This window comes from Aulostomus chinensis, chromosome 3, assembly GCF_037954235.1.
Source record: "Aulostomus chinensis isolate RoL2024-O1b breed Wild chromosome 3, RoL_Achi_v1.0, whole genome shotgun sequence".
NCBI lineage: Eukaryota > Metazoa > Chordata > Actinopteri > Syngnathiformes > Aulostomidae > Aulostomus > Aulostomus chinensis.
This window is the reverse complement of record NC_141322.1, coordinates 2,535,953-2,663,452: the sequence shown is the minus strand read 5'-3', so window position 1 is coordinate 2,663,452 and position 127,500 is coordinate 2,535,953. Positions and strand designations below refer to the sequence as shown.

Below are 127,500 nucleotides of genomic sequence, written 5' to 3'. Positions count from 1 at the left end.
TTTGAATTCTTCCGTCTGCTGGGGTTCATGCAAGAGTGACAACTGGGGACACCGAGGCTGCTGGAGCCGGACCACATTAATGACGCATAACCGATGCGGTATTCAATACACACATTTTTAAACAGGTCATCACCAGCGCACTGTGATCGACACACCAGAGATCCAACACTTCAACGCAGCATCGAATGCGGGCGTTCAAGGAGATCAGAGTCTTCGCAGAGACCCAGAGGCTCAACACCCAGGCTGTGTGAGTATGCAGGAACCGGTCCATCCCAACATGTCGCCCTCCTGGGCCGTCCCTGAGCACCTATACATCCCCGCTGGTTCCATGTATTTCTCCTACTACGTGTTTATCATCCGTTGACTGCAGTTTTATGAATATTTCAGGCTGCACAACTAACATGCATCCTCTCCCTGGTTAACTGTTAACCACCACCTCTGCACCAAACAAATGACGCAAGGACACCCACTGATCTCACCCCGGCAAGGTCAACCCCACCCATCATTACTGGTCATTCCAGCAGTTTGCAGCCTTCCACTGTACTGAGAGTCTCATAAAGCAAAGTTTATGTTGGCTGTAAAAGTTATAAAAACAAACAGGTAAATGTTTCCTGGCAGGCGTCCCAGATAATGAGGGTCAAGGAGGGATGATAACGTGATCGCCACCGTCAGACGTGATCAGAGAGGTGATGACAGTCTGATCGGAAGCAATAAAGCTGGAGGGAGCAGCGAGTCAGTGGAGAGGTGGAGATTTCTACTGTACGAGAAGAGCAGGCCTCCTGAGACAGACAGGCCTGGACACTGGCAAGGCCTTCATCCAGACACAGGACACCACACACAGGCGGCAAACTGCAATACCATACATACAGTTATAGTTATAGTTATAGTAATAGTTATAGTTATAGTTACAGATACAGTTACAGTTATAGTTATAGTTACAGTTATAGTTACAGTTACAGTTACAGTTATAGTTATAGTTACAGTTATAGTTACAGTTACAGTTATAGCTATAGTTACAGTTACAGTTATAGTTACAGTTATAATTACAGTTATAGTTACAGTTACAGTTATAGTTATAGTTACAGTTACAGTTATAGTTACAGTTATAATTACAGTTATAGTTACAGTTACAGTTATAGTTACAGTAACAGTTACAGGTATAGTTACAGTTATAGTTATAGTTACAGTTATAGTTACAGTTACAGTTATAGTTACAGTTACAGTTATAGTTACAGTAACAGTTACAGTTATAGTTACAGTTACAGTTATAGTTATAGTTACAGTTATAGTTATAGTTACAGTTATAATTACAGTTATAGTTACAGTTACAGTTATAGTTACAGTTATAGTTAAAGTAACAGTTACAGTTATAGTTATAGTTACAGTTATAGTTACAGTAACAGTTACAGTTATAGTTACAGTAACAGTTACAGTTATAGTTACAGTTATAGTTACAGTTACAGTTACAGTAACAGTTACAGTTATAGTTACAGTTATAGTTACAGTAACAGTTACAGTTATAGTTACAGTTACAGTTATAGTTACAGTTATAGTTACAGTTATAGTTACAGTAACAGTTACAGTTATAGTTACAGTTACAGTTATAGTTATAGTTACAGTTATAGTTATAGTTATAGTTACAGATACAGTTACAGTTATAGTTATAGTTACAGTTATAGTTACAGTTATAGTTAAAGTAACAGTTACAGTTATAGTTATAGTTACAGTTACAGTAACAGTTACAGTTATAGTTACAGTTACAGTAACAGTTACAGTTATAGTTACAGTTATAGTTGCAGTTACAGTTATAGTTATAGTTGCAGTTACAGTAACAGTTACAGTTATAGTTACAGTTATAGTTACAGTTACAGTTATAGTTACAGTTATAGTTACAGTAACAGTTACAGTTATAGTTATAGTTACAGTAACAGTTACAGTTATAGTTACAGTTATAGTTATAGTTATAGTTATAGTTACAGTTACAGTAACAGTTATAGTTACAGTTACAGTTATAGTAACAGTTACAGTTATAGTTGCAGTTATAGTTATAGTAACAGTTACAGTTATAGTTACAGTTACAGTCACAACACAAAGAACAAATTGAGTCAAAACCATTCACTCAAAATTTACATTCCTTTTTAGGAGGAATATTTGCAGAGTTGCCCAGTTGAACAGTGTCCCCCAACACTCTAAATGTAGCTGCCACAACATTTATGGATCACAACATGATTTCATCATCATATATTCTACTCATACTTATGGACACAGTATTGCAAAGACATATTAGACAGATATATTGCTCAATCCTCATGGACTACGTGTGTCTGCTACAAACTACAAGTCAAATCAAGATTCACACTCCTGCTGAGTCCTGTTTTACTCTGGAAACTAAACTGCAGAATCTGATCAATTCATCTCGTAACTTTGAGGCCCAGCAGAGCTCACATCTGCTGCAGGACAAGACTGCTGACTATTAAGTTAGTTAAGAGTTAATTCCCTTCATCAGACCTCTGGTAAGGTTCCAATCCTTCTAATTATGGTCGGTTAGGATGCCTCCTCTGCTGCTCGGAGGCCAGATTTGATGCTCGAACTGCGGTGGCCCCAGGGACCCACTTGAGTTGGAATGAGACGAGGAAGGATTATCAGCGATGTAAATCCTTTGAGGGGTGTGTGTGTGCTTTAACTTCCCAGCCGTGAGCTCAATGTTGATACAGCAGCAACATCTTTGTTTGTGGGCTCATTACCAATGATAACTTCCTCACTGGCACGTCTGATCCAGACAAATGGATTTATCCGTCCAAACATGAGCATGAGCTCATGCAGGGATGGCAATGAGGTGCTGCTGGTACTGAATGACGGCAAGTTGTTGTTTGATGTTGTGAACTGGTTAGGAAGGGGCGGCGTGGCTCAGAGGTGGAGTGGCTGTCTTGCAAGAATCCCTGAACTAATGAATAGGATGGTACCTTGCATGGCAGCCTCCACCATCTGTGGTTGTAGGTTTCCTCCTGTGGGGATATGTCGAGAAATGACTTGATGAGGAATGTGAACATCATGGCCGTCACATGCGATATGCAACATAAAGGAGGAATTTTATTTGCTCCACCTGCTCACGCTCACACGGTGGGGCGTGCAGAGCGAACAGATCAGGGAGCAGTCTGCCAGGCATGTCATGAGAGCAGCGTGTCGGAGACAGAGTGTTTAAGAATGTTCTCTTCAGCACAGACTCTGCCACATGTTTGACAAAAAGTGAAAGTTGTGAACTGACACCATCCTCTTGAGCTGCCTTCAGCTGTCCTTTACGCTCCAGGGTTAGACAGAGATGTCTGTGCATCATGGAACTGGATGAAAGGAAGGCAGTATTTCATTAATGGTTGTGTGTGTGTGTGTGTGTGTGTGTGTGTGTGTGTGTGTGTGTACACACACACACACACACACACACACACACACTTCTGTCCTTCATCTGAAGGCAGAGTCTAGCGATGCACGTGTGGAGTGACGAACCACTGCCAAGCACGGGTCCTTCAGTGGCCCAAGTTTAAAATGCTTGTGTGTGGGGAAAATTCACATTGAATTGCCACTCAAGTGTGTTATAATGAATCCTGCATTGATTTGCAGTGTAATTAATTAATCTAATTAAGGGGTCAGCCCTCCTATATACAGTATACTATATATATAAAACAGCAAGAGCATGATGCTATGTGTTGTGTGTGTGTGTGTGCCTGTGCTGTCGTGTGTGTTGTTTTTCAATGAGGCTGTAGTCTTTCTGCTAATGCTGGAAAGGCACCAACAATAATATCTACTATTATTATTGTAATCAGGGGCTCGACAGCAAGACCGCAGCCTTAATCAATCCTTTATCATGCACTTATTGAATTCTAGTGGTGGATTTCAGAGGATTTACTCGTTAGAACTGCACTGTCTAGAATTGTCATCATTTCAGAATGGATGCGCAGCATTTTAGCATCAAGGAGACCATTGTGTCATTATATAACAGGCAACGCTCAGATCCTCCAAAGCAGCTTGAGTCACCTAATCGCAAAAGAGTGCACCATAAGAAGATAAACGTGATGAAACACGTGAACAATGACAAGCTTGGCCCAGCACGCCACTCAGTAGAAAGAGTGGCTCATTTCTCATCAGACGCTTCTGCAGCAAAGCAAATTCCACTCATGAAGACCAGGCATCCGATGTACACGTAAAAATGTCGATTATCCGAATGTAGTCTGAGGAATGCCAGGCCTCGGGTTGGGATGTACACGTGCATACACACATACCACTCATAGCTGAGAATATTGGATGACATCTTCCCAGAACTGGAAACAACAGCTGCTTGCTGAAAGTGTAAGACAATTGTTGATGCAACACCATTGTTGGCGGAGAGCTTTCAGTGGCGGTTTCAGCTTTGGCCCTGTATTTTGGGGATAGGTGTCACCTTTCGTGTTTGGTTCCCACCGAGCTGTCTGAGGGTGGTAACATTACGAGAATGAAGGTGATTGGAAGGAGGAGAGTATCGCCACAGACCCAGGTGGGGAAAAAACTCAGAGGGAAGTCCGGTTACGTGTGAGAAGATTCTGGTTTCATGTGAAAGAGACCCTGAAAATCCTGAATCCGACCCTGAGCTCCTGGACTCGTACAGGCAAGCTCAGGCTTTGAAAGACTCATTAAGTTATTTTGCTGCTTCATTCACTTTAAATACTTGAAACAAAATGTTCTGTCTCATCGCATCGACATTGGTGCTGCATGCCAGCTCCCTTCCTGCCTTCTCTTGTACATTTGTATTTCTATAGTGCAGCACAGTCGGAGCGCTACTGACACTGGGCACTGTATACCAACTCAAGAATGCAGTTTTCCAGTGAAAATAAATCTGTGACTGATAGTCACAACAAACACTGAGTGACACACTGCTGATTTGCATGCAGTGGTGTGGGGGGATTTCCCCTGGACATTCCCAGGAAGTCAAGTGTGTTTCATTTATCTCAGATGAAATCCCAGAGTCGATTGTTTTGTTGCACTTTGAAAGCAGAGCAGGTTAAGAACCACACTTTCCGTTTACACAGACACAACTCTGAGGGTTGGTGCGGCCCTGAAACGGTTCTTTTGTTGATTTAACCACTCCTGCTGTGTTCAGAAGCATCATGTGTCCGTTCGTACCATTCCTCTGACCGTGATCAGTCACAGAATAAACGTCCTTTTGGACCTCATTCATATTAGTCAGAACCGGTGTGTTGATGATGTCCACGAAGATAAAACAATGAAGCCATGCCACTTTGTGATGGGTGAACAAAAACAGTTCATAGTCGCAAATGTTACTTTATTCTATCAGGTAGAAGTAGCCTACAAATACTCATAAGAGTAGCTTTGTATGATTTAGGTATTTTTGAGTTACTTTCAGTTCATTTGAGAGTTAAAATATGTTGAAAAACTGCTCAGTCTTCATTCATTGGATGTTTTTTTTATTTTATGAGTATTTCACTTCCAAACAGATTAAATAAATTTGTTTGTCACTCACTGAATCCTTAAAAAAGACGGTTGAGCATTTGTGTGTGTGTGTGTGTGTGTGTGTGTGTGTGTGTGTGTGTGTGTGAGAGAGAGTGTTTGTGAGAGTGTGTGTGAGAATGTGGCGTGTGTATGTGTTTATTTCCAATGCTTGTTCTTAATTTTCAAGGATTTTCCTGAATCTGAACACAAGTAAAGACTTGACAATGTGTGGAAGTTGTCTTTCGCTGTCAGTCAGGTGAGAATTTTACCTCCTGATCTTTTCAGTGTCGTTGGTGTGCAGCCGTTCTTTGTTTGGCTGTGTTGTTTAATTAACAAAACCAAGACGAGCCCAAAACTTTCGTAGCCTCCCGGTAAAATATGAAAGTGGCTGTTTAGCATCATTCAGACTTGAAATAATGATTTACTATTGAGCAGCTGCCGAAACTGAGCCAGAGCAGTAGCTAGAAATGAAATAGCAGCTGAGCCTGCAAGGAAGTGAAACCAGGCAGTTCATTCCTTGAATTGGTCATCCATTCAATCTATGGTTGAAGTGCATGATGCCCCACCAGCTGTGTCATCCTTCTGACGGGCACAAGGCCTCGGTGTGAGAATCAATCCCAGACAATGGCAATAATGAAGAAACACCTTTATGACTTGTTACACTTCCAACAGGTTCCCACGTGTTAGACCTCATCCAGATTGGAAAAATCCCAACACAGAAGAAGTCAATTTTATTTGTCCAGCACCGAATCAAAATGAAGGTCATCTCACGACACAGGCTGGCTCCAGGAGAAGAAGTCGAGTTAGTAACAAGTATATAGGCTATAAATGAGTACAAGAGGACAGGGAAGCCCAGTGCATCATGGGAGATCCCCAGCAGTCTAAGCCTATAGCAGCAGATCTAAGGGCCAGCCTAAGCAGTCCTGACTATAAGCCTGATCAACAAGGGAGGTCTTAAGTCTGCTCTTAAACATAGAGAGGGGGTCTGGGTCCTGGACCGAAACTGGAGGACAGCTGAAGGCTCTTACTCTCATTCTACTGTTAGAACTCTAGGAACCAGCAGGAACCCTGCATCCTGGGAGTGAAGGGTTCTAGCTGGCTCATAGGGGACTAGGAGCTCTGTCAGGGATGAAGGAGCCTGATTGTTGAGGACTTTGATGGTAGAAGAATAATTTTGAATTTTATTCTAAATTTGACAGGGAGCCATGCAGAGAAGCAGTACAGGAGAGACCTGGTCTCTGCTACCAGTTCTAGTCAACACGCAGGCAGCAGCGCTCTGGACCAGCTGGAGAGTCTTTAGGGACTTCTTAGTCCAGCCTGGTAGGAGGGAGGTGCAGTAATCCAGCCTGGAAGTGACAAAAGTAGGGACTAGTTTTTCTGCATCTTCTTGAGTCAGGATGTGTCTGATCTTAGCGATGTTACGTAGATGGAAGAAGGCGTCCTGGAGGTTTGTTGAATGTGGGAGTTAAAGGATCCTGGTCAAAGAGAACTCCTAGGTTCCTTACGGTCATGCTGGGGGCCAGGGTGCTGCCATCCAGGGTACCTGTCTCATTAGATAGGGTGTCTCTAAGGTGTTTTGGCCCCAGCACAATGACTTTAGTTTTATCTGAGTTTAATAAAGGAAATTATGGGTCCTCCATGTCTTTATGTCCTTTAGACAGGCCTCCAGTTCAGTCAGCTGGTTTGTTCCATGTGGATGCATGGATGAGTACAGTTGCGTATCGTCTGCATAGCAGTGAACATTAATGGAGTGTTTCCTTATCATGTGACCTAGAGGAAGCAGGTACATGGTGAAGAGGACTGGTCCAAGCAAAGACCCTTGTGGAACACCTTAAGTGACTGTAGTGGTTCCAGAGGAACCATCATTAACTAGTACCAACTGAGATGACCTAGTAAATATGACCTGAACCAGTTTAGTGTGGTTCCTTTAATACCAATGACAGGTTCCAGTCCCTGTAGAAGGATATGGTGGTCAATGGTATCAGAGCCACACTGAGATCTAATAAGACCAGCACAGAGACCAGTCCCTCATCTGGTACCAGTAGGAGGTCACTGGTAACTTTTACTAGTGCTGTTTCTGTGCTAGGATGAACCTGAAACCTGACCAATAGGCTGCTGCTGTGGAGAAGTCACAAGAAGAAGATGAACCACTCTTCAGTGAAGGGCCTCCAGCCATGGTCACATGACCATCAGAGCGTAGCATGGCTACAGTCTCATGATCATCTCAGTCCTGAGACAGCAGCACTGACAGCCCGCAGGAAGACAAACACTGGACAAAGTGTATCAGTCACGTCAATCTCACCCACACCATACATGACCTTTCAAAACAAGCTGTCAGGAAATATTTTCAAATGTTAAGGGAGAAAGAAACATAATTGCATAAATTACATCACCTCTCTGTTGTTGGGGCTTCAATGACAGAATCGGTGCGCTGAAAGCCTGTGGCAGCCGCTTGTCAGCAGCTGCATCTGAAGCCTTCCGTTTATCAGCCTTTACATTCACATCCAGCAACATTAACACTTTCAACTTTTGACACTTGTCAAAAGTTGAAACCTCTCACCCTTTGAACTGTTCTGTCTTATCTGTGTTAACTGTTTGTGAGCTTCAGACAAAAAGACCAGACAATACGAGTCTTTCTCTTTGACAAATGACAGCACTGGTTGGGACAGTCGATGACGAGTAGCCCTCCATTTCAACTCAACACACAATGAACAAAGAGCCTACACGTCTGCATTGTAACACCCAGGCGACGGCTCGGTTATCAAGCTATTAAGATATTGCAGTTGACTTTCATGGCATGACATTGTCAGGGTGGGATGCAAGGATCAGTTTTCAGGCAGACAAACCGAGTGCCAGACTTACAGCTAAAATAAGATTGTCCTTCATTCTGACAGGAATGAACCAACACGCATCAGTTCCATCCAGTTTTGACTATTTCACTGATGCTGGTTGTCTGCAGCGCGTCACCCCCCCAGACCGTCCCGTGCAGTCAGGCAAATGGACCAGGGATCAGACGCTGTCGCTGATGACTTGTCGATGACGAGTTATTGTTTTATTTCAGATTAAGCGAGCTTGTTAGTTGTTGTTAAGATAACACACTTCATGGTGGGCTGCTAATGAAGTGAAGCCGGCTGAACAAGGAAGCTGAGGAATTTTAATAGTAGTCTAGTTTCTCAGCTGTGGCTCACAGTGTCAGAGCTCCAGCCAAACTTGAATAGTTAGTGCTGGCACCTTGTGAAGGGCAGGGGACTGGAAGCTGACTGAGGCGAAGCGTGAGAGGGTGGAAGGGGCTTGGATGTCACACAGAATTGAATGTGTTAGAAGTCAAAATGAAGCTGACGGGACATTAAAACATGTTTGATTGACAACTGATGCCTCTGAGGCTCACCAAGTGGTGAGAGGGCAGGTGCTGGAGCCCCACCTGGGGTCAGGCTCTGCACGGGTCTGTTCTTCGACCTGGAATAACTTATCCACCGCCTGGTTTGTCAATCTCTCAGCGGTTTTAACTGAAGACATCACATCACCTCAATCCTGACTTCTTTCTGTTCTCTCTCTGTTCCGGGGGTGGGGGGGACTCCTTGGGCTGTCCCACAATTGCAACTAACATCGAGTCATTTATAGTTAAGTCATCTAAGTTATTGGTTTAACTTGTTTTAACCTACATGAGCTGAGCTTAGTTTGGTCTTGCTTCTGGTCTTATTCTCCTTTGCTAAGCATCCTGCTTTCTGCAGTCTGACTGAGCACAGTGAGTAAACAGTGGTTAGAGGTGCGATATTAATGAACGTATTGTTGTGTTGGCTCAACTCAAGACTTGAAGGCATTAATTATGGTTGAGGTTGGGTGATAAATGCATTCCATTTATCACGAGTCTGACGTGAAACTCCTGTGAGTCATCGGGGTTGATAACACCTGACTGACAGGATGATGAGTTCATGACCAGGGGACCACAATGTGGAGTATCTCCCCCAAATACCCCCCACCCCCCAGGCTAGAATAAACTCTGCTGATTTGGTGTTTGTCATACGTGTTTTCGTCATGTTGCTGCACAAATAGCAAACGCTTGCAGTGATGCATCCGGGGCCCCTTGTATCAAAGTGCTGTAAGTGATGGAAGATGATGTGGGTGGCATTTTGGCGTCATCACGTGGACCATCATGGGTGCACCAGGGCTGAGGCATGGGTGAGGCACGCATCATTTTCTGAAAATGGATCAGCAACATGCATGCAGCATTCTATGAGTCCTAATCCCATCATTGTTCTCAGAAAAGGATGCCGTGATTTTGCTGGTTTTGGTTGGCATCAAAAATACGGTCTGGTGCGCCTGCAGTCACCAGAAACGATGTTTTCTGTCTCATATAAGACAACACTCAAGCCAACTCACCTCATATTTTAAATACCACACGCGTCATCAAATTAACAAAGTTTTTTTCTTTGGCGCACACTTACATTTGGCGGAACACACTGATTGATCATCATCGACTCACCAAGACAAGAACGTGTAAACCCTTCTCTGTTGCCTCAGGGACTTCATAAACACCGTTTAATGGAAGGCAAACTAAAAGCCCTCGTCAGCCACGTGAGAGAGTGATCGTCACCCCATTATTTTGTAAGAAAGCATTGTGAAGGATGCAGCCGTCAGAGGGTTTCTATCACAAATTGTGTGAAAAGTAGATGATGTTTTCTGCCTTTCTGTCTGGTCGGTCAGCTCAGTCCTTAACATGCAAAATTTATTTTGATCAGATGATGTAAAGGGGAATAACACTGCCTTAAAAATGAGATTTCAATCAGGGAACGAGGTGTCCATATGGAGGGTTTTTATTCATGTTGGGGTCATTCATGTCCAGTCATAAGTAGACAATAGGACTCTTTATTATTATTGTTGACTGTTTATTCTGCCAGGAAAGAAAGCTTTGGTCATACTGGTTCAGTAGCTGGGACTGGAAGAGCTAGAATCTGGTTTGGTAGGTCTGCAGGGTTACCAGAACTGATAATGACTGTGTTATGTAAGAGCACCAGGCAGGCATTTGCTTGACCTGCAAGCCTAACTGGTATTTGGTGGCGTATTTTTTTTGTGTTGTGTCATGTTGTGTGTGTGTGTGTGCGTGTGTGTGTGGGTGTGCACACACTTGCGTGCATGCATGCGAGTGTTTGATGTTTCTTGAGAGCGTCATTCTTCTGGCAATGCTCTTATTGTCCGTTGTCCCCAGAGACAACCTTCTTTCTTCTTGCCAGTCAGCATAGCACAATTAGTAGTAGTGCGAGAGAGAAACTTGCCTGGTAAAATCATAATATTCATAAGTTTGCTGAAATGAGTTGAAACTTGTAAATTTTCAATTAGGCCAATTTTCCCTTTAAAATGATGAAACCTACACTTTTGCTCTCCTAGACAGTTAAGAAGATTGTCCTGGAACACAGAGGATCCAAGGATGCTCGTGAGAAAACCACAACTGGACCTGACTGCTGCACACGCCTGAGACGCATAAAACATTACACACACACACCAGTAGGTGGTGTCATCTGGGGGTTTAAGCTGCAACCAGCCATGGGATTGGGCAGCAAGTAAAACACATAAAAACACATAAATATACGTAGATACATGGAACCACAGCAAATGTTAGGCCAAACCCCAAAGACTGTTTTGAGGAAAAGTGTATTTGGTGATTTGATGACTACCATTCATTGTGCTCAGCTAACGCAGCTCAGTGCAAAGATAGATAGATGATAGATAGATAGATGATAGATAGATAGATAGATAGATGATAGATAGATAGATGATAGATAGATAGATAGATAGATAGATAGATAGATAGATAGATAGATAGATAGATAGATAGATAGATAGATAGACACTCTTGTCTGTGTGGGACGGCAGCGTCTCTGAGTGTTTTGTCTATTCGCATGTGTCCTCTTGTGCTGATTGTTACGTAGTTAGTTATAGTTACGATAGTTACGTAGTTAGTTATAGTTACGATAGTTACGTGACTACACTGGGGAGCCAAGGTACCAAAGTGTTGGTGGTGAAGACGTGAAAGTAGCAATGAGGGAAAGACACAACACTCCATGTTTGTTGTAGCTGGAGAACAAGCAGGGATTAAATCCTAACGACCAGAGAACGAGTCATCCTCTTTGTACTTTGGACCATTCATGTTGCTTCACTGGGTTGGAATTCTGGAAACAAAATAATTCATTTCTGACTTCTTGGCTGACTCATGTTGCACCCTAACCTGCAGGTCAGGAGAGATCAGATGTTGTGGATGCTGCCTCTCTGTGGCGCTGCGCTGCAACTACACTTTCTTTTTTTAAACATTCAGGCAAAAGATTAATACTTGCAGCCTGGTTCTACAATTCTACAATTCTACAATTCTACAATTTCATTTAGCAGACGCTTTTGTCCAAAGCGACGTACAACACAAGCAAGAATTTGGACTTAATTAAGGAAAAGTCCATAGGAAGCGCAAAAGTGCTTCAGTTGTGATTTGGTCACAGGTACTGCCATCTAGTGGCAGAAGAAGTGTCGCCCCCCCCCCCCCCACACTTTTTTTTTATATATATAACAGACATACAACATGACACAACACAGTTAGTGCTACATAATCACTACGTGCTGGGTCTTGGACCCTCTGACTGATTCTACCCCAAAGAGGAGCAGAGTCAGGTTCAGTGCCTCGGTGTCCTCTGAACAATTGAGTCTTCAATTGTCTCTTAAAAGTAGAAAGGGACTCAGCAGAACGCACAGAGTTCGGTAGTTCGTTCCACCATTTGGGAACAACAGAAGAGAAGAGTCTGGCTAGAGATTTGGAGCAGCGCTGGGCTGGAAGCACCAGGCGTCTTTGGCATGCAGAGCGTAGTGGGCGAGAAGGAGAGTAGACCTGGATCAGGGATTCCAGGTAGGCTGGAGCCGTTCTTGGGATTGTTTTGTGAATCTGCATTCATGTGAAAATTATCCACCTGAAATAATCATTGTTTCTGCGCTAACCCATGCACACTGTTTAGCCACAGACTGAGCCATTTGAGGTCTGAGATGGTGCTTCCTCACGCATCTACTGGGAGAGCCAAACTAAAAACCTGACTGGATAACGATCATAGTCAAGATCATAATCATGCACTTTACATCTGAACTACATCTCAAAATGCTCCAGGGGACAAGAACAAAGCATTTGGGCCTTGAAATACATTTTTAGACGTCTCTGATGGAGAATATCGAGAGGACGGCTTCGTTTGTCTCCCGCAGTGAGACTGAGTGTTGGAGTCAGCTGTGTCAGGACCCAAGGAAGATGAAGCTTCAGGGTTGTTTGGGGACCTTTCAAAGGTTGTAATTGATATTTGATACTTGGATGGCTTTTCCTTTGTTTAATGCCTGAGCCTGTCTGCTTTTGTCTGTTCCATATTTAACTCCCTGCAATCTGCACATACAGTACCTCACTGCACAGACCAGTAACTTTACCAGAAGCCGGTCATCAAGGCATCAACCGTGTAGCCTGTCAGTCAGGATGAGTGACAGGAGGCGTCTCTCACCTGATAGAGTAAATATAATGATGTATGTGTGTGTGTGTGTGTGTGTGTGTGTGTGTGTGTGTGTGTGTGTGTGTGAGTGTGTTTATCATTTTTTGACGACAGTGCAAGTGAATACCTTTCATACCATCATGTGCTGTATCGTCAGTCATAACTCAAGTCAGGAGGGTAAAACTCCACAAACTTTGTTGCCTTCCACCTGCAACTGTGAAGACACAAATCACTACTGCCTGAATTATTTTGTAGAGCTGAAAATGATTATTTATTATTCATTTATTATTCATTGATCGAGTGAGCTGCCTTTATGCTGGTGCGGTCCTCCGGTCCCGTGGCGATGATTGACAAGAGAGGAAAACTCAAAATTCCAGTTGGATGTGTCGGCAGATTTACCAGAAGTGACAGCAAGAAGGTTGTGGGTGGAGCCCCGGCTGCAGCGCGGGGTCTTTCTGTGTGAGTCTGCATGTTCTCCCTGTTCCTGCTGGGTTCTCTCTGGTACTCCAGCTTCCTCCACAGTCCAAAGACATCAAGAGGGACCAGGTTAATCCAGACTCTAAATTGACCGTAGGCGTGGCTGGGAGAGCCAATGGTTGTCTGTCTCTATGTGTTGGCCCTGCCATGGACTGGTGACCTGTCCAGGGTGAACCCTCTCACCCAGTGTCAGCTGGGATAGGCTCCACCCCTCACCCTGTGACCCTTAACAGATAAGCAGTAAAGAAAATGGATAGATGGATGGTATCATGGGGTTCTTGGGATGCACGTTGTGGATCTGCGTAGCTATGGAAACATACAATGTGCTCATGTACTGATGATGTCACTAAGTGGCGGGATCATGGACCTTGTTTCTGTCACACAGGAAGGTAATTCAGTTCCTCAAGCGTTGCAGACATGACAGGGAATAGTAAATATATACCGCCACTGTGTGGTGGCGCACTGCTACTACACCTCTCTGCCAAACATACAGACAAGAAGTTTGGAGCTGAAGAGCAGCACAGGTACAGAACAGAATATCAGAACAGCGACTGTCAGTCCACTAGAGGCCTGCCTGAGTAACTTCAGCTCAGTGTACTACAACAGGTGGCGATCTGGGACCTCACTAAAGGGGGCGTGGACACTTCACCAGCGTCCAGGCACCTGACATCACACCACTTTGGCGTATTTGTATGACAGGATGATTGATGTATTTCCAATCCTTCTCTCCCTCCACCAGAACACCACTGCTGCCCCTTTTCGTCTGTGTGTGAACCAGGTGACCGCGACCAAGACTGACACCGCAAGGGCCACAACTATCTGATACTCTGTCGCGCTCACTTTTCCAGTTGAAAGGACGCTCGCTGGATACGTCCTGTCTATTGTTGTCAGCTAATATTATACTAGCAAGTTTGTAGAGTCAGTAGCATTCTTGTCAGGTTGACAGATGAGAAATAAGAGCTGACAGGACGGTTAACTGCTCGACTAGCAGCTTGTTGTCCGGCCAGGTCACTGTCCCCACACTGTCACCAAGGAATAACAGGACACGCGTTAAAAACTATTATATACTATTCATCTTACTGGGAATCTTTGGAGCAAACTGGCTTCTCCTGCTTTACGCTGGTTTGCAGTATGACAGCATCATACTGAGAGGCCATGACAGGGTATTGGACACACTTCTGGGCCAGGGCAGCATCATAGGCTTGGTAAAAGTATGTTGTCCTGGAAGGAATTACGTTGGATGTTTTTACCTCATCAGAAGATCCACTTTGTCATTTACACTTTGTCCTGAACAAGTGACGATAAAATTCATACTGCGAATGTACTGGTATGGCGGGTTTGTTTTCACGGTCCAGTTCTGGATCAAGGCCTTACACCCTCTAGAATGGTGGGTGGGATTGGCTCACATGAAGGTTGACAGGCCGCTAATTTAAATCAGTGACACAGGTTAGCTGGTAAGAGTGAATGACGTCACGGGGAGCAGCCCAGATACAGCCAGACCTCGCGGACAGTGGTCATCAGTGACGTGGATCACTATAAACATCTTGGCACCATCAATGACGACAAACTGACCTTTGACCCTCATGTAGATGCCGTTTGTAAGAAACGCCACCACTGCATGTACGTTCATTGTAGGTTCTGTGGTTGTAAGGTTCGACCAAACTTTTAAGAGAGGGGTTGACTCTTGTTTTGTGGAGCCTTTCCTCACATTTCCTGTGCCTGTCAGTTTGTTCGTCGGGAATTGTTCAGTTGAGCGGTAAAATTACGAACTGACCTCTACAAGGTGAGGTCTTTCAGGAAGGCCCGGTCCATTCTGGCTGTAAGAGTTCTGTCTGCTTCCGTCAGATCGTAGAGTCGTGAAGCCAGAACACTGCAACCAGGCTGAAGAGCTCGTTTGTCCCAGGAGTCACCAGGTTTTCAATGAATTTGATTTAACCTTTTTTTTGTATTGTCTTTGCATTGGACTCATTACTGTGCTTAACGTGCGTCTGCTGCCCACACAGACGCTGGCCGGATGTCCAGTTCCAGCTTGTCTGCTGGAACTGAGTCATGAGAAGTTTGTTCGTTGTGTTTTGTTTTTATTTGTGTCTTTCTTTAAAGGGAGAATCGGAAATATGAACCACCTAATTAAACTAAGAATGGATTTATGAATAATTTGTGCAGGATCCCTAATTCTGTATAATCAATGGATTGTGACTCTTCGAGTTCCTTAGAAAGGAGGTGCGTTCCATTCTTGAAGGTTGCTAATCGCATCACCACCTGATGGCTTTGAAGCCGATATTTGTGTGTTTTACACCACCCAGTCACGGATGACGCACGTCTGACGAGAAATGGCCAAAAAATGAACATAAAAGTAAACTTTTTTCAGTCTTGAAAAGGAAGCAATCCCTTCAAAGAGATGTAATTCCCTCAGCTACTACTTTAAACCGTTGCAGGTTTAGCTGAACCTGCTCTAAACCTAATTACGCTCGCTGGTAAGGTTTCTCAGTCCAGTGAGAGAAGCTGTCACGACCTCAGGACTGTAATGAACTCATGGCTGATTAGCTCCTTGAAGTCTGACAGAAGATCTGAGGTGTGAACACAAGAAACTGACGACTGAAGCCGGTTTATTGAGGATAGAAGAAAGAAGACGCTACATGATGTGAGCAGATGATGCACTCTAAACAGAGAGAGACCAGAGCAGAGTCCCCAGGCCATCGAAGGGTCACAGCCCCAAGGGTCTCTTTGGTTCCCGTAGTTTTTAAATTACAAGAGAATATCCTTTGCAATCAGGTGCTGTCACTGGAGGATTAGAGGTCTTTTGTCCCAGAATTACCAACCGGTTCATCTGGCCATGTAAACACATATGAATGGGTTTAAATTTAAGTCTTTGTCAAAACCGGTGCAACCAGAAGCTTCTCAGACTAAACATGCTTGAACCCTCAGGACCAAATGTGCTTTGGCACGGATGTGGGCCACTTTTGGAAGAGGATGACTTGATAGAGACATGTGTTGTGTCACACCTTCATAAATATACCTGTAGGCCGCCACTGACCTCCAGACATGGGATCAATCTTTGCTGTTCGTTTGGCTCACAAACATGCTAAAGAGCGTTAGCAGGCATCACATGCCTATCCATCACTCTACTTACAGCTTGTTGTCTCACTGGATACACACTCGCTCATGCGTGCATACACACACACACACACACACACACACACACACACACACACACACACACAGTGGCAGTTCTACATGAAAGTGAATGAATTTGAAGGAATGCCAACAGATGCATGATGAAGTGACAATGAGGTAAAGTCCTCCTGTGACGACCAGGACAGGGTGGCACCAAAGAAAAGATTTCTTTTTTTTCTTAAATGAAACAATGTAAGTGTCTGTACACAATGTCACGTGTCACACATAGCATGAACTGCTGAGCTCAGACATGTTTAGCATCCTAGCAGTTTATACAGGAGGCTGGACAACCAGGTTTCTCTGCTCCCTTCAACCCAGAACAGGATCAGAACCATGGTTACTCACTCTTCTTTCATTTACATCTTCAAACTAGAAACTTTACATCGTCCCAACCATCGAAACAAAAAGAGAATGCACTTAAGAACTGTAAAAGGCTAATTTCCTGGACCAGATGAGGGGATCCCTGCCACAAGACATGTATCAGTACCTCTGGCTCCTGTCAACAGAGAGAGAGACACACACGTTAACAGGTACTGAACACACGCTATCTTGGTCAGAATGTGACTTAGCATCATGCATCGACACGGTTTCCCCGGTGACGGGAGGACCGGGCTTCTCTCTCCAAACGGAAAGTTAGTTAACCAATATACTTTAACAATATAGGCTAATTGTGTTTTTCATTAGAGAAATAAATTTGTCGTGTCTGGAATCAAGGGATTTCAAAGTCATTCTTAACCCAAACAGCATGTTTTGCCTTTCAAGAACCCACAAGTAGGGTTAGACTCACAAAGATGTTCTTTCTCTCTGAATTATTTCTTCTGACCCGTGAATGCAGAAAGAGTCAGTCACATATATTAGATCGAAGCTAATGGCAACTGATGGCTAGCAGCAGCTAACCCAAACAGCAGAGCTGGCCAAAAAATGTCCAGTGACGAATTCTCAAGCATATCATCCTCGTCCATAAACCACATCTTCTTTATCCAGCATGTGACTCCTGTGGTTCAGTGTATGCTCGCACTGAAATGACAGCCCTCAGTCTCCATTAGCTGCAAGCTAAATATGCACGACTGTCTCTTTCTGCATTCTGGAGTCACACAGACGTGATGTCGGAGGGAGAAAACATCTTTGTGAACTCCAGCGTCTCCTTGTAAGTCCTTGAATGGCAAAATGCATTTTTAGGGGGAAGTTTTGCTTTAAATTTCATTCCAATAATCCATCAATGCCACTGCAGCCTTTGCGTGGTACCTTCTCCCTGCAGATAGAGCTCCTTGGTTTGCTGCAGACTTCATGGACAATCAGACATGGACAATATAATTAATTAGGCTTCCCTTGAGAACCCCCAGCTCCACCCACCCACACTCCTGTGACCCTGAACAGCGACACGACACAAACAGCCAGTGCCTGGGGGCTGTGATACGGATGAGGCTGAAAAATGAGAGGAACTCTCGTTTACATCATCATTCCTCTCTTACCTCACCGACCTGTCTGCTACCATGCTCCCTCCATCCTCCTCCTCTGACGCCACCACCAGACCTGGGCTGATGGAGCCTTTTCCAGAGCTTCCCCCGCCCTCCTCTAACTGGAATTCTCCCCCAGATACACACTCCTTTTCAGCTGCTTCACTTTTTGTTGCTAGCCAGATGAAAACATCAATACTCACATAGAGAAGACAAACTAAGGGCATAATGCCATTGTGCTCATGTCCCACAACTGCAGCGCCCTCAGCTCCAGTTGTGATGTGTGCTACACCTGCTTGTCTCTCTCCACACCTCCTAAGAGGACACTTACTGGAGTCACTGCAAAATGTCGGACAGCTTCTCGTGGTAATACTCGTAGTTTTCTTTGCAGTCTTCCCACAGGTTCAGAGGTTGGTCCTCATTCTCAACAAAAGTGTCCCAGATGTAGGAGAAGTCCAGAGGCTTCATCATCCTTAGCTTACATCCAGCAGAGTTTAGGGCCTTCAGGCCGGCCTGGATCTCCTCCTCCTCCCACTCAAACAGGCGAGATGCAAAGATGCTCATCTTTATGTTTTTCTTGGCTTGAAGTATTTCAGATATCTTCGCTGCACAAGCAGGACATGGACTGGACGAGACGTACCTGAACAAGAAGGAAGACAATCACTTATCCAAAAGCTATTTAAAGAGTCAAATGTCTTCCCGTCGTGATACCAGCCACAGTGTGGAGGAGATGCATTTATTTTACAACCACTGAGCTTTGCCATTGTTGAGAAGCAGCAGTTTTTCAGGAGGCAGACCATTTTTACACCTCAAAGATTTACTCGTCACGCGCTGACGGTAAGGATGACCAAATATGTTCGTCATCAAAGCGTTTTCTCACGACATCGACGAGACAACGACGAGCCAGAAGTCGTTCCTTGGTGATGAATATGTGGCGAGAATAAAATGTATTTTCATCATGGCGGGACAAGACGAAAATGCTACAAGTTGACTAACAGACATAATAAAACACAATATATTTTTTGACTGAATTGATATTCAGTCTGTTGCGCAAAAGCTCCCGTGTGCAGTGGCCACACACGCAGGACCGTGCAGTGTAGCTGCGCACAGCCCTCAAGAGAACACGGTCACACACACGCGTGTCAGTGCCATGGACGATGGCAGCTTCACTGGGTCGCAAGAGAGGAGAGGACTTGTGGAAATACTTTGTACATGATGGAGCTGAGAAGAAAACACAGTGTTAAACAGAGAAGAAAGTTGGGGTTGTTTGTGGTGTTGAAGTAGGTGGCAAGAACACCGCACCCTTGAAGAGGTACCTCAAAGGGTTCCGCAGGGATAGCCCTGCTCAAATCATTTTGCTAACACAAATCCATGTTGCTCGATGACAACTGCCCCATTTCTTCTGTAGTGTTGTGCAGAGAAACAGTTTCAGTTTTGTAAATGAACTGGGGTTAGCATAGTTAGTGAGCTAATGTTGGACTCACGTTAGGCAACGCTAGCTTTAGGCTAACGCTAGCGTTTCATCTTCATTGATGAATCACAAGCATAAATTTGAAACTGGCATGTACATTGATTTGGAGAAGATTAAGACAAACAAAGAGGAAATGTATATATAACTAAAACTAGACTCAAATATCTCTCAATTTGAAAATGTGACTAAACTTAATGTGCGTTTTTGTCAAAAGACAAAGAGTAAAACTAAAATTAAAATGGCTGCCAAAATTAACCCTGGTCACGCGGGATGCATGTACTGTACATGTAGCACTTCATCTAATAGAAACAACACCTCCACCAGTGACCTTTGACCTTGGACCACCAAAGTCTTTTCAAATCAAATTTTCTAAATATGAAAAAATTCACTCAAGGCTTAGAAACATGTTATGTTAACTGAAAACTCCAGCCTGCAGCTTTCACTGGTGCTGAGGCACCAAAAGGAGTTCAAAAGTGGACATTTGCCAGTGAGGAAAAGTCCAAAGAAAGATGCTTCCATGTTGCATTGTGAAAGAAGTGGGAGCCAGAGCTCTAAGAGTTAAACTCATACCAAGGACTAAAGTCTTGTCCTCTGCTGCTGTTCCAGTTGCCCCACTGGATCACACTCTAGCTGCTCCAGGGCTGCAGGCACCTCTGGCCTCGCTCCTCACTGGGACAGTTTCTAAAATGGGTATTTTCACCACCCACTTTGACTGAAAGAGTCAGGAAAATAGGGCCCATGTTGAAAAACATGGAAGTTTCCCTGCTGATTAGTCAGTACAGGAAGATGTTCTGTGTTTCGAATATTATTAAATGTCACTTTTTATAGATGATGTAGACTTTCTCATATGAGCAACAGATTATTCTGACAGAGGTCATGAATGTGTTGAAAGTCGAGGAGAGCTCTGTACCAGGTGACGGTGTATGTCAGCGCGGGGTCGTAGTCTGACAGGCACTGTGTGAAGAAGGCCTCCTCAGCGTGGGTCCCGGCGTGCTCGTCCTCCAGGCAACCCCTCAGCAGGCCGTCCGCTGAGGTCCCTCGATCCACCAGGTAACACAGGAAGGTCTTGTTACGGCCTGACGAGTATTCCACGTTCTTGAACTGGAACTTGAAGGCAAAAGGATCAATCCGATCCCTGTGTGAACCGGAGCAAATGAACACTCAGTTAAGGTTTTATTTGCTTCTAAAATCATGAATCTGAGAGAGGGCAGGAAGTTAGGAGTTCATTTCCTCCTGCTCCTGTTATTACCGCCACCAAAGAGGTCACGGTATCACCAGCCCTTGTCTGTTAGCAGGATAACCTGAAAAGTTGGGGATGGATTTGGATCAAATTTGAGACCGTGAAGGAATGCAGGTGAGAGAACAATGATTCCAATTTTGGAATGGACCTGGTTCTGCTGATGTCATATTACCTTGGCGAAGGTTTGTGATGCAGGTGTTTGTTTTCATTTTTCTTTGTCTTTACACCACTGATCTACATGCTGAACTGCAGGCTGTAAAATATCAGTTAGAGCTGCTGCAGGCAAGCATGATCTACCAGTCACCGCAGTGTTTCTGATGCGTGTTGGGGGAAGAGAGGTAAGAGGGGTCCTAAGAGGGGTCCAGTGTGAACCTGCATGGTGAGGGGGGAGGCGGCAGCGGGCAGAGCTAATATTACCTCGTCTGGGTGGCTGAGGCTCCAGTTACAGTTCAACACTCTTAGACCAGTTTTTGCATGACACAGTTCTAATCTCTCGTTAACTCGTAGAGAGCAGAACCCTGGAGATGTGGTGGGTGGTTTACCTCCTACTGAACATTCCCTTCTCTTCAAGGCATTTCAAAGACTGTTCTTGAGAAACTGGCTGATACAGAGGTTTTTGCAGTGAGAGGTCACGGTATTTAAATGTCACACTGGAGAGATGCAATAAGTGGTTAAAATGGCTAAACCTGATTTCGGCTCATCGCCGCTGCATCCGATAAAGGAAGAAGGCTACTCATGACCCATCGCTGCTTAAGAGTGCATCTTTGACAAAATACACAGACAGATCGTGGCGTCTGCACAGTACAATACACAGGAGTACTACATGTTATCTGAACATGTATCAGCGATGAGACAACCGAGAACACGAGGCAACTTCTTTCGCCTTCCTCTGTCTCAAAGCCGGAATCTCAAGGGGATTCAATGGAGCCTGAAGACCCCCGCAGAGAGGCAGAACCCTACAGTCTCAACTCTGCTCATCTTTATTTTTAATCATGCATGAATCTTCCAAGTGGGGTGGCCTTCCGAAAATAAGATGAGACCATCGACAGCAAAACCGCCCTAAAATGTCCATTCATGAACTCTCCAGGTCATCGTCGGGATAATCCACCTCTTTTTTTATCCTGGCGTGTGATCAGTAAACCACAAACCCTCTGATTTGGAGCTGCGTCACGCTCTGTGCTCTTCAGAATGTCTTTGTGGGTCTCTTGAGTGAACAGAAAATGTGCTTGAGGGGTTATAAACTGACATTTCGGAGCAGTTTTGCGCTCATTATTTTGTTGCTGTCTCCAGGAGCACGAGGCTAAACGTACATGGCTGGCTTTTTCTGCTTTTCAGGGTCACAAAGGCGTGATGCAGGAAGGACGACCTCTTTGTGAGCTCAGGACTCGTATTTCTGAGTACTGGAAAGGCAAAAGCAGGTAAAATAAGAGTTTTTTAGAACCTGTTTTTCTTAAAAAAAAATCTCTAACAGGCACCACCTATCCTTCTGGAGGGGGGGCAGGTTTCCCACTGACTGGGGGGGGGGGGGGGTGTCCACAGTGGGACAGCTGGCAACAAAGAGCTCAAAACCCTTTGGAGAGGAATAAACCATTAACACTCAACTCCATCCTCTCAGTCTCAGGGATTATTTTGAGAGTCCCAGAATGTTTTACCTGATGTTCCATGACATCTGTGACACGGATATTTCGGGACAACAGAGCGTAAACAACCATGTGTGAATCTGGCGTGGCCTGGAGCCTTCTTTCAAGTGCAGCACCTGCACGGTCACATGCCCGGCTTGTCCTCTCATACTCAACTCTGCCTGCTCACACGGAACCACATTTTAGCAAACATCGGTGCACAGACAGTCGTCGTAGACCAAACACTCCCACTCCTGCACCAGTTTTGGCACCTTAAGACCGGGAATGTGTCAGGTTCTCTCGACAAGGTCTCAGACTTTAACAAGCTTGTTTGGGTCGACAGTTGTCTTAAGGAAATGTCTGCCAGTGAATTTAAAAAACGAGGGGAGCCTCCATGGAGTCCGTCAATCAGAGTTATTGATGTGAAGGTGGAGGTCACGATGAGTCATGGAGGAGAAGAGGTCACACACTGATCAGAAGATTTAAGAGTTTCAGGAGAGGCGGTGCTTTGCTCCCACGTGGAAGAAGCTCAAGTCAGGTAACCGGTCCCAACCAAGAAACTGAAAACTGGCAGAGCACTGAAGAAGTGGACATTTGTGGGGAATTTCAAGAAGCTGCCTCGTTGCAAAGGAAGACGTGTGAGGCACGGATATTCACTGCAGCCTCTCCTGTGAGCGCAAACGGTGACACAAACCCTTTTCCAAGCGAAAGGGCGAGTGGTGCCAGGCCAAAACCTTCAGCGTATTCTGGGATTGTTGCGCTCCCCCCCCCCCCAAACTTTACGTCTGAATATTTCATAACTTCCTCACCGTGCTTGTCAACGCAGATGTTGGGCTGCTGAGCCACTGTTAATCTTCACCACCTGAATGAATTTCTGCTCTCATTCGTTAGCAACAACACAATTAGCATCACCATGGCAACCTTCCAGCTGATGCAGATCAGCTGACCGGACGGCCTCTGTGACTCTATGTTGCTTCTCCAGTACCCGACTGATACTCCTGTCAATCAAAGTTCAAATTCTAATTCAAGCTTGCGTACATTTTTGAACCCAGTGGCTTCCTCCAGCACCGCTGTGTCCTCATGAGCTGGAGCTGGGATCCGTCTGCAGCATCGGTTATGTTTGCTGTGTTTTATGGTTTATATAAAGCACTTGGCTGACATTTTGGCCTTCTTATGTTCAGTTGGCCACTTTGGGATGAAACGGTTCATGTCAGCTCTTCTAAATGTCAGCGCTTCACTCATGTCAGCTCCGTGCGCTTCATGTATCAGCGGCCCTGTTCAGACCCACGCTGACGAGTGACGCCGTCACAAGTGGGTCTCCACGCGTCTCCTGTGACCGCTTGTCATCAGACTCACTCTCCATCTGCAAATGAGCACTTGTGTTATTTCACTTTGCAATGTTTTTACTCTCAACATTTCCTAACACGCATGGCTTTGCCACACAGTAGCGGTGTCCTGTTTATTTTTTTGCTGTTGACTTTGACAACAAAGTTCATCCCTTCGTGGTCTACAGACGGAATACGAAGGGATGAACTGGCCAAAAAATTCATTTAATTGTTAATAAACAGGAGGGAAAGACCGTTTTCTATCAGCAGTGATGATGAAGAACTCAAGGGCTCTTTTGTTCATGCTCCATTCATCCGCTCAGGATGAAACACCACACTTCCTGTTCCACGCTGATTTCTTCTCTATATTTACACCACACATCCAATCTTTTGATACATGAATGGAGTTTTGCAGTTTCTCTCCTGTTACTTGAGCATTCTCTTATCTTTCCAGCATTTGAAGCAAGTTCTGGATACTGTGGGGTAATTATTGCTGATACATGATGATTAGAATAGATTTGAAACGTCTTCAGTTTGATACTTATTTCTCTTTTATTTCTCTTTTTTGAAATTTCCTATGTGTATACTGTGTGCATGTATATGCTTCTGTCCGCCCCCTACAGGCCTGGTGCTCTGCTCATGTCCCACGGGTTCCACTGTGGTATTTATCCTGGAAGTGGAACAGCAGCCAGTCGAGGGGGGGGGGGGGGGTGTGGCTCCTGCTGAGATGAACTGGGCTGCGTCCGAATTGCCAAGTGGCAACCTACGTCCTCCTGCTACGTCCTTCTGCTACGTCCTACTCCTACGTCCTACTCCTACAACCTAAACACGGCGGCACCATTCAGACACCCTAGAAGATTGGTGGTGAAGCACGACCTCTGCTGGCAGAGCACAGATACCGCAATTAGGTAGACAGCATCAACGAAAGCCCCACCTGCTGGCCTGACTGTGGTACTGCACTCCACTCTGAGCACCTTTCTTTCATTCTCTATTATTAAGCACATGAACGCACCTTTAGTCATCAACAACGACGATAAATGTTGGTGTTCATCAGAATGGGAGACTGTTGGTGGCGCAAACTTGGCTTGCAGGTCCACAAGTTTTTAGGGGACGAAGAAGAAGTCCGCGGTGCATTGTGGGCCATAGGTTGCTCCGTAGGATGCACCTGAACCGACCTACAATGTGGGCGTGTTAGACTGGAATTTAGGTTGAGAAGTAGGTCGCTACTCGCGCCAGTTGTGGTTTCGGACAGCCTACGACCTGCTCTGAGACCTAGGATCAGACCTACTTGGCAATGCGGACGCAACACTGTTGTCTCGGCTGAAGGATTTCTCTTCTCTTTTCACATTTGCTTCTGGTAAATTTGTTTAGGTTTGTGACCAGAAAGGTCAAACAGTTTGGCTGCAGCCAGTGGTAAAGGCCATGCTGCCACCTACTGTTCCGGAGGTCAACGTACTCTGGTGAATAAATTGATTCTTCCTTGTTCGTGCATGCTGGGACACTGCTGGGATCTTAATGGGTCCTGAGTGCGTTCATATAAGCGTAAGAGGCTCCCTTCTACTGTGATCGGCCAATCAGATTCAAAATGACAGGAAATAAATGTGTAAATAAATGTGCTCTGGTGACACCTCAAGGAAAGGTTCCACTCATCAGCTACCTGTGACACTCGTGGAGGGAGGAACCTACCCCGCGATGATTTCAAAGGGAGGAAGTTCCATTGGTTCCAGCTGCAGATCTCCATTCTCAGCAGTAGCCGCTGCATCGTTGGAGGCCCCTGCCTCAGCGGGGGGGGGCACGCCGTTATCCACCGGCTTCTCACCTTCATGCTTCACGTCCTTTACTTCCTTGGGCACTTCAGCAGCTTCTTTTTCTTTTCTTTCTTTCCTTCTCGCGAGCATGCGGCTTCTGTCAGCCATATTGACAGGGGGACTGTCTACAGAGTCTGTGGGTCTGGAAAGTCTCTGTAGAAATAAATGAGGAAAGGCCAGACAAGCAGAGAGGGAGGGGGGCAGAGTGAGAGGAGAGGGAGGAGCGCCATAGTAGACGAGCTGGGGGGGGCAAATAAAGAGAAGACCCACAGAGTATGGAAGGGGGGGGCTGTTACTTATATATAAATACCACTGGGGAAACAACTTTAGTGTCTTAGCAAGCTTTGCTCTGCAGCAAGTAACAGAGAGAATGAAATGTTCTGCAAGCAACACGTGTACAAAATCGAAATACTGTCTCACTTCGAATGAAGTACTCGTGTGTAAGGAGCAGGGATATTAATTTCTGGATATGCATTATTGAATTTCAGCAGAGTAATTGTGTCTCTGCAGCTTCAGGCCCAAAATATCATTACTGTTGGTGACCTTTAAAGGCCCATAATCCTGGTGGACACACTGAAGCAGCTGCAGCTCCCACACTGAACAGGTCTATTTAAAGACCTCTAGGATGGGGGGGGGGGGGGGGGGGTCAGTGTGTGTGTGTGTGTGTGTGTGTGTGTGTGTGTGTGTGTGTGTGGCATAAATCATTATATTTAAGGGTGAAGACTTGTTTCAAGGGCAACACAAGGTTAGGTTCAGGGTAGCGCCTCTCGTTAAGGTACTTCGTTCAGTTTGGAAAGTCATTACTCTGCCTTCCAACAGACCAACGATCCTGCCAATGTTGCCCACTGATACACAGGAACACGTAAGAAAGGGTGTTTCCATGATGGCAGACGAGCTCTCCATCTGCGTTCGTGTCCCATGTAGAGGCGCCGGTTGGCACAATAAGGGGGTCAGAATGGATGCTGGGAGGCTCCCAGTGGGTGGCAGCGCGGCCCCATACATGGTGAGACCTGCGGAGGAGAACCTGCATGGAGAGGGTTTAAGAAAGAAGAAACATCTATTAAACTGAAGCTCTTTCCCACATGAATCATAATACTTACACACACACACACACACACACACACACACAGAAACACATGCGTGAGGAGATGCAGCTGTCCCGTACCGGTGTGGCAATGGTCTGGATGTACAGATCCATTTGCATGGTAATGGAGTGAACAAAAAACATTCTGCAGTTGACACATGAATGACTGACAGGGGTGTTCATCTCCAAATCTGCCCTAACCTCAAATCATCGTCTAAAGTTTCACGTAACGTTACCTCACCGTGCATAGAAGCCCATTAACAGGTTATGACATTGGGAATAAACAAGTTTGTGACTCGTTTGTGTAAATAGCTGCAGCGACCCTCTTCAACCACGCGCCTCTCCCGTAAATACATGTTTTCTGGTTCTGGATTCATTTCTGTTCCAAACGCTGATTTACATACAGGAACAGAATGTGAGTTCACATTTGTTTCACCAGAAAACTGTGACACATGAACGTGGATCCGTGGATGCAGATTTAATAAAGAAGCTGAGCAAATCTTTAGGTGGAGAGTCAACACTCAGCGTTCGAGGTGTTCCTGTCGTTATCTGAGTGGTGCATCTTGTTCATTGTGGGCTGCAGCAGTGTGCCTGTGCTAAAGCAGCTAACAGGAAGCACTGGCACTATTAAGAGTACAGGAAGAAACCACTGAGAGGTGCTGGGGGAGTTCCATGGACCCGAGTACTACATACGACACAAGCAGCGGTAAATACATCTTCAAGGTGTGTAAGTATTTGAGTATTACTCAAGAACAAATTGAAGAAGTGTTTATTCATTAATGTGTTTCTATTGCTTTTCAAGAGGAAAGAACTGGAGGAGTAAAAACCACACAGTGACCTCCTCCTCTTAACTCCTGAAACAAGAAACCTTCAGATAGTTTCAACAAAACAAAAACATCACAAACTAAAGCTTGTGGGTCTCTCCTGGCCTCTTCCTAGGGCAGCACGTCCCCCTGCAAAATAGTAATAGTGATAACAAATGTGCACCCAAAAGGTGCACCTTGGAACAATCCTAGGACTCAAAGTTGGACGGACATGAGAGTCCAGGTCAGTTTGAACTGAAGGACTTGACCTTCTGATAAACATTCTCACGTTTTGCTCTTTTGTTTTAATACTGAGCTCATGGGAACGCTTCCATCTCATTACCAACCTTCTCTTAGCAGCTGTTACATGAAACGGATGAATCAAGCGATGGCTCACAAGTGAGAGAGGGCGAGACATGAAAATGAGAGCGGCGTTGAGCGCCCCTCCCCAGCTGCAGCCCTGCTAGATATCTCCAAGGCACCGGCTCAGCCAGGGTCCATCCAGCTCTAAGCCCTCCTCATCCCGGGGAAGGTCGGGTTACTGCATGGAATGTGTAGCACACCAAGGTTCAGAGTACTTGAACCAGAAACTCAACATTAGGGATGAGAGAGCACCTCATTATCTGAGTCCGTGCTCACGGTGGGCGTGGTTTCGCCTGAAAGTGGGAGGTGCTGGTTCTGGAATGTTCTCTTGGTTGGTTGTTTTTCGCCTGGTTGATCGTAGATTGCCACATTTATTTTTATCAGCACTATTACATTTAACATAAACGTACACAAAAAAAGATCTGTGAATCAATGAACAAAAATAACCATAATTAGTATGGAGTAAAATACATGAGCTCCTCTCCTCTCTCCACTTCTCTCAGCTCTTGATTTCTTGAACCCTTTAAAAATCATTTTAAAAATAGTGTGTGTGTGTGTGTGTGTGTGTGTGTGTGTGTGTGGTATTTTTATATAATCACACAAAGTTGAACAACAATAACACAATGTTAGCCTGCCTAGGCTAAGACAGGAGCGTGAGGTACGTCTCCCCTCGTTCATTGGACGATGGACAATAATACATTTACTCATGTGACACGTGTACTTTTTCAAACCATATCTCTGCAGTGTCAGTACTCATAAATACACACTGGCAGCGGACAGAGACATGGTAAAGTAGATATAAACGAGTCAGATGAGTCGTTGTGAGGCTCCACCAACAAGTCAACTCATCGAGAGGTGGACGGAGACACCTTCCTGAGCGTCGCCCTCAATTGGAACCTTACAAAGCCGAGCGGTTTGAACCATAACCGTGAACTGGCTCGATGTAATGACGGTAACTCACCAGCAGATGGTGTCATTCTACAGCTACTGTAACGAGAGCGGCCCTCGGTTGAGCTGTGTGGCGTTTCTGTCTTCACTGGATAATCATTTCAGTTTACTGTGGCATGTGGCACCTCAATCATGATCCCCGGTGTCGGTGTGAGTGTTCATATCAGATGCATGACTCAAATTTACGCGATGGCCAAACCACAAGTGACAAACACGCCACCAGAAGTCACGTGGCTGCAGAAGGAATTCTTGTTCATCTGCTGCAGAGAGCATCATGAAAGTACGACTGGAGGACAAACAGGACCGTCAGTTAGAGGGAGGTGGATGTATATTGAATATTATGCCTGTAGAATAAGAGTTATGCTCAGGCATCATGTGTTTTTTTATCAATAAAAAAGGTTTTTTTGACATCAAATAATGAGTGAAGCTCATCTTGTGTTCAGTGCCAGAGCCACAGGAGGGTCTGGAAACCAGACCTCAGTGTCCAGCTGGGACCAAACTGCACTTCATGTATCAAAATGTAGTCAGTTTGTAAAAGAGCACAACGTTTTACACCAAGGTGGCGTGGCTCAGAGGTAGAGCGGCCGTCTCGCAACCGAAGGGTCGCTGGTTTGATCCCCACTTCCCCCGGGGACCGTGTCCTTGAACCAGATACTGAACCCCTAACTGCTCCTGATGGCCCTGCGACGGACTGGTGACCCGTCCAGGGTGAACCGTGCGTCAGCTGTGATAGGCTCCACCCCCCCACCCCCATTCTTAAGGGATCAGCGGTAAAGAAAATGCTGGTGGATGTTATACATCTAATTGTGATGTTTTTTCTGAATCAATGTTCTTTTTTATGTGCATGTTGAACCAAGAGGTATTGAACTGATTATTAATTTCCTTGAATTCTGTATCTGTGTTTCTGTAGCTTGGCTCCAGCCCCTGAGCTTTTCAATAATTTCGAAGCAATTCAGGATCCAGAAAGTTCCAGTCAGTGTTTTACCTGAATGGAATTCTAGTCAGCCAATCAGCATTCATGAAGACGACGACACAGTTAATTCAGAACTGAGCGTTGCTGCTCTGGCAGCGTAGCAAAGTGTGTCTGCAGGGGGGAGAAGTCCTCAGTGGGGATAGTCTGTCCTGGATTTGGGCAAAGTTGCTTGTGAAACTTAAAAACAAAAACTTGTGTTCTTTGGTTCTCTGTCTGTCTGTCTGTCTGTCTCTCTGTCTGTCTGTCTCTATATCTCTGTCTGTCTCTCTCTCTGTCTTTCTGTCCCTCTCTGTCTATCTGTCTGTCTGTCTGTCTCTGCCTGTCTGTCTGTCTCTGTCCGTCTGTCTGTCTGTCTCTCTATCTCTCTGTCTGTCTCTCTCTGTCTTTCTCTGTCTGTCTGTCTGTCTGTCTCTCTATCTCTGTGTCTTTCTGTCTCTGTCAGTCTGTCTCTGTCCGTCTGTCTGTCTGTCTGCCTGTCTCTCTCTTTGAACGAGAACATTAAATTAATTCAGTCCGACGGTTCTCTGGTTTCAACTCTGCACTTTGGAACTGCAGTTTTCAATTTAAATATTTCACATTTATTGAACTGAAAGTAGAGCGCAAAATAAACTGATAGCATCGGTGCTCACTGGTAGCGAGGCATGCTAGTCAAAGTCACTTTATTGTCAAATATACTACAGGTTAAGTTTCTGTCCCCTTGGCCAAAACAGGCAGGAATAGTAAAAAAACACCAAGAATAAACAACTAGACAACATTTGAAGTAAACATTCGACATTTGACATACAAGGGACTGATGGTATTTGCTGAAGTAGCGCGGTAGAGTGCAAATAGTGCAATGGGAAAGTGTGATGTGCAGAGCTAATGCTAATGCTAATACAAGCAGTACTAGCAGGCAGTACTAGCAGGCAGTACTAGCTAAATGAAGTTTTGGTCTTGGCTTCTCCTGAAATAAATCACCTCACATCTCACGTTCAACCGCTGCAGGAGATGAGAGGATTGACTGACGTGCTGCAGTCTTCTTCACTTTCTGCTACAGACGTCGCCTATACTGCCATCTTCTGATGGAATTACACACTGCAGCACTTGATGGAAGCCGCTGTCGTTCACCTTTCCTCTTTCATACCATTTCTGAAGTCTGCTGACAATTTGCTTGACAATGGAAACAAGGCCATTATGTCAGAAGAAGGACATTAACAATGATTCTGCAGATTTAACCCTTAGAAGGCTAACGTTAACATCAGCAACACCATCACCAACATCGGGTACATTTTAACCAATATAGTATTACTGATAAAACATAGTTTTCATCAATATATATTGAAGTACCACACTGTATGCCCAACTGACGTTCTCTTCTTTAATCTCTAAATGTGATGTCACATAAAATGAAAAAAAGGGAGCCGAGGAACTGACGTGAGAAGAATCAGCGTTGGGGCTCCAGGGTTAAAGAGCATTTTGAACTGGTTTAGAAGAAATTTGAAACTAAATACAAATCAAATTGAAACTTATTTCACAATTTCATTGGTTCCAACTCTCCAACCTCTCAGTGTGTATGCAATGGTTGTGGTGAATCTCTGCAGACAGCACAGGTTAGGAAATACAACTGTGGTCAATGTGGGACTCAAAGTCTCCTCCACAAACTTGCTATAACTTGTATTTCTTGTCGAAATATCACTGTTTTGACAGTATTTTAGGAAGTTAATGTATTGAGACGGACACATGGTCAAGTTGGCCAATGAGCTGCTATGTTTTGAAGTCGTATTCTGGACTTTAGTGGATTCTTCTGTTTTTGTCTCTGTTTCATTTCTACCCTTTTCAGCTTCACTTCTTAGCAACATCCTGCAGCCGGGCTACGTCTGCATAACTGCCCTCGCCTGTCACCCATGTGATGACAGCCGCGCTCATTGTCTATATTTATTCTCTCGACCAAACAGCTGTTCAGTCAAGCAATCCCCTCCAAGTCGAGCGGGCAGCTGCCATTCCACAGAGACAGAGGAGAGGAGGCTGCTCTGTCACAACCTATGGAACACCACTTCCAGATCTGAAGTAAAAACTCTCCTGAAGCCATAATGGCGGACAGCAGCGGCCCCCCGTTGTCCTCCTTCATCATGGATGAAGAAACTCTGAAGAGAAAGCAGAAGGAGAAGCTGAAAAAGCTGATGGCAACAGGCGGCAATCCGAGGCCGGCGCGCTCCCTCCTCTTCTTGACTCTGAGGAATCCCTTCCGCAAGGCCTGCATCAGTATCGTGGAGTGGAAGTATCCTCCTCTGGCCCAGTCTCACAGATGAGAATACCTCAGTGGGACTGACGCAGCGGATCAGCATGCATATTTGACCGACGTCACTTGCTTCAGGTGGATGCATGTGTTTTACTACAAGTGTCTGTGAGGGCGTCTTGAGTACTTTGATGTGATCTGGATCCAACAGGGGGTCCTAAGGAGGTTCTAGGTCACGGACAGATATAAGTGTTAATGTTGGTTCCTTCAGGTACTAAGTGGTACTTGGGCCTTTCAAGTACTCACAAACAGGTACCTTGAACTCTCCAAGTTTTTTCCTCCCTTGTTTCACTTCTTTGTGACTTCAGAGTGCAGAAAAAGCCAGCCACATATATTTAGCTTGGAGCTAACAGAGCTAGCAGGACTGTTCATCCAGCGGCATGCTCGGAATCCACAAACCCTTTGAGCTGAGCTTCTCGGTAAACTGATCCACAACCCTTCCAGTTCAACGCGCATTCACTACTGCCTAGAGCAGGGTTTTGTTTGTTTGTTTGTTTGTTTGTTTGTTTGTTTGTTTGTGTTTGTTTGTTTGTGTGTTTGTTTGTTTGTTTGTTCTAAGCTGAAATCAACATGTTTGTGATTGCTGAGCACACAGCCGGTTAACAAAGACATGGATCGTACTGGTCGACACGCTTCAGAGTTTGTTGGTTTCATTTTTCCTGCATCACTGGCTCAGTGGTTGGCAGTGTTGTGTCACAGCAAGGTCTGGGGTTCAAATCCCAGGTGATGCCGGTCCTTGTGTGGAGTTTGTATGTTCTCCAGGTGCTCCAGCCCCGTCCCACCGTCAAAGACATGTAGGTAAAGTTAAGAACCTGCGTATTCTTCCACATGGGCGGAACAATCTGGAGTTGTTCCCTGAGTGATGCACGTGAGCGCTCACGTCTGCGAGGAGGTCAAATATTCCTGTATTTATGTGGAACAGCCGTTCCCAGACTTTTTGGCCGCGCACCCACTTCCATATCCCAGCCAGGATGACACACCCCCAATTCCCCACACCTTCGGGGGGGGGGGGGGGGGGCGCAACAATGTCGCATAGAGTGCATGGAAGTTAACTTCTTTACACTTCATCTGAAGATGAGGTGCATTTTGAATAGCCTGCATTTATTTAACAATTAATGTCTCAGCTTTTGATTTTAAATTTTACAAAGAAAATCGCACGTAAAAAACACTCCAAACCGCCATCACATCCTTTTATGTCGCCCCCTAGTGGCAGCTAGGCATCGCACCCCTGGGGAATGCCTGATGTAGAATGACAATTAAGTCTACTTTTCTTGTTAGCATCAGACTCCATTAGCTTCAAGCTAGATTATATGTGGCTGACTCTTTCTGCATTCAGGGGTGATAAAGAAGTCATGCAGGAGGTGTGGAAGCTGTGTATTGTTTTTTTTCCTATGAATCTCTCTCAGACCTTTTGAAATCATAATCCTTCTGGCCATCTTTGCCAACTGTGTGGCCCTGGCGGTGTACCTGCCCATGCCTGAGGAAGACAGCAACAACACCAACAGCAACCTGGTGCGTCAGCATGCTCCCGTTGCTCCATGACTACGTTTGTTCCCGTGTGGATACTTCTGATATCGGTTCAAACCATAGGCAGACATTTGTGTCTGCTTTCGAGAGGACAAATCTTTTAACCAATGAGTGGGGTCATTCAGTGTCTCTCCCCCGAGTTGATGGCTGATGTAACCGCAGGTTAGCATGGTGCACTAACAAAGCTACACCCACAAAACGCACATCTTCATGTTCAAGTACGTTGACAGACTTTCCCAATAAACACAAAGTGTAGAGCTGGCCTGGAATCAGTTTTAGAGCGAGTAGAGACTCACTGGTGGAATTTATTGATCCCGACCTGCAGGAAAGGTTCCCTCTCTTGATTTTTATTTTATTGTTTTGACAGTTAGAGATGGACTTAGTGAAATTCCATTACAGTGCAAGGCTGAAATACAAAACGGTGAACAGCATAAATTATTCATAATAAATGATTATTAAATAATGATAAATAAAGGCCATTATAGCTGTAAGACTGGTTTTCTTTCACACAAATAATGAGGTGCTGCTCTCTCATGATCTCACCAGCTTTCAAAGTTTTTGCTGCAACTTGCTGTAGAAGTCGCAGGTGGCTGCCACCGACTCGGATCCTCTCACTGCGAGCGAAGCGTGCAGGTTCAGTGATTCGTTCACTGGACATTCTGCACGGCTAACGTGAGTCCTGAGAGGCAGTCGGCAGCTTTAACTGCCAGAATCAGGCTCAAGTCAAAGAACCAGAGTTGAAAAGGCCTCAGAGTTATCAAAAATGAGCTTTCATCTGCAACACGCAGTGATGAAACTTTTAAAACATCAATAGTTCAAAAGGTACCACACTTCCTGAAGCAAGAGATCATCATGGGCTTCGTCACAAAGGGCGTTTGATGTGAGTCCGACTACAAAGTCGGAGCTCCAGTCGAGCACTGACTGATTCGATGATCAAACCTTTTGAACAAAAATCCTTTTAATGAACTGATTCAAGTGATTCAGGAAGCTGAACAGAACTGCTTTGCCCTCTGGTGATTCGCCAGTGCTTGGAATAACTTGAGTTTATGTAACATTATACACCCTAAAAAATGGGGTGTTTTGGCATAAAATAAAAACCTGTGAAAATATCAGTTTGTTCATTGCTGTCATTTCTGAAAATAATATTGGCTACTTTGTCACAATAGAATAAGCAACTAGCACAAGCTGCCCCCCCCCCCCCCCCCCCCCCCCCAGACTGCACCGGGAATCATTCGAGAGAGAGGCTTTCACTCTTGGTCTTTGCTCTTTCTGTAGAAATTGTGAGCTGGAGCAGTTGAACAGCATCGATTGATGAGTGAGTTGCTTGTGGTGTCTGGTAAGAGACGATTGCTCCCGATGACGCGAGGGTGTCTGCAGCTGAGCTGGCGTGTGCTGAGACCGCCAGCAGCAGAGTCACCCGACCTGTGAAACGCCGCTCGGTGTGAGCTTAGAGGTCAGAGAGATTTTGCTGACGGCTGTGTCGAAGACGACAGACAGTTTTTGACTCTAAATTACCTCTGAGATTTTAGCTAAAAAAAAAAACCCACTGTTTGGCGCCATGAGAAGAGCGCCGTCAGACCCTGGCCCAGCTCAACGAGATAGTTGCTAACTTTAGGAAAATGTTTATTCGATGCCAAACCACTCGTGTTTTCCCTGATGATTTCGCTCTTTGGCGACAAGCACATCTTGTCCTGGTCTAAGTACTGCCTCATCTCTCATCCTGGACGTGCTTGATTTTAGCAGGTACATAAAAACAGATTTTATGTTGAGTTAACAAGTGCCTCCTCCCACTGAAGGAGCGATGACATCAGCCAGGCTCTGTCAGCGCAATCAAACGTGCCTGTGTGTGTGCCTCTGTGCCGGAGGCACCACATCACCCACAGGACAGTTCTTCAAAACTGGCTGATGACGGAAAGATTTTGGTGGTCAAAGGTCACTGTGACAGGCAACATGGTGAGGGCAAACACCCACAATGCACCACTGTAAATACCAGTGTGGTGTAACCAGCACATTGTACTGCAGCGTGAACAAGATCGAACGCAAGTTATTCCCACTTATAAAGAAAATAAATAATCACAAATAAACAGCAAGACAGGGTGGAAAGTGGATATCCACAATGTTTCGTGCTCATAATATTGAGATAGTAATCAATACATTTATAGTTTAATTTCATTGCTCCATCAGTAGACGTGTGAACATGTAAAGTAGCTGATCACCACTTTCACTGCGTGTGTATTTATACATCTACACTGTATTTATACACACACTCATATACGTCACACAAGCAGTGTTGTTACAAGGACAACTTGTGTCTCAGATGTCAGTTGTGTCTCAGTGAAGGACCCCCCCCCCCCGTCTCTCTCACTGTGGTGTCTGTTTAAAATAGACTTGCTTCATAGCAGCTGCATAAAGACATTCACTTCATTCCCCTGCTGAAATGGGAGAGGACTTGACAAACACCTTCTAGCGGTCTAGCAGTGTGTGAGAAGAAGACGAGTGTGATGCGTGAGCTGTCTCCATCTTTGAAAAGTACAACAAGTGCAGGAGAGGACACACAACAGGACACACAACCCACAACACAACCTTCATTCCCTGTTTACGTTTGTTGAGTTTGTTGAGTGGAGTGCTGTGACCAACAGAATTTCCCTGGGGGATGAATAAAGTATTCTGATCCTGATTCTGATTCTGATCCTGAACATTACGGCAAAAATACAACCGTCATGCAAAAATTCAGGGGAATCATGGCCTTCATGTTACAATGTGAGTGACAGGGACTGTTGTGTTACAGGAAAGCCTGGAATACATCTTCCTCATCATCTTCTCCATCGAGTGTTTCCTGAAGATCGTTGCCTATGGGTTTCTCTTTCATGCGGACGCCTACTTAAGGAACTGCTGGAACATCCTGGACTTTGTCTGTGTGTCTGTTGGGTACGTTTTTCCTCTTCGTTTCTCACTCGGTGTTCAAAACGACTTTATTACTCAAAAGATGTCGCTCCAGCGCAACGCCCTGAGCGGCTGCTCTTCACCCGTCCACCTGACTAGTTTTCACAGTGGATGCTGTGCTGTTGTTGTGGCTCTGGTGCCGTCTCCCCAGGCTCTTCACTGTGGCCGTGGACGCCATCAACCACATCAGTGGGGTGGAGGCTCCCGTGGGAGAGAAAGGCGGCGGCTTTGACATGAAAGCTCTGCGGGCGTTCAGAGTCCTGCGTCCTCTCAGGCTGGTGTCTGGAGTCCCCAGTAAGGAATCCCATACTTCCAGTAACTCTGCTGTCATTGCTGGTATTTGGCAAATGGAATTTCTCTGCTCAGGGAGAAAAACCATGAATGGATTTTGATGATCATCACAATAAACTGTGCTGTTTTAATTGATTTTTTCCCTCAACACACATCCAGGACTAGTCACATGACTGCGCACAGTTTCATCTCCTTCTGCCTCCGTGTCCACATCACGTCTTTCGTCTTGCTGTAGTAATCATGCAACATGCAACGATCGTTCGGACTGATTTCCTGCTCAGGCCTACAGGTGGTGATGAACTCCATCCTGAAGTCCATGCTGCCGCTGTTCCACATCACCCTCCTGGTGCTCTTCATGGTCACCATCTACTCCATCATGGGACTCGAGCTCTTCAAGTGCAAAATGCATAAAACCTGCTACTACAGTGGCACAAGTACGTGGCACAACAGACACTTCTGAGTACTGAGGGGAGGGAGCTGCATCTTTTTCATGTTTGAATATGAACAACGATTATGACGATGAAAAACTGGGGCCCTGTTCTCTTCCACAGGATTTACTCGAGTGAAATTTCTGATTTTCATTTTCTAAGATGAGTTGTTAAAACTTTTCTAACTGTTGGCACTTAGCAGCCTCGTTCTTCCGTTTCTGAGTGCGGTGATGAAGCGGGGGGGGGGGGGGGGGGGCTTGGTGGGCCGAGCGCTTTTATGTTGATCCTGAGTGACAGAGGGAAACTTTGCATGATCCCCCTCAACCAAAAATAACCATATTTACGCAGTGGATAAAAAAAAGCAAAGCTCGCCACAGAGTTCATAACTGTGGAGGTTGGGTTTTAGTTGTGGACTCTTCTTCTCACACTTGGTCTTCTTGTGAACCTCTGGTCCTCCTGGTGTGTCTTGTTTGTAGTTCTTGTGTTTTCGTCAGTTCCTGTTTTGTTTGTAATTGTGTCCTTCCTGTATGTCTGCTTTACACTTCCTGTCTTTGTTCCCTACCTGTGTCCTGGGCCAGTGTCCCCAGTGTTCCTAGTGTTCTCATCCCATCAGCTGTGCTCTGCCCTCATGTTCTCCCCGTTTCTTGATGTGTCATTGGTTTGTCATTGGATCCTCGTGCATCCTGTCCTCGGTGCTGCCAGAGTTGGAACGTTCCTCTGCAGTTCATTTTGTGGAGAACTCTTCAGCTTCTTCACATCCTGACTCCTTACTGTCTCTGCGTTTGGGTCCTGCTCCTCCACAAACAGTCATTTTTACGTTGTGTGACGCAAAGTGAGGAATAAATGTGGAATTAGGAGTGTGTGTCTTCACACACCGTTCTCAGCAAAACTAGACAGTGGAAAATTCCTGTGGCTCATCATCCTGGCATCAAACCAGAAGACCTTCCACTCCTCTCTCCCTCCCTCCCTCTCTCCCTCTCTCTCGTTCTCTGCTTTGCTCTTGCTATTTATCTTACCTGTTGCCACTGTGCAGCATTTCCACGACGATGCACAGCTTCAGTCCCGCATCAATGTGTTGCGAGTACCTCTCATGTCACTTGAGCTGCTGAATTCCTGTATTTATATTTCTTAGGTTTTACTTCGTGTACTTGTTCTGTCTTGTTGTACTGAATCCTGCTGCAGAGCTAATTTGTTTCAGTATAGTAATCAAGTAAAGCTACTCACTTTCATGGCACTGTAAAGTTCTAACTCATCACAGTTAATAAAAGGAAGAAATATCAAAAATACGACAGTCACAACACGACAGGATCAGGTGAAAATTGACGGCACACAAAATGCCTATAAAAGAGACACAAGAGAACACCGATATAAAGACCATGTAACAGTGCCTTCGTAGTTCTTCCGTGTGTACAGTTCTGTTGTGGCTGCTTGTATTTAAATCCAACCAACCTGTAACTCTGTGCTGCCCTCAGACATCATTGCTACAGTGGAGAACGAGAAGCCTGCTCCATGCGCACAAGCAGGAAATGGACGTCGCTGCTCCATCAACGGTACCGAGTGTCAGACTGGCTGGCCCGGCCCGAACAATGGAATAACGCACTTTGACAACCTGGGCTTTTCCATGCTGACTGTCTACCAGTGCATCACCACGCAAGGGTGGACGGACGTCCTGTACTGGGTGAGGTTTCAACCCGGAGGCAGCAAAAACCTCAGTGCTTCTACAAAGGTCCTGACAAACAAAGGTGTTTTGAGAAAAGTTCCAGTTCCCCAAACTGTATTTAATGGGGTTCCAAGCGATCCGCGACTTCAGCTCACCTCCAACATTATCGTTAACCGCACTCCTGCTGTCGTCCCCAAATAAGACGTCCAGTCTGATTGGTCGAGTCTTGTATATCGTGGCTTGACTAGCGAATCATGGATCTGTGAGAAAAGCATCTCCTGACCAAGCAGGGACAAGAGCCAGGGTCACAGCTGAGTGAACCCTTCTCTGGTTGGAGCCTGTAAGCCACGACTTAACATAGCAGGCGATGCTCGAGAGTCCAGTCACAGGAAATAAATCGTACGGTGAAACACCAACCTCCCTCCCTCCTCAAGCAGACCTCTTCACAATATATATTTACTTTGAAAAGCACATCCGGGTACGCTGAAGTTAGATGAAAGGCGTCTCTGTCTGTACAGGCACCAGAGTCTACCTCCTGGGTTGGTACAAGATGCAAGACGTAACTATTTGATGAGCAGGCAGCACAGAAAACGGCCGTTGTGAGATGTGATGTCATCTTGTCAATCAGCTGAGATATTTTTGGGAGTGTTCAGATGTTTTTGGACCCACAAGGACCTTTAGCACAGCCTGCTAACTGCTGCTACTGTTTTTATGATGGGGAGGAAATGATGAGGGCAGTTTGTCCATCTAGTAACATCAGCACGTGACTGAAGACCAGGGGGACGTGCTCTCCAGCAGGCAGCCGTTACAAGTGAAGTGTGAGCTACCAGGGGGACGTCGCGAGCCCAGCTGAGTTCAGATTGGGTTCATTAATGCCCTACTTATGCTTTGTCTGACAGGTTAATGATGCTATTGGGATGGAATGGCCCTGGATTTTTTTCACCACACTCATCCTGGTTGGTTCCTACTTCGTGCTCAACCTGGTTCTGGGTGTACTTAGTGGGTAGGAATACCCCTCGCCCAACTACTTAATGTACTTCTATTATGATGTTATCTTGCTTTGCCTTTTCCAACACCTTTTGTGTCTGACGTTTTTGTCTTTATTTGTCTTCTTTACTTACAGTGAGTTCACTAAAGAGCGAGAGAAAGCAAAGTCCCGGGGAGAGTTTCAGAAGCTGAGGGAGACCCAGCAGCTGGATGAGGACCTGAAGGGCTACATGGAGTGGATCACTCAGGCTGAGGTGATGGACAATGACCAGGAGAGACAAGGTAAGAAAGTGACACACACTTCAGACAACACGGAGGCCATCAGTGTTGTGGAATGAGACAGAACAGAAGAGGTTCAAAACCCCTCCACTCTTACGCGGCTGCACCATCTGGGCAGAGCTTTCATTTTAGGATTTATGTTCTCAGGTTTAGCTGGCAGTACTTTTATATTTCCCTCTGATTAAAGATATGCTGCACCTTAAATGTATTTTGCTGAACAAGTGCTAATACTTGAGCTGCTGCTAACTCCAAATTATATTTTATCCCTCCTGTGTTACTCCTGTGCCCTCAGAATACAGGAGCAGGCAGCCGCGTAGGTCTGGAGCCTGACGCTAACGGCGACTGAGGGTGAACAACTGGGAAACCATCAAAAATTCAAACTCTCAAATGCATCGTTCAAGCTAAAGCACATCCATTTAATCCAGCTGTCATTTGAGTTGAACTCGCTGGAGGCTCCGCCCTGCTCGCTCATGGCAGCATCAGACTGGACGTGTTACAGTTCAGGTCAAATAAAAGTTGTTGTAGGTTACTGAGCATAATGGATGAAGAACTTGGATTGTGCTGGACAGTGCACTTGCTGTTGTTAACCATCAGTCTCCATTAGCATCCAGCTAAATAGATGTGGCTAACTGTTTCTGCACTCAGTCACAAAGAGGTGATGCAGGAGGGAAAAAAGAATTTTAATTTCAAGCCACCTATTTGCGATTCTTTGGAAGGCAAAATGATTTTGAGGGTGAATTTTTTTCTGATAAGTGATGGCTTTTATCCACATCGCTGATCTCATCGGCGCACGGCAAAGGTGTTGTTGCTCGGCCAGATCCCATGTGGTTTAAGAGTGAGCGGCTGCAGCCGCGCTCATCTTCAACAGGGTTGTGTTCAGCCATTTTGTGAGCACGTTCCTCCTTTGACCATGGCACATCTCAGCCGCCAGTCAACCAAAAACTGAAGACCATTCCAGTAACTTTGCATGTGTAAGCACCAACAACAGCTTTTGCCTCTGCCTTCTTGAAGCTTTTTGTAATATTTTGCACGATTCTCTAAATTTTCCAGACACAACGTTGTTGTTTGATCTTTTGCCCCTTGGCTTCTCCCATCTGGAGAAGCTCTGACAGGTTCTGATCAACATCAGTGCCTTAATTTTTGTGTGGGTGTACTTTCTTCTGTCCTCAGGTTTGCTCCCTGCAGAAAACGGAGGATCAGAGGCAGGAAGTGTTGGCAAAATGGACACAATGCAGCTGATAATCTATTACTAGTAAGTAGTGTTAATCAAAACTTGTATTCAGGTTTAGGTCATCAGAAAATGCTGGAAACAGCAAAGTCTTTTAATCGGAGTTGAACTGATCAGGTTAAAATCACAATATTGTTGCCCATGTAAACATAGCCTCTGTTTCTGAAAATCAAACTACAGAGAAAAAACAAAAGTGCAGAAAAAATCCACCTGAACTGCACGAACAACAAGAGACAAATGAAGCACAGATGAGACGAGTGATTTCAAAATAAAAGCGGATGGAGGTGTAACGAGAACAATAAAATTAAAAAGGACAAAACAAAAGTCTGAGCCAGAAAATGCAGGAGTCCATTCTGTTAATGAGAAGTAAGTTTTTTAAATGTCTTTTTTATTGTGAAATTTTAATTAACATGTAATATTAACCCCGCCTCTCACCTGAAGGCTGCTGGGATAGGCTCCACCCCCTGCCACTCTTAACAGGATAAGCGGAAGAAAATGGATGGATGGAACATCTTAATTCAGTGTTCATAAAACGTAACTTTAAACCAATGCTGTATCCTTTTGACTGACGTGTTGTGGGTCATCCAGGGCACTGCTGAGTCCAGCTATGTAACTTTTCACTACCTTACTCTTTCTCCCGGTCTCGTACAGTAAGCTGGCTCGTAAGTGGAATCGCTGGTTGCGCCGGAAATGCCGGGTGTACGTTAAGTCCAATCTCTTCTACTGGTGGGTGATTGTGCTCGTCTTCTTCAACACGCTGGCGATTTCAACGGAACACCACAAACAGTCTGAGAGACTCACAAACTGGCAAGGTCAGCGCATCAGCGATACACAAACACACACTCCAATGTGTGTTCCTTTAGTGTGAGGAAACCATCAACCGAATAATTCTCCTTTTGTCTTTTGATGACATCACACATCCACCATCTCCAGACAATGCCAACAAGCTGCTGCTGTCCATGTTCTCCCTGGAGATGTTCATGAAGATGTACGCTCTGGGCCTGTCCTCCTACTTCATGTCCCTGTTCAATCGCTTCGACTGCTTCGTGGTGTCCACTGGTATTATGGAGCTCATCCTGGTTCGAATGAACATCATGTCAGTCATGGGCATCTCCGTGCTGCGCTGCATACGCCTGCTCCGCCTGCTCAAGGTCACCAGGTACGGATAGCTTATACAGTAGTTGTGCAATTAGGGAGGACAAAATACTGCATTCCTCTCCATTAAATACTCTGTAACTTTCATTGGTATTGTTTTTCATTCGGCTGTCTCAAGGTCTTGTGCTTTCCTCCGCGCTAACTCTGAGTTTGGAGTGATTAATCAGTTTTGTTCCCTGTGGTGTTCTCAGACATGGGAATTACCGTCACAGTTCGGTTCCTCGTGGTTCTGTGGATGTTGGCTCACCAACTATTCACCTGTATGAGAAACTTTGTGGTGTCCGATTCATTCGATACAGACAGAAAAATTGAGAAGACATTGAGAAACAAGAGTATTTCAGAGGGAATGTGCTAGCAATGCAGCGTACAGGCAGCAGCTAACAGGCTAGCATGTGCAACTGGTCTCTGTGGCCTTCCATGCTGATACTCCCCATGACTGGAGGGTGAAAGACCAAATTAGCCCCCGCTCATGCCCAACAGGGTATGTCATTAGCTCCTGGCCAGCAGGGAGTGTTTCCATCTGTTTGTTAAGTAATGAAGTTCCTTCAGGTAAACAACAGGGGGCATCATCCTTATATTGTATGGGCTCATGGACTACAGACAAAACTCCATGTAAATAAGGCTTATATTTCACCTCACATTTGCTTGGGCTCATACTGCACCCTCGTACACATGTCTACTTCTCATATATCTACAAAAATCTGGCCTGATGTCTATCGCTGATCCATTCAGGTACTGGACATCGCTCAGTAATCTGGTGGCGTCCCTCCTGAACTCGGTGCGTTCCATCGCCTGCCTGCTGCTGCTCCTCTTCCTCTTCATCGTCATCTTCTCCCTGCTGGGGATGCAGGTGTTCGGAGGGAAGTTCAACTTTCCCAACCAAGTCAAACCCCGCAGCACCTTTGACAGCTTCCCTCAGGCCCTCATCACAGTTTTCCAGGTACAGGAAGAGTCATTTGTGGTATTCACCGTGGAAAACGGCAATGAGCCACGCTGGTTGAGCTCTCTGAAAGAAAACGTGGTTCACTTAGTAGCTTTAATCTCAAGCTTTGCCTCTGTGGGCCCCTGGAGTTGCCTTTTTTTGTGGGCATTATTTTGCAGACAAGAGAAATCATTAATATTGGTTTTCATTTGACTGTCAGAGGGAAGGTGCTGGGAAAACAGCACACAGCTCACCAGCAATGCTTCAGTTTCCCCCTAAATTAAGGCATTTTTGAGGCCACAATATCAAACGTGTTCATTCACTTTAATGAACCTGATCAACAAAATGGAAAGAATTGTTACATTGAAGGCACAAGTTCTTTGTTATAGCCAAAAAAACTGAACACACACACACACACACACACACACACACACACACACACACACACACACACACACACACATATACAGTATATATTTATATGCCAACAATGTGTTTTTGCTCTCTCTCTCTCTCTCTCTCTCTCTCTCTCTCTCTCTCTCTCTCTCTCTCTCTCTCTCTCCCCCTATGGGCTCTTTCTACTTTTATGCTAACTGGTTTGCAAGTCTTCATGTCAGGAGATCAGACTCATCAAAAATTTTGGAATATTTGAAGTATCTTGAGATATTTTTCAGTGACGTAGCTGCTAAGTCATCCTGTTGTGTTCTGGAATATTGAGATAATGACATCAGAGGGTTTTAGGTTGTTTAATCGTTGAGTTGTAAACAAATCCTTCCTTGTGTGCTCTTTGCTTCAGATCCTGACAGGCGAGGACTGGAACGCCGTCATGTACGATGGCATCATGGCTCACGGAGGACCCAGCATGCCCGGCATCCTCGTCAGCATCTACTTCATCATCCTCTTCGTCTGCGGGAACTGTATCCTCTCAGACTACGTGTGCCTGTGGAGCTGGTCGTGCAGTGACACCCGTTGAAGTCCTTAACTCACTCAGTCATCCTCCTAAACGTCTTCCTGGCCATCGCCGTCGATAATTTGGCAGAAGCTGAGTCTCTAACTTTGGCGCAGAAGGAGAAGGCAGAGGAGAAGAAACGCAAGAAAGCTCTGCGGTAAGAATTTCTAAATGGTAAACGTGCACCAGTTCATCAGAGCTCTTATCTACATGTACTGGACGGTTTGTACTTGCAGTTTTATCTACAGCAGTGAGGAACAGTTCATTTCCCTTTTTGAGTCACATCTATTGGAGGAGTGCAAATACTATAATACACGCCAAGCATCCAATATGTCACCGCAGCCGTGACACTGGAGCACGTTCGTCCCAAACTACCAGTGGTGTGGCCCCCAATGTGAGCGCACACTTGTCTTTTCTTTAGTGTGATTGAATTTGTGTTTCCAGGCTGGAGTTGGAACGATTTGAAAGAGAAACCATCCCCTTATTTACGCCTCCTTTCCTACGAGTAAGCATTTCTATGAAGAAGACAGTGTGGGGATGAAAGCTTTGCTGTTGACCCTACACGCATCTGCCGCTCTATTTCATGAACAAAAAAACAAACTTTTTTTTTAACCAACAATCACATGTGGGTTGTTGAAACTATCATTTTAAGACAAAAAAAGCAAGCCTCAGTGGTCGGCCTGGAGCAGCAGCACAGACCCCGGGTCAGCCACTCTCAAAAGCTTGGTGTTTTCTCGTTTTTGTACCTTGATGTTTCTCATTGTTTCCCAAAGCCTGCAACAGCGCCCTCTATTGCATGACAGGGGTAACACATAACACGGCTGGAAAACTCACCAATGGCGGAGAAAGAGTTTTTGTAAGGTCATTTATTGGACTGCTTCTTGGATGTTTTGTCCATGTCAGCCCAGTCCCACCGACTCTGGCGAGCGCAGGTCAACCCACACTGACCCGGCTGTGCTGTGTGTGCAGCTGATACGGGATGCTGGTCATTTTTTACGGCAATAGGAGTCATTTTGGACCCTGAAGCGCACTCACATGTACTCTCCCTACACATTACGCTGCATGAATGTAGACATTGCGTTAAGGCACATCTGTTTTAAGGATTCCTGCTCGACCAGCACTCTGTTTCCTCACAGGACCATGCCCAACAAGACATCTGAGGAAAAAGCTCACCTGGCGAAGAAGTTGGCTGAGCAGAGGGCCAAGGGTGTAGAGGGCATCCCGACGACCGCCAGGGTACAGCCTTTTTATTGACCACGTAGCTGATATGTGCTTTCTCCTCAGTTCTACCTTTCAATGTCTTTTTCAATTTTTTTCAGCTCAAAATAGATGAGTTTGAGTCAAATGTGAATGAAATCAAAGACCCTTTCCCTCCAGCCGACTTTCCTGGTAAACCCCTGTGCCTCAGTACCGCATTATTAATCATATAGTGTACATGTACTTGAAGAGAGGGAGAGAGAGAGAGATCTCTGCTCGCCTCTACCTGTCGGTTAGGTGACGATGAGGAGGAGGATCCTGAGATCCCTGAGAGCCCAAGACCTCGGCCGATGGCAGACCTTCAGCTGAAGGAGGAAGCGGTTCCAATGCCAGAAGCCAGCTCCTTTTTCATCTTCGGACCGCAGAACAAGTAAGATGGATGCTGTCTAGCGTCACGGGACGCTTAAAGCAATACCTCACCCAAAAAGTGTAGTTTGCCTTTCGAGTACTCCCACTGCTAGATTGAGCTGACCATGTGGAGTTAGCTTGAAGCTAAAAGCGACTAAGACATTTCAGGGATTGAACGCCTCTTTTCTTTGGTCTTTCAATCATTTTTTTTTTAGGTTCCGGAAGCTTTGCCATCGCATAATCAATGCAACAACTTTCACCAACATCATCCTCCTTTTCATCCTGCTGTCATCGGTCTCTTTAGCTGCTGAGGATCCCATAGACCCCATGTCCTTCAGGAACCAGGTAGCACATGCATTTGAATGTAAAGCTTTGGGTTACATGATGAGAAACAAATTATTCATATTCTTAATATTCAAATATATATACATACATATACATATATATATATATATATATATATATATATATATATACATATATAAAACCTTTTGCAATGCATTTTTAGGTGTTGGCCTATGCAGATATCGTCTTCACTTCAGTGTTCACAGCGGAGATTGTCCTCAAGGTAAGAACAGACAGCAGGAAGAAGGTTCTAGATAGAAATGTGGGATTAAACAAATTCACCGTAGCCCCGGTGGAGATATCTGAGTGAATCTGTGCATAAATGAACTATCCTGACTTTTTTTACTGCCGTTCTCCATAACCTGATATGATCTTGAGCGGATGAGCCAGTCTCATCAGCGATGTGTTTGATGACTCATAACTTCAGCGTATGTGAAACATATACACATTGAATCGGACGATTTGGGCAGTTATAGTGGCTGTTTAGTATCCCCCCCCCCCCGTGTGTGTGTGTGTGTGTGTGTGAGAATGGATGAGAGAGGCAACACTGTAAAGCACTTTGAGCACCATTAAGTTAGAAAAGCACGATACGAAATTGAGTCCATTTCCACAGGAGGTCTCTTGCGACCAGGCTGCAGAGTTATGGATGAGTGAAGGTTGAAACTCCATGAGCGCCTTCATGTGGCTCAATGGTGTACAGCACATATAAATCTTTCAGCAATCTAATGTAGTTCTGCTGGGCAGAACGAGGCGTTGCTGCCAAAAGCGCTAAAATACAGACAGTCGTGTAAATCACAGTGCAGTGTTCTTCTAATTCTAGAGTGAAAGTGATTTTTCATCCAAAAGCGTATTCTGCCTGTCAGACGTGCTGTTGGGCAGCCTCTTATCAGAGGAAAGAGCCTCCGTCTGCTGTGACTTCAGGCCAGTGTCCAAGCAACCCTTTCTGTCCAAGGCTTCATTCTTCAGTGACCTCGTGTTCAGAAGATGTGTATTGAAAGACTGAGAACAAGGATGCGCCCTCCAAGCTCCCAGCCGTGTATTGTCGTCTTCACTGCTTTGTGTCTCCATCCACGCCGGGACAACGCTTTTCTTTGAATGATTGGGCCTCCGGGTCTCCGTTCAATCATTTGTTCAATTTTTACCAAAGTTTTCGCCCTGCTGAACAGTAGAAGGGTGCCAGACATGTGTTCAATAAAAATGTATGATCTGACACAGGATACGATGTGTGCTGTATTGACATTACATGTTCATTAAATCATATACCCCCCTCAGATGACCACTTATGGCGCCATTCTTCACAAAGGGTCTTTCTGTCGGAACTCTTTCAACATCCTGGATCTCCTGGTGGTCAGTGTGTCTCTGCTCTCCATGGGCATGGAGTAAGTGGAGTCATCCCTTCACACTGACTGACTTCTGTTCTTGTTACCTCCTGGGTTTGAGAAACCACCTCACTGCATCATCAGATGAAACTATTCTGTGCCTCAGGATAGAATAATAGAAAGGTGCGTGCTGTGCTTGGCTTGTGTAGATCCAGTGCCATCTCAGTGGTCAAGATTCTCAGGGTGCTGAGGGTGCTCAGGCCCCTGAGGGCCATCAACAGAGCAAAGGGACTCAAGGTATGAGATGCATGTTCTCAAAGCTCCTCTTCAAAAGCATAAAACGTGGCTTCCACATGTCCTGACAGATCCCGCATTTGTGGTCTGTATTTGCAGCACGTGGTCCAGTGTGTGTTCGTTGCTGTCAAGACCATCGGCAACATTGTACTGGTCACCATGCTGCTTGACTTCATGTTTGCCTGCATTGGAGTCCAACTTTTCAAGGTGAGACCAGAAGGAAGTCAAATCAACGGAGGGTGCCAGGTAATATGTTTATCTGCCCTCTGTTATTTTGCCAGGGCAAGTTCTACTCCTGCACAGATTCCGACCAAATGACCGAGGAAACATGCAGGTAAGAATTTCAGAGCTGCAACGTGGTGGTTTCTCTAGGGGCGGGTCCCAGGGGGTTCAAGTGCTTCAACCATTTTGTTGGCCTCTGCTCCTCATACAGTTCTATACCTCCATGCGATTGACAGCTGGAGGCATCGTGAGTTAGTTGATCCTGTTCTTGGTAACACGAAAGGCGAAGTGCCGCATGCTCATGTTGACGATTGAACTGATTTAGTATTAAGTCTCAGTCAGCAGGTCTTTATGAGGACTGTAATATTTCTTTTCATTGACATGTCTGCCGTCCGTGCCACTGTGTGGCTCAGAGGTTGGTACATAAAGTACCAGGAAGGAGCACTCCATGAGATGGAGGTCCGTCAGAGGGACTGGACCAACTCGGAGCTGAACTTTGACAACATCCTCAACGGCATGCTGGCTCTCTTCACCATCTCTACGTTTGAAGGGTGGCCAAAGTGAGTCGCCGCATCTTCTGGAGGAATCAGGGCTGTGGAAGGTTCTGCCCACTGAGGCTGTGGGATGAGCCCACGTGTATTCATGAAGGGTGTGTGTGTGTGTGTGTGTGTGTGTGTGTTTAGGATACTTTATAAAGCCATTGATTCAAACGTAGAGGATAAAGGCCCAGTGTACAACAACCGAGTCGCCATCTCGATTTTCTTCATCATCTACCTCATCCTCATCGCCTTTTTCATGATGAATATCTTTGTGGGCTTTGTCATCGTGACCTTCCAGGAGCAAGGAGAGCAGGAGTATAAAAACTGTGAGCTGGACAAAAATCAGGTGTGTACCTCCATACACACACGCATACACACACTCACACACACAGGTAAAAAATGCTACTCGTCTGAAGGATTAATAAAATATCTTACCTTACATAAACACTGCATCCCCTCCTCCTTTCATTTAACCCCTCCAGCGCCAGTGTGTGCAGTACGCACTCAAAGCCCGACCACTGCGATGTTATATTCCCAAAAACCCCTACCAGTACCAGGTGTGGTACATCGTCACCTCCTGCTACTTTGAGTACCTCATGTTCCTCCTCATCATGCTCAACACTATGTGTCTGGGGATGCAGGTATGGATCCTACACACACTACTGCTGTACATCAGGTGTCTGTCTTATTGTTTGACCTTTAATATGACACATAAAGACTCAAACACTAGAGAAGGGGTCTCAAACTCAGGTCCCAGGGACCAGATACGTCCCGCCCATCAACGTCATGTTGTGAAAAGGTATTTGGAGTTTGAGACCCCTGCACTGGATGACCTGTGCAAGATGGAAGTAGATTAAACAGTCCATGGTAACAAATTTAGGATGAAACAAGACAAACCCTCTTTCTTAGTTAACGAGTTACCGTTGTTGATGTGAACCCTCAGCACTGTAACCAGTCAGACCACGTGACTCACCTGTCCGACATGCTGAACGTGATCTTCACAGTGCTCTTCACAGTGGAGATGATCCTGAAGCTCATGGCCTTCAAAGCCAAGGTGAGTAACCCACAATCCATCATAGCAGCGGTCTGACCCCCACACAGGTCAAGAGGAGCCTCGTGACATCAGGCAGAACATGGCGGTGAACGTCGGAGGGCTGGTGAGATCTGCAGCATGGGCTAGACAAGCAGAAGAGAACCTTCAATTTAATTTGTCTATGTAACTTTTTCTCGCACGTGTGGGTGGAGCAGTCAATCATCCCGATGGTTCTCATGCAATATTGGATCATTTATCATAAAATGACACAAATAAAATTCATCTTAAATTCAGTGACTTTGGGTTCTGGGCACTTGTTTTTTTTATCCTTTTGTTTTGGTTGCATCCACAAATACTTTGAGTGAAAAGAGATAAACCGACTGTCAGCATGCAGGTTTGCATCATATCATACAAACATATGAATACATAGAAGACAAAGCGCAGCGCTCCACACACGTCTCCTGTTCTGCAGGGTTACTTCGGAGACCCCTGGAACGTGTTTGACTTTGTCATCGTCATTGGAAGTGTTGTGGACGTGATCCTGAGCGAAATCGATGTGAGTTTTCTTCTTCACTCTCTCGCCTCTTTCCTCCTCTTACAGACACACAGGAAGAACATTCTCTGTATGCTAAATAAAATGCTGGGTAGCGAACGTCTGCATTTAATAACAGCAGCAAGGTGTTTTGAGTATAGCGGCAAGACTTGGTGAAGTATTGCAATCATCAAATGGTACCATGAGTCTGCTGCTTTCAAGAGAAATGCTAACAAATCACCGATCATTTTGAAGCGTGCACTCCTCAACTCAAACATACAAACTTAATCCAGCATGAAAATACAAAAAACAAACGTTAGTTCAGTCTTATTTTCTAAATAGTAAAGTCTGGTCAAGAGTGATAAAAGCAAATATCTACCAAAATGATGTGACTAAAACAGGTCTGTTCAAAGTAACGGTGGTGTTTTTGTTCACGGTTGGAGATTGGAATTAATTTTGCGACACAAGTTTCAGCTGCTTTAAAAAATGAGCCGACATTTGTCCTCACCTGTACCTCTGTTATCAGGCCCTCTGTTATCAGGCTCCTCACCTGTACCTCTGTTATCAGACCCTCTGTTGTCAGGCTCCTCACCTGTACCTCTGTTATCAGACCCTCTGTTATCAGGCTCCTCACCTGTACCTCTGTTGTCAGGCTCCTCAACTGTACCTCTGTTATCAGGCCCTCTGTTGTCAGGCTCCTCACCTGTACCTCTGTTGTCAGGCTCCTCACCTGTACCTCTGTTATCAGGCCCTCTGTTATCAGGCTCCTCACCTGTACCTCTGTTGTCAGGCTCCTCACCTGTACCTCTGTTATCAGGCCCTCTGTTGTCAGGCTCCTCACCTGTACCTCTGTTATCAGGCCCTCTGTTGTCAGGCTCCTCACCTGTATCTCTGTTGTCAGGCTCCTCACCTGTACCTCTGTTATCAGGCCCTCTGTTGTCAGGCTCCTCACCTGTACCTCAGTTGTCAGGCTCCTCACCTGTACCTCTGTTATCAGGCCCTCTGTTGTCAGGCTCCTCACCTGTACCTCTGTTGTCAGGCTCCTTACCTGTACCTCTGTTATCAGGCCCTCTGTTGTCAGGCTCCTCACCTGTACCTCAGTTGTCAGGCTCCTCACCTGTACCTCTGGTATCAGGCCCTCTGTTGTCAGGCTCCTCACCTGTACCTCAGTTGTCAGGCTCCTCACCCGTACCTCTGTTATCCTGCCCTCTGTTGTCAGGCTCCTCACCTGTACCTCTGTTGTCAGGCTCCTCACCTGTACCTCTGTTATCAGGCCCTCTGTTGTCAGGCTCCTCACCTGTACCTCTGTTATCAGACCCTCTGTTGTCAGGCTCCTCACCTGTACCTCTGTTATCAGGCCCTCTGTTGTCAGGCTCCTCACCTGTACCTCTGTTATCAAGCCCTCAGTTGTCAGGCTCCTCACCTGTACCTCTGTTATCAGACTCTGTTGTTAGGCTCCTCACCTGTACCTCTGTTATCAGGCCCTCAGTTGTCAGGCTCCTCACCTGTACCTCAGTTGTCAGGCTCCTCACCTGTACCTCTGTTGTCAGGCTCCTTACCTGTACCTCTGTTATCAGGCCCTCTGTTGTCAGGCTCCTCACCTGTACCTCAGTTGTCAGGCTCCTCACCTGTACCTCTGTTATCAGGCCCTCTGTTGTCAGGCTCCTCACCTGTACCTCTGTTATCAGACCCTCTGTTATCAGGCTCCTCACCTGCACCTCTGTTATCAGGCCCTCTGTTGTCAGGCTCCTCACCTGTACCTCTGTTATCAGGCCCTCTGTTGTCAGGCTCCTCACCTGTACCTCTGTTATCAGGCCCTCAGTTGTCAGGCTCCTCACCTGTACCTCAGTTGTCAGGCTCCTCACCTGTACCTCTGTTATCAGGCCCTCTGTTGTCAGGCTCCTCACCTGTACCTCTTTTGTCAGGCCCTCTGTTGTCAGGCTCCTCACCTGTACCTCTATTGTCAGGCTCCTCACCTGTACCTCAGTTGTCAGGCTCCTCACCTGTACCTCTGTTATCAGGCCCTCTGTTGTCAGGCTCCTCACCTGTACGTCAGTTGTCAGGCTCCTCACCTGTACCTCTGTTATCCGGCCCTCTGTTGTCAGGCTCCTCACCTGTACCTCTGTTATCAGGCCCTCAGTTGTCAGGCTCCTCACCTGTACCTCAGTTGTCAGGCTCCTCACCTGTACCTCTGTTATCAGGCCCTCTGTTGTCAGGCTCCTCACCTGTACCTCTTTTGTCAGGCCCTCTGTTGTCAGGCTCCTCACCTGTACCTCTGTTGTCAGGCTCCTCACCTGTACCTCAGTTGTCAGGCTCCTCACCTGTACCTCTGTTATCAGGCCCTCTGTTGTCAGGCTCCTCACCTGTACGTCAGTTGTCAGGCTCCTCACCTGTACCTCTGTTATCCGGCCCTCTGTTGTCAGGCTCCTCACCTGTACCTCTGTTGTCAGGCTCCTCACCTGTACCTCTGTTATCAGGCCCTCTGTTGTCAGGCTCCTCACCTGTACCTCTGTTATCAGACCCTCTGTTGTCAGGCTCCTCACCTGTACCTCTGTTATCAGGCCCTCTGTTGTCAGGCTCCTCACCTGTACCTCTGTTATCAAGCCCTCAGTTGTCAGGCTCCTCACCTGTACCTCTGTTATCAGACTCTGTTGTTAGGCTCCTCACCTGTACCTCTGTTATCAGGCCCTCAGTTGTCAGGCTCCTCACCTGTACCTCAGTTGTCAGGCTCCTCACCTGTACCTCTGTTATCAGGCCCTCTGTTGTCAGGCTCCTCACCTGTACCTCTGTTATCAGGCCCTCTGTTGTCAGGCTCCTCACCTGTACCTCTGCTGTCAGGCTCCTCACCTGTACCTCTGTTATCAGGCCCTCTGTTGTCAGGCTCCTCACCTGTACCTCTGTTATCAGGCCCTCTGTTGTCAGGCTCCTCCCTTACCTCTGTTATCAGGCCCTCTGTTGTCAGGCTCCTCACCTGTACCTCTGTTATCAGGCCCTCAGTTGTCAGGCTCCTCACCTGTACCTCAGTAGTCAGGCTCCTCACCTGTACCTCTGTTATCAGGCCCTCTTTTGTCAGGCTCCTCACCTGTACCTCTGTTATCAGGCCCTCTGTTGTCAGGCTCCTCACCTGTACCTCTGTTATCAGGCCCTCTGTTATCAGGCTCCTCACCTGTACCTCTGTTATCAGGCCCTCTTTTGTCAGGCTCCTCACCTGTACCTCTGTTGTCAGGCTCCTCACCTGTACCTCTGTTATCAGGCCCTCTGTTGTCAGGCTCCTCACCTGTACCTCTGTTATCAGGCCCTCTGTTGTCAGGCTCCTCCCTTACCTCTGTTATCAGGCCCTCTGTTGTCAGGCTCCTCCCTTACCTCTGTTATCAGGCCCTCTGTGGTCAGGCTCCTCACCTGTACCTCTGTTATCAGGCCCTCAGTTGTCAGGCTCCTCACCTGTACCTCAGTTGTCAGGCTCCTCACCTGTACCTCTGTTATCAGGCCCTCTGTTGTCAGGCTCCTCACCTGTACCTCCGTTATCAGGCTCCTCACCTGTACCTATGTTGTCAGGCTCCCTCCTGCTTGTGCGTCACAGTTGTTTACGGTGTTTGTATCTCCTTCTCAGGCGGCCCTGGTGTCCTCCGGAGGACTCTACTGTCTCCACGGCTGCGATGTAACTATGACCTTGTTTCTCATAGTGTCTGATGTGCTTCTAAATCTTTGATCCATCCACCTTGGAGCTGTTAATGTTTGTGTTTGGCTGGCCTTTTGCTTACCTGACCTGCTCTGTGACGGCAGGTACCATTTAGCAACAGGTTCACGGGGATAAATCAGTAAATTGGTTTATTCTGTTTAGCGGCTCCCACACTGATGGTGTTTTTCTCCTCTGCGGCTCCTCTGGCATCCTCAGTAGCCATCAGCTGTGTGGTCTGAGGAGACCGTAAGCAGGATACTGCGGATTCTACTTCCTACTGCCACAAGTTCACTAGTTTCAGCCTCCTTTCAGAGCAGATGTCCCCTCATCTAACCTGCTCCTGCAGCACACTACATTCCTTCATGTTGTAGTTTGTATTATAGAAACAAAAATAAAAAAAAAAACATTTATTGAGACTAAATTCTCCAACAGGTGTTTGTTGAAATTTTTTTTTTGGGAGATTCTAAATGACAAACACGTTTCGTTCTGCAGGAGGTGGACCCCATGCAGGCGATTGCAGTGAGTCATATGTTCATTCTTTCATTCTGAGTTTTGTTGAATTTGGTTTTGTGTGTGACGTCACAGTTGCATGTTCTTCTGTGTAAAGTCGTCAGAGAACATGAGCGTGTCCATCACATTCTTCCGACTGTTCCGTGTCATGCGTCTGGTGAAACTTTTGAATCGCTCTGAAGGGATACGAAATCTCCTGTGGACCTTCATCAAGTCTCTTCAGGTCAGTATCATCATCACATACCGGAAACAAAACACACACACACACACACACACACACACACACACACACACACACACACACACACACACACACACACACACACACACACACAGGGCTTCTCCTCTGACCTGCCAGACAGTTTTGTTTCTCCATTAATTCATTTGCTACTTCAACAGTACACGAACTTGGAATACCTCAAGGCTCAGCTCTCGGCCCACGTCTGTTCCTCCTGTGTAGGCTTCCTTCAGGTCCATTAGCATAACTTCTCTGGTGTAAGACAACACTATCCCCACATTTTGGAGACTTGATGTCAGATAACATCCCTGCAGTTGAACTGAAGCGCTTGTCCTCGGCCCTGAGCACCTTCGTGACCACATCCTGCTCCTGCTCAGTCCCTTTATCCCTAATATTAAGGAGCAGAGGTGGAGGAAGTGCCTTTACTCATATAAAAAAGATAAAATAGTTAAAGTCTTCATTTAAAGTTAAAAAATGCAGAATTAAAGAGGAATTTCATGAGGTTTTTGCCATGTTTTGTATGCAAAATCTTTTTGTTTGAAGCTGGTGTCTTTCCTTTGGAGTGTAGTGGAGAGATGGAGCAAAGTTCTCTCCTTTGGTGAGAGTGACGTCTAGTATCATGCCTGATGTTGGTTGCTGTGTTGCAGGCTCTTCCCTATGTGGCGCTACTCATTCTCATGCTGTTCTTTATATACGCAGTGGTTGGAATGCAGGTACTTTACTCTCACACACACACACACACACACACAAACTGCTTTCCATGTGCTTTGCTTTTTATTGCCTCCTAAACGTGATCTCACCCTCACACTCACACCACCCGTGTTTGAAATAACCTTTGTTTTCTGGTTTTCAGATATTTGGTAAAATCGCTTTGGTCGATGGTACATACATTAACAGGAACAACAACTTCCAGACCTTTCCACAGGCTGTGCTGCTGTTGTTCAGGTTCGTGGTAGCAGTTCCCGGTTCTTTATTTCACACACGCACATTTGTTCTCTTCAGCTCTGGAGGTTTTCTTTGACCTCTCAGTAACTGTCTCGTGGACCTCAGCGAGGGTCCGCTAGTCTTCACCTCTCGAGCCCTCTGGGTTTTGGAGGTCAGGTTCAACTAAAAGACAAACTCAACACAAGTGTGGATCAGCTCTGCAACTATCAGACCTGCATTCGTGATCTGGGACTCTGGAGAGGTGAAACCTCAGAATGTCCCCCCAGTGTCACTGATACTCTGACTGCTCCATGTCTGAGTCACTGCTCATGAGGCAAAAGTCACATGTTTGGTGTCACTTTGCGTAGGTTTTCCTTGACAGTAGATTACAGCATGATAGCAGCGATCCTATAAACAGAAACACCCCTGAATCCATTCACCAAGACCTGGACTAGACCTGGACCACGTTTGATGGATTCTTCAAAGCTTTACATCAGGAGAGGACCAGGCGTGTGTCCAAAATGTTTTAGCTTTTTAATTGTATCCCATTTTAATGGGGGGTGTGGGGTCTGAAGTGCTGTAATGAAAAAGCAGATTTTGAAATACTGCCTGATGATAGCATGTGAACAAATATCATAACAAACGGGGAAATTATCTAGAGCTTGAATGTCATGACGTGTAAATTCGAAGTGTTACTACATAAGAAGTCAGTGGGCTTGCAGTGGGCTGCCATGGTAGAAATTAGACTGATAGTCTGTTCCGACTGGAGTCACATCAAAGTAGCGGATTTTTTTGTTGCTGACTTGAGAACTGAAAATTTAAATCCGTTATTTAAAGTCAACGGTAATCAAGACGGCTCAGTCATAGCAACGGAGTGATTTGGGGGCTGGAGGTGTGATGTCAGACGTCTCCCTCTTGCTGCTGAGCAGATGTGCTACAGGGGAGGCGTGGCATGAAGTGATGCTGGCATCTATGTACGGAAAGAAGTGTGACCCTAAGTCCGACTACCTGCCTGGAGAAGAGTACACCTGTGGGTCCAACTTCGCCATCATCTACTTCATGAGCTTCTACATGCTCTGCGCTTTTCTGGTAGGACAACACACACTCACCAGCATGTCTGAAAGCAGCTCCCTCACTTGATGATGACACTTGATAATAACAATAATGATAATAATAATAATAATAATAATAGTGCATTGTATTTATAAGGCACCTTTCAAGGCTCTCAAGGTTGCCGTACAACAATTAAAATTCGAGTTATAAAATTAAAACATAGTAGAATAAAAAACAAGTTTGATAAAAGAAAATAATGTTTTAATGTTTTATTGTCACACTATGTTCAAATAGAAGTTCATTCAAGGTCACACTGTTATCATCATGAGAACACACCTGCCTTGATATGAGCACCCATCCACACTCCCATGTATCTGTATTATCAGTATAATAAAGAAGCAAGGAACTGTCTCGACGGACTCTCTCGGGAAGCCACTGAGACAGGGTGCCCTTTGTACAAAGCTGAATTAGTTCGTGTTGTGTCTTTCCTAATAGCGGGAATTTAGGTTTCGACCTGTTTTCCCTTAACAAAGTTCAAGCACAGAGTTGGCAGCAGAACACCAAACAATGGAACGTTTAAAGATTGGATGTGAGCCTAAACAGACGGGTTTTGAGTTGGGACTTGAAGAGGGTAATGGAGTCCACATTCCTGATGTCGGGGGGGAGGGAGTTCCAGAGGTGAGGGAACAGTGTGCATGTACGCTCGAACAGTGACCAAGTTTTGATGCTTAAGAATAGTCACAGTCAGAGATTAAAGTGTGAAAAGAATTTAAAATACCCTAAATGAATTAAATTTACCACAAAAAGAAGTTGTTGGCATCCTATGTACTGTAAACAAACACGCGTGCAAGATGTCGATGTCAGCAAAACCCTTTAATTCTTTTCTTATTTACTGCACGATAAATCCATGTAGTAATTATCATAACGCACCTAATCGGACCACGCCACTGGTGGAGACACGACAGGTCAAAGGGCTCAGTCCACAACAACCTGCTATCAAAATAGCAAAACGACATCACTTGTAAGTGGTGTTGACCTATGACCTACCTGGACTTGGACTCGCTCACATGAGTCCATACGCCCAACGGGAGGGGGGCTGGAGGGAGTGCTCAGAGGTCAAGGTCACTGGGATGGGCTCATGTTAGCACCCCAGCTATGATGCAGTGCATATTTGACGTTCTTTAACTTTTTTTACTGGCAGTTAAACAGGATAATGAATGAGTGACTATTAAACCATTTGTGTTCAGTTGTATCAGGGGAGTTATTGACGCCAACACCGCTGATGTCAGCGTGTGTTCTGGTCCTTCAGCAGGATCTAGACCACATTTGTCATAACCCCACCTGCTCTGTTGAAAACAGTTCTACAGTGTCCAAAGAAGAGGGTATTTTAATAGACGAGTTCGGAAAAAACACTCAAACAGCAATACTTTGTGTGAAATATTTATGGGAAGCAGGACCTGGTGGAAACTAAATAAATAAGGTGTCAGAGGAGAGTGTTGGGCGAGAGGGTCACTCATGCCGTAAATGTTCCGTCTGTCCTGCACAGATCATCAACCTTTTTGTGGCGGTCATTATGGATAACTTTGACTACCTGACACGTGATTGGTCTATCCTTGGCCCCCAGCACCTGGATGAGTTCAAGAAGATCTGGGCAGAATATGATCCTGAGGCCACGTGAGTATTTATACTGGGAAGAGGGGAGCTCAGAGGTGGGAGAACACACATTTCAAGGAAAGTGGAAGATGTCTGAGAGCGCAGAGGCACTGGTGGGGAATGATGAGAAATGGCCTTGCTCCAAACATCTCTAACAGCTGGGCTCGTTGTTACCTGAGGTCATAGTGGGGGTCACTGGGGAGTCAAATGATACTTCAGTTCAGTTTTATCAATGAGTCTTAATCATGTAGCTAGATCTTGAGGAGCCATGTAGCACTTGCCTCTGCGAACATAGCGATGTCCTGAGAGGCTTTTCATTAAATGAGGTTGGTGCAGCAGACTCAGAGCAGGTTCACTGGGGGCGGCCATGCTGCTTTGTCGTGGTATCACCCAAAGGAAGAAGGAGGGCATGAAAAGTGCCATACAAATAAAAATTGCCTTGCACAAACTAAACTGAAGACAAAACGAGCAACAGGAGACGGAGCAGAGAGACGTCTGATGAGGACGGATGCAGGTTGAGAAGAGGAAGGTCCAAACTCTGGAATGAGCCCCCCCAGATTAGACCGGCCCCCACCCTGCTTGCATTTCTGTCTGGTTTAAAAAGCCATTTGTTCTCCTCGGCTTTCTTTGATCCTGTATGAGTTGTCAGTCTGTGCTTTGTATTTTGTGGTTTTATTGCTTTTTGTAACCGTGTTTTTATGTCCTGCCTGTGTTTTATGTCATTTATGCTGTATTTGACTTGTTTATTGATGTACAGCACTTTGTTCAGCCCTGTTGTTTTTAAATGTGCTCTTTAAATAAACCACACCAGGCCACCAATATTGAGAAATATTTTGTCCTTATTTGTGAATATCAAATCCTGAATTTTGCACAGGGGGCGTATCAAGCACCTTGATGTGGTGACTCTGCTCCGGCGAATACCTCCTCCTCTGGGCTTTGGCAAATTTTGTCCTCATCGTATCGCCTGCAAGGTAAGAACTGTCAGTTCCACTGTGGTTGCCCCTCCCCCCCCGATCCTGAAGTACTAACCAAATGTACTTTCTTGGGCACTATTACTATGAATTTAGCTTAATTATTTTACTGCACTGTCTTCGTAGAGACAGCATGGCTCCACAAGTAATGGTTGGCATGCTTTCTATTTGTGTGTGTGTGTGTGTGTGTGTGTGTGTGTGTGTGTGTGTGTGTGTGTGTGTGTGTGTTCGTTCAACAGAGGCTGGTCTCCATGAACATGCCTCTCAACAGCGATGGAACAGTCACCTTCAACGCTACACTGTTTGCACTGGTTAGAACTGCTCTGAAAATAAAGACAGAAGGTGTGTATGATTCATCTGGAAATGTGCATTTTCCTGCTTCTCCACTGCAGCAGCTTGTAGTGTCACCGTTGATTTCACAACATAGGGTTTGGGTCTGTGAAAACATATCGAAAACGAATGTTTATTCATCCTGTTTTATCGTGTTCACTGTCAACAGCAGAGCTCACCTTGACCTTTAAACACCAAAATGTCTTCAGTTTTTCTTTGAATCCAAGTGGATGTTTGCAAAAAATGTGGAGAAATTCCCTCAAGGCATTCCAGAGATATACGGTTTATGTGAGGGGACACTGACTTTGATTAAGGTCATCCTTAAGTCCTAGCAGAGGTTTGTGGATGTATGTATTTACGTATGTACACATCCCAACAGCATCAATTAAAGCAAAACCTTAAAACAGCTACTTTATGGCGTCTTTATATGTCAGCAGCTAAAAGCTGAGTTGTGTTTCCTCCAGAGGGTTTTCTGTCTGTGCTGTTGATTGAGGAGTTCTAGCAGTTATGGCCTCGACTTCCTCAGCTGTCCTTTGTGTGAACATTACACCTTCTCTGTCGCTCAGGTAATTTTGAACAAGCCAATGAGGAGCTAAGAGGGATTATTAAGAAGATCTGGAAGCGCACCAGTATGAAACTGCTAGACCAAGTCATCCCACCTATAGGAGGTAAAATAAAAACCCAGAGAGAGGAAACTATGCTGCGTCTTACTGTCCCCCAGGTTTTGTGTTTTTCAGCAATGCAACATCCACTCAGTGTTCAGGAGTCTTTCCTTGTGTTTCTGTGTTCCACCAGACGACGAGGTGACAGTGGGCAAGTTCTATGCCACCTTCCTGATCCAGGATTATTTCAGGAAACTGAAGAAGAGACAGGAAGAGTACTACGGCTTCAGGCCCACCAAGAAAAGTGCAACCAATGAGATCCAGGTACTTTGTGTTTATTGCTGTCATTAGCTGTCAGTCATTATTCGCTTTAAGCTACATGTGCACAGCTGCATATTGGAATTACCAAGAAGTAATGCAGGAGGGATGAGAACATCATTGCAAGCTCAAAGCACCCATTTGGAGTACTTAGAAGGCCAAAAAAACACTTTTTGTGTGAAGTATAACTTTAATGGCAGAGACAGAGTTAATAATGTGATCTGCATTGTTTGATTCTTTGGATTTGATGATTTGAGAACTGCAACTGGCTTTTCCAATCATAGTCATCAAGAGCCTGTCGTGGTTGCTGACTATCAAGCTTGTCTATGTCCTTCAGGCTGGACTGAGGAACATCGAGGAGGAGGCAGCTCCCGAGCTCCATCGGACCATCTCTGGAGACCTGATGAACGAGGAAGAGATGGACAGAGCTGTGGATGAAGCTGTGGAGCACATCTTCGGGGTAACAGTAACTTTAGTTGATGCAGCATAAAGTTTGTCTCCAAGTTTGTCCAGAAATGTGTAATTTTGTCCGCCATGATGTTATTTCTTTGACCGTTCAAGTAAATAAGACAACAGGATCTACGGGGCGTAGTCAGGTGGCCTATGAGTGGCCATTGAAGCATACGTATCAATTCTGCAGTAATTTGACTCCCAATGGCGTCACCGATAGAGAATGAGATGGAGGTGCATCACCCTCCGTACACTTGCATTTTACATTCCTTGCTGCGTTTCAGGATTTAGGATGCTAACGTACCTGAAAACATGTCAGTTTCAAGCTGGAGATAAACAGTTACTGAGTCACAAAAGTCACTTTGATTCATTATCTAGGAACCATGAATGCCTGAAATATCCTTAGGTCTTAGTGAGTGCTAAGTATTCGCCAGTGCGAGAGCCCTCTTCTTTTTCAAGGGACTATAATTCTTTTTTTTTTTTGTCCATCAGCAAAAGTACCTTTTGGGAGACTTTTCCATACTCAAAAAATCATCAAAGTTTCCAAACGCATCAAGTCTGGACCCCTTCAAAAGGAAAAAAAAAAATTAGCCCCCGATGTGTTTAACCTACATGCACAAAATTTGGTGGGCACCACCAGCATGACAAGACACAAAAAAAACTCCATTACAGATCAACTAAGCTGTGCCAGCACAGCTCATGTGTTGGATCAGGTATTGCTTTTGCTTGGTTGAAATGAAAACCTGCAGCCACACGGCTTTACTGGATCAGTTTGACACCCCTGCCTCTAAGGTTTCTGGGGTTATAGGTGCTGTGGTGTCAGCTGATGGCAGGGGGAGATTTTCTCTCGAATAAGTAGAATTTTGTCATGAAGTAAGTCTTTGCTAACCAGGGAAACAGGACTACTTGGTTCAATAGAGCTGTGGCTCTCTGTCAGTCTGGCTCCAGTACTGAAGAGGAACCTGGGGTTGTTTTTCTGCTCCTCGATTAGTGCTGAGGAGTAGGCTGCTCTCGCTATACGAAGGGCTTTTTACTAAGTTTAAGGCCATCTTGCCAAATTGCATGAGACTCCTACAGTTTGGAGCAGCACCATATTCTCTCCAATTTTTGAGTTTTTGTTTCAGTTGTTTGGTTTCAGAATTGTACCAAGGTGCTTGTTTCCTTGGATTCATAGTTTTCTTTTTTAGTGGGGCAGTAGAGTCCAGAGTTGTTGCTAAGGTGCCTGCTGCACTATCGATAAAATGATCAATTTGGGAGGGACTAAGGTTGACAACAGCGTCCTCTGACATACTGGGACATGACACTGAATTTAACACCAATGGAATGGCTTCCTTAAATCCAGCTGTGGTCTGATCAGACAAACATCTGGAAACTACAGTTTTCCTAATGGAGTGTTCACACCAAACATAACGCAAATTTTTCGCGCGACAAGTTTACATGTAAAGTCTATGTAGTGAGGCAATTGGATGCAAAAAAACCAAAGATGCAAATTCGCGTGTGTACTCGCTGGGCGACACGAATTTCGCGGAGAACTGCCACGCTCATACTGTACAACTAATGACTATTCTGACTTTTGGTGTATTTGATGCCTACTCCTTTGTGCAAAATCAAAACTTTCCCAGTTTTACCAGTTCAAGTCAGCAGCATTCTGGACCAGCTGGAGAGTCTTTAGGGACTTATTGAGAGGAGGGAGTTGCAGTAATCCAGCCTGGAAGTGACAAAAGCATGGACTAGTTTTTCTGCATCTTCTTGAGCCAGGATGTGTCTGATCTTAGCGATGTTACATAGATGGAAGGAAGCAGTCCTAGAGATTTGCTTGATGTGGGAGTTAAAGGACAGATCCTGGTCAAAGAGAACTCCTAGGTTCCTTACGGTAGTGCTGGGGGCCAAGGTGATGCCATCCAGGGTACCTATCTCATAAGATTAGGTGTTTCTAAGCACAATAACTTCAGTTTTGTGCAAGTTTAATGAAAGGAAATTGTGGGTCATCCATGTTTTTATGTCCTTTAGAAAGGCCTCCAGTTTAGTCAGCTGATTTGTTTCATGTGGATCATTGATGAGTTCAGCTGTGTGTCGTCTGCATAGCAGTGAACATTAATGGAGTGTTTCCTAATAATGTGACCTAGAGAAAGCAGGTATAGAGTAAAGAGGACTGGTCCAAGCACAGAGCCTTGTGGAACACCATAACTGACTGTAGTGGTCTCAGAGGAACCATCATAAGTAAGAACAAACTGAGATGGACCTAGTAATTATGACCTAAACCAGTTTAAAGAGGTTCCTTTAAGGGGGTTTCCAGAAGACATGAGTTGTTACAGACAGCATAAAGCATCTTAACGCTGCCTTTTTCACATAAAAAAGGCCAAAACAGTAATTATATGCCAAATTACATATACAAAGGAATATGGAATTTAAAAGGTTAAAATCATGAAAATGAAGTTAAATGTTTATTATGCCCAAGTATAGAGTTGTGGGGGGGGGGGGAACATTTCATATATTTTGAATTCATTTTATGCTTTTGAACAAAACTTTTATATCATCTTTATGAAATATGAAAATGATAAGTACATTGTATGCTAAAAAAAAAACAAAAACAAAAAACATTGGGAACAAGTATAGAAGCAGGTTTTTAATATGCAGATGGAGATTAATGTTTTTGGCATGGTGATACTGGGAAAAGGGTCCAAACCCCTCCCCCCATCCCCCTCCCCTCAATCCTAAACCTTAATTTTTGGGCTTTAGAAGTCAAATTCAGCTCCTCCTGTAGCTCGTGGGGACCAAGCATGCCAGGCACAGACATATGGAGGTTGCGTTTATTTTCCTGGGCCTGGAGCAGAGCCATCTCCCTCTCTTCCAGGAACAGGTGTGAAGTGTCCTCACTGGTAAATTCCTTGATTTGTACAAGGAAATCCCTTAGGTGCTCCCTGAAAGCAGGGATATTCTTATTAAGGCTGAACAGCCCCACCACAAACACCTTCAACTGGTAATCTTGCAAATGCGGGAAGACTGTCTTCAGCAATGTATTCCAGGACATGCACCTGGTTATTGACTGGGATGGCCTTTTCCACCTCCTCTAACATGTGAGCCAGGATGGTGGCATGCATGGTCAGACGTGCAGTGTGAGACAAATCAGTTACCACTGACAAAATGTGCTGCAGAATGTCAATGAAGTAGGTCTGGTAGAATCTGTTGCTCACTGCTTCCGATGCTGACACGTTCTGCAGGATAGTGTAAAGGGTCTGTAGACCTGTGTTTGCTACATTCCTCATTGTGTGCTTGAAAGCCCAGATTACTGAGTACAGGACAATACTGAACTGGGTGGGGGCAAAGCACAAGAAGGCCTGGAAGCACTTGGAAATGGAAGCTTTGAGGAGGCTGAAGAAATTAATCCTGTGCTCCGGGAACTCCTCAAAGTCCTTGTTTATCATGTTCCAAGTGCAATCAAAGACAGCATCAAAGATTTGGGGAATTTGCCCACTGATGTGGTCTCCAAGCCTGTTCACAATAGTTGCTATGGTGCAGAGGACCTCAGGATCTCTGGCAGCTGGAACATTCTTCTGGTAGTCTAAAAGTACTGCATCCAACAGGGGGGGCACAAACTTGTTTGCCACCACTTGAGGGTTGTCTGAGCAACTGACGCAGCCAGAGATCAGCTTCAGAGTCTCTCTCTTAACCATCATCATGCTCCGGATCAGGGGGCACTTGGTCACCATCTCCCCATTGTTCTGGATGACCATGGAGATGGTTTCACTGAGATACTTGTAAACGTTGAGCATGCTGAGGTAGATTTGTCCCAGTTGGACTATAAACAGATGCCCAACAGCTTTGCAGGCTCTGACATTTATCTTGAGGATGCCCCCCAGCTGATGCAGTGTCATTTCTTCTTTGAGGATGTCTACATTCTTGGTGGCCTGCAAAATGATTCTGTCCCACTCCTGATTAGGCAGCCTCATGTACTTCTGTATCAGCTGCACCTGAACTGCGTGGTCCTCTTGAGCAGCGACCATGTAGCTGACTGCCTCATAAAACGTGTGGATCTGCTGTGGCTGCAGGTCACAGATGATGGCGTTGATGCCGTGGAGGATCTCATCGATGAGGGGCACCAGCTCACCCTCCTGAAGTTGAACAAAACTGTGTCGACACTTCTGTGCAACCTTGAAAAAGGTGTCGCAAGCCATGTCTTGCACACCATCATGAGTCTCGTGCATGAACTCAAAAAGTTTTTTGACAACAACCTTCAGTAACACCCAGTGGGCTCTCAGGAAGCGAGGGTACTGGCCAACCACATACATCATATTGGAAGCTACGATGACCTTGTCCTGGCCTCTCTTCTGCTCACAGAGTTTCAGAAGGCCCTTGAAAACAATGACAAGGAACTTCATCTCATCGTCTTCTGGCATTGCCCCACTGATTGAGCCAATTGCCCAGCAGAGCGTGTTCAGGTTTCTCCAGCCCCAGTCAGACATATTAACCTGGTTTTGGAGCTTCTCTGTCATGATCCGTTGAGTGTCTGCATAGTCTAGGTGGGTGAGATACACAAGAGTCTCTCGCATGGTCTTATATAGGTTGATGGCATCTGTGTCTTTCATGAACTCTCTGACCAACTTGCCGTGGTCATTCTCTACCACAAGCACCTCCTTTGGTTTAGCCATGCGGCTCACCATCAGTGAACGCACATGTGAGAGGACACCTAGGTAAACTTGTCTGCGTGGCAGGACACCGTACAGCAGAGGGATTGCGGCGGAGGAGACGGAACACTCTCTGTAGAGCTCTCCTGCGAGATGGTTCCAATATTCAAGGCAAATTTTAAAGATCTCTGTCTCCTCCACCTTTGACAAAAGTAACATATAGTGGAGGGCTTCCATGAGCATCCCTCGCAGGTTGGGCCTCCTCTCTATAAGCTGACTGTGCACTTTTTGGAAGGTGCACATAAATAAGCTGAGATTTTGAATGAAGTTCTGCTCTTCATTCTTTGCTTGGTCATAGGCCAATCTTATATTTGTGTTCAGGGGCAGTATTTGTTTGAGCAGGCACATTGTTTGGGTAAACAAGGAGACAAACTTCTCCTCATATTTAGTGACACAGACTCCAGCAATTTCCGTCAAGCACCTCAGCACCATGTTGCGAAACATGGGCACATTCAGGAAGTTCACCAAATAGCTGATGAGGTTGGACTCAAAGATGTAATCGGGTATCCCATACTCAGCCCCAAGAATACTGTGAAGCAAGTGAAGGAGCGTCTCCAGTGTGGTGTACACCAACTGAGCATTCTGGGACTTATCCATCACAAACAAGCACAGCCTGAAAATTTGGGGAAACTCATTCCGCAGGTGCTCTTTCAAGTGCTTGGCCTTCAGTTGGGTCATCTGGCCACTGGAGAAGTCAAAGACCTCCTCGCTGAACAGTTTGAGGATGACCATGTTCTCACAGAGGCTTTCACTGGTCATACTGGCACACACAATGTCACCTATGAAGTTGGGCCAGTTGTTGGGCCATTCCTGCTTCAGAATCTCAACTAATACCATGTTGAGTTTGAAAAGGCACACTCCCTCTTTCTCGTTTGTGGGATGACGGGAAGTCTCAATAACTGATTGTACGACAAACTTCTTGATTCCGTCACTCTGATTTCTTGGCAGAATCTTCCAACGAGTTTGGACGAATCGCTCTAGAATCTGCAGGGCGTAATACTTTGTCTGTATGTCCTTAGAGCGCTGCAGGATTTTGTCAACCTTGGTCCAGGCATCTGGATGGTCCTTAAGGTTGTTCAGCAACTCATGGGCTACTTGTTGCTGAGATCCAGTGCCATCGTGCATGGTGTTGATGACGTTCTCCAGCAAGTTGATGTCCAGTGGCTGACTGAAATCCAGCAGCTTACTGGCTGGATGGATTTGGAACATTGTCATTTTCTGTATAGAATTCTAGGAATCAAACACTATGGATGGAATTGAATTAAAATGTTTCATGTATATATCTTTAGATGGCAGTGTGAGGTGATTGTCTGAGATCATCACTGTCTTGTTGTTGGAACGGTTGTGTAATGTCACAAAGCCTCTCAGATCACAGATCATTGGGGTCTCAGAATTCTACCTTGGTATGATTGGTGTGTGTGTGCGTGCGTGTGTGTATGTGTGTGTTCGTGTGTGTGTGTGTGTGTGTGTGTGTGTGTTCGTGTGTGTGTGAACATGTTTTTGTGCGAGGCTTCTGAATAGCTTGTTACATGATGCCACTGACAGACTTACAGACTGTGTAGAGTTTATCCTGCATTTTTTTGTGACATAAACGCATCAGCACCTAAGCGAGTCTCAGGCAATTTGCAAGTGATGCTAAGTTGCTAATTAACAAGAATTTCTGCCTTACCTCTGGGTGAGCTGACCTGTAAGGTGGCATGAATGAACAATTCTCTCCCTGAAAATACATCCACACTGCCGTTATAAATTTAAAAGCTGACTACGGACATGCTGCAAAGCTTGTAATGATGTCTCTGAGGCTGCAAAGTTTCCCTTCCCACACCACACACACACACACACACACACACACACACACACACACACACACACTTCACTGTGTTCAACAACATAGCACAATTACAGCCACCCTCAAACTCACCAACGATGTAATAGACTGGCTGGATCATAAGAAATTTTGTACAACTCTCTGTGTTGACCTTTCTAAGGCTTTCAACAGTCGATCATTCTATTCTGAAGCGACGACTGCTTGATATAGGTTTATCTGAGCAGGCCGTTGGTTGGTTTGATAATTATTTGTGTAAGAGAAAACAATGTGTTTACTTTGAATGCAGCTCATCCACACTGCGAAATGTTTCTACCGGTGTGCCTCAGGGCTCAGTTCTGGGACCGATTTTGTTTGTTATTTATGTAAATACATTGGGCAGAAAAATCTCAAATGCCAAATTTCATTTTTATGCTGATGACACAGTTACATACTGTTGTGGCTCCACTCTTGCCGAGGCCCTTGGCAACTTACAGATGGGATCCCTCCTCTGTTGCTCACCCTGAGGTTTCTCAGATTTTTCCCTGTTAAAAGGGTTTTCTATGGAGTATTTCCTCAGTCGATGTGAGGGTCTAAGGGCAGAGGATGTTGATATGATGCCATGTGAAGTCCTTTGAGACAAACTGTTTGTGACAACAGGCTCTACAAATAAAATTGCCTTGCCTTGCCTTTTTAACCTTGTGGAAAGTCAGCTTATTGAATTAAGACTTGTCTTCCAGGGGTCTCAAACTGGTCCAGTAAAGGGCCGCTGTGGCTGCAGGTTTTCATTCCAACCCAGCAAAAGCAACACCTGATCCAACAAATGAGCTGTGTGGACACAGCTTAATTGATTTAAGTAGAATCAGGTGTTGCTTTTGCTGGGTTGGAATGAAAACCTGCAGCCACAGCGGCCCTTTACTGGACCAGTTTGAGACCCCTGAACGCTGCCAAAACTAAATTGATTATATTCTCCGATGGCGAGGAAGTTCCTGTGTCTCCTCCCAGCATTTTGTCATTACAAGGGTGTGAGATTGAACTTCTGCCCTGTGACAAGTATCTCGGCACTTTGATCAATGATCGGCTTTCTTTTAAACCACGTGTAGAAAACCTGGCAAAAAAAAAAAAAGTTAAGACTGAAACTGGGATTCTTTTTCCCTCACAGATCTTCTATTTCTTTTTCTACCAAGAAAAAGTTGGTTGCTGCCACTTTCCTCCCTGTACTTCATTATGGTGACCTCTTATATACAGTATGTATGCCCCTGCAAATTGTCTGCCCTCTCTGGACACTGTGTATCATGGTGTCTTAAGGTTTGTCACTGGATGTAAAGCCCTCACTCACCACAGCACTTTATATGCTCAAGTTGAGTGGCCATCTCTGGCAGCACGCCACCTTATACAATGGCATATTTTTATTGATAAAACTATCTTGGGTCTGCTCCCCCACTGTTTATGTGATTATTTCTCCAAATCCCAAAGCATTACCGCTTACATTCTAACCAGTTTTATGTATTAAAGGTGCCCAAAGTTAATTGTGAACTCTCTAGTTAAAGGAGCTCATCAACCTTGGATCTTTGAAAATTCGTGTGAGAGAAATTGGAGCAGCCTCATTGTTCTTGTTTGAATGTGAATCCGGAGCCTCAGTCCTGTTGCTTCTAGTTTGTAAAGTATTTTATCTCTGTTGCTGTGTGATTTCTGTGTGTTTTTTAATTGTTGCAACTTTTTCTATGCTGCTGTCTTGGCCAGGCTTGCCTTGAAAAAGAGGTCATTGTGTCTCAACGGGACCGACCTGGTTAAATAAAGGCAATAAAATAAAAGTAACACAATACACAACACCGATCTCACAAGCATTAATACCAGGTTAAGCACGACTACTACGGCAACTGCAAAACTAGAAACCCCCAAGTGAGTGCAGCTAACCCCGCCTGTTGGGGTGCGTCGTAACTCAGAGGACGGCACAGGCTGTGGCACCAGGCAAGGTTTGGATTTCTCATAAAGAAGGAAGTTAACACAGCCAGTGTGTGCTGCAATACTCACCGTTTTCTTTCACCAGCTGGCAGGACAGGACACACTGACAGACCTGCACCTTGAGGTCATGTTTCCAGCGTGAAATACACCAAAACCACAAATTGGCGCTGGCATGCCAACGCTGAGCAAATGCTAATTAGCATGCTGACATTAATGCAAAGGGTTTGAGGTAATTCCTCTGGGCCTCAAAAACCAAAACACAAAATTAGCATTAGTATGCTAGAACTACAACTCTTATAAATCCTCCACATGATCAAATCTGTTGGAACCTCCATGTATGAACAGCATCCTGGTCTGAACACATCCACAGGTCAGTGTTGACCTTTGCTCATCGCGCCGCCAACTTAAACAGGAAGTGACACATTTCACCTGCTCATCATATCCTATTCTAACTTGATCAGACAGACACTTATACTTTGGTGACCCTTATAGATGGTGTCCTCATGTCAAAGGGTGACATCACAGCATGACAGCGAGTGTTGATGATTCACCATGACAGTTTAAACTCTCACAAAACCTTCCTGCGTCAAACTTCACTTGTTTGATAAATGTCCCGGCCTGAACACATGTAGGGGTTGAAGTTGACTGTCAGTCAGAGCGCCACCTATTGAGGACAGGATATGACATATTTTGCACTGAGGTCATGTTCTTAGTCTGTTGATCAGATCCCACTCAAATCTGGTCTGCCCCCTCGAACCCCTGTGAACACACTTAGTTAAACGCTCAGGCCCTGAGGTGGCGACCAAGGTTGATGCTTCGCCATAACAAATGAGACAATTATTACTCCTCCACACATCGTAGGAGCTGGTTCAAACTTCTTATGTTTGATCAACATTCCACCCTGAACAAGTCTAAGGGTTAATATCGTCTGTAAGTCATGGCGCCCCAAGTAGTGACAGGAAATGACGTATTTTACACCCACATGTCATGTATGTAGCCTGTCGACAGAATCCAGCTCAAAACTGGTGAGCTCTCCCAAACACTTTGTGGGTGGATCCCCCTGACAACTGTTACACAGTGAGACTGCGAAGGGGCAGCGAAGATTGATGACAGATTGATGCTTCGCCATGACACAGGAAACTGTTAAAACTTCACTCCACATGGTCAAATCGTTAAGAAACTTTGTGCAGACATCATGTTTGGAGAAATATGACGTATTACATAGGTTTGGTACACAGTTATGTAACAATGACCTGACAGTGCCCTTCAAATACTTAACTGATATGTGGCAGGCCAATGCTAATTTTGACTTTTTCTGTATTTGAGCCAATAAATAAGTATGTGTATATATATATATATATATATATATATATATATATATATATATATATATGTATATATATGTATATGCATATGTGTGTGTGTGTGTGTGTGTGTGTGTGTGTGTGTGTGTGGCATGTGGCAGGCCAATGCTAATTTTGACTTTTTCTGTATTTGGTGCCTGAAGTGTTATCTGAAACCTTTTCCACTAGCAACAGCATGTTTTAGCATTAGCAATTGTTAGCATACACATACATAAATTCTAATTTTGTGTTTTTTCTGTCTTTTACGGTCAGACAAAACACCTGAGACCCTGAGAACGGCCACGCCCATGCAACTAATAAGCTTAGCATTAGCGTGATTATTCTGACTTTGGGTGTATTCGATGCCTACTCCTTTGTGCAAAATCAAAACTTTCCCGGTATTTCAGCCTGCTGGGTTGTGACACAGCCTGCGTTGTAGTTTTTATTTCCAATGGAAAAATAAACTTTGACCGAGCAGGGGAATGACAGGTGTGGACATAGAGAGAGTGAGCAGAATTTATCCTTTGGGGACCCCGAATGTCCGCAGACACAAGAAAATAGATTCATAAGAAATGATACAGGAAGGACAATAAAAATATACAATGTGTGTTCTCTCCGTGGAAGAGGAATAGAGTTGTGTTAGCTTCTGTATGTGCGACATGCCTGCAGCTTCATTCAGTGTACCGCCTTCTTTAAAACAGAGACGAGGAAGTCTCTTTGGGAACCATGCAGACCCTTTCTCCATGGAGGGGGATCTAGGCAACGGCAGCCAGGCCACCAGCCAGCGCCCACTGCAGATGGCAGAAGGAGTCGTCAACAGCAGCTCAAAAGGTGTGTGTCACGCCACAGAATGATCTCACCTCACCAGGAAATGGCAGACAACTTTTCACTGGCTTCTCATCTCTCAGTGGCGGCCACCGAGTTTCTCATCCCACTCTGTAACTGGTGTCCGTAAATGGAGAAAAAAAACTCTGACACAAACTCTGGCACAATCAGACCACACTCTTGATTTTCAACAGGGCCACAACTCTTTGGACCTTGATGGTCAACATTCTAAAGACCAGAGTCCTGAGAACCAGTCCAGCGTCAGGTATCCATTCACGAGTACAGGAGTGAATCTGTTTTGGTCCTCGATGTCTGTGTAGGTTCTCATTCATCCAGGTCATCGTAGATCGAAGCGAAGTAAAATCTGGTCAACTGGACGTAAGTTTATCTTGAAGACGTTTCACCTCTCATCCGAGAGGCTTCTTCAGTTCTAGTGAAGAGTGTGGAAACTCCAGCTTATAAACCTGTGTGGGAGTGGTCAGTGCTAATGTGGTGGAAACGACCCTCCCCAGACTCACCTGGCCTCCCCAAACGACAGTCGTTGTGAGGTGTCAGGGAGTTTCAGGGGTGGTCGTTAGGGAGTTTCACCGACCACTCAGATGCTAATGGGCTGTGCTGGCATCAGCCGTTCCACATGGGTCTTTCAGCTGAGCTCTTTGGGGAAGCTTTGAAAGGACTTGGTTGTAAATAGGTGAAAGGAAATGTCGCAGTCCACCTCCTCTGTTCAAAGATGGTTTCTCTATCCTGACGTGGATGGCTTCTTTAATTCCTCTTTCAAACCATCTGTCCTCTCTGTCGAGTATTTGGACATGGTCGTCCTGGAAGGAGTGGCTTTCCTCCTTGAGGTGGAGGAAAACCGCTGAGTCCTGTCCTCCAGAGTTGGCTCTTCTATGTTGGGCCATGCGCTTGTTGAGGGGCTGTTTGGTTTCCCCTATGTAGAGATCCGTGCAGGCCTCACCTCACTTTCACCTATTTACAACCAAGTCCTTTCAAAACTTCCCCAAAGAGCTCAGCTGAAAGACCCATGTGGAACGGCTGCTGCCAGCACAGCCCATTAGCATCTGAGTGGTCGGTGAAACTCCCTAACAACCACCCCTGAAACTCCCTGACACCGCACAACGACTGTCGTTTGGGGAGGCCAGGTGAGTCTCGGGAGGGTCGTTTCCACCACAATAGCACTGACCACTCCCACATAGGTTTATAAGCTGGAGTTTCCACACTCTTCACTAGAACTGAAGAAGCCTCTCGGATGAGAGGTGAAACGTCTTCAAGATAAACTTACGTCCAGTTGACCAGATTTTACTTCGCTTCGATGTTTTGGTCCTCATTCTCTCAGCAGTGTAAATGTGTCCTGGACTATGTGTCCTGGATTGAGTGTCTTGGATCACGTGTCATGGATTGCGTGTCTTGGATCACGTCTTCTGTGTCAGCGGACATATGTAGAGGTGAACCAGGTCCAGGGAGTCAGAGCAGGTCTGAGAGGAGGAGGAGCAGGTCTGGGAGGAGGTGGAGCAGGTCTGAGAGGAGGAGGAGGAGGTCTGGAAGGAGGAAGAGCAGGTCTGGGAGGAGGAGGGGCATGTCTGGAGGGAGGAGGAGCAGGTCTGAGAGGAGGAGGTCTGAGAGGAGGAGGAGGAGGAGCAGGTCTGGGTGGAGGAGAAGCAGGTCTGGGTGGCGGAAGAGCAGGTCTGAGAGGAGGAGGAGCATGTCTGGAGGGAGGAGGAGCAGGTCTTAGAGGAGGAGGAGCAGGTCTGGGTGGCGGAAGAGCAGGTCTGAGAGGAGGAGGAGCAGGTCTGGGTGGAGGAGGAGCAGGTCTGGGAGGAGGAGGAGCAGGTCTGGGAGGAGGAGGAGCAGGTCTGGGAGGAGGAGGAGCAGGTCTGGGAGAAGGAGGAGCAGGTCTGGGAGGAGGAGGAGCATGTCTGGGAGGAGGAGGAGCAGGTCTGGGTGGAGGAGGAGCAGGTCTGGGAGGAGGAGGAGCAGGTCTGGGAGGAGGAGGAGCAGGTCTGGGAGAAGGAGGAGCAGGTCTGGGAGGAGGAGGAGCAGGTCTGAGAGGAGGAGGAGCAGGTATGGGAGCAGGTGACAGCCAATGTCTCTATGTTATCAGGAATCAGTAGAAATTCCTAAGTATCAGTGTGCCAGTGATGGGACTCTCACCTGAAATCCAAGGAGCAGAAATCAGCTGCCAAGATGAGAAGCTTCCTCCCACTCAACCTTCTCTGCCGCCCGTTTCTCTCCACAGGGACGGCCAACGACCTGCAGAGCCCCGGGAAGTAAAACCTGTGAGCTGTGTGAAGATACTTGAGGGATGCAGGAGTGGTGCTGCCGTGGGGGAAAGCTTGATGTGACGGGCCTTGTTTAAAGAGATGTGAAAGATTGTCAAGTCACTGTGAAAAACACATCATCTGTGGTAGTACTACTACAGAGCAGTACAAAGTACTCAATGAGATGGAAATGTGTCGTTTTCCCACAGAGAGAAAGGATTGTTCTCGTCAAAACTTCAAATTAATTGTGTATGAATGTGACAGGCTGCTAATAAAGGTTTTTATTAGTTGTCGAATGTTTCCACGCTTCTGTACAGCATCCTGCAGCCGCCACATACGCCAGTGTTTCCTCTCACTTACTAACGGCAGCTCTGCCATAGGAGCTGAGCTGAACCAGGGTGTTGCAATACACACTTCCACCACTAGATGCCACTATAGATAACAATCAGTCCTCACTACATCCTGAGTCACTCTCAAGAACCATGATGTCACAAATTCCTGCTGTGTTTCTCTGAGTATTCTCAGTATTACGCCTAGTGCTCCGTGTTCTCCTTGTAGAACCCAAGGACCACCCTTCAGGCCTCAGTGGCGATGGGGGACCGTCTCCACATCAGCTGGGTCTCCAAGTCTGGAGTGGCACCTCAGACACAAGCTGATGGATTTATTTGATTTATCCCTTTTGACAAAAGCAGACGGATACACACAGTAGAAATGTTGCACTACTACAATATAAAGAGGTAGAGGCTACAAAGAAGACAATCGTTACATGGAATCATGTAATTCGCAATTAACGTGTCTTTTAAAATGGAACTTAAAATAACATCCACGAAGTACTTGAGACTTTAAATTCATAAAATGCTCAAAGTCACAGTTCAGAACTTGAAATACACAGAAATCCTCTGATGTAAATCATGAGTAACGTCATGGAAATGGTGCAGGTTTTTACTGTGAGACCCAAACACAACTGTCCACTCACTCTTTGAGGAGGGAACCTCCAAATGTGGCGACAGATCCTGGTGTTCAAGTACAACATATAACACACATGACTGTGCCGTCTCGAACATGTGAACATGCACCGCAACATTTCTGCGTATCATTCTCTGTTTTCAGTCTTTGTTCATGCAGCGAAAATATGAACGCACTCGTACTTTGGGATTATTTTTGCTATCATTTTTTTCACAAGTTGACAGGAAAGATGCAATATTTCTTAAGTGCACACAACAGGTTTGCGTCCTGCAGACGTGGATCACGATGCGTTTGAGATACCTGATAACCAACTTGGTCTTTGCTAAAGTTCCGGAATCCTCCAAGAGTCCAAACTGGCAGGAAGCAGCTCTGCACACTTCGGTCCATGAAATATTTCACTTTATTCAAATCGAGTACAAACCACACAAAAGTGAAGAGAAGCTAGAATTTGGATGATGGATGATATTTTGAAGAGATGATGGATGAGTCAGATGAGTGCTGGAAGTCATTTGTGAAGTGTTACAGTGTTTAGTGATGGCAGGACTTCCAGGAGCCCTGGGGCAGCATCTGCTGAGTCATGGGTCAGATGTCTGAGTCATGAGCTGGTGACATCCAACCTTTCATGCCTGAGGAGGTAAACTGTTGCTGACATGTTGAGTTATCACTGCCTGCAGGATGGATGCATGTTACTGGTAAAACGTCTCAAGCAGTCTCAAAGATGGAGGAAATACTGCAGTATCTCCACTGGGTGGCAGCCTCGATACACCTGCTCAATCCAGCTGCAGAATTTCCTGTACTGGAGTGATGCGCCTTGCTGTCTTCTATAAGAGCTGCACTTCTTTCTAGGATGCAGGTCAGGTTCACACGAAAGGACCTCATCCAGACAAGCTCAGCCCCATCAGGTCTACGTTCGTGGTCTGGGACTCTGGACAGGTGACCTCAGAGAACATTGCACCAGTGGCTACCATGTCTGAGTCACTGGAGGTGAAGCAAATGGTCATTTGTCCCCTCGTCTCCTTGTCCTCCTATATCAGACGGTGATATGTTTTCCTCTTTTAACATTCAGCTGCATTTCAGACGGTTAAAACCATGTGATGGTGTTTACTGTCACACACGCTGTGAATGGTGGTGACTGTCACACAGAGTAAGACAGAAAATAGCCAGGAGGGACAAATTTCAGCATGTGCGTGTGTGTGTGTGTGTGTGTGTGTGTGTGTGTGTGTGTGTGTGTGTGTGTGTGTGTGTGTGTGAAATCAGTCGCAACGTCACCGCTGTGACAGTCTGTGTGTACAGCAGCCTCCAACATGTCTCGGTATGGTGGTGACAATGTCAGAGTAAATGCAAAGCACACTAGCGTTGGCTGAAGCTGTCGTTAATGTTCATTCATCATCTTCCGCTTATTCCTTTTTATTAAGGGTCGCGGGGGGTGGAGCCTATTCAACGGGCGAGAGGCGGGTTCACCCTGGACAGGTCGCCAGTCCATCGCAGGGCCAACATACAGAGATGAACAACCATTCACACTCACAGTCATACCTACGGTCAATTTAGAGAATCAATCAGCCTCGTCCCCAAATTGATGTCTTTGGACTGTGGAGGAAGCTGGAGTACCAGAGAGAACCCACGCAGGAACAGGGAGAACATGGAGACTCACACAGAAAGACCCTGCGCCCGAGCCGGGACTCAAACCCAGAACCTTCTTGCTGGGGGCCACAGTGCTGACCACTGCACCACCGTGCAGCCCGTCGTTAATGTTGTGGTCTGAAATAAACTATTATTTTATCAGACAAATGTGAAACCTCCATATTTAACACAGGTAGGCGAGGAGTTGATGGAACATTTGTCCCTGAATTCAGGCCGAAACTCCAAACCCCGCAAGTGTATGGCAGGGCTGTGTTGCTGACTCACCCCGTGTTAGTGACACACCATGACACTACTTATTGTGTTCCTTAACTGTAGTCGTCTACATTTAGTGGCATTAAAGATTGAAACTTGCTACTGGAGCCGAAACTTGGAGCATTTATTTGCGGCATAAATTTGAAGTCCAGTAGCTACTCTGTAATCTACAGTCAGGACCTCTCTCTCTCTCTCTCTCTCTCTCTCACACACACACACACACACACACACACACACACACACACACACACACACACACACACACACACACATCCAGCTCTAATGTCTAGGTAGGTCTGGAATGAGCTGCACCTTGAAAAATTTTCCTTTATTTGTCTTCTTTTATGGTGCCTGGTCGGGGACGGCCATGAAAACATCAGAGGTCTGGCACACAGAAGAAGACGGAGGCAGCCTGAGGTCTTGACATCAAATACCGGCAGCTCAGACGTGGAAAAATGTTGACAAATGTTTGGGTCCATGTTGGACTTGCTTCAGCGCTGAACGAGGTGTGTGTGTGTGTGTGTGTGTGTGTGTGTGTGTGTGTGTGTGTGTGTGTGTGTGTGTGTGTGCGTGTGTGTGTGTGCGTGTGTGTGTGTGTACTGGTTAACATGCACACATACATGAAAACCTGCATACATAGATACACACAGGGGTTAATTTGAGTCAAATCCTGCCAGAAGAAGATCCGGCACCTCTGAATTTTGGCCTCCCTGTCTATTTTTAAAATGTTGACAATAAAATAATAATGTGCATATATCAATTTACAGAACAAATCCTACGAATTTCACGTTGTTCATTAAGATTTAATGTCATTTGAAAGAGTCGGAGATCTGTTGATGCACTGATGAACAAACGTTTGAAATTTGCTGCATCTGAGGAGCAAACAGAGGAACCAACAGTTACTATTCAACACCATCATGTCAAATGTTAAATTTGCTGTCTTTTTTCAAAAAGAAGAAAGAGTTACATGACACTTCAAAGCAAGTCAGAAAAGCCTCCACAAGCGGCGACGAGGGCAGCTGCAGCAGGAGGCTGGCACCGCCACAGCTAGCCAGGTTCACCTGCAGCTAGCCAGGTTCACCTGCTGCTAGCCAGGTTCACCTGCAGCTAGCCAGGTTCACCTGCAGCTAGCCAGGTTCACCTGCTGCTAGCCAGGTTCACCTGCAGCTAGCCAGGTTCACCTGCTGCTAGCCAGGTTCACCTGCAGCTAGCCAAGCCAGTGCAGGAGGCTGGCACCATTTTGGACAACTAAATGGTGATCATACTGTCTAATGATAGGCCGCCGTGCCCATCTTTAAATACCGTGATAATCATGGAGGATTTGTGTGATTTATTGTGAGCACTTGTTAAGTTTGTTTTACAGGTTGGACCTGTTGAGAAATGAGTTGCTGACTGTAAACTGAAAGTCCCACCTGTGGTGATGTGGACATTCGTCTGTGCTGCGCAGAGGAGGCTAAAATAATTGTAAATTATCATCATAACATTTACACCATGGATATTATTTGAAACTGAGGCTTGTGAGTCCCCCAGCATGGCAACTGGGCGTTTGTATGTTGTTCTCAGCATGTATCTGTCTATGTTCCAGGACCTGTGGCCCTCTCCCATCCCTGAGCTGTCATATGTTCTTGGCGTTCCATCACCTTATGATTTACAAATTAAACACTGCATACACACATAAATGCACACAAACATACATACATACACGTACATATACATGCATACACACATACATACACACATACATACATACATGCACAGATACACACGTACATACAGTACACATACATACATACATGCATACACACATACACATACATGTATACATACACATACATACACACATACATACATACACACACAGACATACACACACAGACATATACATACACACATACATACATACACACATAAACATATACATACACACGTACATGCACACATACATACAGACATACACGTACATATACATGCATACACATATACATACACATACACGCATGTATACATACACATTCACACATACATACACACATACATACACACATACATACATACATGCACAGATACACACATACATACAGTACACATACATGCATACACACATACACATACATGTATACATACACATACATACACAAATACATACATACACACACATACACATATACATACACACATACATACACACATAAACTTATACATACACACGTACATACACACATACATACATACACACATAAACATATACATACACACATACATGCACACATACATACACACATACATACAGACATAAACATACATATACATACACACATACATGCATACACATACATATACATACACATACATACACACATACATGCACACATACATACATACACATACATATACATACACACATACATACACACATACATGCACACATACATGCACACATACATATACATACACACATACATACATACATGCACCGATACACACGTACATGCAGTACACATACATATATGCATACACACATACACATACATGCACACATACATACATACACACATATACACACATACATGCACACATACATGATAGAAGCGCTGCAACTCATGACTCCGTTCCTGCGTACTTGAACAGTTGGTGGTTTAAGTACAAGCCCACGACAGCAGGGTCAAGATGGTTGTCTGTGTTCAAATAAACACTTTTATTGAGGTGTGTGTCGCTCAGCTCCCATCCACGGGTGAATCAGGGCAGTTTTTGCAAGTTATTAGAGGCAGTTTTAATAAAAGATGGATCATCTCTCCGTGACAAGTGGATTTCTCTACATTTGCAGTTTTTTTCCCATTTTGTTTTCACAATAACTGAGATTTAGGCCCCCCCCCCCCCCCCACACACACACACACAAATACATGCACATCACCATGGAGATCAATGCACCGCATGTCTCACCTTCTGACCCTTGTACACGGGGCTATGCAGCCTGGTATGAGGCTCTATTAAAGTATGAATCTGCTCAGTTACTGAGAGGTTTTTTTTTTCTTACATTTTATTCACAAGCTGCATTTTTGCTGAACACTTTTTCTATTTGAAGAATTCATGCAGACTTTTTCTTCTTTTTAGAACAACCTTATTATGTTTATTTTCATTTTATGTCACTGATTTTGTTCTCATGCTCAGCGTTAAAATCTGAAGGGAAATGTTGGCAGCAGAATCAAATGGAGACACGCTGGCAGCCCTGTGACATCGGCTAATATTTGACCAACGGATCAGAAATTAGCTGGAGATTTACGATATAAAGGTATGTCAGATTAAGTCTGTTAGTTTTATAGATTCCAACAGAAAACGTAACAGCTTTGTTTTTATAGATTCAATCACTAATGTGGGAAATAAATCATTGATATTGAGAAGGAACAACAGAGTTGTTGTCATGAACACTGGGCAGATTTTACTGCAACTTCCACTTCTCTCTGCGGCTCTGGGGGCTTGGAAGATTAAGATTTTATAACCCGCCCCCTGACTTCTCTCTCTCTCTCTCTCTCTCTCTCTCTCTCTCTCTCTCACACACACACACACACATGCAGAGAGAATTGAGGGAAACAACAGGATGCTAGAAACCACTGCGTTTGCAACTGGAGCAGATCCATTTCACCCGACAGGATTTGTTCCAAATCCTACAATTGAATTTCTCCATCCCGCCAGGGGAAGATGCTGCTGCCGCTCTGGTCCAATATCCCCCAGCAAACACTTGCGTCAGCTGTTTGTTTGTCAATACAATATGACTATGAATATTTTAAAGGAAAGCTGGAGTTTGCTTCCTGTAACACTTGTCTCTTTGAGGAGGGACCGCTGTTCTGAATTAATTTCATACGGCTGCTGCTTCCTCCTCCCTGTCCATCACAGCGACTTGGAGACGTGTAAGAACTCGTGTCTGGATGTTTCACTGTGAGAAGTTGAAATGTGCTTTGAAGCACAAGATCAGTAATTACACTCAAGACTCTAATTCTCCAGCTCCATCACCCCAGCTGCCCCCTCCTAAGGCCCAGGCAGGCTCCCTCCACTGCCTGTGGGGGACCGGTTCCTCCCTCTTCAGCCTAACAAGCCAGTTACCTCTCAAGGTTCCTCGCTGTCCTGGAGAATCTCAAACTCACGACACAGCAGTTTGTCACAAAAAAAGAGAAAAATCCAAGAACCGAGTCAACTGTTGCACAGTGCATGATTACAAATCCCATCATTCTGCTTTTGCATAAATCTAACATATTTCCTATCCTGCAACCTGCTGCGGTTTGTGTGGTCAGCTGTGAGAGGGGACATGGACACTCTGCACACTGCTCATACTTGCTGAGTTCACCTGTAGAGTCGGATTTAAGCTGAATTACCATCAAATCCCAAATGAATGGAGACCAACTCCTCAGACGGGTCCAGTTTATTCAGCCAGCACTTGACGTAAGGCTTTTAATCTGAAGGAGACAGTGCCCATCAACCAGCATTTCAACTTGTGCATCCATGTAGAAGTGCCAGTGTTTGCTAGAAGGCAAATTTTCATCTGTATTCCCTTGCAGGGAGTTGACCCACCGCTGACAGTGACAGTGCACAGCAACACACATCGCGCAACATAAAACAATACAATATATTCATATGTATATATATTACATATGTGTCTGCATGATCGGCTCATGTAGTTGGAGTAAAGTGCTTTTCTGAAGTGAATCAACCTCAAGTGTTCCTGTCATGAGGCCCCACAACAGGAACCAAAGATCTTGTGTCCCCTCCGTCTCCTCAGCTGTGTAAACTGTCACCTCACCAGTGTGCTGGTTCTTTACCAGCCTCCAAGGTCACCAGGCTTCGCTGAGGGCTTGAGCTCTGGCATTGCTGGGCAAGCTGATCTGGAAATGTGACCCATCCATCCATCCATCCATCCATCCATCCATCCATCCATTTTCTTCTGCTTATTCCTGTTAAGGGTCGCAGGGTGGTGGAGCCCCGCCTCTTGCCCTATTGCCAGCGGCTACGGGCGAGAGGCGGGGTTCACCCTGGACGGGTCACCAGTCCATGGCAGGGCCAACACATAGAGACAGACAACCATTGGCTCTCTCACCCAGAAAGACCCCGTGCTGCAGCCGGGGCTCCACCCACAACCTTCTTGCTGGGGGGCCACCGTGAGGACCACTGCTCCACCGTGCCACCTGGAAATGTAATCAAATTACCAAATATTCAGTGATCAAATTACTTTACTGATATCTTGATTTTAAAGCATCCAGTGAGATTAGAAGTGTTTCTAGTCACTTACTGGTTAACTAGTTGAGGGTGAGTCAACAGAGGGAGCATCTCCTCCGCATTATAACCAGCAAACTCAAAATGATGAGCATGTTCTATCTCCTCCCTCTGTGCTCATTTTTTGCACTTATAGCCATCACAGATGCTCACACACGTGACATCATCAACCTGAGACTTACAGGATGAAAAAGTCTAGATGACAATAAACCCTGCAGCGATGTAACGTAGGGATGTAACACAGATATGTAACGCAGTGATGTAACGCAGCGAATTTACGCAGCGATGTAACGTAGGGATGTATCTGTGGATATTCTCAGTCATCCAGGTCATGGTAAGTCTAAAAAAAGCATAAAAAATGGCAACTGGACTAACCTTGTGTGAGCAGACCACCTGTCTTCTCTGGCTAGAACGCGTACCTTGTGGTCATCAAAGGAGTGCCCCTTCTCCTTGAGATGGAGGTGGACCGCTGAGTCCTGGCCTGTGGTGGTGGCCCTTCTGTGTTGTGCCATGTGTTTGTGTCGTGGCTGCTTAGTTTCCCCAATGTACAAGTCAGAGCATTCCTCATTGCACTGCACTGCGTACACTACGTTGCTTAGGGACGACGGGACAAACGTAGGGATGTAACGGAGCAATGTAAGGCGTCATTACTTGGATAGCTGTTTGGAAATGATGATGCATTAAATTATGTCATTGCTTAAAAACAAATCAGTTCACAGCACCGCGACACTGATCTCTGACCATCTAGTCCCTGTGCTCAGGATTCCTCACCAGCGGCCGCCTTGGTTCCCCCTTCAACAGAACCCTCTCCTTCCCACACAGCTGAGCAGAGCGACTGCAGGCCCTCTGTTCTGCCGTCACCTCCAGCAGCGAGTGCATGATGGGTGATGAGCTTGGTTTATCTTCTGTCCTTCTGATGTTCTTGACATCAGTCGATGTTTCCATCCTCCCGCGTCCTCCAACCTCGTTGACTGCAGCTGATATCAACGGACTCATTTTTGTGCATCTGCCCTTTAATGTGGAGGAAGACAGCAGCACCTTGGTGCAGCAAAGAGGACGTGAAGTGTGTGTGTGTGTGTGTGTGTAGGATGTAGACAGACAGATGGTGTTTCTACACAGGAGCCTGCCCTAATGTACTTTAATCAGCCCTTATCACCACTGGCAGCATTTTGGCTCCTTTTAGCAGATACGAGGGAATAGTAAACACAGTTCAGCTTTAAAGATTTATAGCTCATCTCACAACACATTATGCACCTAAATTTGACCAAAGAAATAGTGCAGCACTTGTGTCAGATGCTATCTTCTATAGTGTTTCTATTAACTTCTTTTCCAGTCAGTTTTATGAATGTGAATATCAGTCATGATTGTGTCAAATTTATTGTTATATTTAAACTACAAGGTATTTACGAGGCCGTAATCTGCTTCTGGAACATCGTCAGATGAAGTTTCAAACATGTTGAACTGAAACATCATGCTGCAAACGTCAAAGACACCGGTTGTGCCGTGATGTGGCAGGATCCTGTCTCTCCTGGACCAGGTTCTTCCAGCCTTAACGTGACTCGTCACCTGCCCAGCCTCCAGCCACTGTGCAGGAGCCGCATCTGCAGCCTGCAGGGCCTTGGTAGTCCCGGTCCACAGGATTAACACTCCCTCTCTGTCCAGCTTCAGGGACGCTGGAATAGAACTGGCAAAGCTACCCCAGTTTACTCTAGGACACCCAGGTCCTGGTGTTTCCCCCTGTGTGTGGGCTCCCTGCGGGTGCTCCACACCCTCCCAGCGTTCTGGTGGACCTGTGTTAATGCTCCCATTAGTGCTCCGTGAGGATGGGTTCATGCAGAGGACACATCATGCTCTATCTGAGTAAAACCCCCTGAATTCATCAGCAGAGCCAGAAGTGTCTGTGAGGCGAGGGAAGCCAGCACGTGTTCAGTTTCTACCAGCCTTAGTTTTCACGACTACAACATCCTGGACTGGTGCACAGACAGAACTGGGCACCGTCACCGTCGTTGCTCCGCCTACATAACTAACGCAGTATAGGAGCTGCTATAAACACGAGATTCACATTCAGTTTTTATTGAGTTCTTGAGTTATTAAAATGGTTATTTTGGAGGCTGAAAGCTTTGATTATTTGATTGAGGTGGTGATGTCCAATCCCTCACAGAATTACATGAAGGTACTGTATCTTACGCAGACGACAGTAAAACTACAGCCAGTGAACATCCACTTAAATTATGACGAGTAATACCCAAGACAGACAATCCCCTCCTTCATTTAAGAAGTCAACAAATGAAAAGTTTTCAAAAACAGCTGTAAGTGCTGCTCAACCGACCTAATATGTTCCCACCCTGCTGTAAAACACAGGACATAATATTCTTACACCTCAGTATAAGCCAGTAAACTTTAACAGCACCTCATATTGTACAACAGCTTCCAAAATGGCCGTTAAAATCAATCAAGAGCTTTCAAACCGAGTCAGTAAAAACTCCTTAGAAACCTCGTGAAGGGAGGCTTCAGAGCAGGGCTGCTGGATGCAGGCGCACCTGTGTGGCTCGTGTATTTACCTGGAATATTTCACAAGAGCCACTTTGCGTTGAGCTACTTCTGCCTGACGACTCTTCAGACAGCCCTTTCTTTTGACGGATCAGCTGTTTGAATCAGAAAGTGCAGCTGCAGATGCAGAAACGGTCCAATTTGCTGCAGTTGAAAGCTGTGGAGTGGAGAGAAGCGCCCGTCTGACAGCAGAAGTAAAACGGCAGAATTAACACACATATAAGTGGATTTTGATTTTTTCGGTCAGCTTTCATTCGGTGGATCATTTTGTAGAATAGTAAGGATTAACGGTGCGCTGCAGAGCTAGCAGGGCTGCCAGCCCTCTGCACTCAAGATGGGCTGATCCACATTTACTGAGCTAGGACCCAAACTATGGATGAGCACCTCAGGCTGTCTCCAGTATCCCCTCAGTTCCTTTGTCTACTGCTGCAAAGAACATTAAGTTGCATGTATGATCAAAGCAACAGAACTCAAGGAGACAGATCTGAAACTTGATGTGGGAGGAAGTGGGCTTCTGTGAGTTGGGCAGTGGTGGGAAGGAGCAATGGGACTGTTTTATTTGTTTTGGAGGATTTGGAAGAGCTACAGGAAGTGTTCATTTTGCCCATAAAGAGCAGCATCCCTTACTTCCTCCTCCTCAGCCTGATCTTTAAGGCACGCCAACATACTCCCACTGTGACCGAAGCTTGTTGGCACGGAGTCTGAGGCTAAGAGGATGGGAGGCTGAATGGATGGCCTTTCCCTGACTGCCTCATGTCTGGCATCACACCATGCATGGCCAAGTAGCTGCTGTTGACTCACCACCCTGTCAGCCAGTGGGGGGATTCTCCTGCTCCTGTCACACCACGGATGACAACGTGCTCAGGAGGGCCCGAATAATAAACCAGTCTATTTCCAGTCAGTGGGAGGCTTCGTCTGATGTTTACATGGTAATCAAATACTCACCTCTAATGAACAAGTGCCGTATATGTAGACACACACACACACACACACACATTCTGAGGTCAGTTGTGGGGTATTTACATAGACTTGCATTGATCACCCCAGTGACCCCTGGTCCAAACACTCACACCCCACCTGACCTGTTTTTCCTGCTGCACCACATTTTCTTTTGGACTTTTCCTGTCATGTCCTGAAATAAGAAGCGGGGGTGTGGGGGGGGGGGGGGGGGGACTTGATGGTGAAGCGCAGGGACTCATTGAAGGTGTTGAGGGTTGGTCTGGTGAGGAACCTCTGATATGACGCTGAAGCCTGGAGTGGTGAATGACCCCTCCAACCCTGAGGTTCTGGTCAAATAGCAGCTGACTATGACTGAATGACTTGGCACCTTGTTGTTTGTCATGGGATAAGAATATCTGGGTCGTCCTCGAGGCCTCCTCCCAGTCGGACACGTCTGGAAAACCTCCCTAGGGAGGTGTCAAGGAGGCGTCCTCACCAGATGCCCGAACCACCTCAACTGACTCCTCCACATGGAGGAGCAGCGGCTCTACTCTGAGTCCCTCCTGAAGGACTGAGCTTCTCACCCTATCGCTAAGGGAGAGCCCAGCCTCCCTGCGGAGGAAACTCATTTTGGCTGCTTGTATTCAGGATCTTGTTCTTCAGGTCATTACCCAGAGCTCATGACCACAGGTGAGGGTTGGAAGGTAGATTGACAGGTAAATTGAGAGCCTCGCCTTTTGGCTAAGCTCCCTCTTCACCACAGCAGACTGGTTTAGCACCCGCATCACTGCGGATACCGCCCCAATCTGCCTGTCAATCTCCTTGGAGGGATTATATCTCTCGGCTGGCCTGGGAACGCCTTGGGATCCTCCCGGAAGAGCTGGTTGAAGTGGCTGGGGACCAGATGAAGCGGAGGACGACGACGATGATGACGAGAATACCAGTAAGACCAGTCCCAGTACAGGGAAGAGACCACTGGGAGGGGCCGCCCCCCACTAATCATCACCCAGAAACGAGTCTCAGCTTTTCATCTAATTAATGCAACAGTTTGTGTAGCTGGTGATTTGCCAGCACCAACGCAGCGCAACAATCACGTCGTGGGATTTGAGGTTTTCCTTTGCGTTGATTTTGATACTACTGAGGCGTGGAGGCGTCAGTAGAGCCGCTGCTGCGCCGTCGCTGTAGGCCCCGCACATCCCGACCTGTCATGGAGACATGGTATCAGCGTATGTGTTCCAAAATGCACTGACATAAAAAGACTCCCCGTTGAATTTACTACTCCTCATCTTTATTAAATGAATAGGCCGAGTCTCTACCCTTCCACACTGCACTCATATCAGTACAAAATAGTGCACAATGAGCATAGAAAGTGTCTGTTTTCAGTCCAGCGCAACTTTCACCGTATCAGCTGCACATATTGGTCATCTGTGGTTTTGTTCTGCTCTAAAATGGGTCGGGCCCTACCAGGGGGGTCTCCAGCAGGATCAGAATTACTCCACTGAATGATTCTGGTACCAGAGTTTCCACCTCAGCCAACTATTCCACTCCCACGTGTGTCCAGACTCATAATTCACTGGACTGGTGCAGAATTCAACGAAGCAAACCTCCAGGTGTGACTGTGGTACACTGAAATGAACCTTTAGGAGTTACAGCTTTCATCGCTTCGTGCTTTTAGAAATTGGTGGACAATTTTGCCATAATTGTGAGGTCGTAAATTCTGGCATTATGACCAGAAATGTTTTCTTGTGCAAGCACAAACCAAGTGGCCCTCAAGGAAATCTGATGCACACTTTGCAAATTTCCTTTGTTTATGGAAACAGCAGAGTGGCAAACACTACTTCCAGAAACAAAGATTAAGTTTTTGGAAGACCTGTCAAAACAGGAGACGAAGACCCTTAACTTGAATAAGATCTGACGTGAATCTTTAACTCTTGTGACTGACCAGCTGTTTCCAGCACCGTGGTCTTCCTGATCATTCCCAAACTTTGTCGTCTTCTCCAGAGAAGCAGAGACATGTCCAGTGCAAGCTGGCACGCAGGAACTGTTAAATCCTTCAGCCGCAGTGACAACCTGAGCCAAGCTCCTTCACTGAAGATACGGCCCATCATGCCTGCGGCCTGGAGCCGTCACTGTCACAGACACATAAAAAACTTAATGAATATGTATGAATAACACAACAGGCAATTAAGATGTAGATGATTTACACAAATAGGTGTCATTCAGGCCTCGCTGCTCACAATGGATCAAGTTTTCATTTCTGATTGGTGTGTCTGATGGTGGATGCATTTGCTTCGGGAGGTAAACACACATCTCCTCCCACCTGAGGCCCAACGTGCCCTCTTCATCAGGCGCTGCTCTCTGACAAGGGCACGGTTTGAGCTCACGGACAACGTGGAGCCTGTCTGATTATGATTGGGAAAGTAATCAGAGATAATTGCACTTCTGTCAAGCTCATCATGCTGCACATCTCCACTGGTCATGACTTTCACATGGAAAACAAACACCTGAACCATTTGTCACTGTTAGCTTGTCAAGACACACAACAGAGTATTTTATATCAAGATCATAACAGCTGTAAAATAACCAGATTCATGCTCGAAAGGCCAGTAGAAGAGAACATTTATTAGCCTGAAAAAAGATCAGACTGAGACATTTTTGGGTTGAGACGTTTGCATCTACAAAAGTACATTTCCATGAGAAACCAAACGAGTTGGACAATTCCAAGCCTTATGAGCTCCTTCTGCGTGTAGAAGCTCGCTGTCTTTGTACGGTGCACGACGGTCGGTCGTTATTTGCTGTTGCCTCCCTCCTCTTGATTCTACGTGGCCAAATATTCTATTTCTGAATTTTCCCTCCACTTGACCCCCAACACATGCAAAGTCTCTAGCATCTTCTTGTTACCTGACAGTGCAGTGCCTCTCCGTTGGAGCGGAGCGCCTTGGACATCCATGTCATTGCCCCCTGGCTGCTGGTACCTCGACCACCCAGAGGAGGCGCTAGTGCCTCGACCAGGACATCCACCCAAAGACGTAGTCACTTGCATGTCTTACTTTATTTCCTGTAATAACGGTGTTGGAGGTCCATATGTTCTGGCAGATGGACAGTTTGAGTCATTCAGCCTCTTTTGGAGCCGATGGATGTACCAGCAGCAGCAGCAGCAGCTATTCTGAGGTGTTTCTACTGGAGACAGAAGGCATATTCAGCCCATGATAGAGAAGCGACATGTGGCTGCTGCAAGAATGACGTGGCTCTCGTCTCCACTCACAAAACAAAACTGGTTTGTTTGCTATTTTCACTTAATTAATTAATCCATGTCCCAGTGTCAGGAGCAAATGAGACAGATTATTTATAGAATGAAGAATATTCCTGTGGATAAACAGTGTTACAGCCCCTTACTGCGCCGAGAGAATCCGGCCGATGGGTTTTGTGATGTTGCTGTATTATCAACTGTAGTCATGTTGGAAGACACAAACATGTGGATGGGTACATACACACAGCCCTCCGGTGCTGCTGGCACGTCTGTGTGGGTCCAAACTCAGGCCATGGGTCATGATTGATGTGGATTATAACCTGAAGCTTGTCTTAATGCAGTCGTAAAGGATTAACAGTAAGTGCCTATAAATATTCCAGCATAGCAAGACTTCTGTTGGACAGATTGTGGAGTCCATTGTTCCCCTCTGTAAATGCGCTCATGTCATCGCTCAAAGAAGTCGACGCGTCCCCCGTAAGATGTTCACCTTCACTTTCATGCAGTCCAGTTTACTCGAGCTTTGACAAAATGCAGGAGTCCAACAGGAATCTTTACATGCACGCTGCCATCGAGCTGGAAGTCACTGGACCGCTGTCGTTGTCCAGCCTGTTGCATCACGTATCAAACACCTGAGCAAGTGGCAACCCCATCAACAGCTGACTTCAATTTCAAAACGATTAAAAAAAAAAAACATGACTAGAACCTGAGCTGAGACAGCAGGAATTCTGTCCCCTCACCCGTCCAGAAATGCATTGTTTTTGCTGTAGCTTCACCTGGCGTGATGACAGCTGTGTTGACAGCTCGCTGGTCGCTGGCGTCACTGGATACCCAACTGCGTCTCCGACGTGTGTTCGTCCAGTTTCACTCAAAGAAGTGGGTTTATGTGTTTCTGAGTCTGACTGACGACAGTTTGACTCTTTCTAACAGTGTATAAGTAAGTTACATAAGTAAGTATGTTAACGGGTAGGCAGGAAGTTAGTTAGTTAGTTATTCGATGAGCCAAAGCTTGTCACCTCCTGACTGACAGGTTTTGTTATTCAGCCATGATAACCGCACTCCTGCAGGTCTGCATGAGCCTCTGCAGATCTTGGCTGACAAGTGACCTTGGATGTTAATAAATTCCACTTTGGAATCAGATTAACTTTTTTCTTGCTCCACAGATTTGTATCCGTATTTTGATTTCATTTCACTTGATTATGCAGTCTGACCAGATTCCCATTGCAGCCCTGTGGTCCGCTAACATGAACTAAGTGAGGAGAAAGTTGCACGCCTGTGACATAAACAATAAATGCATTATAACCTGTTAGCATGACATCATAACTCAGGTTCCACCACTCCAGACGTCTGAGCTTCCACGTGATTCACCCAACTCCAGCTATTCTCAGCCCAGAGTGCTAGCGTCTGCAGCCCAGATGCAGAGCTAATAGCTGCCATGCTAGCTGCAGTCTGCACCGCCACTGAAAACGACACCATGTCTGCAAGTCGGCCACACCACCAGCAGCTCAGATGCCGCTTGAGGTGGTTAAACAAGAGAAACGCTGAAATTCATTTTAGGAGACTCAATTTAGCTGGCACTCCTGCTAGCTGGCACTGCTAGCATTAGCATTACTCTTTGCCATCAAACTACCAATGTTGTTGTTTTTTTCTGTTTGCTTTGACTCTTTTAATTTCATTTCATTCAAAACTGCAGTTCCAGAGTGGAGAGTCGTAACTAGAGAGCAGTGCTGGGGTTTGTGTCCAACGTTCTCTTTCTGAGAGAGAGCAGGAAAGCACAGGGAGAACACAATCATCTCTCCACTTGACCCCTGTAACGCACCTGTATCACTTACCATTGTTGAAATAGTTCCAATCATCACATAAATCGGCGTGTGAACAATACTAGCTCAAAGCCACAGATGCCTTTAGCTGTTACTGAACTGATAATTCAGAGGATTTCCTGAATGAGAGGAAGTTCCAACATCATGATATCAACAGTCAGATCAAACCTACGCGGAGTTATTTTCAGAGGCCGAGCAAGTGTGAGACATCGAGACGGAGACTGATCTGAAAATATCAAACACTCACTCTCTGCACATTTGTGTTCATGCGGTCTTAAAGAATATAAATTACAGCTGAAACTCAACAAAGCAAGATTCTTGAGGACTTTCTAGCATCAGTTGCTTCTGCTGAAACTGAGTGAAAACATTTGAGATGTTCCCTCAGTTGGAAGGAAACAAACGTAACAGATGAATCGAGGCCCAACAGAGCATCAATTGGCTCCACAAATCAACAGCTTCCTCCTCAGCAGATTCCTTCTAATATGCTCCGATCAGTTTTAGTGGTGCTGGTCTGGAGGAAACCCGGTTGTCCTCTTTTCTCTCTTGGTGCTAGAAGTGTTTGTGCAAAAACAGCAGGGTCTCGGATTGAAACAAAGCAGACACACGAGATGAGAACAACGGCGAGAGGAGCGAAAAGATTTTGAATTGCTAATTTTCATACAATTACTTTAGAAGTCAGGGTTCGCTGGGGAATAGAGCAGTGTAGAATCAGGGAGGCCTACATGCTGCAGAAGGATATGAAGATGGTGTAAAAGGGAGGAGGCGCATTTGTTTGTGTGTGGGTGCTCTTGTTTAAAGGCTCCCAGTCGGGCAGTGACATACAAGCTGGGTGGAGGCAGCCTCCTGGCAGCAGCCTGCCAACCAGCCTCAGAGGTGCAAAACAGCCGCAGTGTTGGAACAACAAGCCCCACAGTGGATGATAAACTGGTTGGCTGGTAAACACACTGCAGCTCAGCAGTCAAATCTGAGGAAAATTCAATGTTAACTGAATATTTTAACACAAAAATATGTTTGGCCTGGTGAGCTGAGGTAGATATTCTTGATTGATGATACTGCGTTTTTGTGGGATTGTTGCAGGCAACGATAACTAAAGTCAAAGAGGTTTTTCTCTTGTAAAATGTTTTTCTACTTATTTAAAGTGGTACATCACCCAAAAAATGTATTTTACTGTTCTAGTACTTAGAAAAGAGCATTTTTTCCTCCCTGCATCACATCTAAGTGACTCCAGAATGCAGCAAGAGCCAGACATGCATATTTAGCTTGGAGCTAATTGCAATCCCAGCCTTCAACGACTGTCTCTCATAGTGCAGGTCATCTTGATCCAACCATGTCCTCACTCATCCAATTTGCTCCAATGCTGTTTTTGTATTTTCAACTGTCAAAATAAATCCATGTATTCAATATAATCTCCCTGCTCAAGTTTCATAATAGAGGCGGCCCGGTGGTGCAGTGGTCCTCACCGTGGCCCCCCAGCAAGAAGGTTGTGGGTGGAGCCCCGGCTGCAGCACGGGGTCTTTCTGGGTGAGTCTCCATGTTCTCCCTGTTCCTGCTGGGTTCTCTCTGGTACTCCAGCTTCCTCCACAGTCCAAAGACATCAAGAGGGACCAGGTTAATCCAGACTCTAAATTGACCGTAGGCGTGGCTGGGAGAGCCAATGGTTGTCTGTCTACATGTGTTGGCCCTGCCATGGACTGGTGACCTGTCCAGGGGGAAGGCTGCTGGGATAGGCTCCACCCCCACCACCCTCAACAGGAGAAGAGGGGGAACATGGAGGGATGGAAGTTCCCAAATAGGTCTGCCACAAGGCAACAGCCAGGTTCCTCCTCCAGCACTGACAGGAACGATGGATCCATTCAGATAGTGTGTTTACTCCAAACACAAGTTCTTTTTTATTAATTCATGAACGTCCCAGGTATGCAGAAAATGTGGAGATGCAGTCAGACTGATTCATCCCCATGGCAGAAGAGCAGTTAGAAGATGGCTCTGATTGGTCTGATTACCCTCTAATTTTAAGATGGGAGACAGCGATGATCTCACCAGGGTCCGTGTCTCCCAGGACGACAAGATTCCCAGTGTTGCTGACTTCAAAAAAGAAAGGCGAGGTGAATTTGCTTTGGTCTGATCCGGACTGCTGCAGCTCACGTGTTGAACAGTGTTTTCATGTCAGCACGCATGTGTGTGTGGGATGATGAGTGATGATTAGCATGATGCTTAAAGTAGTAATCACCCTGCCAGGAGACTGACGGCACCGCGCTTGACGTCGTTCTTTTTTTTTTTTTTTGATGAACGCTACATTCTTGTGTCATCAAATATGTGACATTTGTGTGCATCTCTAAAAAGCATCCCCTCACACATCTGCCTGTCCTTCAGACATTATAGTGTGTGTGTGTGTGTGTGTGTGTGTGTGTGTGTGTGTGTGTGTGTGTGTGGCCTTTGGACCGCTATGTGTTACCTGCTACTATAACTCAGTGTGTGTGTGTGTGTGTGTGTGTGTGTGTGTGTGTGTGTGTGTGAAGGGCTTACGTACATGAGCTAGCAACTATGTGTGACATCTTAAATTAGACAACGTTCCTGGCTGCGAATCCACTCAGCCCTGCCAAACACAACGCAGACAGCACCATTCATGTGTGGCAGACGGTGATGACAAGACACAATCACACACACACACACACGGTGAGTCATACATCTTAATTAGAAGCCAACCGGCAGCGTGGTCACATTAGTGAGGAGAGGCAAGCCTGTCATGCAGGCAAATGAGAAGGGGCGCTGATACAAGCCCGGACACGCAGCCTAAAGTCCAATTACTTCCATACTTGAAGAAGGTTCAGGTGTGTGTGGGCACTGGCCAGCACACATTCCCCTAACCCTCTGGTGAAGATACCAGAGTAAACAAGTGGAGAGTGTGAGAACAGAGGAACCTCAGATGTGTGTGTCTCCGTGTGTTAACATGATGTGAAACTCACGACCGCGGGTTGGTTTGATGGTGTCGCCGGTCAGTGGCATTTGTTCAAGTTTGCAAAGAGAAAGCACCCACACACTCTGGCGGTGGCATTTGGTCTGGAGTTTTAGGGAGGGGTGGGGTATTCATTGACGTTCCTGTTGCTACGGGGACATAGTGACCTTAAACAGTGGAGAGGGAGGTACCGGGGAATTTCCGGTGACTGATCAGCTCACCTTAATGTCAAGCACAAACACAGACACACACACACATCACCAAGTATGGGATGGCTTATTTTACCCCCTACATCTCCCCCCGTTCTCGTCAGAACCTCCATCCGCAGGTCCCTCCTTCCATTCTACATTCTTTCCTCCATCATATTCATACATCTCCACTCTCCTCTCCATCCTCCCTCCATCGTGTCTTCCTCCGTGCTCTTTCATCGCTCCTACGCTCGTGTCCTCTTCTCTTCTTGGTCCTCAGCTCCTGTCCCTTCATCCACCTCTCCTCTCTCTTTGTGGTGCACTACATTTCAGTAATGATACAGCATTCATTTCTATGCAGATGACAACTATCAACTGATGCTCCCTGGCCAGTACCTTGGTGTGTGTGTGTGTGTGTGTGTGTGTGTGTGTGTGTGTGTCACTGCAATGTGGAACTGCTTGCAGATGTTCTAGCTGATACTGATGAGGAAACTCAAAAACCAAGTTGAGATGTGTTCCTCGTAGCTAGAACGTTTTACATCGATGCCTGGGAACCAACACCGAACGTCTAATAGCTTGAGGTGCAAATATTGTTTTAATATACAGAAGATCTGAATGCATTCATGTCCAAACTGGAGGTGCAGTATGATTTTGATTGAGATTTACTAAGGAGAACCATGAGTCGCTACAGACTTACAGACTGAGGGGGAAACGCATGAGGAGTCATTCTGATATGAGCGCCCATGAATCCGGCTGCACTCGGCCACACCACGTTGCTTCGCGTGTCCTCTGCCGTGTTCCTGCTGCCATGATGTTCTGCGTGTGCTTTCTAGACAATAAACAACATCGAATGGGCTGTTCAGGCGAACTCGAGGAAAAAAGGATGAATCACATCTCAGTTCTGACGTTCTGCTGCTGTTATGGCTTCTCCTGCTGTGAGCTGTTCTACTCAGCAGGATGGATGCCTGGATGCGTTCACGTCTGCCCACCACGAACACGTATGCTCATTTATCTACGGGGTTTTAACGAGACCAGACGTTTCTCTGACGCATCTCCTAAAACTCTTGTTGTGTGTGTTTGTTTGTGTCTGAGCAGCGTGGGCGTGTCCTTCCCTCTCCTGGCTTCACGCCTCGGACTGTCAATCACTCTTCTCCAGATTGTCAGCAAACATTTAGTCCTGGCTCCTGCACGCTCTCAGTGCTTCTCTGTGTGTTTCTTTTAATTAACCCTGTTTTCTCAGTGTCCAGGATCTCCAGTCGCCATTCCAACTCGTGTCTCGCCGCCTGCCCACGCCGCCTCAGCCTGCCAACTGCTCGCTACCCTCACACCTCGATGCTGCCATAAAGCATCGCTGCCCTGTTGATCTGGGCCTGCTGCTGGGTCCTGTAGAACAACACCGAGCAGAGTCTGGTGGAACCTGTTGTCTTCCTTTGTGCAATGTTTATCTTTCCTACTTTGTTTTCAGGATCTTTTGTTTGTTTTTCATTGTTTCACTTTTTATGTTCATGTGTTTTCTCTCATGTTGGCCTGAAATCTGTCCATCTCCACTCTCTGCCTCCAAGGACTCCGTCTACTCCATCCTTCTCTCATCCCTCTCTTGTCTTCTTCACTCCTTCCTCCATCCTTCCTTCCTCTCCCCTCATTTTCTCCCTCTACATTGCCCTCCTCTTCCCGCCACTTCTGATTCTTCTCCAACCCCTCACCCCTCCTTAATTCTTTCTCCATCCCACCATCTCCCCGTCCCCGTTTTTCTCCGCTGATGAGCTGAGATGCAGCTCCACTCGTCAGATTGCCTGTCTCTCCTCCCTGCTTTCTTTAACACTTGTAGAAATGACCTGACACATCCAATCCCAGGTTATTACACAGATGGGCCAACTTTCTCTCTCTCTCTCTCTTAAACACACACCCACACGCGCACACACACACACCAACCAACATTTAGAAAGAAAAAAACACAGTTCCAGAGGCTGCACCTCGCGCCCTATTACAGGAACCCAAATGAAAATGAATTCTGCATTCTGTCCTGCCACTTGTAACAAGTATATGATGCATCCCTTCTCTCCCAGGCCCACAGAAACACACGTATGGGCTGGGATGGGAAAAGTAATTGAGACACACACACACACACACACACACACACACACACACACACACACACACATTTGTGAAAACAAAGCCATGAATTTATCATTGATGCTAATCTCAAACAAGCAAAAGCTCATCATTCACAAACATTCTTCATCATTTGAACTCTGGTGTTTACTACAATTTTGGGAGAGTGTTGAACACAACCCCCCCGTCCCCCCGTCCCCCTCACCCCTCTTCCATGAGTCCACACCAAGGTCGTCGGCCTCCCTCCAGACTTTAACATTCCCCTCGTATCCCCGTAATCCTCGCTGTTCAAGCCTGAGGTACAAATGCATTCTATTCAACCCACTCGCAGGGGTCTGCTAATACCCAGCAGAGTGTGTTTGTGTACCAGTGCATGCTCTTGTGCTGCTTAATAATGTGTTCTTATACACACCTTCCTCCGTGTGTGTGTGTGTGTGTGCGTTTTTGCGCCGGCGCAGGGCTTTGTCTTTAACACCCATCGGTGCTTAGTATTCTCTCCGCCACGCGTCCTTGCATCCCCGTGCTTATTTTCTCCCTCTCTGTTCTCCTCTTTCAGACGAGAATATCAACACTGATGGAGAGAGGACACTGAAGGTAGAAAGGGTTTGAAAAAAAGCGAATTCAGGTGAATAACGTGTAGGTAGCATCACTGAGGTAACCTTGGTGAATTCTTTAATAGATCATTAACTCTCGTGCGCCATTTTCTTCAGCAAGAGTGTGTGTTTTTATCATCATTTTTGCACCAAGTTCCTAAAATAGCCACCTCGGCTTCCACCTAGCTTGAGCTGCCTCTCATCCACACCTCTCAGGGGTTGGCAACCACGGTAATTTCAAAAACTCATGTGATGCCCTTCTGTGTGAATGCTAAACTTAAGACCTCTGAACACGTCAGCACGTCATGTGACCCTTTTGTAAAGAAAAGAAAACAACAACAACAAAAACAGCATTCAGTATCACGGGACAGTTTAGCATGGACAGACAACTACAGTTGTTTGCTTCAGATAGTTGTACAAGTTGATCCAGATCAGCTCGGTCCAAGCTCAACGCGACTTCCATGTTCGAGTAACTTACCTGGGTGATGAGGGAGACTGGAGAAGCTGACGGTCATCATCCCACGAGGCGGTGACGCTGTCCTCAACTCCTCCTGCTCCTAGATTGCATCCAAACTGAAGTGGACCATCTTGTCATCTTGTTTCGTGTGGTTACTCCTCTCCCATCGCCACGGCGTCCTCTGGAGAGAAATAATGCTCATGACATGCAAAAGGAAACTAATCAAATATACCGTAGGAAGTGAAGGAAAGTGGGTAGCAGGGCGGTGCAGTGGTCCTCACTGTGGCCCCCCCCCCAGCAAGAAGGTTGCTGCAGCACGGGGTCTTTCTGGGTGAGTCTCCATGTTCTCCCTGTTCCTGCTGGGTTCTCTCTGGTACTCCAGCTTCCTCCACAGTCCAAAGACATCAAGAGGGACCAGGTTAATCCAGACTCTAAATTGACCGTAGGCGTGGCTGGGAGAGCCAATGGTTGTCTGTCTATATGTGTTGGCCCTGCCATGGACTGGTGACCTGTCCAGGGGGACGGCTGCTGGTATAGGCTCCACCCCCACCACCCTCAACAGGAGAAGCAGAAGAAAATGGATGGATGGATGATGGATGGAAGTGAAGGAAAATGCACTGAACAACAGTGAAATGTGCACGGAGGACAAAATTACGCCGCATCAAAGGTGTGACTGTGGAATCCCAGCAGCCTCGCTGTTCTGATCATGTGATGTTTTCTTACAAAGTATAGTAAGTATGGTCACCTGTAATCCAGCGAAGTACACACCTCCCACATCAACACATCAGTTTCTTATTCATCAGAAAAAGCAATCGTGATCATGATAACAGTTTTACCTGCTAGCTGCCCACGTTGAGTTTTTCTTTACCCAGGAATCTCCATGCAGTGAATATTGTAGTGGAGCTGCCCTGTTTGTCCCAGTCTGTCATTCTGGACCAGTGGTGTCAACATTATTCTATTTTCCACCAGATTGAGTCACTTTCTCCTGTTTCGCCTTCAGGATGATAACCTGAATTTTCTTTTCTGCCTTTTTCTCTTTAGTTTTCTGTACTAAGAAGCACTGCAGGCCATTTCAATTTATGTATATATATGTGTGTGTGTGTGTGTGTGTGTGTGTGTGTGTGGCTCCAGAAATAGAAATTATTTTTCTGCAGGTCACAATTCACACCTTGCTGTCTCCGTGCCCCTCCCTCACACACACACACACACACACACACTTATACTCAATAGAGTAACTGATGCTGCTTTTGCAGTACTCTGAATGTCAGACACATTGATCTTACTTACTTTGCTTATTGAGGTGGTACCATCAGAATGCGCCAGCTGGTCCTGCCAGGCGCTACCGTTAACCCTCGCCAAACCTGAAGTGTTCTAGTTTCTTTGTTTTTATCGCATTTTTCAATTTTTCTTTTGATTTCTGAGCACCAGATTGGATAAAGAAGACATGGACAGAACTGGACGATGACTTGAAGGGTTCGCAAATGGATGTTTTTGGGCAATTTTACTTTCGTGTGCTGCCTGTCTCCGTTAGCTTAAGGCAGGCAGGAAGGGGAAGGAAAAAAAACATCTCTGTGTCTTTGTGAGCTGAAGATTTTTGTGAGGACCAGAGAGGCAAAATACCCTTTTGGGGTGAAGAACTGCTTCCAAGTACTGACTGGTGCTGTGAGGAGGACGTGTGTTCTGTGGGGTCCATCTTCTTGGACACTGGGGTTTTATTGTGGTAAGACTTGTATTGTCTGCATGTATCACTCAACGCTCCCCCGACTGAGATAAAAGAACTCTTAACCGGTCCACCAAGTTGAAGGAGTCCGAACAAAACCGAGGATAAGCAAGATTTCTTTAGAATTAAATTGGCTCAATGGGCTCCAGCATACGTGGTGGGTGCGATTATTTCTTCAGAAAGCTTCTGATAGATCAGATGCCCCATGGACAGTTTGACCTTGTAGATTCTTCCATTTATCTGAGCAGCACATCAGCGAGGCCGCTTCATGTCTTTTTGGAGACAGTGTGAATTCCTAATGGAGCATCAGCTCATTGTCAACATAACGCAGGCAAAAGCTTTCATGTCCCATTAATGATAATTGCAGGGAGAGGTTGTGTCGGCTCGTCCACCAACAACACTGTTGCTCGCAGACGTTTTCGAGCCTCTCCAACCATTTGTCTGACAAAACGTCTTCCTCTGCATTTGTTTTTTAAGAGCAGATTTAAATGTCTGTTGCAGCACTTGTCGCCCTATCGAGGCTGCCGAGCTAAATATTTGATAGAACTGACAATTTTTCCAAGACCGTTCCTGTTGTGTGCCGGTTCTCCAAAGCCCAGGACAACTGTGACACTTGGGTTCGCTCACACAGCAGGACGGCCCACATCACGTGCTTTAAATGTTTCTACTGCTCAGCCTCCGATCTTTAAATCCTGCCGTGTTAAATGCCGAATCTGCTTTTACAGCCAAAGCCGTGTGTGTATTGATACATGCTCACCTGTTACGGACGGAGAGTTGTGACGTCCCTGCGCGGTCCTCTCTTCTCCCTCACCTGCTCCTGCCGGCCCCCGGAGCCAGCCCTGATTGGCCTCCTCCGCGGCCAATCCCATCAGTCAGTGGAGCGCGGGGCCAGACGCCGGCGGCGACTCTGCACGGTGGCGGACGTCGTCCCTCGCGTGGCTCCCTTAGACTCTCCTGCACGTAACTGAACGTGATCTGTGTGATCCTTGATAGGTACCAGTAGTTGTTTTGGTTTTGCTTGCCCCGCGTGGCGCGGTCGCTCTGGTGGAGTCGTTTTACTTTATTGTGGTTCTCTGTTTTCGTTTGGCCCTGCGCGCCCGCACTCCCTGTACCCTGTGGCGTATAAAAATAAAAAACTGCCCGCTGAGTGCACCAGGATCTCTTTGTGTTACGTCTCCTTATCCCTAGCCGAGCCGGGTCGTAACATCACCGAATAAATGTTCGGGTCACAGTCATACAGCCCAGAAAAGACCTGGTACCTTGTTCAACGTGGTTAGACAGCATTTTTATGTTTGACGTTTGGCTGGTGTGGTTCAGTCTGCAGGCTCATAACCAAAACCAAAGTCTCTTGTCTTTTTAAAAGCTGTGAGACCCAGAAAAAGTATTTGCGGAGCATGTGTGACGTTACCCTTAGTTTGAAGATAAGTGTCCTTTTAAGTGTCTTTTCATTCAGTTTCCCTGCTCAGTTTGTCTGCTCCTCCCTGGCGTCTCGCCGGTCTGTTCGAGTCTCCACGTCTGTGACAGGCAGGGACTCGTCCAAAACCCACGGGCTCAATAGCATCACGACTGAGAGAGAAGCAAGGCCGTAGTGGTAGAGACGGCGCCCAATGGACGGCAGACCTCCACCTTGATTTGATGACACTCTCCAGAAGACAGCATGTCACAGAAAGTACTCTGATGAATGATGAAAAGTGTCGGGGTTAGACCACCTCCATGTCCACCTCACAATCATGAAGTAGAGAGCTGGACCCTGAAGAAGAACTGCTCTCCTAGTTTTATGTGCGTGTTTGGAGGACAGGGAGGAGAGTCTTTGCTCAGATCATCACTAAACTCTGCATTGGTCAGGAACGGTGATGAATCTATGAAAATATCCAAAATGTAACAAGAACAAAAGACGCTGAGAAGAAGGTTGATGTGACCAATTAACAACATAGCAGCTTTTTTACCATCATGCAGCCACGTCCATGACCCAGAGGCATCGTGGGACCGCGGGATGACCCGGTCCAAGGTCACTGTCGCCTCACATAAATGCGATATCTCATCATGCTCCTGGTCGCTCCAGCACCTCCGATGTTGGGGGCAGGATGAAGTCTACCACCTGTTTCCCCCATCATTCTGTGTTCCTCCCACTTCCCCTCCCTGACTGAGGAGAACACACACCCTCATCTCACACCTGCAGACACCTGCCTGCTGTGTCATACCTGACGGCAGGCTTTGATTTGGTTAACGCGAGTTGTCCGCTTCACCTGTGCCGCGAGCCAGCCCTGAACAAGAACTCCAGCTTTCCAATGCAAACACAGAACTTACATCACGTTGCATCACCACAGTCTGGGCTGTAAAACGAGAACAATTCCAATCAACGCTCCTGTGTGAGGCGACCAATGTCCCAAGTGTTAACATGTATCTGTGAGGCATTACATGAACAACTTGTGTCTGAATCCTGGGGTTGCGTGTGTGTGTGTGTGTGTGTGTGTGCGCGTGCGAAGGGGTGGTTACAACCTCCGTGAAGCTTGTTATGAGCCACCTAAGAGCTTGAACAGATGGCTCTGAGGCTGTCTGGCTGCTAGCATATAGAATGTGACATTGGTTCGGCCGGGAGAATATTGATCTTGAATGGTTCTTGCCGAGTGTAGATATGGAGGGCTGTATTGATGTTCACCGGGGCCTCATTTCAAGCTCATCTTACCCCGCCTGTGTGTGTGTGTGTGTGTGTGTGTGGGGAGGGGGGGCAGCAGCGCCGGAGGCTACTCAAGTGTGAAATCGTGTGATGGTTTCTCCATTGCGCTTCATTTAGCCACACATCGCCCATCTCTCATTCCTGACAAGTTTCTTAACTGCTCCCAAACATGCCTCGGGGCGGGGTGGCAATGTAGCCCTGTCAGTACACAATGAAGTGTGTGTGTGTGTGTGTGTGCGTGCGCGTGTGTGTATTATGCAAGTGTGTTTGTGCAGGCTAAAGTGAGAGTAATAAAGCCAGCAGCTGCCATGGAAACCAGGGCAGAGGCTACCTCATCCTCAGTGTCTAAGGACCCATCAGGGCCTCGGCCATGGTACAAACACATGCTGTAACACATATTTACACACGCACACACACTTACACACACAGACACAACAGTGCTCCAAAGGCATGGTAAATGACTCTTAGTGGGAGGCCGCTCATACACACTTGCATGCAAGCAGCAGATGAAGGTCCGTGAAATGAGCTGTGGCACCATAAGAAATAGGGGAGCATGCTGCTTTTTCAATGGCCACTATGAGGGTATTCAACACACACACACACACACACACACACACACACACACACACACACACACACACACACACACAATATTGTTGTCCAACATTACTGACATGGGAGGCAGGTGGCTCAATATCCAGTTGTAATCCTCTCCCCTTCCTTATCGCGCGCGCGTGTGTGTGTGTGTGTGCGCACGAGCGTGCACGCATTTGCAATGTGTGTAAAATAGGTAGATAAGAGTGACAGCGCGCTCAGGACGCCATGACAGCTGCATTCTCCATGTGACAGGTTTATTGCATTTCTAATCTCTGTTTACATAAACCCTCAACATCCAGAGTGTGCACCGACAAACACACACACACAGCAGATGTTACCATCTTCCTGGGGACCCGTCACGACGTCTTCTCATCCATACGTGTTCCAAACCGTCACAATGCAGTGCCTGACTACGACTGTAAAAACCACATCAGAGCTGTCAAACCCACGTTTAGACTCACAGGGTCCGGCATGCCACACGACACCACAAGTATAGTGAAAAAAGATAACACACATCATCATCATCATCCTTGTCACACAGACAATGAAAAGGGCAAAGGCAGCCAATCAAAATGATCTCTAATAAGAATTAAGAATATTTCCCATCAGTGAGTGTGTGTGTGTGTGGGGGGGGGGGGGGGCTTGCCAAGTTTCATCTGACATTTATAACTTAATTGCAGCGCATGCTCTGAGGGAATAGCGCATGTCTGCATTAAACGATGCAGGTTCCCCCTCCCCGTCTTGCACTTGACACATCTCATATCCTCGCCCTCCATCCGCTGACACGCCAGGCAAGAATTAAGAGGATCGCTGCTGGAAGTGTGATTGAAAGGAGATGTTGGCGAAGATGATGGCGAGCGCCACCCCAGGTGTCACCGAGGTGCCGCCGGATGAGGAGGGATGACACCAGTTAGCAGCGAGGGAATTGACTGTTGCCTTGACGGGGCTGCAGATTCAGTTTGGCCGGATGAGATGAGACTCAGATGACCCCAGTGGGGATATTGGCTCAACGCCGCAACGCAGGATTCAGATAAGATGAACCTGAAGATGAATCCCGTCTGCAGAAAACAACGCTTCCTGCTCACTCATTTTCATCTCTCTCTCCCTTGAAGTCCCGAGCATTTTTTTTTGTGTCCTTCACTTTCATCACCATCTTCTGCAGCCAGACACTGAAGGCTTTATTTTACATTTTTCCACTGGAGGAAGTGAAGTATTAATATATATAAAATGCAGTATATTCCTACCTTTATGTAGCTCCTAACTGTAATCATCTCTGGGGGCTTTGTAATTCCTACATGATGAAAGAGAAAATGAAAGCTTACAGCGGACCGTGGAACCACCCACCAAAGCCTCATTAATAGAAGATAAAGGCAGAACTTCATGGCGGGATGTCACTGAGGGAGGAACGGATCTCAGCGCCCGCGACAGTGCAGGGAGAGGGCAAACCCAGATTAGAAACAAAATGGAGAAAATGGAGAGATCGGGCCCGGTTCTACCTCTCAGCTGGTCAGCACGGACTTGTTTCAGAGTTCTGAGGAATTTCAGCCAGATGTGGACGAGCAGCTTGAAGGGTCTGGGCGTGCCATTAAATCAGAGGACCAGCTGGTTTACTGGCTATGACTTTGTATTATTTTGTTATCATTTCAAACCACTTTCATAGCCAAAACACACAAATGTTAAGAGGGTCTCAACTCTGTTTCCTAGGTAACCAGGGGCGGGGCTCTTACGTACTGCGACAACCATTTCTACCAGTTGCTGCTGTTGCTCCGCCCATCAGTGCCTCCACTCGCGTGTTGATTCATTAGTGCGGCTTTGCTGGAGTTACCAACGTTCACAAGAGCAGCATACCGCCAATACGCTGGCCGACACCACAGCTGTGATGAATAAACACGGGCGTGGAGGAAGAAGGTGCACCAGCACACACACCCGAGGAGACAGACTCTCTAAGGTTCTCGCTCACATCCAGCACAGCTGGCGTTGACCACGCGAGCTTGTAGAGTGGCAGAATTACTGCATAAACACATTGAATTTCAAATTAGATTTAGACAAATTCAAATTATAGACTCATAAAAGTCAAAGGAGAGTGCTCCCGGCTGTGTGATTATTGTCACAGTAATTACAGCCAAACATTAGAGAACTGGCTATTATGGTGTCATGTGACATCACCAAGTACCAGTGTACTTTTTCCTGTAGTTTTTGTGAAATCACTCCAGTGTAAACCAGCTGCCAGACATCCAGAGGCAACACTGGTGTCGTTCACCATCTGGGCGGGCTGAAGGTGAGGTTCCAGGGTGCTTACACACACACACACACACACACGCACGCACACTCCATCTTGGTGGATTCCTGCCAGTCCTTTTGATGGTCGAAATGCTTTCAGGTCTGCAGCGACCCCCTTTGCACTGGAGACCTGCAGGCGCTGGCTTTATGAATACTGCTCCTGCCTCGTTACTCCGTGTTATTGAAAACTGTTGCTATGTTGTTCAGGCGCAGCCACCATGTTGCCGCCAAACAGGCAACCGGCTGACACGCCAGGACTCAAGAAGGGGGAGGAAGTTCTCCTCAGATGGAAATGTATATATGAGCGATCAATCACTAATGAGCAGAAGACAAGAGATGTTGATTTCTTCCCACAGGAAGATGGACAAGTGATTTTCATCAAAACTCTCTGTCCTAGTTTTTAGGGCGCTGGGCTGAAACGTCGGTGCTCTAAAATCCTCTTGTCGATGACACTTTTACCAACGCAGTGATAGGAAGCTGCAGCTCTCAGGATGGAGGAGCATATTTGAAGGGGACGCCACATCAGTCTTGAGACTTTGCTGTTGGAGTTCAGTTTACTAGCTTCCTCAGTAGCCGTTAGCCTAGTTAATGGCTGCTCTTCCTAGTCCACACAAAACACACGAAGTACAGAAGAGATGTTATCACAAATATCATAGCAATAACAACAATCGGGCCATTTGTAACAAGAGTAATGAGACAGTAGACATCAGACTCAGGAGAGAGACATCCCTGACAAGATACAAACGTGAGCTCACATTAGCCACCGCAGCCGGAACTCACACTGGCCATTCGGTCTCCTGCACTGTACACAATACAAATATTACATGTACTGTACTTATAATACAAGAGTACATACGATCATGGACAACATACATATGGTGGCATGTGACCCTACCATGATATAATTTAATCATGTCCCATACATAATCTTGACACCAATGTATATAATACCAGTCTATGCAATACACAATCCTAAAACCATGTAGGCAATGTGTTCACGCATCCCACGGCGATGAGAATACACAGAACACACGATGACTTGTTTTGACTCTTCGTCAGCTATTGGTAAAAATAACAGCATCACTTCAGCTATGTTCGGCCATTGGTTTGTATCATGACATCACTCTGTACTTCACTCTTCCCTTCAGTTCAACACCTCGTAGTCGCCATGTCTGACATGTATCACAATTTTTGATCATGTTCATAATGATTCAAATAAGAATAGCAATCAATATTTGATCAGCCATCAGCCAATATACGCATTTGTGCATCTGTAAAGTCTCAGACCGACACCGAGGGAAAAGGGCACAACTCTTTGTTTCGGCCAATTGGTGGTTTCTGGTTGTGATGCTAAACTGGGTGCCAGCATGGAGGCCAGAGACGGACCGGAGCGTATCTGCATCCTCCCAGTCACCTGCGGCGCTTTTCTCTTCCATCTCCTCTCGCTTTCTATTAATAGAGCCACATGCAGTAATGCTGCCTTCGTGTTTTAGCAGTGTTTATGAGGACGTGGCCTGAATATGCTTCGTTAGAACTGAAAATGAGCCATAGTGATGGCAGCCTCCATGTTTTCATTGATCAACCATCTAAATGATCCGTCCATCGTGACCACAGAGGTTATAGGTTCTGAACCTACATGCAAAAAATAAAATAAAAAAATCCTGATTTAGAGGTACGTTGGGAGTTTACTGGGACATGGAAGAATAACGGAACCATAACTGGCTCCATAGAACAATTACAACCAATGAAATTGCTCCAGACCTCGTTCCGTCAGCCGTAGATGCTCTCTCCTTCTTCTTCTATTGTTTGTTGCAGACATGCGCAAACCTGTGATGAAAATGCACATCCTGTACCCCAATGTCTTCACTCCATACCAGTCGATGGAAATGCCCCTAATTTTTTGCCTACCTCCAAAGTTTGAAGTTTGCTCGAGAATCCAAGGGTCACATGGCTGGTGTTGTGAGGGTTGAAACACTTCACCGAGATCCGTGGCCCCTTACGTCCGCTGGACAAACACGGGGCTCCCAGGAACATAAATTGTGTCCTCTTTCAGAAGCCGAAGTACTTTTTCTTCTAGGAAACGAAATTGTGAACAGTCACAATGTGAACTGCCGCTGTGGAAATAAGCAGCAGCCGTTTGGTCTTTTTTAGTCACCAGACAAGTCAGTTGATCTGCTCGTCAGTGGAGTTCTGATTGGTTTTGGATTTGTTCGGCTTGAAGAAGCGTCTCAACACAATCATGAATGCAAAGCACCCGAACGCCAGCCTCTGACAGATTCATGCAGACAATAAACTTCATAATTAGTTCCCACAGTTCTAATACACAAAGGTCTCTGAGGTTTTAGAGGCACATGTTGTCTTTCTTTCACTAGCAGAAAATCAAGTATCTCTTTAGGGGTAAAATAGCTGGGGCAGTACTCCATTGAGAAGCCGCATGTACTTGTTTGGCCTTCAAAAAGTACATGCGGGTACTTTTATAGGGAGCGCACTGGTGTGGATTGTACCTCGGGGTACAGAAAGGGATTCCTGCTGCACCTCTGTTCCTGTGAGCCTCACTGATCGTACGACTGGAATTCTGACAGATGCGACATCCGTTCACGCTCCTCATTTTGAACGTGTTTGATCAGAATCAACGAGGATGTCAGTGACGGTGCGGATCAGCTTCTGCTTCATCACCCTTGTTGATGAGTTGAGCCCCGTCTTAATTATGATTGGATGATGTCAGTGGCAATGGTCACATGGATGACATCATTCCAACACCATTCTGAGCACACTGCAACGGAGATGTAAAATAGAATTCTAAAAATACTGAACTTTTCATAATATAGAACTAGAAATACATCTTTAGGGTTGTTGGTCTCTGGGATTTGTGCCTGTCAAAGAGACGTTTGTGCCAAATTTGAGGAGACATTGCAGTAATGAGACTGGGACAGATGGACAAGCCTCAGGCTCAGGGCCAGTGAGGACGTAGTAAAATGACGAGTGAAACAAATAAAAATGAATCATGTGGGTCTTTGTCCTTCTGCAGCCTCCAACGACCTGGTCAGGCGGCTATTGCAACGTTTCTAAGGAGAATACATCCAGGGATGAGAGTCTTTAGGACTGCATCAATACTTATTGATTCTATTATGCATACTATTCTCAACAGTTCCGTGCAGAAAATACAGACGTGGTATGAAAACCTGTAAAAAAATAATTTCACGTAGTTTTATTTTTGCCAGAAACTCTGTGTCTTGCAGGGCTGCTCATGTGACACTGGCTCTTCATATTCCCTTGGATAGCCTATTCATCAGCTTAGCTCTTCATTTATTGACCGCTCTACTGGTCATTGAATGTTGGCACATTGAAGAATTACGTGACTTTGAGTGACTTGTCTTGACGTCTTCAGTAGTTTTGCTGGTGCAACAGTGCAGGACCTGTAGAGGTTTGTGGTTAGTGTAGTAACAGAAGTAGTAACAGACAAGAGCGCAGCGTTCAGGATGTACAAGTGATGGTGATATAAACACAGAAGAAGTCAGATGTTTCCTCTCCCCTCCTGCCAGCTGCTCTGCTCGCTCGTGTTACCGTAGAAGAATTCACATGAAAGCCATTCTCAGGTGCAGACTTGCCCGTTTCTCGTGTAAGACATCAGAACATACAACTTGAATAATTCTCCGCTTGGTTCACCAACGCTGCTCGTGAACTCATCCGCTCAAAGACCCACTCCGATGAGAATCATGTTTTTCGTGTTGTTCACATGTTCACGTGGCATTACTCTGATACTCGAGATGATGCTGATCCTCGAGAAAGCTGAGCTCAAAGTTGCATTTCTGAGTATTTCTGCATTCAGATCGCTGTGAACCAATGGCAGACCCGAGAAGACAGGCTCAGGCAGACTGGCTTTCACACATCACAAAGCCACTGGGCTCCCGCCTCGCTGCGCCACCTCAGACTCTGAGGAGTAGAGACGAACTTGACTTTATTATGGATCCCCATTAGCACTTGCTTCAAAGCGTGGCTGTTCTTCCTGGGGTCCAGTACACAAAACACAGGACATCATTCATACAACACAAGACAATACAGACATACAATGGCTCACGTACAAAGGGTAATAGATACAATCGCAATTACATTTTCATCATCATCATCATATCGACATCAAAAAATGAGGAAAGGGTTTACATAGCTCCTTTATGATTATTGTTGTTTATTTTTCCCTAAACAGAGTATTGAAAATAATAATTAAAAACAAAAAAAAACCAATTCAAGAACAATACAGAAGAACAAAATACAAGAATATTGAAATAACTGAAACCAAAATAAATAAAATGGTTTGACACAAATCAATTCTATTCATGAAATATTGAAAGATGATGTTTTACCTTGATCTTAAAACCTTCCTTGGTGTTTACCTGCATTATAAAACCTGGTCATGAATTCCACCGTGCAGCTGCTCTGTCCATAACAGTTTTCTGTATAACCGATGTTCTCACTTCAGGTAAATTGAACCTACCTTCTATTGCATGTCTTGTTTGATATTCATGACAGAATTTTTTTTTTTAATAAACTTGTATATGGTATCTTTGGAGATTGTGTAACTTTGAGGTTTCTAATGAAATTTACTAAAAGACTGGTAGCCCTTTGACTCACACTCAACCATCTTAGTCTATCATGCATATCTTTTACATTCGTCCTATTGGAACAGTTTAATGCACAACGTGCTGCTTTGTTTTGAACAATTTGTTGTTTCTTTATATCAGCCACTGAAGCACGAGGCCAAATGACAAAGCAATAATCAAGCTGTGACAAAACTGAGGCATTTAGGACCTGTTTAGTGACATCCAGTGGCAGACCTTTAGAGACTCTTCTGGTGACTGATACAGCCCTGCCCATTTTGCTAACAATGTTATCAACATGATGTGACCATGATAAAGTGTTATTAAAGTTAATACCGAATAGTTTAGTCTCTTTTACTTGGTCGATGGGAATATTATTTATATTTAGATTTAATTTTGGTTCAGATCTCATCTGGTACCTTGTTCCCATTAGTATAGACTTTGTTTTACCAGCATGAAGTACAAGTTTATTACTATTCACCCTCTCTACTATTGACTTTAGTTCATATTCTAAAATGGAATTTATCTCATCTGTAGTAGTTCCTGAAATATATATAGTTGAGTCATCAGCATACATTGAAATTTGAGCTTTATGTAGTACTAAAGGTAAATCATTAATAAAAATTGAAAACAATAAAGGCCCAAGGCAACTTCCCTGAGGGACCCCAGAGTTAACAGGACTAACATTCGATAAGCTGCCGTGAAAGAAAACGGTTTGCTTTCTGTTCCTTAAATAACTCTCCATCCATTTTAATGCAGTGACAGTGAAACCATATTGTTTAAGCTTTTCTAAGAGTAAAGGATGGTCAATCAAATCAAACGCCGCACTTGCATCAAGTAAAACAGCACCCACCAATCTTCCCTTCTCAGTATCACATTGCCAGTCATCAGTCGTCCGTGTTAATGCAGTACATGTAGAACGTCCAGGCCTGTAGGCATGTTGATAATCTGTGTTTAAACCATTGGCATCAAAATAAAATTGAATTTGTTGAAACTTAATTCTCTTCATCACCTTTCCTAGAGCTGGTAACAAACTAAGAGTGTGACTATTTGCAAAACGGTGCGGCTGTGTTTTTAGCAAGAGGAATAATTTTTTTGCTATTTTCCAAGCATCGGGCATTTACACCTCTCAATACTCAAGTTGATGATATGACAAACAGGGGCAGAAAAAAAACAAACTAAGAAATTCTATATCTAAATTGTCAACACCTGGTGGTCTATTTTTGCATTTTTTAAGCAAAGACTCAACTTCATTGACATTTGTCATTTTAAATCTACAGCCCTTGTTTTGCATGATATTATTAATTAATATAGTTGATGGGTTTATACTTGTATCCTGCATATTGCTCCTTAAACGGTTGATCATAGACTGAAAAAAGCATTAAACTAATGAGCAATATCAACTGGTTTCGTTAAATATCCTCCATCTACTTCAATATAAGATGGGCAGGATTTACAGTTTCTACCCATCATATCATTTACTACATTCCTGACCTGCGTGTGGGTTACCCCCCGCCGTGTCATGTGTAAGGGCAGGCCCTGAGCAACGCTGTCTCCGCCCACAACTCAGAGGCTAATTGCTAATGAGCTACAGGCGCTCTGAAAAAGCAGAGTCCAGGAAAATAGCACAGGTTTTGCAATTTAGTCTAAAAACTTGCTACTGCTACAACTCTTGATTTATTAGTGGCGATGTCACCTTATAAAACAAGCAAATACACAACTGTTTCAGCTGCGCACACAAGTAGAACAATCGCTCGGACTCAGACGGCGGCGGCTTGGACACCATTACAGGATGGCTGCCGGCTATGTGAGACTGAATTATTGCTACATGTCACAAATACTGATAGCGACGGCGTTTGTCAAGGAGCTTATCGCGACTCCAACACCGACCCAACTGTGTAACGGCACCAATTAATAGCGTCCCTAAATACATCAAACCTGAATGTCGGGTTTGACCTTGGTAACTCATCACCGTGATTACTGGGAGACTGGAAAATGCTTTTTACTTTATTCCCTTATTTATGAGGGTGAAGATTTCATCAGGAGTCGGTTGTGGTGCAGCAGCAGAAAACGGAATGTAATGCAACCTTGAATAAATCAAATCAAAACAGTTCTGTCAAAATATCTCAACAGAATAAACGGACGTCTCTGCTTTGAACTAATCACATATTTACAGACAACTTATTTACACATATATATTCATATATAGATATATGTACACAGTTGTACAATTATGCAATTTCTGAAGAAATTCTGGGATTCTGAGCTTCTGGCAAAGCTGATCCATTTCTGGCTTCCAGGAAAAAAGAAATGCTGGAGACAAATCTGCATGGTCGGCATAAATCAGTCTGAGGGTGTAGATGAAGTTGTCTGAAGTGAAAAACAGCTGAAGGATGCAAAACATACCATGAAGGGAGTTTAATTGGAAAAAAGTCATAATCTGCCGGCCAGGATTAATTCTAATAGAATTATATGATAATATGATGGTAATACATAAGACCCATATAATACTTATTCAGGACTACAAGCCATTTGATGGTTGAATCTCGTAGAAAATAAATTAACGATTAAAGCAAGAAAAGAGTATTTGTATGATGTCAGAGTATTTACCTCCTGGAACATCAGGGCTAATTACACACTGTTCATTCTGAGAAGTCTTTCCCTGTTGTCCATTTTTATTTCTCCATTTTAAGAATCCATCCCTCCATTTTCTACTTCTTATCCTGTTAAGGGTGGTGGGGGGTGGAGCCTATCCCAGCAGCCTTCAGGTGAGAGGTGGGGTTCACCCTGGACGGGTCACCAGTCCATGGCAGGGCCAACACATCGAGACAGACAACCATTGGCTCTCACAGCCACGCCTTGGAGCCCCGGCTGCAGCACGGGGTCTTTCTGTGTGAGTCTCCATGTTCTCCCTGTTCCTGCTGGGTTCTCTCTGGTACTCCAGCTTCCTCCACAGTCCAAAGACATCAAGAGGGACCAGGTTAATCCAGACTCTAAATTGACCGTAGGCGTGGCTGGGAGAGCCAATGGTTGTCTGTCTCTATGTGTTGGCCCTGCCATGGACTGGTGACCTGTCCAGGGGGAAGGCTGCTGGGATAGGCTCCACCCCCACCACCCTCAACAGGAGAAGAGGGAGAACATGGATGGATGGAGATCTCTATACCGAACCTGAGTAGAACTTGGTGATGTCAAACGGAGGGAGATGAACTGAACTGATCTGTGAGGAGAACAACAGGTACCATTGGTACGGGGGGCAGCATGTTACTCCAGAGGGCCACACGTGGGACAGTCATGATAAAAGTATGTGACTCTATCAGCTGTGTCGTCACAGTAGAATGAAGGGCCCTCACTGTGTATGGGGCCTCTAAGCGCTGCATTTTATTATTTTTTAGCCTTTGAGCAGGTGGCGGCTGGCCCGGGCTGGCCCCCGGTCCGGCAGCAGCCCGCATGTCGTGTCTGTCTTCACGTTAGCAAGTTTGCTAAGCCCTGCGCAGGTGGACAATCAGCCCTTCAGAGATTTGACTCTGAAAATGTCTGTAAACGCTGTGATGAGAGTCTGACAAGACACTGGCGTTGTGACTGGCAGCTCAACTATGAGCTGAAACTCTGTGGAGCTGCTGAGCCTCAACGTGTCATGATAATTACTGCTGCGCGTGAACAAGTGCTGCACCGCGAGCCGGAACATGCGGTCTGACAAGCAAGCAGCGTGCACAAGCTGCTGAGAGGTACTGATAGTCGGAAACCAATCCGGTGAGGGCTGAAGGTCACAGTCTGATGATGTCATCAGGAACACATGGTCCACCACAAGACCAGCATCTCAAGCAGAATGTTTATTCACATATTACTAAATTCTACAGTCACGAAGTACAAAATTAGAGTTCATCAGATGCGACCCTCACACGAGGACTCGACCCGAGCAAAAGCAAACGTCTCGTGGTTTCATGTTCCAGGTTTACAGGCGGAAACTTCCCTCTCAAATGAAAGCTCACTCATTCACGTGCACCGAAGGGTTAAAAAGTAGCGAAACCCTGGGAAAATGTGAAAAATCACATTCACAAAAAAAAGAAAGCCTCATGAGACGTCATGATTTATTTCTCTAAATCTCATGTTCACGTTCGGAAACAGAGGTTATTGGAATTATTTAATTTACATCTGAAAAAAAAAATCGGAATGTGTGAAAAAGTGAAACGCGTGTGAAGAAGCTGAATTCAATCCCAGTGTGCTCACGCACGCATAAACACTTAACGTAACGGATAAAAGCAATATCTTTCAGAAATTTTCTTTCAAATACGCTAAAAGGTCATTTACATTGTAAAATGTGGTATCAATTGAAAAATCGTGTCATGAGCCGTGACTCAGGCAGCTTTTCAAACGCGGAACTTTTGATTCCATATTTGCTAAAACAGAAAACCCCCCGCCAACGGGAGGCGTTTTCAAGTCCATTTGCACATTTTGCTTCCATAGGCGGGACTTCTGACTGTAATCTGAGTCACAAGAAACAGATTAGAGAAGTGTGGAACGTGTCCCACACATCTTCTGTTCCGGACCCTTTTGTCGGGTTCTTTTTTGGGGGGGGCCATGATGATGACTCAAAGTTGTGGCTGAGGGAACTTTGATTCCTCAAACAGACGAGCATGCAGACACAGATGGACAAGTGCCTATTTTTCTCTGCAACATTAACACAAGACACGGTATAACGTGTGTCCGCACACACACAGACTGATCCCAAACACACACACACACACACACACACACACACACACACACACACACACACACACACACACACACACACACACACACACAGAGCATGAGAGGGGACACCTGCTTGCTTGATACACCCCCCTCCTCTTCCTCCTCCCTCCCCCTTGTCCATTAAGATTCAGTTCAGGACTCGTCACCGTCTCTGGGTTCGCCACGGATGTTGTGGCAAAGTCCAGTGAATGATAAAGAACTAAGTGCGCGTGTGTGTGTGCGCGCGCGCGTGTGTGAGAGTGAGGAGGAGAAGAGGTGGCATGCTGAATCCATCTATCCGTACACTTATCTACCTATCCATCTATTCATCCTCCTCTTCCACCTCTTCCTTGTTGGCGGTGTGTCGGTTGGAAGGACAGCCCCCATGCTCTGACACACACACACACACGCAGACGCACACCTCCACAATGTGTCACTCTCTATTCCACCTGCCTCCTCCCGTCATTCCCTGCTTGCCGTTCCATCTACCTACACTTGTTCTCCTCCTCCCTCAATTTCTCATTTTTTGTTGCTGTTCTCACTCTCAACCTCTCCACCCTTCCTCCCCGTCCTCCCCCTCTGCACGTGTGTCACCGCTTACGAAGAAGAAGAACGAGAAATGCCCCAGCTGACAGGAGTGAGAGGAGAAAGGGGACGGGGAAAGGCAGTCGGAGCAGATAGTAGACGGCGGAGTGTGCTCAGAGCTCGATGCCTCCATCCGCCATGAGCCGGACTCCTCTTTGATGGAATACCCCAGAAGGTGGAGGGCAGGAGAAGAGGACTGATAGAAGAAGAACAGGATTCACAAGGCGGGACGGCCAGCGCTCTTGCCTCCGGAGGGTATGGCAACACACACACACACCAACACACACACACACACACACACACACACACACACACAACAGAGGAAGAACAAAACACGTTTTTCTAACAACTTCAGCTTTTCTGTCTCTTTCGGCGTTTTTCATTTTGATCTCCCCCTCCATCTCTCTAGCTCTCTCCATCTCTCTCTCGCTCTCTCCATCTCTCTCTAGCTCTTTCCATCTCTCTCTAGCTCTCTCCATCTCTCTCTAGCTCTCTCCATCTCTCTCTCGCTCTCTCCATCTCTCTCTAGCTCTTTCCATCTCTCTCTAGCTCTCTCCATCTCTCTCTAGCTCTTCCCATCTCTCTCTAGCTCTCTCCATCTCTCTCTAGCTCTTTCCATCTCTCTCTAGCTCTCTCCATCTCTCTCTAGCTCTCTCTCTCTCCATTTCTCTCTAGCTCTTTCCATCTCTCTCTAGCTCTCTCATCTCTCTCTCCATCTCTCTCTCCATTTCTCTCTAGCTCTTTCCATCTCTCTCTAGCTCTCTCATCTCTCTCTCCATCTCTCTCCATCTCTCTCTCCATTTCTCTCTAGCTCTTTCCATCTCTCTCTAGCTCTCTCCATCTCTCTCTAGCTCTTTCCATCTCTCTAGCTCTCTCCATCTCTCTCTAGCTCTCTCGAGCTCTCTCTCTAGCTCTCTCCATTTCTCTCTAGCTCTCTCTCGCGCTCTCCATCTCTCTCTAGCTTTCTCCATCTCTCTAGCTCTCTCCATCTCTCTCTAGCTCCCTCCATCTCTCTCTCACTCTCTCCATCTCTCTCTCTCACTCTCCATCTCTCTCTAGCTCTCTCCATCTCTCTCTAGCTCTCTCCATCTCTCTCTAGCTCTCTCTCTAGCTCTCTCCATCTCTCTCTAGCTCTCTCCATCTCTCTCTAGCTCTCTCTCGTGCTCTCCATCTCTCTCTAGCTCTCTCCATCTCTCTCTAGCTCTCTCCATCTCTCTCTCGTGCTCTCCATCTCTCTCTAGCTCTCTCCATCTCTCTCTAGCTCTCTCCATCTCTCTCTCGCGCTCTCCATCTCTCTCTAGCTCTCTCTATCTCTCTCCCTCTCTGCTGAGTTGTGTCCACAGGCTCTGTTTGGGACTTTGACTAATTGTGAAAGTATTCTCTGGACTCAAGCGGAGCAGAGACTTTCTCTTCTCACCATTTCTTTTTCATTCTAATTAATTCCCCCCTGTGCAGACCCTCAAAGAGCCCCTCTCTCTCACTCTCTCTCTCTGACTCTGTATATCTGTACCCCCCCGACACACACACACACACACACACACACACACACACACACACACACACACACACACACACACACCCCTCCATCTGTCTGCCTTTGAGAAGCAAATAATTGGATGTGGAGATTGGCTTCTCTGTGGCTGAGCTGGAGGATTGAAGCTGCACAGCCCTTCTCACACACACACACGACTACGCACACACACGACTACGCACACACACACACCTGGATGTGTGTGTTAGTGCAAGAAACTACACAAGATAATGCTGATGTGAACCAGACACACTGCTAAGGAAAAGTTATTTTTGAGTGTTCCAGTTACATCTTTAAATTTCAGTTTCAGAAGGACCTGTGACTCGACCCACTGGGGGTTGTAGTTTTTATCAGGCATGACTACGCAAGCTAATGTGACCCAGCAATATTTTTTTATTGGCTGAAATCAGAGGCAGAAAAGCAGTTTTTGTATAAAAAAAAACCCTTGACTTTTAGTTCACTCTTAAACAAAAACGCTTTTATAATGTGTTTTTTTTTTTTACAGTGCAGAAACGAATGAGAAGCAGAAGGAAAAAAAATTGGCTGCTTGAGAAAGAGTGAGTGGCTGAGAGACCTTTGAAGAGATTAGTGGCAGAGGTATTTCCCTGGAGAGAGAGAGGGAGGGGGTAGAGAGGGAGGGAGAGAGAGGGAGGGAGAGAGAGAAAGGGGGAAGGAGAGAGAGGCAGAACGATAAAGAGGAGGCTGGAGGAGTTTCAGAAGAAGACATGAGATGTGTTGTAATGCTAGAGAGCGACAGGCAGGACCGCTGAATGGACGACACACACACACTCACACTCACACACTCAGGCATGTAAAGCCGCTCTCGCTAGCAGAGCGCTAAGTCTCAAGTGATGGACGGGAAAGCCTTCACACACACATTCAACTTCACACTCCAGACACACACAAAAGGGATGCCGCTGCACTGGGACTCTTTTCTCCTTCCTAACTGTTTTTTTCAGCCACTTCTTTTTCTTCCTCGGTGTTTCACTCTGTCTCACTCTCATTTTCACCTTCCCGCCCAACCACCTCCCCTCCACCTCCTCCTCCCTCTCTCCTCCTCCTCTGACTCCAGCTGCTTTACCTCCTTCCAGTTCGGTCTCATTGTCCTCACACACTCATCGCCTACGTGTGCGTGCGTGAGGACGCGGGGTGCAGCCGCTCACCGCCGCCCAGTAGAGCGCCGGTCGCTTTCAGAGGTGAGTTGATCGCCCATTTATCCCTCAAAAAATGTTTTACTTTGTCATTTAGTTTTTCGCGCTCTTTTGAGTCATGTTATTTCAGATGGTGAGAAAGGTGTGTGTGTGTGTGCGCGCACGCGTGTGTACGCTTGCTCGCATTGACGGGGTCAAAGGTGGTGACGGTGACATTTGGAAGGTTGTCGGAGTTGATATGGAGCTAAAATTGTGGTTTAGGTTTGTCCAGACGAGTGTGTGTGTGTGTGTGTGTGTGTGTGTGTGTGTGCGTGCGTGCGTGTGTGTGTGTGTGTGTGTGTGTGTGTGTGTGTGTGGCCAGAGGGTGAGCTTGGCTTGGTCGGTACGTGCCCTGCTTATGAATTACAGCTCCAGTCTTACACCCCGCTAGTTCACGCTGAGCCTGTGAACACTCCATCCTTTGCTTCTTCTCCTCTTTTCTGTCCTCTGTTGCTTCCCTCTCTTCCTTTTCTCTCATTTTGTCTGACTCCTCTTCAGTCACTTGCTTGGCACACGTCCTCGTAGTAAACCCCTCTGTTGAAGCGGTGAACGGAATGTAAATTCTTAAATAACCAGCCAACAGTTTATATGTTCGAATGATCTCTCCCTCGATTTCCTGTGCTTTCTCTCTCTCTCTATCTCTCTCTCTCTCACACTCACACACACATTCCACGGCAGATTTAAATATTTCCCGGCGGGGTTGGAGGGTGAACAGAAATAGATCTAATTCTAAATCAGGACGCAGAGCCCAGCCTCACCACCCCTCCCTCCCTCTACAGCCAGAAGCTCCAACACTTCCAGTCCATAAAATAATCCAAAAGTTTAATGATGACATGAATTATGAGGACTAAAAATGCATCAGTGAGCAAGTGCCGAACCCCACGCGCGCATCGGCCTCCGTGCTGGACACGGGAGGCGTGAGGACAAAAGGGCGTCTCAGTTTTCAAACAATGCAGCTTTTGAGAACAAGGCGTTTTGGCGGATTTGCACTGCCCACAAAATCATAAAAATAAAAACAGGCGATGTCAAAGTGCCTGATTTGCTTCACAGAGACTTGACTTCTGCTGAGTTTAAGCCGTATGGATTTGTGTTCCGGCTCTTGGCTGCTCCGGATTAAGCCTCCAAGACTGGAGTTCAGATATAGATCTGGAGTTGATGAGTTCCTGCAGCCTGTCTACCTGCTGTCCTGTCTACCTGCTGTCCTGTCTGCCTGCTGTCAGGCTGCAGAGCAGCGATAGGACGGGTCACGGCCCGCCAGCTGCCTCCAGCCGCTCCGGGGGGGGGGGGGGGGGGGGGGGTTGTGTGCGTTGGAGATGAAGCTTTGTACCAGCGCTCAGCGTGGACATCACATCGAGAACCTGCTCTTCCTCTCCTCGCTAACCGCCCTCTTCCTCCCATGGTTCCTGCCTTTTTTTGGTCATTTTGTACAACGAGTCGACACTGAATAACAAAAGACGGCAATCTGTGGAAACTTTCCTGTGGCGCCGTCAGGAGGAGGAGCTCGGTGAGCAGAGCACATGACGCGGCGTCGGGCAGCCGGCTCCTCTGGTTGAGTGCTCTCACCAGGGGAACTCAGGTGTGTTGGACGAGCCTCGTCTTCTACTCACGTAAACCATAGCCGACCCGCAGGTGTGTGTGTGTGTGTGGGGGGGGGGGGGGGGGGGCTCCAGCTCAGAAGTCATCTCACAAAATCTCCTCCCGTACTTACATGAGACTCGTTCCTCAAACGTGTCATGTCGGCGAGCTGATCATCGCCATCCTCACCGCCGTGTTGTGCTGCTTCTGTCTGATGGTGATTCAGAGATCCACGGTTGGCTGCCATTGCAAAGTGATGGCTCTGAATCCAAAACGGGAACCGAATGAGCCCTGCGTTGTGTGTCATGGATTCATCACCGGTATTCACTCCGTTTGACATCCATGCAGATCAGAAGATTGATTATTGACGATGACTGAGTCATAGAAACGCAGCAGCTGGCGTTGCGTCACTCAGCTGACAGACGTCATGCTGAGAAGCAGCTCCGCCGTCGTCACGTCCTGGCCGGGTCGGGTATGGGTTGGTACGCATCAGTTCTGTTCCCTGATATCCAACCCGTCTCCACAGTGAGCGCCAGTTCTGGATGTGAGCCATGAATATTTGATTCAGAGAGCCAAGTGTTAAAAAGCAAGGAAAATGTAGACGACCGTAGACTCGAGCCCACAGCTGACCTGATGTTCAGGGAGGCAGTACACGTCTCCATGGCAACGGCGCGCTACGCTAACTGCAGACGTTGCTGTTGGGATTTTGGGTCGCGTGTGAGATCGCTGGCTTCCGGAACCACGCTGTTGATACCACAACCAAGACCAGAGAACAAGCCAGAGGGCGGTCAGTGTTGGGAGGACACAAAGGCCAGGAATCAAAGCGTTTGCTGGGTTTTTGTTGTTGCTTCTGCAGCATCGTGGTTTTGAATCAATACATAAACTAACAGCAGTCAACTTGGGTGAGACCATTGGAGGCTGCAGCAGCGAATCCACTCCTGCCCATCGGAAACTATAAATCTACATTGAAAACATACTTGAAAGGACTGAAAGCGCCTCAGTGCCCTTTGACCCGGACAGGGTGTCCTGACCAAGTACAGCCGCCAAAGTCACATGACCTAAGGCAAGTGGTTTTGTGCTTTAACTTCACCAGAACTCAGTTGAATTGAGACATCCTCACTCTTACGCCCTTCAGTGAGAATCATTGAACAGCTGCCACCAGAGTCTCTCTTTTATTGAGATAAACCTCCTTAGATTTGTGAAACACTTTTCATGCCTGCTTGAGGTGTTTTCTTTGCTTTGTCAACAAAAGAGTAAAGAGAAAAAATCATTCACGGAGAACTCTTGCGTAGAAAACCCCCAGATCACGTGGCCGACCAGCTGTTTCCCAAACTTGGTCTTCATCTCCAGAGGAGGAGCAACATGTTCGATAGCAGCTGGACCCAAGGAAGCGTCAGTCCAACCGAACTTGGTTCCTCAAGAACAGTCTCTGTAGACCCAAAGACCGGACCAGCTGCAGCGCTGACTTGTCTTCTTCTACGCTGCTTTTCACAGCCACTGTAACATTGCCTACAGCGCCATCTTCTGGTTGAAATATGCATCACACAACCTGGCTTTTTAGCGCCACACCCCTCGATGAACACAGCTGTAATTCACATTTCTTCCTTCAGCCTAAAACTCTCCTCTTTTTAGGAAACAAGGCTGGTGAATCACAACAAAATAAAGTTTTTGCAGTTAGATAACAAGATGGAGCACAGCCCAGATGGATGCTGTTGGGTCCTCATGCTGTTTCTGCGCCGTTGGTTTGTAGTTTGGACAGCGATGTGGGGTCAGGAGGTCCAGGTCATTTCCAGAGTTTGGTAGACGAACGATTGGGATTCACATGACGTCACTCACACTACACTCGTGGTGAACTGGCCCCCAGCTGCAAGGATCAACAGCCCCCCAACTCTGACTGACCCAGAGGTGCTGTCCTCCTGAAGCCAAACAGGATCAACAACAACTGCCATCTTGAGTGTAGCAGGTCACTGGTGGAGGGCTGAGGACTGACAAAAGGACCTGGATGTCCAGTGTGCTGAGTCTGGAACCAGTGATGAGCCTGTTGATGCTGGGTGTTATGTTAGGAGACGGCGGAGAAGAAGCACATACTGGGGCTTGATGATATCATTACTGGATGTAACACACACACACACACACACACACACACACACACACAGTCATTTCAACTGCAGTGAAAAGAGAAGCGAGTGAATTAAACATGCATCAGTCGCTCTTTCCTGTCCTTCTCCCCTCTCCTACACCTGCTCCCCTCTCTCCCGACTACTTTTACTCCTCTAATCAGTCGTCCCTCTTTCCCTCTCTCCTCCTTCATCAGTCTCTACTCTTCTTTATCCTCCTCCTCCTCTCTATCCCCTCCTCTTCTTTCTCTGTCTTCTCCATCGTTCCCCAGAGGTGAACCAAGCTGTTGCAAGCAAGGGCAACGCTGGTGTGTACAACTGAGCTAGTTTAGCAGTGTGTGTGTGTGTGTGCATGTGTGAGTCCGCAATACACACACACACACACACACACACACACACACGCGCGCCTTGTAGACACTGCAGGTGTTGCATCAAGATAAATGACCCGTCATTAGCCAATCAGGTCAGCCAGTGGGAGGGCGATGGAATACCAAGGAGCGAGATCAGCTAGTGGAGGTCAAGCCTCTGACAGGGGTGTGTGTCTGTGTGTGTGTGTGTGTCTGTGTGTGTGTACTGCAGGAGATTGAGAAAGAGAGTTTCCTGATTAGATGCGAGATCTCACAAAGTTTTTCTCCTCCTCCACAACGCCGCGTGAGCTTCCCCTTCCCTTCCCCTTCCCTTCCTTCCCCCCTCAGTTTTCTTTTCTCCCTGCCAGCGCTCCTCTGGGAAGCGGAGGAGTGCTGAAGATAGTTCTGCCGCCGTTTGACGGCCTAATTGGTATCATCCGTCCTGTTGTTTATCTCTTCATCGGTGACTCGTCTCAGGGAAGGAGACAGAGGTTGAGGAGGAATTAAGAGGAACTCACGAGTCTTGTTTCCAGCCTGGAATCTTTTTGCAGGAGGGAAAGGTAGTTGTCACATTATGTTTTTTTATTTCAGCTCCCCACGGCACTTCCCCGGAGAAAAGGCTATGAAACCAATTAGAGAGGAAGTTGGCATATATTCTCATTACAGCAGTGTAATCAATCAGTGTGTGTGTGTGTGGGTGTGTGTGGGTGTGTGGGTGTGTGTTTGCCCTATTAACATTTACACTTGGTTTAATGCACATGGATTCATGCAAGTGCTCGTTCCCACAGCCAAGGTGGTACTGGGAGCTGAAAGGTAATGATTAACACCCCCCCCCCCCGAAAAAAGAAAGACAAAAACAAGAAAGAAAGCCTCTAATCTCTGCGGTTCTCTGCCTCTCTCTATGAATGGTGATGTGTAGGCTGTTTTCAGGATGGCCGCTTGCTTTCTTTGATCACTAATCCTTTCTCTGGCCTGACTTTCTGTCCCTCGTTCTTTTTTTTCCCTCCTCTCTGCCCATCTCTCTCCTCTCATCTCTCGCTCGCTTCGCCCGGCCGGTTGCCATGTCTGCATTGTGAGCAGCTTACAGGCGAATATCTAGGGCAGGGTGCCCTTTCTCTTGCTCTCTCCCTCTCTCCCTCCTTTCTTTCCCACTCTCTCTCTTCCTCTTCGATGTATGGATTGGATTTAATTACTGAGCGTCCATAGATATGTTGAGAGACGTGGAGGAACCTTCTCTTAGCAACGAGACTGTAAAGGTGTTTTCACTGAGAACAAAGAGGCAGGCAGACAGACAGAATTAACCCTGGTTGAAATTAATGAAAGCAGCACTTCACCCAACAAGTGTACTCTGCCTTTAAAGCACTCACAAATAGGAGTCTTGAGCTCACAAAGACATTTTTCCCTCCTTTGTTACTTCTTTGTGTTTCCGGGACGTAGGAAGAGCCAGCCACGTGTATGTAGCACGAAGCTAACGGAGGCTGACAGCTAACAACAGCAAAACTGACAAAAAACAGCTTTTTACTCCGAGCTCGGCGCCACTGTGAACACACACAGTGTTTTCACTCAAGTATATCTCTACTTTACTTGACTACTTTGATTTTAAGGTACTTTGTACTTTTATTCCACTAAATTTCAAAGGAGACATTGTGCTTTTGACTCCTTCACCTTCACCTGAGCCCATCAACTGCCAGTTACTTGGAAGATACAGATAACATAACCATCTGAAAGACTTTGACCTTTAACGTGACCTTTCAAGGTCGATGCTTCAAGGACTCAACACACTCCATCTTGAATGTGAAGTTTGGATGTGTGAGTAAACTCAATATGAAATTCTTCTCCTTTTTCTTGGGCAAAATTTGGACTAGAAACTTGTGTTATTTTCTGCGGTTATTTCTACACAAAGTAAAGGAAGGGTGTACTTCTCCCTCCACCGGTGTAAACCAGTGAGTTGATTCAGCTGAATGTGCCAACTGGTCACGTTCGGTGAGCAGGAGTTGATACAGTTTGTTTTCTTCTCAAATCAAAGTGAGTGGGGATTAACGAGCACACGGCCGGATTAAGAAGAGGTGGATTACACCGGGTGATGACTTTGACTGTTTGTAAATTGATGTTTTTGGGCTACGCAGCCGTTGTTAGCCGTCAGTCTCCATTAGCGTCCAGCTAAATATACGTGGCTGGCTCTTTCTGTCTGGCTCTGGGGTCACAGAGAAGTGACGCAGGAGGGAAAAAAACAGCTCTGTGAGCTCAACACTCCTTTTTGTGATGACTTCAAAGGCAGAAAAGTGTTTTCAAGTCACTCAGACGTTAGAGGTTCGTTTACTAGCTTAGCAATAATACTAACAAGGGAGAGCTATGCTGGCTTGACCGTCGCTGCAGCTCTGTCTTGATCGCAGTCATCAGAGGAGGAAACATCAAAGAGGCCCAGCAGCTGGCAGCTCGTCTCAGGACTCCTGATTGTTCAGTGGTGCAAGTGAACCTGCAGCAGTGGGCGGTGCTTGAAGAGAGGGACTTAACTCAACCCCGCCCACCTCTAACCAATGTGCCGGGCTCACAGAAAGAAAGGAAAAAGTGACGTGGTCACGGTTTTTGTGATGCCTTCTCCGCATCGATGCTGATGTTTACTGGTTTAATCAATCAAATGACGGGAGATGATGTCATTTTGATCGGCCACTCTGGTCCTGGGCTTGAGATCAAAAGGAGACCTAAAATTTCACGTAAAATGACTTAAAATCTGCATCTTTTGACATTTGGATGTTGGGTACATGGAGCTGAGGTAGGTGGATCTATGTAGGCACAGGTGAGTGTGTGTGTGTGTGTGTGTGTGTGTGTGTGTGTGTGTGTGTGTGTGTGTGTGTCGCAGGAGCACAAAGCACTGGCCTGTGGAGCAGAGAGAATGCTTCTGTGTGTTAGAGTCAATAGGCTCTTTGTTCACTGGGCCTGGGAGACAGTTCACCATGAAGATAGACTGAGACTCCAATGCACCACAGTATACCTGAACACACACACACACACACACACACACACACACACACACACACACACACACACACATACATACACACACACATACACACATACCTATGACCAATAGGACAACATTCTGTCTTTGTTCCTGCTACCTTACCACCACTTTTCTTCCAGGAAACTCCTCTCTTCCCCCATCTCCGTCTTTATCGCGCTACATATTTATCAGCAGGTCTCCCTCCCCTTGGCTTCACGAACAGTCCTCTCGGTTATCTAGGCTCAGGGGGGGTCGTGGGTGGGAGTATTTGTTTTACCTGAGACAGAGAGTGCATTGTGTGGAACGAGGGATGGTGAGGAGAGCTGAAAGGGGGAGTGGGGGGAGATAGGGATTCTACAGGTGAAAGCTTTGTGCAGGTACCAGAAACAAGCACGGGAATCCAGGATGGTTTTAATGTGATGTGAGATGGCGGCCGAACCGCTTTGGCGAGAAGACGGCTGAGACGGTTCATAGCAGGTCAAATCATGAGAGCAGAAACATCAGTCACTCTGAAAACTGCAGGATTGCTGCGGCGCCAGATGTGAGTACATTTTATGGCCTGTTCTTTGCAGTTTAGGGATGTGTGAAATTTGTAATGCAGTTGGGATGTGAACCCGTTCCTCTCGCGGCACAGAATTCAGGAGGGCTTAGAGCAGCCGGTTCCACCACCAGCGAGGGCCTGTTGCTGCTTCTTTAATGGGAAGTGCTGTGGATGGTAGGCTGCTTATGTTCCACAAGAGGAATCAGTCACATGTCAGCTCCAACTAAAGTGTGTGTGTGTGTGCGTGTGTGTGTGTGCGTGCGTCTGTGTGTGTGTGCGTGCGTCCCAAAGCAGGCGCAGTATAAATAATGGGTAAAGGTCTAATAAGCTTTCTTTGGAACATCTCTGGGCTGTTGACCATCGGGATCAGCATTAGGATTCTGTCACTCAAGCTCAAAGGCACAGCTTATCTATTGCTCTGCATACACACACATACACACACACACACACACACACACATACACACACACATGCACAAACATATACGTGCATGCCCATATGTTTGCCAACACATCGCCTTATCTCCTCGTCCAAACAAGAAGATAACAAATAAAGCACATTGTCTGTTTCCATAGAGGCCCTCGATAAGACAGAAATCAGCTTACACACACACACACACACACACGCGCGCGCGCGCACACACACACACACTCACAAGGAAATAGAGAGAGCAATGAGGTAGAAAACAACAGATTAAAACAAGGAAGGATGACGTTCATGTTACTTGAAGCTCTCTGAAGGCCCACTTGTGACCGGATCATGAGCAGAATGAAGTGAGAAGTCAGGTGACATCCACATGTAGCGAAGAGCTCGTGGCGGCTGATCCTCAAAGTGGAATGCATGGATAAATAAGCAATCTGGCAGGTGTGTGTGTGTGTGTGTGTGTGTGTGTGTGTGTGTGTGTGTGTGTGTGTGTGTGTGTGTGTGTGTGTGTTAATTGAGGAATGCATTCTTGAAGGTTGTTTGCCACATCAACGTTGACACTTGGATTAAATCTGGTCTCAAAAGTCAGGCCCCTGGTAGGGACTTCTCCAGGCGTAGAGACAGTAACCAGCGTCAATCATGTGACGATGAGTCGGAGCCACAACAGTCGTCAAGTTGGCTCTCATGGTGTTTCATATCAAGTGGAACGGGACAGCGTAGACGTGTATGTGCATATGCACAGACAGCTGGGACACACGTCTGAATCCTTTCTGCAGTCACCGAATTTGACAACTTCTGCATCAGTTTCAGCGTCACTGACCTTTAGGAGCTGTCAGGTGATCCGGCGAGGAGCCTGCGAGCAGCCACCTACGTACGTGGAGCCGGGAAAGACTAGGGAGGACAAGTTTGAGTGTGTCCTGTCTCTCTGGTCATTTTATCAGACTGCAGGCAGTTTGTTTCTCAAATCTGACAGTTTTGTCCACACTGTTGTTTGAAAATGATGAGATCAGATTTGTTGTGTCACCAACAGCAATATCACCGTAGCAACGGACAACGAGCAGCGGTAAAGACACCGTGAAGTTTGATTGGAGCGTCCACACTGACACACTAATCCAGAAATCAGATTAGAAATGCTCTTAGAATTAAAGATGGCCGAAGGCTGGAACGTTGATCCTGAGGGCATCGAATTCTCCGAAGGCAGAAATCACTGTAACAGCACATCATGGGGCTCAGTTTGGCTGATCTGCTGAACCTATGCAGGTTTCATATTTGAGTTTTATTACCGTCGCCTAATTTTTATCAGACTCATCCGTTGTAGGCGTGTTCTGAAGCTGGTAGCACGCCATTTTGCTGCTTCATATTTGATCGTGGCCTCTGAGGCCTGTAAGTCATCTTAGACTTATATAATACACAGGAAGTGCGTCCTGAACCTCCACGCTAATGATTAGCAGGGCGACTTTGTTACATAGCTGGAATGCAGTTTTGCGTATATCATCAAGCGTGTGGAAGCCTGGTGTGGCTCCCACGTGGTCGGTTCATGCATGGCGCGCTACACGCCAGGCTCTGGCCCGTGGCTGCTCATTTGTGTGTATTTGTGGATGCACGTGGGCCGCTCTGCCTCCCTCTCCTCTCTCTGTTAATGTTGACTCATCCATTTTCAGCCAATTAATAATTCAGAGGGTCTGCAGGCTGTGTTTTCATCTGCCTCATCTCCACGCCGCCTGTGAACAACCCTTAGTAATTACACACCAAAACAAGACATTGACTCTAATGTGGATTGGGACTGGGGGGGCTGTGGGTGGGTTGGTGGGGGGTACACTGGAGACGAGGAGGCTACCCAGCAGAGCGAGGTGTCTCGGTGCTGTTGTAAATCCTCTGCAGGGCCTTGTAAGCTGTCAGACAAGCTGAAGCTGTTAAAAGCCATGAAGTGGGAGAGCTACACACTCACGATGTGCCGGAATGATGGTGCACAGAGAAAAGTTTACTCTCGCTACCGGCGCCACCGGCTCGCTGCTGTGTTTTATGGCTTTCTATTCCTATGTGATTCTGTCTGGCATGTCACATAGGGTCTAAAGCCATTGGGTACAGAGCGGGAAGTCTGCAGACGAGGATTAGATGGATATGTGGAATGACACAAGAGGGATAAAAGAGGAGCACAAACAGTATGTGCACACACACACACACAAAACGCTCCTGTATAATCTGCATGGCCCGCGGCGTTTAGCCACCGCTCGCAGGCTGCCCACAGCCCAGCCTAGCTAATTGCCCCCATATGAGACGGATTGAAGCATACATCAGTCCCTACAGCAACATGCACACGATTGCAGACACCTTCTGTTTGGGCTGGGCCTGTCACCACACACACACACACACACACACACACACTCACACACACGCACACACACACACACACTCCCCAGCCAGGCCTGCTGCTGCTGCTGCTGACTCAGGCTGCTATTTAATGAAGCTCTCAGTTTCACCTTGCGTCTTCTAATCTCAACGGTCGTTTGGGATTGGCTGCTAGCACGCTAGCAAAAATTGTTAACGTTGGGAGTTTAGTGAGCCTTAAGACTGCTTGTGGCTGTGTGTGTGCGCACGCGTGTGTGTGTGTGTGTGTGTGTGTGTGTGTGTGTGTGTGTGTGTGTGAGAGAGAGAGAGAGAGAGTGTAACGATGTGCAAATATGAACGTTTAGAAAAATGTGAGTATGATTATTGAGGTTTTTGTCCTTGTTGAGTGGCGGCGCTCG

General features: G+C 46.1%; 3 protein-coding genes and 1 pseudogene across 4 annotated transcripts in view; 2 read left to right on the top strand and 2 right to left on the bottom strand.

Annotated features, from left to right (window-relative positions):
- Nucleotides 1-16,774: 16,774 nt before the first annotated feature.
- apobec2a (apolipoprotein B mRNA editing enzyme, catalytic polypeptide-like 2a) lies at nucleotides 16,775-25,686 on the bottom strand. The gene is made up of 4 exons (XM_086200558.1): nucleotides 25,430-25,686; nucleotides 20,470-20,694; nucleotides 18,420-18,728; nucleotides 16,775-17,127 (listed from the first exon to the last, which is right to left on the bottom strand). The coding sequence occupies exons 1-3, from the start codon at nucleotides 25,657-25,659 to the stop codon at nucleotides 18,425-18,427; spliced, it is 759 nt and encodes a 252-aa protein (XP_086056684.1). The 5' UTR covers nucleotides 25,660-25,686; the 3' UTR covers nucleotides 16,775-17,127; nucleotides 18,420-18,424.
- A 6,026-nt stretch (nucleotides 25,687-31,712) lies between these two features.
- LOC147267379 (dihydropyridine-sensitive L-type skeletal muscle calcium channel subunit alpha-1-like) lies at nucleotides 31,713-74,063 on the top strand. The gene is made up of 42 exons (XM_086200557.1): nucleotides 31,713-31,979; nucleotides 33,404-33,509; nucleotides 36,313-36,452; nucleotides 36,619-36,761; nucleotides 37,040-37,192; nucleotides 38,659-38,864; nucleotides 39,746-39,849; nucleotides 39,970-40,115; nucleotides 41,283-41,364; nucleotides 41,992-42,152; nucleotides 42,274-42,499; nucleotides 43,228-43,435; nucleotides 44,214-44,334; nucleotides 44,409-44,523; nucleotides 45,503-45,602; nucleotides 45,686-45,755; nucleotides 45,861-45,993; nucleotides 46,187-46,316; nucleotides 46,480-46,539; nucleotides 47,589-47,695; nucleotides 47,845-47,932; nucleotides 48,029-48,136; nucleotides 48,211-48,263; nucleotides 48,565-48,711; nucleotides 48,835-49,036; nucleotides 49,173-49,331; nucleotides 49,634-49,744; nucleotides 50,196-50,279; nucleotides 53,866-53,913; nucleotides 54,427-54,453; nucleotides 54,542-54,667; nucleotides 55,330-55,395; nucleotides 55,536-55,627; nucleotides 56,536-56,695; nucleotides 58,206-58,333; nucleotides 59,187-59,283; nucleotides 59,523-59,625; nucleotides 60,180-60,281; nucleotides 60,409-60,539; nucleotides 60,871-60,993; nucleotides 71,479-71,608; nucleotides 73,839-74,063. Exons 1-42 carry the CDS (start codon nucleotides 31,792-31,794, stop codon nucleotides 73,871-73,873), a joined length of 5,019 nt encoding a protein of 1,672 aa, XP_086056683.1. The 5' UTR covers nucleotides 31,713-31,791; the 3' UTR covers nucleotides 73,874-74,063.
- Nucleotides 63,628-66,880, bottom strand: LOC147267380 (exportin-1 pseudogene; annotated as a pseudogene).
- Nucleotides 74,064-113,717: 39,654 nt separating the features above from the next.
- The window catches only part of blacat1 (BLACAT1 overlapping LEMD1 locus), a 22,578-nt gene continuing 8,795 nt past the window's right edge, over nucleotides 113,718-127,500 (top strand). Inside the window, exons 1-2 of one of the 2 annotated variants that reach the window (XM_086200555.1) lie at nucleotides 113,718-114,283; nucleotides 116,632-116,755. The gene's annotated coding sequence lies outside the window, so the exon portion shown is untranslated. Of the gene's footprint in view, nucleotides 114,284-116,631; nucleotides 116,756-124,281; nucleotides 124,331-127,500 lie in introns of those variants that run through there. The other variant, XM_086200556.1, reaches the window with a different exon arrangement.

Coding starts and splice junctions, on each gene's coding strand:
- apobec2a (XM_086200558.1), bottom strand. CDS start 25,659: ATGGCTGACAGAAGCCGCATGCTCGCGAGAAGGAAAGAAAGAAAAGAA. Junction 20,695..25,429: donor CCCTTTGAAATCATCGCGGG/GTAGGTTCCTCC, acceptor CGGTTCACACAG/GGATCGGATTGATCCTTTTG. Junction 18,729..20,469: donor CTGACATACACCGTCACCTG/GTACAGAGCTCT, acceptor CTTCTTGTTCAG/GTACGTCTCGTCCAGTCCAT.
- LOC147267379 (XM_086200557.1), top strand. CDS start 31,792: ATGGCGGACAGCAGCGGCCCCCCGTTGTCCTCCTTCATCATGGATGAA. Junction 41,365..41,991: donor CAGCTGATAATCTATTACTA/GTAAGTAGTGTT, acceptor GGTCTCGTACAG/TAAGCTGGCTCGTAAGTGGA. Junction 59,284..59,522: donor CTCATCGTATCGCCTGCAAG/GTAAGAACTGTC, acceptor TTCGTTCAACAG/AGGCTGGTCTCCATGAACAT.